General features: G+C 35.4%; 1 protein-coding gene across 1 annotated transcript; it reads left to right on the top strand.

The window, feature by feature from the left end:
• Window positions 1-42,693: 42,693 nt before the first annotated feature.
• On the top strand, window positions 42,694-128,498 carry efnb1 (ephrin-B1). Its single transcript, XM_088596800.1, has 5 exons — window positions 42,694-43,836; window positions 87,128-87,405; window positions 115,408-115,500; window positions 120,014-120,145; window positions 123,573-128,498. Exons 1-5 carry the CDS (start codon window positions 43,718-43,720, stop codon window positions 123,953-123,955), a joined length of 1,005 nt encoding a protein of 334 aa, XP_088452926.1. The 5' UTR covers window positions 42,694-43,717; the 3' UTR covers window positions 123,956-128,498.
• Window positions 128,499-144,179: the final 15,681 nt, after the last annotated feature.

Raw genomic sequence — 144,179 nt, 5'->3', positions numbered from 1 at the left:
AGTTGTTCCCACACGTAACCAAGACATTTTGTTTCAGTCATCTTTTGCAAGAAAATAAATATACTGCTGTGAAGTGGCTTACACTGAAGGATGTGTCTCAGTGATTTAAGAATGTTTATGGAAAGCGCTGGTTTTGTGTAGATAAACTCATCGTGTGTTGGTATTGAAAAGTGTTATGAACCAGATGCATAACACAGTGTAGAACCATGAAGTTATCTACACAATTACTTTGTTGATGTTGTAGCTGAAACTGGTTTGATGCGTTTATAAGCAGAGACTATACCCTATCATCCATGAGTTTTAAGAAACACTTGGAAGTACTGACACATTAATCCACAGGACTTAGATTGGTAACTGAGACTTGACAAGAGTGAGTCAGGCCTGACTCAAATCATTCAGGGCTGCTTGGCTCCCCACTCTAGATTTAATCAACACCACTCTCACTCAGGGCAGATTTGGATTATTGCAGGATCTCTTTTTCTTTAAGTCTCAAGCTAACTTCTATGTAAAAAAAAATGATTTTCCCAGACCATCTTCAAGTAAGATAAATCAATTTTTTTTAAACCAAGCAAACAAAATAAATGGACCGGCTACAAAACAACATTATATTTTTCTAACATTTCAAGTGTAAATATATACTTTAAAAAGCCATTCGAATTAATTGACATATGCTCTTTCACAATTCAATTTTCAGTGTAATTTTCTTTATATTAACTGCTTCTATATTGTTGCCATTTAGAAATGACGACAAAGAAATAAGGATTTAAGCTGGCAAATTTCCTAAAGTCTCCCATCATGCCCAATTAATCTTACAAAGGTTCAATCCTGGGACTTTTCCAGGGATAAGGTTGTATGCCCCAGACAGAACTCTGGCAGACACAAGGATATCGATCTATACAAATTTTGACAGATCATCTAAGTTTAAAGATAAAAAGACCACAGAGGGGAAAAAAGGAGGGAAAATGACAGTCAGGAAGAACATCTCTTTTTATATCTCTGCTGTAAAAAGGGTTACCTTCAGTCTCTAATAATGATGGCAAGATTTCTCTGGCAGAAACCATGTGTGTGGAAGGGGAGGCCAGAGATAAAAGAGTTGGCTTCAGCTTTTAGGGAACATTTCCTTCTAACGTGGTCCCAGCAGGAGATGCTTCCTGATTGATTGTGGTACTGTCACACTCAGTGAAATATGGGTTGGCACCAGGTGGTACCAGACAGAAACTGTCATTAGTACCCATGTACGGCAAGGCACACAGCAGGTGCCGTAATATCTCAGTAAACAAGGTTGGCAGTTGCAGGCGATAATATTTCCTTCACACTGGATGGCTGGAAATTAGACTTCTCACATCGAAATTCGTTTATTATAAACGTCATTCATTAAAACTGTGGAGGAATTTTTTTCAAGCTGTGCTTTCTCTCTGATTTCAGCATGCAAGGAAGTGCCTTGGGGTATAGAGTAGGCAGTCTCTCAATTGAACAGATTGGAAATTAATACAGTGTGGAAGGATGACAAAAAGCTCTACTCTAACTTCTGAAGTCAAGAGCTCTGCCTATTTAAATGTTCTTATCTTCTGTGACCAAGGTTAGATCATTATTTTGCAATGGTTATTTAAATCATTGATGACTGAGCAAAACAGACTTTTATTTTTCTTTTGAAACTGGGTTTGGCCCTGAACATTCATGCAAATACCCGTTGCTCTTGTCTGAAAGAATACTACAGAAGATTACAAATAGACATTTGTTTAGTGTGTTATCCAAGGGACATCAAATTACCTTAGGCCCTTTAACAGCAAGTGGCATAATACTTAGGCTTTGGATCAGGGAGAAGAATGTCTCCAGATTTTGAGTTGATTTGATTTGATCTCACACAAGATAACTAAACATCCATGTGTATAAATTACAAACAGTATTTAGGTTGGCTTGCTGGACTAATTCAGCCAGAAAATGATGCTTTATTCTGGGATGCTCTCCTGCAGTCCAAAAAGAAAAATATTTAAAGGGGCAAGGGTATTATTATCGTCTCAATTTCAGGAAAAAATGTATTATTTATTTTTGTGAAGGCAGGCATATGGTCAGATTAAGGCGAAGGCCTTCAGGGGGAGATATAAACCAGAGACTGCATTCAAGCAAGAAAGGTATGAATGGGGGTAAGAAAATAAGTTCCAGCGACCAACAAGGGAAAGCAGAGGCAAAACATAGTCTGCAGAAAGTATAGCCTAGCTGCACTGCAAGAGGGAAAGCTCTTTTCTTCAAGTGTATTTAGCCTGTCACTTTCAGTCACTTTGGGGATTTCCAGGTAGCGAAGACAGAAGATAGCAGACTTAATGAAGCTTTTGAACTTAAAATGATAACCTAAGTGTTCTGGAACAAGTTCTGAAATTGTAAGTATGTGTTTTGGTGGAAGGATAAGAAACGGAAGTCCATCTTCCAGAAGGGCAAAGTTTAGCTGAGCATGATTCACAGAAATGAGGCACAGGATATTATTTAGATGACATTTAGCCGATTACATTGATGTTTGGAAGATGAGCATCATTAAATTGAAAGTTTTTTTTATTTTTTAACAGTTAAAATGAATAAAGAAAAAGGCCACTGAGAGACTCTTGGGTCTACCTGCATTGCAATGCATTATATACTCAAACTTTACATGTGTTTCTTCCTTTATCTATTTTAATAATAGGTTAAAAACAAACATGGATGTATAGATGACAATGCTCTTCAGTCACATAAGCCATTTAAAGAGATTTAGCAAGTTTACCCTCCTCTTATTTAACACATGTCAAAAAAAGGTCTTACTTTTGAATTATTCTTTTAGTCCTCATTCAACAAAGTACCTTTGGATCTTGTAGTTTAACACCCTACAAACCATATGTGTAAAAAATCCTTTTATGTAGATCCAGAGGTTTGAAGACAGGATTTTACCAATGAATCAAACTGGCTTTCTCTACAGGATTTCAAAAATATGTTCTTCCTGAAGAAGAGACATCAGAGGAGAATGACACCTGACGCTTCAAAAAGATCAAGAAAATAAGTAAATGGAGGCCGGTTGAGTGGGAAAATGAGATACAGACGACTAAACATTGGGGGTAAACTGCAAGCTGGAGTGGTGTGGAAAGGCACTGCCAAAAAAGTTCGAAAGCCAGATGGAGGGAATCGTGGGCAGCAGGAGGGTGATACAATTAGTTTACTTGAGTAATGTGGAGAGGCCCGTGTCAAGTGCCCATTCTTCATAGCTCACATTTGTTATTTGCAAGGAACGTGTACCCCACACCATATGATCATAAATCTATCAGGTCTATCTGGCTGGGTATGTTAAAAGAGAAAGGTTAAGATGACTTTGATAATCTACTAAAACCCAAAACTAAGCTAAAGAAGTGCTCTACTACCTGTGATAAGTACCAGATGTTGACCCAAACTTCAGGAGGCAGCTTGTTTCCAGTCAGTTTTGGCTTAATAATATAGTTTGCCCTAACAAAGGCCATTTCAGAGAGAAAAGGAGGTGAGGATTGTGAACTGGAGCAATGGGTGTGGTTTGAAGAAACGACTTCTGGGGACTGTCAGCTAAAGAGTATGTGGTTTGAATGTGGATCATAGCCAAAGGGTCACAAAATGACCTTCTGTCAAATAATTCAAGCTTTTGCTTTTTTTGTGTTCTTCTGGCAATAAAACTAGCTATAGCCACATAATTGACATTTTTTTAGATGCTTCACTCCCTCTTCTTTTCAAAACATCTCTGTAGCCTTTTCTGAAACTCTGGGACCGCAATGAACAGTCACATATGTATTATATTTGGAATGCACATCTTAAAACACTAATTGCTGGGAAAAGTGTGTTCTTTCTTGCAGACTGGTTGTTTGCGCTTCCATTGTTTCTCACTTACGACTAATTTTTCCTAACCTTTTGAGTACTATTTTTTAACATCTACATTTTGCATCTTTTTTTATTAAAAAATCCTTTCTCTGCTTCTTTTGCTGTTACTTAATCTTCCCCTGGTTTGCTGAGATCCTGCTAGCTGTGGTGACATTCAGGTAGATTAAGTCAGAAGCCTGTGCCAAAAGGTGTTCTGGCATTGGGCCATAGCTCTGGAATGCCCTAAAACCTATCATCACGTTCTTAGATTTATAAAGGTGGTGGCTGAAAAAGATTACAGTAAGGCATTTGTTCTACTGGATAACAAAGATTTTGAGGAGTAACTAGAGTTGTATTTATTGTGAAATGGCTAAGCAAGGAGACATAGGCATAAATATAAATCATTCTTTGGTATTAACATCCTTGGAGTATTATGCAAACATATAATTGAAAAAAATGTTAGCTGTACAGTAGTTAAAGTTACCATTTCATTTATTATTAACCTCCATGACATCATTTTTGATTATAGAAGCAAATGTGTGAGCAACCTCAGAGGAGTTTGTTAATAATTGGTCATTCTTTATTATGTCTTAAAGGAAAGGCCAATGAGACTCAATTTGAAGCATTGAATGGAAGGACTATTTAACTACAGCTGATGACAGTCACTGGCACTCACTACATACGAAAAACATTTTTTAGAACTGCAAGGATTGAATTCCTCATGACATGTAGGAGAGAAATGAAAGGAAGACAAAAACTCATTAATTCTAATAAATAAGAAAAGACAAGGAAGTCCAACATTTCCCTCATGACAGTGATCGATGAGGAGAAGCTGCATGGGACAAGTTCATCCACTATCCTGCACCCCTCCCCTCTGTGGAGATCCGCTATTTTTTGGAAATATGAGCATGTGCAGTAGCAGGTGGTCTGGAACCATGACAGGTCATTGGAGGTCTTAAAACAAAGGCTATAAGGAACCTTTTTCACCAGTGTCAATAAAAGTATGGATGAAAAATGGACAAGCATAGAGAAAACAACCTCTGAGGACTCTGGGAAGAGTCCAGCCCTCAACAAGGGGGCAACAGGAACTGAAAACAGAGGTATTGACCCCTGTGGTAACAGCTGCTTTGTCAATAAAGTGCCAGTCCAGTGAGGGAAGCCTTAATGAGCTCATTTCCCACCAACCTAGTCTAGACGCCTAAAAAGACAACCAAATCTGTGGATGGATGATTTTTTAATCATTCATTCTTCAGCTTCTCTATTTTGCCTCCTGTCTTAAGTCAAAAAGGGCTTGTTTAGAATCAATGTAAGATAATTATGCACTATTTTACAACACCAATATTTATTCTCCTTTTTATGTCCTTTTTTAAATGTCTCAGGGAGATATTAGACGTTTGGAAAGATTGCAAGCAAGTTAAAGAGTTCATTTTTCACATGCCTGGCTACAATTAACCTTCAGATTCTTCATCAGTCTTATTTTAAAACATACTTCAATGACATGACCAGGTTATATTTTTAACAATGTCCTTACTTACCTGTCATATTTGCTGTTTTCGAAATGAACTAGAGGGAATTACCAATTGCTGTGCTTAATTTATGGACACATTTCATGCATATACTGCATAAATGTACTTCAATATCTTGAGGCTGAGTTCTATCAAATATCGAAGATGAAAGTGTGTGGTGGGATGTTCTGTTAGTCAACGTAACATTTTGTTAAAGATTTAATATGGGTTATTTCTACCCTGAAGCCAAAGCAATACGTTACAAAACTACTGTAACATAGAGTATATATGGCCTACCAATGATTGAAATGATCACTATTCCACAATATGTGGAATACTATATTTATTATTTAATAAATGATTTACACATAATATGAATAAGCAAGCTAACAACAATATATTTCAAAATGTTCAGACCTTAAAAAAGCATTATACGCCCTATGTGCTTTTGTGTTCACTGAATATCGAATATTGTTCACAGGAAACAAAATTAAAATCCAGCATTACCAATATGCATCAAAATCAGACAGACAATGAAGACCCACTCTGTCATTTATCAATGTGTTTGACAGAAGTATAGCACTAGTGCAAGGGGTCATTTTTCTGCTCATTTTTTAGGCCCATTAGTGATCATTAATGTGCAGGTTGGCAGCAGAACAGATGAAAATGTAATAATACCCTGTGTTATGTATTCTGTAAAGTAACATTCACTGACTTATTGAATCTCTACCTCTGTCTAAAATCTTTCCTTTTTCAGCTGCACTGAAACAAGCCATCTGCTGCTTTGTGTACAGTGACACTGAAAGCAGTGAAGTAATTCTGAACGTCTCCCAGGCATGGAAACAGCACTTTATTGCTTTAAATCTGGTTGGAGAATTGTGAGAGAAACCCAGTGGCCCTTTCATGTTCCCTCTAACACACTTAAACCTTTATTTAAATCTCCACCTCTGGGACAGTGCAGTCTGCTGCTTTATTTTGCAGCTCTTTCTTAAAGAGAAGCAAATCCAATGGCTGGTTGAGCATATTTTGATACTCTACTAAACATATAAAAAGACAATCGCATGTAGCTTTACCTTAAAATTCAAAGAACAGACATACACTTTCATAAATAAAAGCATGCCCTTACTGCCTTGTTTCATGCGTTGCGATCTCAGCCTTTCAAAACAGCTACTTAATACTACAAATACAAATCTACTGTGTGTTTCCAATTTTTCTGAGGATGCACAAAATTTGCAGCAGCATTACAAACCCCACAACATCATGACAAAGAGTCCTCTCATTTGCTTTTTCTTCATATACTATATACTGTATATATTCAGTTTGTGTTCCTGTTCTGTTGTTATAAAATAGAACGTAACCAGAAACAGCGTCATATTATCTTATATGCCAACCTGCAAGTGGGTTGAAATTGAGTTCTTACATTTGCAAAAGTTAGGAACCTTTACATAAAGTGTTTCATAGTTTGACTCTGAAACTTAAATTTAGTGTAGTGAAATGTATTCAGGGCTTATAGGGCCAGACCAGATCCTACCTTCAATGTAAACACCCTTGTAGTACCAGCTGTTTCTTAAATGGAGTACCAGTCTGGTCATTTAGTAAAGCTAATGTCACAGTAGGAACACACATTCCTACCATACAGTGTGCCTTTCTTATTGTGACAAGACAAGGGCAGGTTGAACTGTCAGACACTTGTCTTGAGAGAACATCAAACAGCAGGTTCTGGGATTACAGTTGAGTTACTGAAAGGGCTGAACAAATAACTAGAATATTTTTCAATTGACTTTATTTAAGCATTATTTATCCTAGAGTATGTAATACTATATATAAAGAAACAATCACCAATGTTAATCTAATAGTTTATAATTATCTTCAGGAAATGACATAAAAACTCAGAATTCTGAATCCTGATGTTAATATTCTTCTTTTCTCAATGACGACCTTTTCTCTTGCATTCAGTCCGATAGCCACAAATGCACAAAGCATAGTTCAAATAACAATTAGGAGGTGTGATTTATGTTATTAAACAGAGCCTGAAAGCACCTTGCGGTGGTGTGTTTGTTATTTCATTTTTAAACCACAGAACTTAATTTAATTTTTTTCAAAAAGTACACTCACTTGTTAAAGATATGGGTGGTAAGAGGAGGAAAAAAAAGAAAAATGCCCTGGAGAGTTTAGATTTCAAAATATTAAGGGCATTTATTTCATTTTTTAAAAGCAGAAGTTGGAAATATTCATAATAAACCCTATAACACAAAGGCAAAATAATGTTATTGTTTTATTTTTTAACTTATAAAATAAACAGATCTAATACAATGCAAACAAGTTAATTAATACACAGTACAAGCTCAGCTTGGCAGTGTGTCTTACTTTAAGCAAATTACTTTGCCTGCATAGCTATCAAGATTCACATTAACTGCCTAATTCATGAGGCAGCAGTATTGCATTAAATGTGACAAAACCAGACCTTGAGTGTGTACAAATTCCAATGTATAATATCTATTTATAATCCATCTCCTTAATTTGAAAGAACAACATAAACCTCATGTAATCATTAGACTGAAGAACTATTGTCTAAGTGTTCAAGTAGAAACAATATTATGAAAAGCAAAGAAAATTCAAATGGGTGTTGGTTTGAAATGCATAACCCATTTTAATTACTACTTAGAAACACCATGATTCAGTAGTATGTAGTCTTGGAAAAAGAAATGACTCTGCATTGTAGCACTCATATATCCCTGACAGAATTTAGAAATATATCTTGAAATATTAAGACTACACCTATGTAATATAAGTAGCTGTTTATCATTAATCATCCATTTCCTTTTGAAGTATGTTTTCCCCCCTAAATTAAACTAAGATTAATTAGAGGGTTATGACACTCTTTTGATGCATCAAAGAGCAGAAAAGCGAAGAAAAGGTAGGGTAAAGACAGTCACACAGTTATGGAAAATGCTTGAGAATTAAGGTAATCATTGGTTTAAACCATGACAGCATGAATAATATAATGGCAAAGTGTTAATGTATTCATAATAACTTCAAAAAGAAAAGACAGGAGTTACGTTTAACTTGATACTTTACTAGGAAAATCTGTGCCACTGCAGACATTAAAAAGCTACACATTTAGAGCTGTTTCACATCTAAGTCCAAAATTAGATTCTTAAAAAAACGTGAATGTGGAAAATTGTTCATATTTACACAAAATGTATATGTCAGGATGTAGTCAAACTGTGCTAAATTTACAGTAAGAGATGATGCCTTCTTTGTGCTCTATAGAAATAGGAGCGTGTACAAGATTATGTTTCATTCATTCTCACTTACACATTCATGTCCGTTGGACTATTTAATAATAATAACAAATTAGCAGTATCACCTTGCCAGGATAAATCTGAAACAAAAGAAATACCCAGAAGAGATATTGGCCAAAAGCTCATAAAGTTTTAATGCCCACAGCTGGTCTGCAGACTTTGCAGTCCTCTAAATCCAATATATTCCCAGTCTGTTCTTGTCCATTAAATACTGTAGCTGAATGTTGGAATTGACATTCTGTGCACATGGAATGCAAGTTCAGACTTTATGGTGAGTCGAGCTAGTTGTTTTCCTTTTGAAAAATGGACAATGGGAATGCACTCTTCACTAAAAATAGAAAAAAGGGAAGAACTGTGGTTTAATGGATTGATTTACTCCAAAAAGGTTACCACAGCTGTCTGAATCTTGGAATGCTTTACTTTACATAGTCGGGATGCTGCTTTGAACTAGTGAGGCTCTTCTGACAAAAGTTCAAAGATGAATACATACAGTTTTTGAAGATGTATTTGAATCAACATTCTTACATTCATTATTCTGTCGCAGATTAGGTGGGAAAAAGTGCCCGATAACACCAAAAGGATTAAATGCTAAATCAAGAATTTTCTTGAGTACTTAAAATACCTGAAGGAATCCAAGCTTTCATAAACTATATGGGGGTATTGTGATGAGGAAACAAAGAGTCTTATACATTTCACCAAATGATAAGACACAGGATGGATCAGTCATGGCTCCAGTGATTCTGTTCTTTAATACCACACAAAAATTCAAGATTAAAATATTCAGAAGCTTAACACTAAGTGCAATAAACATATATATGTATGCCAAATCTGGTCAAAGAAAGATAAGAAAAATGTACGTCTTCAAAAGAGATGCTTTGTCAATGAAACAATGATGTGCAACTTGAAAGAAGCGTACCGTAAAAGCTAAATTAAAAATTAGCTCTTAATTATACATCACTGGGGAATGACTTTAATTACTTTCCCTCAAAATAATGACGCAGACATACCCTGAGCTGCAACCATGAATATAATTACATGTGAAACTTCTATATTTAATTTGCTGTTTTAAAATAGGTTTATTGGAGAGCTGTGGCAGGAGGCTAAATCTTATTAGCTCCTACTTGGTTTTCAGGTGGTGAGGTTGATGAGACACCTACAGCTCCTGCATATGTGAGTTACATGTGTACAGTAGATCCCTATTTTAAAAGCCGGTTTGTTTTTAGTATCTTTTAGTATAGTTTGCTATAATCAATAGCAAACTATTGATTATACTCAACAACCATAATGGATTTTCCTCTCCTTTTAAACCTCTTGATAACATACAAATCTGCTGTGATTCTGAACATTCCTATCTGGAAGTTGATAACCATAAGTCACAGATGTGGGGAACTGCTGCTTGACTTTATTCAAAAGGTTCTATGTCATTACGAGGCCCCAGAGTGAGGAGGTTAAAATCAACGTTTTGTCAAAGATGTTTCTTTTTTATAATTCAGAAGTTAAAATTGGGTTTTGCCGTTCACCCAACACAAATTATTGCTAATTCACTGGAAACTGCCTGAACCTTCACAGCATGCCTGTCTCTTTTTCAAGGATCAGTAAAGGCCAATTCTGCAATGAAAATGAAAAAGAAGAAATACACATTTTTTCATTTTATTTCAGTTGTGGAGCCTTTTTCTAAACATATAAATATGTATAGTAGGTAAATTCTACCAAAACGTGTCATTATAATTGCTATACCAACTACTATAAAATTAATATACACTATGTTTAACACTATGTGCATTTTCAGATTCTGAATGCTTTGCAAATGAAGTGTTTTATTCAAAACAAAAGACATAATATTTAATAGGTATTTACTTTCCATTTTCTTTTGGTGACTTTGCCTATCATATGAACTCAAAAATAAGCAATGAAATATTAAACTTGAGAGGATTATATTGAGAGGATACTCAATGAAAATGCAGTATGTGAAATTATATTTGCCCTCAGTGGCACTGGTTGCCAAGTGGTAATAACCACTTGTTAAAATGAAAATAGGATTCAATTAATATGAATTGTAATATTCCTCTCTAACTAAAATAGGTATTAAATTATTTCTTATGGGAAGGAACGTCAAAACCTCGTGTTGTTTAACAGAATCCAGAATTTAACTTTAACTTTAATTGCAAGAGGTTTCACAGGGTTACTTTATTTGGTTATCAGCTTCCAAAAACAGAAATAAAAAGAGAGATTGGTCACTGCAGATGGTAGACTTGATAACAACTCCAGCTCCTGACAGACAAAACAGAGATCTGGAAAAGTGATTATCATTAACCCAAGAGGCCTTTCTGGATAGACTACTTTTTTCTCAGCTGGAATTGTCAGTGCTTTCCATCTGTTTACAGGATATGCGTGATGGTAAAGGAGCAGTGATCAGTCTTGAATCACAACTTCCACCTTTTGATTAAAGGCATCCTAATTGAAATGTTGCCAGCAAAAAGAGCTAAGAATGAAACAAAATATAAAATGAAGCAATAGGATGACTGTGTTCCTACTAGGCATTCCAGCTATTGAGTTTTCCCATAAAACCCCCATGTTTCCCAAAACAAATCAGATTCTTTACTGCTTTACTAAAAATGGAAAGTTTGTCCAATGTAATTCATTTCTGCATTGTATGAAAAATAAACAGTGGATTTAATTAAGACTAATTGGCTTTCATAGGAAATTCATATGACTCCATGAAAAATAAACACACTACTATGCAATCCCCAGTTGGTTACATTCCTTCCTATTTCGTACAAGGGAATTTTTGCCCTTTCCTGCAGATCTGCCTTCCCTTCCTACACCAAGGTCTTGAGCACCAGGATTCATTGCTACAGGTCAATGGGTCAAGTCATCTTGGGGAACGGTGTCAGAAGACAGCAAACCTTTGCTCTCCATAACAGAGTATTCAGCCTATGCCCAAAATTCATATTTTGAGGAATCCTTTATTCACTATAATATTTATAAAATTAAGGGAGATATTCTTACTTCTTAGTGCAAATGTAACTACAATGCTTAGTACACTGTACAAGTATGCAACTGTGTATATATTCAAAGAAATGGATACTGTTTGTGAAATTGTAACAGAAGTTGTAAGTGGGGTCTCAGTTGTACTTCTGAGACTTAATGTGCTTAGTCCATTATTTACCCTGTAATCCATCGATCCAATAAACGCTATTGGAGAATCAAGTACAGGACTGAGTAGCTGTAAGGAAGCAGTAATGCTACCTATGCTATACTCCTATACACCTATATTCCTGTATGTCCCTATACATCTGTGTTCTGAACCCATTTTAAACATCATCTGACTCCTCTCCCTGATAAAAAAAAACAAAGCTGTGTATTATATTGATGTACTTTTTTATTTTTATATGAGTCATTCTGATTAATGTTAATCTAAAAAAAAAAAAAGATTTAAAATAAAGTTTTCATTTAGGTCCATTGCCCTGAGTGCCATACCGGAGAAATAAAATATCCTGCTGGGAAACTCTTAATTTAAATATGTTTGGTCAGCTGCTCACTGCGTCTTCACTGTTGACGTTACTTCAGATCACATTAAATAAGCAGTGGGACTTACACAACAGGCCCACTTTCTCTGTCCCATTGAACTTATTTCCAAAACTGTTGTTCCTTTGTAAAAGAAAAGGTTAAAAAGCAATGCTTGTCAATTGGAAAGTGGCGATACACTTGTGCTCTCTGACGACAATTCAATAAATAGCATTGGATGGAAAATGGTAAATGAAATAAAAAACCAGCAGCAAGCAATGGCAGTCAATAAACAAGGACACGGAAATCATGTCACAGTTTACTTTTTCCCCCAGAAAGAACACTCTCTGCGACTACTTTGAAGTTGTGATTCATTACCTCGTTCTCCTCTCTGGTCTTGCAGACATCTCCAAAAGTGAAGATGTTCTATTCTTGCTATCTGACTGTCATTATGTTCCCTCGGGGCACCCCTTATCCTTGAGTGTGGGTTTCATTAACATTCACACAGAGAATCACAGACTCAATAAGAAAGGCGATGCTTGAGCAGGGACTGTCAATCAGATGGGAAATGAATGCTGCTTTAATTAAACTGGATTAAGCCCTGCTCTTTTGTTCGGTCCTAATCCCCCTTCTTGGGCATTCTTTTACTCTGGCTGAAGGAGATGGTTACTACATCCTAGACAATTACCCAGGTTTTTTTCCCAATCTGAATGAAATGTTTGACCGAATGTTTGACAGACAAGTTGTGTGGCCTGCAAGAATAGGCTCGGCTAAGAAAAAAGCTTGTAATTCTATTAAAATCTACAGAAATCCCTCTACCCTGCACCCGACAGGCACACACATTCATGCTGTCTTATTGACTGACCAGCTAAATGCTGTATTAGAAACAGCAAAATATGCCTTGTATTTACATGGGACTTGCACTATTACAGGATTTATAACTATTCTTTAAAAACAATCAAAATAAGAATTGGGCATTTGCTATTGGACAAGTTATTAATATGAAAGCCCAACTTAATTTCTGGAGCATTACTTTCTAAATGAGTGCAAAGTGACACCAAATGTAGCATTTGGTTTATCTGGGAGACACGTATTATGACCTACAGTAATCTAGGGTTATATTGTGTGTAGTTTCCAAGAGTAAGTCAGATTCTAAATGAAGGACATTTTTGTCCAAAACTACATCAGATGTTTTTTTTCTTGCTCATTATGAATAAACCGTGAATACTGGAGTTATAGTTAATTTTGGGGTAAGATTAGCTTTTATTTACTAATTATATTTATAATACATTTAGGAAAAGAGTCTGTTTTAAAGACTTATATCTAGAGACTTATACAGTATACACTAAAATCAGTTCAAAATCATGCAGTAGGCTTTCCTACAGAACTCTGTATTGATTTTCTCATCTTTCAATTTAGAGCCAGGCTCTTTTTAGCTCTTTTATTCCAGAGTTAATTACAACTTAATTTCAATTAATTATGATTCTTAAAGCTTCTTTACAACCAAACGCATGTTTAAAGTTCAGCATCATTAACCCTTTCTAAATGTTCATATAGTATGAAGTAAAAATGTACTGTTTGTTTCAAGTATTTTAACCACTTATACAGCCAGACCCAAGCCCTGTAATTAAGAGAACATAAGAACCCACTCAATTATAACACCTACACAATACCATTGTTGGAACATCAATATTGCTTGATATATTATGATTATATTAAAACAATTGTTACAGTTTCAGACATTAATTTTAATTTTTGTTAATAAATCAGAATATTCTTCAACTTAAGTCCTCCAATGTCATTTTTTCTTTGTTTGTTAGGTTTCCCCATAAGTGCTTGTTTTGTTAAATATCACCAGCTTACTTTGGCGACAATGTATTTCTTCTTCTGTAGAACTTACTTGCTACTGTGCTTATATCGGTATATTGTGCTTCCACTGGCACATCTTTGTTTTATAAACAGCTGCATTTTTTCTTTATGGTTCTATAGTTTTTTATCCCGTTGACATTGCAATAAAAACTTCTAAGAAATTTATAATCAATTAATTACTTGTCTGTAATAGCAACTTCGATCACTTTTCGGATGCTATTTCACCAATTGGATATGGGTAGGAAAGTGACATTTTGCATTTGAGTTCATATTCGTCATCCTTACTTCATCAAGACAACAAAACAAAAACTCAAAAAAATGTTTTCTAGGCATGACCTATAGCTCTTATCACATCTTTTTAAATTATTTGCCTGAACATATGCTTGGCTGCATTCAAAACAAGTCAAGATTCATAAAATGAGAGGTGTTGCTTTATCACTACATTCATTGGCTGTCCTTCATGGTTGAGGGTGATTATCTTTCATGAACCCATGAATTCATGAAGGTGACATAAAGCAGGTAAATGATTATTACCCCAATTAGAATGCTCACATACATGTCTTTAAATTTCCGGCCTACTCTCTGAATTTAACACTCTAAACTTGTTTATGTCTACTGCCTGCAAATTGACAAATTTTATTCTAGGAGGTCCTTTATCAAAGGTCTTCTGAAAATCGAAATACACCACGTGATAAACTCTTTTGGAATCCATTACCGTTCCTTTAAGGTACTGTAACAAGTAGGTTAAGAAAGAGCTGCTTCTTCTAAATGCATGCAGACAATCCCCTATAAACCTACTGCTATACAGATTATAAACTAGAATATTTCTAATTATCATTTCTACAACCTTATACTTAATACTAATATAAACTCAGATGGGTGTTAAAGGTACCCATTCTTCTGTGTTCATTTAAATCTCAAAAGTTGTTGACATTCCCTGTGGTCACAATGGTTTGATACAGTGTACAGGAAAAAAATAATTAAGTTTCTATTAAAATAGTGTTTAAAGGTAGGAGGACGGATTATGTAAGAGAAGCTAAACAGAATGTGCTCCAATAAAAGTGAAGTATTTGAAAATTAACTGAGTTATAATCTACACTTATAAAATACATATTAAAGCAAGAGAATGAGCGATACTCTGATATTTAAACTTGTATAACAACAGAAAATTAAGAGGCATCTATTTGTCATCCTGCCAGTTCTCAGTGTTTGTATTCCATGGGATGATTAGTAATAATGAATGCAAACCATTTGGCACTGCCAGTCATTCTGATTGCCTGTTTAATAAAATGAGGTCCACTGCAAAGTGGATGCCAGCTGGAATGATTCCACAAAGATTTGATCATGATGCACTTCAATGCAATGATGAAGAAAATGTGCCAGATTTTCTCAGTGTTCAGGATTTAGAACACAAGAATTTCTAATCAACAGTAGCTAGTTTTTATTTTTTTTTTCGTGACAGTGTTTTTGTTCTGTAACTTATTCATTGCAAGAAAAAAAAATCAATAAATGAAACAAAGGACAGACTGGGTAGACTGTCCGTCTTGCTCTTGCAGTGTCTCATTGTGGTAAAGTACCGTATATGCTGAAATGTACTGTAGGAATATTGTTTTAGTGGTAGCAACACACAAAAACATCCCAGATGAATAAAATAAATCTTTATCTCATGCATCCTGTCCTCATCTTCCCATTCTGTGCTCTCCAAGTTGCCAGTGGAGACCCTGATAGCTGTGAAACTCAGACGGATTGCTGTCTTGGTACCCCAGCTGCCAAGTAAAATGCATACATCCCTTGCACAGAGCACTTTAATTCCAAAGGTTACTTCACTTTAATGCAGCGAGACAATATGGATCTCTACTATGACAGCATTTGATACAGTATAATAATTTAATGGCACATTTTCTTGCCATAGCTTGTTTTCCTAACATAGGATGAAATCATACAGAGCTCCTGAATATAAAGATAAATGCTAGCTGAATGTAAAGATTTACTATACATCTTTTACAAATAAAACACAAGTCCACTAGCAAGATTAGAATTAGAGGTTATTTAACAATATGACAGTTTACTAATTTAGAACATATGAATATTAAAGAGAAACACACTACTGTGCAAAAGTCTTACACATCGTGGACACAATTCGGAGTTATATTATGTTACCAGCAATTTACTCAAAGCTTCTGCTATTGTTTTCTACCATAATAATAACTTTGACTGTTATTAACGCAGCTTAGTTTGAAAGAAAATTAAAATAACTTGACATTTAGGAAAACAATAATGACAATAATTTTCATAAATATGATAATAACTCAATGTAAACTACAAATGAGCAGCCAGTATGATGTGTTGTAGTAGTTAATCCATCAGATTAACCAATAAAATCTAATTGACTCATCATCAGGTGTTCCTTGTAATTAACATCATTTTTTCCTCTACCCCTCCATAAAGCTCAAACGCTACTCTTCTACTACAAAATATAGATGTATCAGGATTAACAATTAGTTTTAAACAGAAACAGATACAGTTTCAGTAGAAAGTGACCAAACAACTGTATTTTTGCATAAATAAAGGCAAAAGCAAAACAATGCATAAAGTCTATGACTTTTGCTCAGGAGTTCATTCAGTGAATTAGTTATTTTTCTAATGATGTGCTTTGGTAACATATCTGTGTTGTGCATTACTAGTATACTGATTCATTCTTTAAACCCTGAACTTTATTACATGATGCACAGTGCTGACAGATTAAATGCACAAAATATCTTTAAGGAATTTAAGTTTTGTAAACCTAAGGTTGCATCATTGTGTTTTTAGTTTGTTTTCTTTGGCTTATCAGCCTCCAAACTCAGAACATTTTTTCATGCCACTATTGTGGAAGCATGGCCATTACAATACATGACAAAAACAATCTTGCTGTTGGAGATTAGTTGCTGGCCTTGTGAATGTACACTTGATCTAGCAATTAGTTCAAGGCCACACTCCTACCTGAATTACACCATCTCTGCCTTATTGTGTGATGCAGATTCTGATACACAACACTTCTGTGAGACGCAGATTACATTTCTGGCTCACTGTCTGTTGTCAATGGTAACTTGCTATTCTATTTACCTGTTCTCTGTAAGAGCTTTTAAAAGGCAACAAAATACATCTCTATACCAGTGTAACACACACCACTGTCCTGAGAGTACAGCATTTTTACCTTCAGAAGACATTTCCGTTCTAAATGTTCAGGATGTTTAATAGGGTCAGCTGATAAGGGATTGAAATGAGATCTAAATTTGAAACAAATCAATGCATCCAATCTAATAAAAGACACTGTCTTGCGAAGGAGGCAAGTATGTTTGGAGAACTTGCACAAAAGTAGCAGAACAATAAAAAATGCTGGTGAACTCAAGTTTATTTATTCAAGCGCTCTGTCCTCCACTAATTCCTTTGTTAATATTTTTCCCATACAGACAAAAGACAGCCAAGTCCTGGGTATAATCTAAGATCTAAGACTACTGTATATCAAGAAAAAAAAGACTCTCAGTTCTTTATGTTTCTACAGTGGATTATTATTGAAAACATATGTAGCATATGTATGTCAACAGAGGTCAGGAACAGAGGGGGAAAATGGCTGGACTCATGAATAATTCTAAGTAAATCTCTTCCTCACATTTTTGTGTGTAGTATTCTTTGTGGGATTTCCTACATATGTTAAGGCCCATTTAGAAGGGAAGCATGAAGAATGGGATCTGAAACATTCTGAAATAGCTTTTTCCCAAAACAGGACAACATATCAATATGTTACAAAGGAGCATTTAGTTAAATGTTAGTTCTTAGATGTCTATGTCTTAGGACACCATGAAATTCTTAAATATTAAGTTCATACAAATTAATATAACCTCTACCAAACTTTGGAAAGGGACTGTTAATTTTACTGAAATTAATAGTAATAATGAGCCAGCAAATAATTAATAAAGATACTCACAAATAAGGAGAAACATGTGCCAGGATTTTTTTAACATTGCAAAAGACACCTAACAATTAAATTTTAATGATGAATTACAATGCACTCATGCTGCCCTTTAAAAGGCTTTTTTCTAGAATGGGCAAGTCATCTGACCTGAATTCCATGTTACTGAATTTAATTAAGATATACTACATTACATGAGTGCATCAGACATCTTGTTATTTTGGCATTGACACATGATAGAATGTATATTTCAAATTCACAAGCACTCAGTCATCAGATTTGTTTTCCAGATGGTGCTGTGTGCCTTACTATATATGTCTCCCAACAGAGTGAATATACAGACAGTGATGTGGGCCAGAATGAGAAAATAGTGTGCTTAACACAGCAACTCAGTCTTAAAACTATTGATTGCTTTGAAAGGCTGAAACTCAGATAAGTTCTAACTTATCAGTACTCTGCATGGTTTCAGTGTATACTGTTTCATCTTTTATATATTACAAGTGAAGCATGCAGGCACTGCTTGATTCCGAGAGCCGAAAATATATGTGCTTCTCTAGGTACGAAGGGGCCTGATAATCACTTAGCTTGGAGACCACTGGGGTTAAGTTTTGATCCTGGAGGGCTGCTGTGTCTGTAGGGTCTCTAGGTCTCTTTAATGCAGCAGCACTTGAAGGAAAAGCTGGAAAATTGGTACAATTACGCCAAGCTGATTTTGGTCATGAAGAACTGGGTAAGAATTTAAAACTGCAAACTGGTGCTTTAGAATGGGAACTGAAGACCAGAATTTAGAGAAACAAAATAGCGGATAAAAAATGTGAAGTCCAAGCCTTTTGTATCTCCAGTTAGGGAAGACAAAACAGAAATTCAACAAATTTCTGAATATAAATACAAACCAGCATTTGCATATGTCTCCCACAGACATCTCTTCTATGTACACAACCAAACAGAGCATTAAAAGAGGTCCCAGCATGTAAGACTGAAAATGGATTGCACTGTCATTACCCATATGTTGCTGTGCTCGAGTGAGCAGGGAGCACCGGAATCTAAAAAAAACAATGGCTGCTGGAATGATAAGTGCCTGGCCAGTACACTGTCACACTAACTAGAATATTTTGCTGATATTCTCTTTCTTGCTTCCCTGCATCAGAGATGGTTTAAGTCATGTCCATTTTCTAAAAGGTGCCACAGCATATCTGTTCAGTTTTACTTCAAAAACTGGTAACACTTTTTTGGGGGGTAAACTGTATTGTTACTTTGTGACTGAAATGTTTGTTGAGCTTGTTGAGTGCTAATGACAAATACATTTGTAATGCATGCCTTGCTACTGAGACATATGGGGTATGACTTATCTTAGTGACAATAGGTAATAAATACCTGCAGTAGCTAGGCTCGTACAAGGATTGTCCAATATTTGTTAAGAGTTAGTAGGTCACTCATAAAGAACTAACTCATAGTTTACAGGTTGCTTCCACAATAAATAAACATTAAACAATATAGGCACTGCACACCTTTTAAATCATTTTTTCTTATTATTCAGTAAATGATACAATCTTAGAAAAGCGGCTTTTAAAAAACCTGCTTAAATTGTTTGGTGTTGTGAATTAAATCAAAGTTTCCACAAATCATTAGTTAAGTCCATCACCTTTTTGACTCACATAGGCTTCTTCATGCAGTCAAAACCTACTATCAGATTTGTTTTGTGCAATTGAGTTGAACTTAGAACTAAATCCAGGTTTAATCAGAAAACAAATGTGATAATGTGAAATTCTGCCATCGTTGAAAGCATTTCAGAAATGGCAGAATTCATTGAGAATTGAGTTGGAAGAGATGAGCAGGATAAAGTTTTCTTCATATGGGATTGGCAGAACAAGATAAAAGCAGACGTCTTTATCAGAGGCATGGGACTGCCATGTTCTGCTAAAGATATAACAGGCAGAGACAACAGCTGGCCCTCCTACTTTTGTCAGTGCATTCCTCTCTGAATGATTGATCATTTCAGTGAAGCCCTGAACCCTTTAGAAAGTGAGGGGAGGGAACAGATAGGGGTGTGGACATTTCAAGGAAAGGCTTAATGACGTCAAGTGTACAAAAGATCTCCAAAAGCATAATGTTGAATTACTGTCCCCCTAGTCTGAGAATTGGTCAAACAACCTATGAATGATTAGCCAACATCAGGCCACCTAGTAAGATCTTACATCTATGGTTTTGCAGACTGCTCTGTCTTCTGTCTACAGTGCATTTCTGGCTAATCTTTATTGTCTAACTCATAAACCTGAGTTCTAGACTATTTTGGCAAGGTATGCTAATTTGTTAGTCTCTTCTAACAAATATCAGTAATATACAGTATCTGAGACATCGAGGAAGAAATTATTTATATATTGCCACATTTTGGAACTTGGAACTTACTGGGCTTATGAGAAATCTAGTTGAATGCAGAAATGTTAACAAATTCCATTTTTTTCTTATGTCTTCATTTGCGGGTTAAAGTTGGTTCAAGGAAAACAAGGCAATCTAAAATTGTCAATGGGCAGAAAATCAAACCACTGAAAAACTGGCACAAGTTTTCTGGACATGTGGTATATACAGTGCCAACTCTGAAAAGAGATGCTAGCATTCATTTAAGCTTTCCAAATCTGCAGTATGAAAATCTATCCCCAACTAATGCCAGCTGATCAACCAAATGATGTCACAGGACAACATGTCCAACACCACTATGTTATTTTCAATGTGGCTACTTGTAACTTCCTCCTTAAAATGTATTATATCTATTTATTCAGAATGTTACTTTTAAAATATAGATTTTTAGCAATTTATGGCAGGGCACTTAACTTAGAGATGGATGACAAGAAGGAATGGTAGAAACATTAAAAATGTAATTGAATTATAGGTGTCCTTTGTTCCATTTATTAGATGTCCACAACAGATGGGGAATATTTAAATGTTTAAGTTGAATATGCAACCTTTTTAAAATAAAATAAAATTCAAAATTGTGTTTTTAGTAGTTTTAGTAAATACTCAGTCATCAATAATTTTAAACATAGCTCAGGATAGGACTGAATAGAACTTAATTCAATGGTTATGCAGATGTCTAAAGTCACAGTTAGAAAATAATAACAAAAGGATCAAAACTGTTGTGCACATAAAATTTTCAGCCAAAAACCAATCTGTTTTATTGATGAATCTCGTTAAAATACCTAATGCATTTCAACAATGAAATGCTTTGTCAAAAGCATTGCTGTTTTTGTCATTTAAATTCACTCAAATGCAACACATTAAGTGATGGAAATAAAACTAATGATGTTCCAGCCTTGTGCCAAACATCTTGGGCAGTATAGACGTACATAACATCATAGCATTTTAAAACTAGTTTTTGTTCCCAAAGAAGCTTTTTGTTCAAACAAAGTTTGTGCTGTAGATACAAATCTGCTTAATTGTGGTTGATAATGTTTATCTGGCTTTCAGTGCTTAGCAACTCATATCAGGATGGTACAGGTAGCGTTATAATCTTTAACCAGAAGGTTGACCGAAGTTTTTTGTGTGTAATTGACGTTAGGGAAGCCAAATAAAGCAAAATATTTATGTTCCACCTTCGACAGGAAGCCATCAAATCTTATCAACCATTAGCCAAGCTGACGATTGTTACATCCTTCCTGTCTATGTCCTCTATTTTTACATATTTGTCCACTGAGTTTGCTGAATTGAATGAGAGTCTTGACCCACAAGCAAACTGACAATACCCTGTCTGCTGAGTCTCTTACTTGGAAACATGGATAAAAGTATGTACAGCTAAAGTTATTGTCTACTAGGTCTGAAAGTGGTTAATAAACATGGCCTCTGTTAAGATTGTTAAAGCCTTTCTTTGGGGGTTTTGTAAATACTTCAGTGGATATACAATAGGCTTAATGTGTAGCCCTCCAGGGTGTGTACAACTAAAGAGTTTCAGGAAATAACATTTTTATTTATTTTTTCTGTATCATATCTCCAATTGCTGAATATTGTAAATGTAGTACAAACATTTCTTTTACAAAGAAATCTCAATTTTACTTTACAATATCTTGTTAAAGCCAAGTGACAAAAGCATTATTGAAAAAAAAGTTGATTAGTGAGATAGAGACTGGTGTCACAGAAGAGCAGGGGCCTGAATTAAAATTGTTTCCTTATACAGATCCTTTGATTAAAACAACAAATACTTGAATAGGTTTAAAAACCGGCAGATAAAATTAAAGAGGAAACTACATTGTTTGTTTGTCATTTAACAGCTATAGAAAACACGGCGTGAAACAAAATTAAAAACTGCACTTTGCATTGATAATGAGACTTCAAAACCATGAACAATAATATCCAATTAGTCCAGAATTATTTTGTATGGTTTAGAATTTTTTCGATGTATTTTATTTCTAGTGCCAAAGATTTTACATTCCTCAATTAGTTTCAGCACATACAGTATGCAGTCCATCTATACAGATGTAAAGTAACTGATATATACAAAATAAAAATGTGATCCAAAGAAAAATACACAAAGGTCTGGAGTAAACACTTCAAAATTGTTATGTTTAGTTGTATGCAAGTATGCTCCCTATGTATTTAACACTTAGTTGTAACCAAAATTAGTATATTTTTGTCCATTAGGCAAATAAAACGCAAATGATGGCACCAAATTAAAAACTGAGAATTTTAAATATTTAGTGGTGTTTAAGATATGTCAGGAGCCTAACAATGTTTTCTGAGTTACTGTGATTTATCTATAAGTATACTTGATTGCAGGATAAATAGTGGAATTATTTGATTTAAGCACCTTTCTACTGGCAAAATATCCAGTCAGGGAACAGGGAATTACAGTGACTTCATGAAGCTCAATACCTGCAGGCTACATCTTCAACAATGGCTCCTGAATTTATACTGCTGGCACACAGTGGGGAATTTCTGAACCAGTTAACTGTAGTCAAATCATACTTTCTACCAAAGTTTTTCTGGGTATTTTGTCACGACATCAGTATAAAATACCCATATTAGGTAAACAGTAGAAACATTGAACAGCTAATTTTAAGCAGGGCTTCAGATTTCTCTCAGCTTATTTTTTCAACCTGCTTTATGTTATTTAGTGTACAACTGACTAAATAGAGCATGTCTGCTCAGTGTTGAGTATAGAAACCTCAAATTGTTCAAAACAGACATTCAAAACTTTCTGTATGCTTACTTCAGCAATGGGTATCTGGAAAGAAAAACTAATCACACATAGTTGTTACGGTAAGATTAAAAAGAAGAGCATCAGGATACAAGTAAAAGTGTCAAACTATTCTAAATCAAAGCATTTTATTCTATAAAAATCAATACTGTTTTTAGTGCTCCTTAGACTGGTATTTGTAGACATTTCTTTAGAAATATTGTTGTACTTGAAAACAACATATTGATTTAGTTTTCTTTCCATCAATAGAGCACTTTGGCTCCTATCCTTTATCTACCAGTGAAGTTGTATTGTTTCATATGTTCTATGGAATATGTCAGACATTACTGACACTAATGAGAATTAGTAGATTTGGGAGTTATACTGCATTGACATGACCAGTTTATGAGATAATATGTAGTTTTTATTGTTCTAATGTTATCATTATCCCATTTTAGGCATGCTGACAAAGGAATAGAACAGCAGACTCAAACTATTACAGAGTCACGGTGTGCTTTGCTCATAATATCATTAATCTTCTGCCCAACAGTCCATGGTGATGCTACAGTCTGCTGGGGGAAAGTATGTTTTTATTAATTTAAGTCTTGTGTGGACCAGGTATGACTTGGATTGCCTACTGTTCATGTTTCACACTAGTTAAAAAACTTTGTAATGCATTCATATCCTCTCTTGAAGCAAAGCATGGTAGAGTGTGCAGTTTATTTAGGTCTGAAACGTTAAAAAAAAGAAAAAAAGCTAAAGAAAATCAAGGAGGAAGATGTAATAAAAAAAAATAATGTATGTTTTTTCAGGGTTGAAGATCCTTGCTGTTAAAGTTTTTGTTACACCTTAAGCTCTAAACTAAGTATTTACTTGACTGGCCACAAAGGCCTTCTTTGTTAGCAGGAAATATATTAAGAAGATATCCAAAACCTGAAGAACCTCCTGGAGATGTGAAAATATGTTGGATCATTCCTTCCAGAAAACAGACTGTCACGTACAAGTTTCATGTTATTCAGATAAAGCTAAAATCTTTCATTTGGGGAAATGAGTTTCTCTTCATGTTGGAGCAAAAATAGTGTAGCGCATGAAAGGAAATACAAAAGTAGCATAAAAGAATGATCAATCGTCACTTTCCCTATTTACAGAAGTTCCTCTTTCAATAGCTTTTTTACATTAAACAACTAAACTGCATTCCAGAAAGATTTGTAATTGGATTAACTTTACACCACACTAACTTCTGACCTTACAACAGGAAAATGTCTGTGTACATTCTTCTGCTTTATTGAATGTTAAATCAATGAGTATTCATCTGTACTTTCAGAATAATTCTGTTCTCATAAACCAAATAAAACACAAAAAAACAGTCATGTGTATAAAGACACTATAAAGCTTACATTTCTAGAACTATGTATTTGATTTAAGATTTAAAATGAGCAGATCTGCCAAAAAATAGAGATTAATGGAGAATTTTATGTAGCTTTCTCCAGGGCCAGAATTCAGCTAGCACACTGCTTTAATGTTTAATTGTAGGTTCAATTTACCATATGAGTGTGTTATATTTGAGAAATATCTCATTCCAACAGTCCCAAAATAATTATAATTCAGTTCATCATTACAATTATTTTTATTACAAGTAAGATCTATTTTGTAAACTAACCCATTAAGTCATTTTATGAAACGTTTTGCTTTACTTTTTTGGAATAACAGTACCAGCTGTGCCTGTAATGGAAAAAGTAGACCCTGTTTGTTGAATCCAGTATAAATTAGGACAAACAAACATGACAGATGGCATTTAAAGGACCTTTATTTGAACATGTTACTCTCTTTTTTATGCTTTAACTAAAATCAAGTTAAATTAATTCCAAAACAATTGTTTAGGTCTCTCTTAATTTCCTTTTAAACTCTATCCAAATAAAATGAGGCACCTGACTGTAACAATATAACTTTGTAACTTCTGCATGTTAAGCTCATACGAATAATAATAATCATTTGGAAGGCTACAGGTTGAGACGGCATCTTCACAATACATCTACTAGCTTACTCATGGTCACAGACTGACCGCCAGGATTGAAAGGTCCAATACATTCATGTAGTTGGAGTACAGCAATAATTCCCTAGATGGTTAAATGTTCACTCTGAAATGCCTAGCCCAAGAGAACAAAAAAGAAAAGCCATATTTTCCTCAAGCCCAATTATCAAGTTTGCACTGCTTTATGAGAGAAAGAAAGCATATTTTAAAAGCATTTCTTAAAAATAAATTTAAAAAAAATATTAAAAACATTTCTTAAAAATACATTATTTTCACATCTTCAAGAGACTTGGGAAAGATCTGTCTGTGCAAGTGTCTTTGTTGGTGGAAACTGAAGATAAAATTTTGCATAGGTCTTGTCATAACTCTTGATCACAATCCTTTTTCTATATAACTGCAGAAGACATATTTCTATATCAACATGACACAGCAGGACATTTTTGGATGATGCAAGTGTATGTTATTAGAGTTCTAGCTAATTATGATTAATCCCAAAGTTAATTCTATAATAGAGTAATCTTTAGTTCATAACCTTATTCTGAGGTCATCTTGTGTTTTGAAACAAAGATGTGACTTATTTAAGTCTATTACAAATTCCAGTGAGAGCTTCCCACAGGGCAAGAACAACTGACTTTGGTTTTTCTCATTGCAATCCCAGGGATTCCAATTATTATTCCCTGTGGAAATGATTGATCTGTCACAGTCCTTCACAGTTGCATGCTTCATTTACAGTTACGCAAAACTCCAAATTCCTTTCATATCCTTAATGGGATGATTTGGTCATTTTGGTTCAGTCATATGCAGTCGGGCTGCATGTTACTATGCAAAATTTTAAAATGGGATAACCACGGCATGGAAATAAATAACAAAAAAAACACAACAAAAAACACATACTGGGCAGCAGTAGTGGGGTACTGTGATTCCTTGCAATATTGATTGACGGTCTTGCAAAGTTCAGTGTGTGTCTTAAGAAGTGAAGTGTTTTTTAGGGAATTGGATCAAAATTTCTGCCTTTAATTTAAGAACTCTACTCTACGAATGCTAGCACAGCTAGTTGGCTGTAAGACTTGCATTCTGGTCAGCCCTTAGGTGCGCCAGCAGAGAAACCACTATTATGCGGAAAGGTGCTCTGTAACCCCTCTCTGAATAGCTAGAACTAAAACAATTGTATAAAGAACTGGTTTCTCCTGTGGAGATGAGCTGTAGGGATGTGTGTGTTGTTTTCAATGTGGTCATTCAGATCTATAGAATGAATGCTTGTGTTTTCTACACTGAGCTATTCACAACATACAGATCTCACCTTCGAGTTCTAAGGGACTTTGGAGGTGAAGGTGTGAAATTGCACCATTACCATGCAAAGAGTCATCGAACTTGCTTTGCAAGCCATCAAGCCTGTTATGCAGGGGAGTTGTCTTATGGAAGGAGGTGACTATGCATCAGGGAAGAACTACTTTGCTTTTATATTGAATTTACAAGTCAGTGCTTTGTCAATGTTTCCTTCTCTTGTTGTGGAGGAAACAACCCCCCCCCCCCTCCCAAAAAAAATGCTGCTCCATCACAGATATGGCCTTATCTTTAAAACCTGCTCTTCAAAAAGATCACATCCAGGGATAAAGTTTATATAGAGAGATTTTACAGCTATGTCGTAACATAAGAATTTTACAGTGATCCATCACAAAAGCACAGTAAAGCTTTAGATTTAATAGGTGGAGTCTAAATATAGAGTTTTTATTATTTTTTCAGTGGATGCACTGGTTTCAAAAACATTTTATCTTAGATGTGTAGCATTTTCAATCTTCCTCTCCGCCAAATAAGGGAGTGAAAAAGGGGTTATATTTTGTGTTTTAACAATTTATGCCTACCAAATTACCTTGAATCTAAAACGATCCCAGAGGATTTGGGAAAAAAGTGATAGGGATGGAATGCAACAGACAAAAAGGAACACCACTAATCAAGCCATGTCTATGAATATAATGAATTAAGGTACAGTATCTTCCAGATTCCCGTTATAGCTTTCCACATGTTGCTATTTCAGACCTGTATTGTTGAACAACATTCCCAACTTGGATTTTTCCCAAGCTCAATATTTTTTATGAGACAACTAAACATAGAAGGGCAGTGCATTGTTAGGGGTATACTTTCAATCTTTGCAATTACAGGAGACAAAGGGTGTGGCAGTAGGGGGATTTGTAAGGCTAAAAAAAAGATTCAAGGACATTATTTTTAATCCTGTGTAAAGTTCTGACTTCATATTCACAAATTCCTTGAATTAGTTCAATTTATTTTGTAGGAATTATAAGATAGCTGAAGTGTTCAGTAATACACTACACTGTTTGTGGACAATTTTCTGTGCCACACATTTAATTTTAATTCAAGTATAAATGAGAAAAAGGAAAGTAAAGAAAATAAAATCGACACTGTTCCCTTGCTAGGAAACTCTCAGAATTTTTTCTTGATTATTTTTTTTAATACATACAATCAAATTGATCTAAAATCCTATTTTTAAAAAATATGTGAGATGTGGCCATAAAGTCTCTATGCAAAATGAAAGATGGACTTTATGGACTTTACCTGGAATATTACATTTTGCTTTTTGAGGCATATTTTTAGACTTCAAATATGAAAACAAAACACATAAAATGAAAAGACAATACCTCTAACATTCAAACATTATACAATCAGCATGAGTTTCACTAGGAAAAGCAGCAACTGGATTTTATAAGCATTTTAAAAGATTAGGGAGTTCCCATAGATATCAAGCATATACATATTTAGTGTTAATCACCCTAGGTGTTTGAATTAATGCAGAGAGATTCCCCTGTAAAATCTGCTACATTAAAAATCAGCAATCTCTTATTCAATTCAACACAGAATGTGGGAGACTACATTATGTTTTCCACATTGTTTAAAGTGAAATAGAGAATAATAAATATCCGAAAACTACTGACTGTAGAACTGAAAAGAACAAAAGGGGTATAAAATAATCATTGATGAATGAAGTATTATTAGACAATGTGTACATTTCTTCTTTCCATTTGGCAAAGGTGTAGGTTTTTACTTTTGGTTTCTAGCTTTTTCATCAACAACACGATTAGAAAATAAATTGACAGGACCTGCCACTAGAGTATTGCCACAAAAGTCATATGGCAATGACTGATCCCTCTCTTGTTCTCAGAAATATATTTTTCCTATTTTGTACTGCTTCTCCGATTACTTTTTATGTGCCTACTTTTTGAAATAACCACCAAATCCTCTTATATCATTTGTGTTGCATCCTCAGGGAGATGAAAGAGACAAAGTACGCACTGAAACCTGTCATACAAATAAGATGCACAAATGTTGATCTACATTTACTCCAAGTTTTTGTGGAGATCACTTAGATTATTGAAATTTTAAAGTCAGTTTTCAGATGGCTCTCACTGACTAACAAATGGAACAATTTGTGTTGTGGAATTTGTCATTGTTTTGTTCTTTTACAGATAAGTATCAACTCCTGAGACTTGAGGTAATGAAAAAAATAAAGCAGAATAAATAATCCCTTATTTCAAAATACTTCTTTTCTGTTTTGGAATTGTAAGTTTAAGTGTTTTTAAGCCTTACTCTATGAACTGTCAAGATCCTTAAGTTCTACTTACTGATTTTAAGGTTCATGTTGTAAACATTTTCCATGTTTTTATTAATTTAATTTGTCTCTTTAGTTTTTTTAATAGAGGAAGCAGGCACAACAGAGGTGTGGGAAAAAAGATCCCAAAACTATAAAAACAAGAAAAGGCCATGTTTGAGAGGCTATAAGTGTAGCTGCAATTGTAGTCTAATGAAATTTAACAGAAAGAGATTACTGCTAGATGTTTCTAAATGAAAAGAATATGTTCCTTTCAGAAAATCACCATGCTGTGTTTTCTACCACGCACTCATCTTATTTCAAACCTTAGTTTTCTTTTTCAGCACATTAATTCTTAACATGACTATTAACTTTTTTTCCACTACATATTGCTTTGGGATACAGGCAGTGCAGATATCAAAGAAGTCAACATTTTGTTTCTAATTGAAATTGAACTGTCACGCATACATTTCACATCAGCATAGTTTCTCCTTCCACTTAACTGAATATAATAAAAGAACCTCTTTCAAATACTGAGTATTCAGCAATAAGCTTCAAAACCCTTCTTCAGGAGAAAAGCACTTGGCTGTAGAGCTATCCTTGATAAACACAACAGCTACTGTAATTGTGCCCCTGGTTCCATAAAATCCCATTAAAATATCCTGTCATTGATTTTATAATACTGTTGTCATGGTGTTGTTTAATCTTTCCTGAAAGCCCAACATTAGAGGCACACAATAGCTCCCTTTGATGATACACTTTAAATATTGGACAACAAGCAAATTGCTCCTTCTTACTGTTTTAAATAATTTATAGTATATTTTCTACCCTTTAATTACACAGGCCTCAGGCTTGAGACACACTGTAATAAACTAGTTCATTTTACTGCCTGTGTCCAAGAACTGGAAAAAAAAGGACCCATGAAAAATTCTGGAAATGTTTATTACAGGACATGTAGGATAAATAGTTTATATTTGAAAGAATGGATAAATAACATTCATACCTTTTGCAGACTAAGGTTTGGAATCCATGATGATTACAAGTCCATAAGCAATGTCTAGATGACAACTTTTTTAAGTTTAGTAATCTTAGAAATACACTCTGATGAAGTAGATACATTTACATATTTTAAGGTGGTATGTGTCAGCTGTACCATGTTATAGTTCCATGCAGATCTTGTAAATTTTTCACCAAGAGAAATTTAAAATATTGATAAAGAATTTCTGGGCAGCACAGTGACACTGTGGCTAGCATTGCTGCCTTGTAGCACTGAGGCTCTGGCTTTAATTCCAGAAGTGTGGTCAATCTGCATGGAGCTTGTATGTTCTCCTGTGTACATGTGGGTTTTTGCCAGGCATTCTGTTGTATTTTTTCCCACAGTCTTAACACATACAGTACTGGTAGGTTAATTGGCTTCCAGGAAAAATGGCATCTGTCTGTGCCCTGAGGTGGACAGGCATCCCATCCAGAGTACTGCCTTGTGCCCGTTGCTTGCTGGGATAGCCTCTGGTTCCCAGCGTCTGCAAGTCTGCGACCCTGAATTGGATGAATCGGCTACCATGGATGAAGTATTTCTGTGAAATTCTGTTTCCAAAAGAATAAATAATGAGAAGCATATATTCCTCTTAAAATGCAACTTTGAACAGCTACACGACAAAGATGAACATGTTGATTCTTAAGACAAATCAATTCTACAATTTAATTATTCAATCTCAATCAAATCCACAGTAGGAATCACATAAAACAATAACCATTTTTGCTATTTTCTCAATGTACCCACTTGCGTGGAACCTATAATGGATTTCAACAAGTTTAAGTAAAATGAAAGAATCTTCAGATTTGTATCTTTTGTCAGTGTATTCTTTAGAAATAAGGTTTTCTGGACTAAGCTGTGTTACCCTAAATTGTGTATTCAGCTAAAATGCTAACAAACTCCCTTTATCACCTGCAATGTGTCTTGAGAAGAATGTTGTATTTCTATCACACATTTTTTCTGGAAGCAAAAAGTTGGGAAACAAGAATTCTGCCTCAAGGCAAGTAAACACAATTTTCAAGGTCAGTTTCTCTCAAGCATATGACAATCAATCATGATCATATTTTATGTGGCTAAATTTATGCTTTATTAGGATAATAATTCTGTCACCAAGTTCCTCCCTAACATGCTTTTCTAAGATATGTGAGATGTGTTTGTCAAATAAAAAGCTTTATTCATGTACACTGCTTTTAAAACTGGAGTTTTGGCTTCACAACATAACCTACATTTCTAAAACTGCAAATGATCTGAATACACTTTGCTATACTCAAAACTGTTTGCAAGTACAGTGGACAGTAAAATATGAATAGCCCAAAATCTATCATCTAGAATAGTATAAAAGAAGAGATGAATAACATAATGTAATAACAATTTTCAAAAAATAAAATAAAATACAATATTCTAAATTACAAACCAAAACAACATTTCAATATTAAAATAAAGTTTTTTCTTCTTCCTTTTTACCTTTCAGGCAGAAACTATAGTTGTTCTGATAGTTTGCCTTTAATAGTTCATTACTATTAGGTGCATATGGTAAGATGCGTCTGCAAGTGATGTTACTCTCATTCATAGTCTGTTTTGACATAAAAATACAAGTGTAAGAACAATCTCACATGAACCATGCCTCCAAGTGGAATCTTATCTGGGTCTGTTGTTAATAATGAATGTGTGATGAGCGCTGTTGATTGAAGTTCTGGTCTGATTGCTTTCCATTAAAAAAGTAATCATGCTGTTTTTATTTCTAGGCAGTAAAATTTTAACAATGCAAGCAGTCATGGTGAAATACTTTTGGAAAACTACCATTTGTATTTCTTTTGTTCTTGGTAATAATAGGGCTTTAAGAAGCTGTAATTGTGAAATGTTCACATATCATCACAACCCTTTATTAAATATTGATTATGAAATCTGTAACGTTAGTGCACTGACCCCAAGATGGCAATCCTGTTGAACAATTACAGACCTTGCATATATGAGCCATTTCAAACATGGCAGGATTTAATTACAAATCAATATTCATGAATGTCCACACACAAAATTACAAAAATAGAATTTGAACACATGTTGCTACACTGCTATATGTTGATTCACACATAAATTCCACTTGCTGTATATTTATGTTTAATCATTTAAAGGACATCTTAGAAGCTCAAATGCATCTGCTTTTAAATCAACACTTCATAATCTGTTACAGGATGTTGGAGGAGGGATGTTTTGGGCTGGGCTGCAGTGGAACTGAAGCCAAGTTCTGAACTATTTTCTTAATTAAATGAGGTATGTGCTCACCACAAGCAATTACCTAAATGATTTTTTTAAATGACCATCAATTCTCTCGTGTCCTGCTGAAATCACTGACCCAGTACTGACACTGCTAGATAGAACTGACCTCTAAGGAGGTTGTGACAGATTGTGCTTTCCAGAAGACTTTCAGCTGCTAGAACCCTCACTTTTCCAGTGGGGGAGTGGTGTAGGATAGACGTGTTGAAGGACACTCCATAGTTAGAACTGGGGATATCAATAGGCTAAAAATACCCATGATTTAAAGTATCTGGATCTAAGGACCCACTTCAGAAGGGTTCTTGCTAATCATGCTGGGTCACAAACATTTTAAGTTGCAGTGGTCTGATGCCCATTAAAAAAGTGATTTGGGGCTTTAGAGTTGTTTTTTCATTTGTTTGGCTTTAATTAACTCATATTAGAGAAACAAACAGGTAACTGCTGTAGAGTGGAGGCCTGCATTTGAAAGTTTAAGGTCACTTCTGTCACTGGGAAAAAAAATTGTGGATGCAGACACTCTGGGGATAAGTCTCTTCTTTCCTTGTGGAGTCTTGGGCTGTCTTTCTTTGACAGCAGAACAAAATCAATCCACTGCAGTTTTGTTGGATTTATTTTTATCATGACTTCACCCTTGTCTCAACAAATAATCAGTTGGTTTGTCCTCCACTCTTGCAAGTTCTTCATAACCCCTAGTCCAGCGATGTGGAGCAGAGAATAAATGGAAATAAAGAAAGAGTTGTGCATAAAACCTCGGAAGACATATGACTTTAATATTATTACTTGCTTTCTCTTTCAATTTGATAACCTGCCAAATGTTGATCAGTTTATTACACTTGCCTCAGTTGTCATTCCAGTCTTAATGTCTTTTAAAGTTTATCCAGCTTTGTTCATGCTGTAGCCAAAGTCTATGAACTTTTACCTCTCCCACGTCTCTGTCACATACTCATTTTGTGTTTCAATGTTGATCCTGTCTCTGCTATTCATTTACATTAATTTAGTTTGGACCTATTAATGTTTAAACTGCATTGTCTTGAATAATATGTTATCTAATGTCTCTTCCTTTTAGCTAGTGGATATAAGAAGGATAAAAAATGGTTGCAAATGCATTCTGTAAATCCTTGTTGATATTTAAAGATAGTGTACTATTCCAAAACATAGGATAGGATAACCATTTACCCCATCATTTTTTCCATGCAAAATGACTTCAGAGAACAATGGTTAAAATGGCTCACAGATGTATCATGCAAGTTGAAAAAGCTTTCACATTGTGAGAAGGTTCTTGTTTACATCCACAAGTATAGTTTGTATGTTGTTCCCTAATGATTTGATTGAATAGGGAGGGTTCTGTGTTTTCAAAATCTTATTGAAATTTTACTTCTTAAGTAGTCTGCTTTATTTGGAAATGGACTAGAAAATGAATAGCTAAGAGCATAATAATAAAGACAGAATATGTGCCTTTTGGTAAAATATGAACGTTATTGTTGTGCTGCTTTTAGTGACAAATTTCAGTATGCCTTTGCAATAACACTAATCATATAAGTGTTTAATATGGTCTGTTAATGTGTATCTGATATTGATTCCACTCAGAATGGGATGATTGCTGTTCTGCATTTTTCTCTTGCATGCTAATCCTTTTCTTCAGATAAAACTGTTTTAATATTGACAGAGAGTATCAGTGTGCTGGTTAGTGGGCAGCTGTATCTGGATATCTATTGACTTACACAAAGTTTGGAATGTGACCGGTTATGGGTAAAGAAATAAGGACAAACTGAAGACTGAGAAAAAGCCAAAAAGCTCTTTGTATAATACTTGTTTGTATATGAAACTATATAATCAAACTATTGTACAGTTTTGCTTACACATACGTAAGAGGTGCATATTTAAATTATTATACAGTTATCTTATCTTTAAGGTATTTTTACAAAAAAAGAAAATAACATTAAAAAACATTCTACTCCTAAAAGGAAAAAAAAAACTAATTCACATCCTACATCGCATAAAGCAAGTGAAGGTTTTTGCCCACAACTGTACATTTACCAACAATATATAAACATTAGCTGGTGCTTTTTCAAACTGAGGAAAAAAATGATAACAAAATAACTTTTTTGCCATTGTTCAGCTCTTCTAAATAACAATGGTTATTTAATCAAATGTATGCTTCTAAAATCCAATTTTATTGTATTTCTCACTTAAACACATTTTCACATTAACTTGATTAATGTAAATTTGAATACTTTACATAGCTGTTTATATTTTGGAGCATGTTAAGTCCAGAAAAGTCTTGTTTTTTAAGTCTTGTCAAACCAATAAACTCTATTTTATGTGAAAGTTAAAAGAGCATATACTGTATATGTGTGTAATGAAAACACACTTATAGAAACAAAAAGTTTGAATATGTAAACACATAAGTACTTTTTCGAAAATCGTGCAACAAAGTTTTCTTATAAGTTTTAGAGACATTTGTTCACATTCTCTATTCTTAATACAACTGTAAAAGGCAGACGTCTTGGTTTGATTACTAATAGCCTGAGATCTTTCCATAGGTAGTTTTTCACTGTCACATAAGAATAATGTATTCCTTACAATTTATGGCTTTGGCTTAATACTGACCCCTTAATTGATTAAATATGAAGACTGTGACAAAAAAAAAAATCCACAGCAGTTATCTTTTAGGTTTGGGATAAAGTATGGTATGAAAGCAGCTTGTTGAGTACTGCTCTGAGCTTTCAATGTCACACCTGAGCTGTTGAAACAAGGGAGTAACACTGTTAATCTCATCCCATGTGTCATGTCTTCACAATGGTATCAAGAGAACCAACATCTTGAACACATCTGAGGGTCATTGTCACAGGGAGAGAGTGAATGAGGACATTTATAGCCACAATATAAAGTATGTAAACAAATCCTGCATATGACCAGACTCCTGGACATCACCAGGAAACCAGCTGCAACACCAAATTGATTCCATCACGTCTTTAAAGACTGAAGATCTTCTGTTTTCAAAAACAACAAGAAAGTTTTGAGTCCATTTCGCAAATGCTGATTTATAATTTTCTTGGAATCTTAGCCCCTGCTCCCTAAACTATGTTTCCCCACAGAGTCTAGCAAGTTAAATATATATATATAAAGTACTTGTGGAACGAAATGTCTTAATTGTTTTAAAGTGTGTTGCATTAACTTTCAAGGAAGATGTTTCTAAAACTAGAGGTTTTGCAGAAACATATATACTAATATTTTAATTTTTGTGGTAGAAAGCATCAAAGATATTATGCTAATGTAAAGCGATGTATAGTGTAATGTAGTATATAGAGTACATTTATATATACAATGTACCATGTATAGTGACAGCCTATGGCTGGGTGGTTTGGAGAAAGGAATGGTTAACAATATGGTAGGGGGAGGCTTTTTTCTAAGAAGTATAGACTACTAGACCCTGTTGGCAGGATCTGACTTGTTGACATCAGAAGTGAGCCCAACATCACTCTTTCACCATCCACTCATGAAGTTATAAATAGGGATGCCTCTGTGGGGGCTTGGGAAGTCAAAGAAAAATGTATTTCTTTTGTCAGTTCTGACTAGTAGTCATGCTTACATGGTTTAGATGTATTGTTACTGTGTAAACATTTGTTGTTAAACACACTTAACGTCCATTCTTTGAACTGAAAACGATACAGTAGTAGGTTTTGTGGTAAGTGAAAAGATACTGTATTTTAGCAGTGATAAGGCAAAGGAATAATTTCCTTGGTATACAATTTTTATGTCTTAATTTATATTTTTAGATTTGCTTTTCCAGCACAGCAAGTGCAGAAAAGGGCAATTAAGTGAATAAATCTACCTAATATCCAGGACTTTCTTGCAGTTCTCACATGATAGATAACATTTTCAGAATGTTGGCTTTAGGGCTCTTTCAGAGTCAATGCACGTCTAGCCAGTCCTGGGTTGTGGGAGTATGGCACAAAATTTCTAGCCACGTTGTTAAAGCTCATACCCTGGCTTCTTTCAAGAAACAGCTGGATGCGATTCTTGGACCAATTAGCTACTAACAAGTGAGCTAGATTTTTTGTTTTAAAATCCATCTTATGTTTGTACAGACGATTGCAATGTGAATCCATATACACAGCATCACTAAAAAATGTTTTTCACATGTAATAATTAAATTGAATTTTTTGAGAGGCCAATACTAATTGAAAGTTTATGTTAAGCATGATTCCTCTCTCTCATGCTAGAAGTCCCTAGCAGACCATATTTTCCCATCATGGAACATTTCATTTGACATGAACACTCACTGCTGCAGACTGCTGACGGGTTCATAAATGCAAATTAGCTAACCTTTTTTTTAGCTTGGTACAGTATAACCTACATAATTTTTACGTCTAAGTAACTGCATCACTTGTCAGAAACCCGATCCCCCCCTGAGATCAGTCAACTTACAGCATGTTTGTCAACAATTTTCACCACAGCTGTGAAACTAATCTAAGAGTGTGAGTTCCTTACTCCCCCACAGCATCAAGTATCCATCTTGCTTGCCTGCTGAGAGCTGACCCCAGTGAAGTCCTACACAGTCCCTACTGGAGCAGGCAGAAGAGTCAACCTCAAACAGAGAAGGACACAAAAGGAAATGTTTTCTGTTTCCCTGGTAACTAAACACACTCCTACTGTGATCAGACAGTCAATGTGGATGCAGGGCCTCAGCAGATTATGGTCATATGCTAGTGTTCCTACAGCAGCCAGTGTGCCTTAGCTTTTGTTTTTAAAACAAAATTCTATCCATGTTCATTGCATCACTTCACTGATCATAAATAACCAGCTAAATAATGTTTATTTGTTGATGTAAATTATTTTATGCGTTAACTATTGCAGCCAGTTTTGAAATACTCAAAATGGAACAGTTTCAGTCAGCTGTGTCACTTGGTGGGTGGGAAGAATGACTTGCAGTTGTGTTTGCAATGGATAAAAAACTTGTATACTTATTAAAATTGACTAAGGACTTCTAACAGTAGTTTCATGGACGCTGATGTGCCCTAATTGTGGACTATCTGAGCTTTAAATTCCCCTTTCTTAAGTGTGAAGCCCCTGAAAGAAAAAGTGGCCTGGTTTGACCTATAATTTGGTTGTACTTTCTTACTTTTGCTTTTCTACCCAAGCAAGGTTCAACAATTGCAGGAGCGTGAATGGGCTTAATGTGAATGGAAACTCACAACCTAGCCTGGGCTGCTTTCTCGTGTCTTGTTACTGCCACTGGCAATATGCAGGTAACAAGTCTCTCCCAAAGGCACCAGTGAGCACTAAGTGAAAAGCCACTGTTGTACTTTTGAAAGACAAATTAGATGTTAAATGAGACATTTAACATCTATTTTTAAATACCGCAATGAAACAGCCATTTGACATGCTCTTCTGTTATTAGCTTTAAAAGATTGCGTATTTTTCATAGATTCGTTTATCGCAGTGACGTAGTCACATAGTTCATAGTGGTAGTTGGAATCTATGAATTACCCACTATGAACTATTTCATATTGTGATGTGTTTCTTGGATATTTTCATGTGAAAATTCTTTAGCTGTATGTTGTTCCACCAACTACACTACACATAGTGGAAACCAAGTTGATCAAAGCCACCACCACAAAAGTCACAAACATTACAGCAAGCAGTCTATCACATTTTAGACCTGCATTTCATTCATGAATGTAATGCATGTTGTAATAACAGGATTCCAAGAAGAATAAAATTTGAGGCAACAGTAGGCCAGCCCAATTAGTAAATTTTCATAATCTAATACTAATTAACGTGAGATCAGGACTAGTCAGGCTTGTGAAAACATTGTTCAGTGATTCTTAAAAAGCTTCTGTGCATTTCTAAATGACAGAAAGATTACAAAGCAGACTCAAATTAATAATTTATAAAAAGCAAAAAAAAATCAATCTGCATAATTTTAAGAATGATTACAAAACATGTATTTTAGATTCACTTCAAAATGCACTTAATTCTAAGAAAAACAAATTCAGTGAAAAAAAGAAAGGCTACATTGCCAACTGTTGGCTCAGTACACTCAAACAAAGATATGCATGTAACAGAAGATGTCCAAAAAAGCTTTAAACAATCTGAATTACATGTAAATGTTTTGCTATGAATTGGAGTGCTAAACATTCACAATTTATAATTATTATTAATTATTTAAACTTGGTGTGTGCAAAAATTAAAATGCATATGTGGCATGAATTAAATAACTGCCAATCATTCCGTTTTAATGAAGTAAATCATGGAAGACTAAGGTTCCATTTAGCTGCACTCAGTAAGATATGATTAATTATGCACAAATAATTAACCAGGCATACAAAATAAAGTAACAAACAGTACAATCTATCCATATTTTGGTCTTGAAATACAAACTAAACTTGTCAGGAAAAATAACAGAGGAGGTAAATTTGTAAGTAAAAAAACTGACATTACTTCTTAATGCACATTAGAAACCATTTCTTGTATTTTCTTTTTTCTTAGCTTGTTAATGATTTTTCTGAAATGTAATGAAACTCTGACTTGTGTTGCCACTAATATAAGCCTTTTTTCAATGCCTACAATTGTTATCATCCATCCATTTTCTGATGGCTTTATCCAATACAGGATTGTGGGGGAGCCAGAGACTATCCCAGCAATCAATGGGCACAAGGAAGGTTACACCCTGGATGGGTTATTAATCTATCGCAAGGCACACACAGACACAGACTAGCAGACACTCACACCAGGGATATTTTTCCCTACTAGTATGTCTTTGGACTATAGGAGCAAACTGGAGCATCCAGCAGAAAACCCATACAAACATGGGGAAAACATTACAAACTCTGCACAGATTCCAGCAATATGAGGCAGCAATGCTAACCACTCCACAACTGTGTCATCCTACAATTGTTACCAGCTAAGCTAATATGTCATTGTATAATCACTTCTTGTATGTTGGATAAGTTCACGCAACACCCTTTACAATGTCACATTATCAATCACTGATTTTGTTAATTGCTAAACACAAAAATCTAAATCCAAGATAGAAATGGGCACTTATCTCCAAAAACAATATCCATTGTGTAAACAATTGCAATACTATGTAATTGTATAATAAACAACTATTTCAGTCATAATCCACGTCATTATTTTCCAGTACTATGGAAATGGGAAAAAAGTTCCCACATCTCATGCATTTAAAGAAAAAGCAAACAGACAGCCATGTTTAGCCTCATTTTACTAAAAGCCCACAGCAATTTGGATATGACAGTTGCATCCTATTTTAATAAATTACTGTACAGTGCTAAGCGGCATTTGCATAGTGGAATACCAGGACAGCCCATTAAACACAGTTTTGTAAGCAGTGAGAAACAAAAATGCAAATTGCAGGGTATCCCTTCTATTGAATGTATTATTCAAGATTTTACACAACTTCCAGTGACCTTTCTTAAGACAACTGATGCTCTACCATAGTACAAGCACATGCAACTGTTCTATATATTTAATCTACAGTGCTTTACAAGCGCATTGAGGCCCTTCCTAGGGTGGGCAATTTCTGTTGAATAAAACACAAAGTAATGCATGCACATTTTTTAAATTAAGATCTTATTCAAACCCTGGCTTCTAACAGTAAGATAAGTGGGACTAACTGTGAGCAAGAACTAAAAAGAAAATACTGAAACATGTTGATTCCATAAGTATTCAGAACCACGAACTCAACATTTTTTGGAAGCACCTTTGGCAGCAATTTCAGTCGCAAGACTTTTTAGGTAAGCCTTTGCAAACTTGCAATTTTGGCCCATGTCTCTTGGCAGATTTCCTCAAGCTTTCTCAGGTTGCTTAGGTATCACTTATGGACTGCAGTTTTCAAGTCTTTTCGCAGATTCTCTATAGGATTCAAGTCAGGACTTTGAGCCAAGGGCATTCACTTTCTTATTCCTAAACCATTCCAATGTAGCTTTGGCCTTGTGCTTCGAATCACTGTGCTGATAGGTGAATTTGTGGCTCAGGTTTAGGTCTGAAGCATTTTTCACTAGGACTTCCCTTGAAACATTCATACTTGACATGTTTCAAAGTCCCTCCTGAAGAAACATAACTGTAAAATGATATTGCCACCACCATGCTTGACTGTAATAACAGTGTTGACCCAGTGATACACTGGTCTGGGGTAAGGCTTTGCATTTATACCCCAAAAATTGCAATTTTGTCTTGTTGAACACAAACCTTTTTGCTACATGTTTCAGTATCACTTGGGTGTTCTGTTGCATACGCCATGATGGATTTGAGATGTATTTCTTCAGTTCTAGACAAACTCTCTTTGTGAATTGACTGAGGTACTGTTGACCCATGGGCATTTTCTCCCACTGAACTCTGTAACTCTTTTAAAATTCCCATTGGCCTCATGGTGCTGTCCCTCTCTAGTTTCCTCCTTGATTATTTGTTCGGTTTGGAGGGGCAGCCTGACTTGGTCTTGGTGCTTTCCATTTTTAATTATTGACTTCTTAATTCTCAAAGTGTTACTGAAGGACTTTTTTATGCCCTGCTTTATCCCTGACTTGTTCTGAAAGTTCCTTCCCCTTCATGGTTGAGCCTGAAATTTACTACCTGTTTAAGGGACCTCATAGACTTGGGTGTATTTATTCTGAAATATGTGAACCACTATTATTGCACACAGAAAGAGCAACTCGACAAATTGTGTTGTTCATTAAAATAATGTTGTGCACCTAAATTAAAGGGTTTAAATACTTATACAACTGTGACTTTTCTATTTTACTTTAATATTAATTATTAATTTACTTATTTTTATTATTATAATTATCCATTGATACTTTAATGTGTCACGATTAAAATCTTTAAAAACAACAAAATATATAAACTATGCATGGGTCTGAATACTTTTGCAAGGCACTGTATTAAAGCTTAAATGCTCCCTAGGTACACATAACAATGAAAAAGCAGAAACAACGTGCTTTGCAGCCTACTCTTTAATTTAAGACTTTGAACATGTACTCTAGAGGGTTAGAAACAACAGGGAAACCTCACGAATGTTTTTGGATGATGCAATTATGAAGCCATATCTCATAATTCATAATGCTGTCACTATACAAAAAACCCTCTTAAATTCTAGGACATTTTTAGAGATATTTGCATCCTGCAATAAAAGCAAGAGATAAACAAATAACGATGTCATTAAATAATGTTACTCATTCTAACAGTACAAACGTCTTTGAGATTCAAACCTCTGCAACTGCCAAAGCTTTCGATTCTCACGAGAATTAAATTAAAACTGTTCTTCTTTATTCAGTTTGATGTCTTTGTACTTGCAGTATCATTCATAGTGACTCGCTGACTTTTAAGACTTCTTACATTATTATATGTTTTGCTTTCGGATGACATAAATATGTAAGAAAACAGAAGCTACTTACACATTATATAACGGTACATCGTAGAGCTGTTTTCCGATTCCAGTGGTGGATCCATGGCAATACAAAGTTCTCTCGAAAATGAAATCGTTGAAAAAGTTCATCATCGATTATCAAAACTTTTTCTTTTTTTAATACAGAACAAACATAACAACTGACAAACTAGTACATTTTTGTTGCGTGTTTCCACAGATTACCGGTAGAGGGCGACATTGGTTCATATAAAACAGGCCGAGGCCTGAAGAAAAGTACTTGAATTTGTTTTTTTCCCTTGTTTTCTTGAGCAAACAACTGGATATTTCTCAGTAAATCCAAAATCTAAATTAACCACATATTGTAAGTTGATAGTAATACAAATCACTATATATATATATGATTTTCTGACCTTAAGCTAAACATATGCAGGTTACTGACATTTAAATAAATTTAGCCATCGTGATCGTAGGTTTTCCTTCAAGGGGACAATTCGTTTGTAGTAATTATCTTACATAAACTTTGTTTTATTTTTTTACAGAATATGGTGGGAGTTTACCATACAAGTGAGCTCAACAAATATCAATACTGTCAGTCTTAAAACGCGAACAAACACTAAAAGAAAGAAATAATGTGAAAGGAAAGGACACCGGAGGACCTAAAGCAAGACTGCAACACCAAACATAATGTTGATCTATGAGTCTTTTTAGAAATATTCCTACCCGTCATAAAATGGCAGATGTACTTAAACTTACTGGTATATGATTTAAGTAGTACCATAAAACTCTGATTAATATTACCTCTAAAGCGATTTCACATGTAACCTAATTCACTAATTATTCAAGCATTCTGCAGAAGTTTTATTTTTCAGTTATCTTGGAAAGGTTTCAGATTAAGAATGTGCTCATAGCACCTGTGGGAAAGTAAAAGAAAAATGCTTGGAGGGAATGCAGACCGATCAAATGTAAGTGCGTGATGCTATAAAATTAATAATACTAGTTAAAAATGATAAGAATTTCGCAACAAATGCTACCGAAGCTACAATGTTTGGCCAAAACAGTTTGAGAATTTAAGGTAGTAGAACTGTCATGCTAGATGAGGACCCTCAAAATTATTCCGTGATTGGTTGGGAAACCGGGGCTGTCCTCTGCTTGCCTGAGCATCAGATTACACTTGCAGTGAGTGCGAGGAGGCGGGGCGCAGTTTGAGGGATGCTGGCAAGAATTCAGTGACTGTAATCATATTCAGAGCAAGGGAGAGCGAGTACTAGCCAAATGAGTGTGTGATCCTCCTTTTTTTTCTTTTTGCACATTATACTGAAAGAGCGGCTCTCACGGACCACCTTAAAGTGAACGAACTGAACTATATAGCTACCTTTCGGAATCAGCAGTTTGGCGTGGACTTCGCACATGAGCTGTAATGCACAAGGCACGATGGAGAACAAGGTATTTTGAGAATAATCAGTCACTGGAATTGTACAGCACGGGAGTCTTGAAGGATAACATTCTGCTCAAGAACAGAGAGTATACGGGATAGCCACCGAGGCAAACGTTTAGGAGCGTAACGTTAATGAAGCACTTTGAACGTTTGTGAAACCCATCCAGTGGAGTTTTCTGGCTGTTCATCCTTGGTATAACGAAAGGATGGATATTTGTTTACCGATTTAAATGGACAGTGACTCTCAGCGCACACACGGAGCGTGTTAACCAAGAAACTAAAATTCCCAATAAAAAGAGGAGTAAAGAATTGCTGTTTTGTGAAACAATAACGTTCTTATAAAAATCAGCGAAATACGTCTGCACGTCTGGAGCGCGCAGGGTACCTGTCTCGCAGTCGCACTATATCCACTTTACAGAACACGTAAAAGAAGGAGAAACTTATGGAACTTTTTGAATTTGCGATAACACACCAATTTGTCTTTCAATGGCAGGCTGAAATGGGAGCAGCGGTGCTTTGAAGAACTGTTTTGCAATTCTGAACAATACATCTGTTTCTCCGTAACCCAACATACATAACCTGTGCTGCAATTTAACCAAGCACGATCACACACGAAAGTGTGCAACAAAGGCGAGACCTCGGATTTGCATTGATTGGTGCTTCATCTATGAGTTCAGCACAAATCCAGGTGGCAAACCGAATAAAGTACATGAGACGTTGTTAATTTGGATCAGAAAATCTAGCGGGATTTACGCCGTATCCATTTCTATCAACTTCGCGAATTCACCATACAAACTAAATTTAGGATGGCTGGCGTGAGGTGCTGTTGGAAGTATTACCTCTGGATTTTGATTGCCATGTGCAGATCTGCGTTGCCTTTAGCAAAAATCTTGGATTCAGTGTTTTGGAGCTCACAAAATCCCAAGTAAGTGTAATCTACTAGCTTTTTACACGATGTGTATCGTACCTTGTTCCCAACTCAAAAGAAATTCCGACTTCGGTACTCTCGGTTATAGTATAGTCAGTCTCGTACTACACTCAGGGAATAATGTACGCGGTTTCATACAACGATTGTTTTTCGAATGAAGCACATACTGCAAAAGTATTCCCTTCATTAAAAAATGGTTATTACACTATGGTCGAAGTAACTGAAAGAGTGTGTGCGTTCCTTACAATAGTTACAGTATAGATTTTAAGCGGATACAATACAGAATAGATGTAGCTCCCAACCAAGATTTGTGAAAACCAGCTACACGCGTAATAATGGAATATATTTAAAGCGTAGGGAAAGGTATGTTCGAAAGACAAATCTAACATTTAGGGTTTTCCTAATCTACACAGCGTTTTCAAGGTTTGGTTGTTAATCGCATATATTTTTGTTTGAATTAAATAGTACGGTAACACCGGGACATTTAGGCACCGTGCTGTTTGATTCCTAGTGTAGCAGGTAAAATAGGCTAGAGGCCCTCTAGTTATCAAGAAAGGAACGAGTTTTACCCCCTTCGTACAGTGCGACAGCCGATCTAGCTTCAAATATCAGTACTTCATCAATACAATTCATAAAGTATTTTAAGCATATTAATAAAATGCATGCGATATCTAATTGGGAGAGGCTAAATACAATTTAATTTTCTGCAGATGGAAAATACACGATCAGAAACACATTTGAGTAATGCATCAGGTTTCGGATCAGCACTACCGACTGCCGACGATTAGTAGTTCTGATTGTTTTTTATTTTGTACAAGACAGAAAGGGGAAAAAACACAGTCCGAGATCTGTTAAGAAAAAAAAAGACGTTGGCAGTTTATCCTTTCCATCACTTTTTTCAAAATAAAATCTCGTTCGTCGCCAGACGAACAGAGCAGACACATTCATTAATGTTCTAAGAGTGGCATCTACATTGAACCTTTTCTTGCTTTAGTATTACTTAAGTAATTAAAGTTTTCTGAAAGGTAACCCCGTGTTAGTATTAGTTTAAAGGTCTCCAGTTATCAGTTCCGAGAGATTGCGATTCAGATCGCTTTGGGAACCTAACAGGTCAGCCTTTTTATGCGCTGCACTGAAATCTGTCTAGGTAGATCTAGGTCTTGGTTCGTTTTTCTTCTAGGGATATTAAGGATGCTGTATTTGGATTCATATTATTCAAGGTCTGCCAGGGGATCTAGTGTTAGCTTTATTGACGGTCTTTTCAGTTTATACTGATTTGAATTTGCCTTGAAATTATTTCTAAACATTCAATCTGTATCGAACAATACCATATTGCTAGTTCACAATGTATCACGAAATCCTAGCACATACGAGCTTTAGGCTTCATTCATACATAATTTCCATATTCGACAAACATAACTAAATGGACCTCTAGGGCAAAAGTTTAAAAAAAAGTTTTGCAAACTAGCACGAAAGTACAGGAGAAAATATGTCATTCTTTAATTTATTATGGATCTTGACAGGTCAATGAAGGTAAACATAATGTTTAAAATTGAACAAGAGGAAGTACTCTTAATTAATGATTAATTTATTATTAATTTCATGTTTTAGATGTGTAGATATTAGGTCCAAATTACACAGTTTTCTTTTTTAGTATGCTCTAGAGAGAAAGGAGACTTGTTAATAGTTACAATTGCATTTATGAAAAAGAATAAGAATTTAATATAGGACCAGATTATGTTGGGGTTTTTTACATCTTGTGGCAAGAAATTCAGAAGCATGATACTTGTCTTATACATGGACATTTAAGTTTTTACATATTTTATGTATTTAATGGTTTAAATATTGTATTATCAACTTTAAATGTACATTGTGTCGTATAATAAAAGTAAAAAAAAGTATAGGATAGTATTTTATAACATTTACAAACATTATTTGATTAGAACATAAAGAGCATACTTGTTTTTAGGTTTTCATGTGGAGAGGGTGCATGACATAGAGCTGTTGAAATGTAGGAGGATCAGTGAGTACTGCTGTCCTTTAGGTTTATGGGGGGTGATTGTAAATTGTGAACTGCCCAGGTGTGAAAATACTGCTGGTGTTGTTTTGCAGCAGTTGGCAGTGGTTGTGTCAAAATAAACTCACATTTGTTTATTTATCTACCCAACTGCTGTTGCTTTTTGCCCCTATTTCTGGCTCCCTAATGATTACCATAGATTCCAGGCCTGAAAAGTGTCCTCAGTCTGCCTGGAAGCAGATTTGAAATTTTGGAGAAAATGACTAGTAGATTGTCCTTTGTAGACAAACAACAAGGAACTCAGGAGAGGGTGCTATAAAATGAACGTGAGATCTTTGATCACCTCTGTGCTTTTTTTCCATATATGTGTTTTGGAAGTAAATAACTATGTAATGTGGGGAGTAAATTTGAGAAAATGTCATCAGAAACATATTGACTCCTAACACCAGTTGATGTTGGGATGTTCCCGCAATCAACATTTTTAAATAAGACACAAAAATATTATCTTTTAAGTTTAAAAGTTCCAGAGAATTAGTTTTGAATCCAGTTTCACCCTGTTTGGAGTTTCATTTGGGTTTGATTTCAAATAGTAAATGAAAACAGAATGGAGGTATTACAGATATAATGTATGAATATTAACAGTAGTATGTGGAGGGTTAAAATATTCTTTAACGAACAGAAAGAAACAGCAGTTGTATTGGTATATACTTTTATTCCACTTAAAAGTTCATGGAAGTTAAATTTTTAAGCCTTTTATGTGCCATATACATATGTAAAACAGATAAAAAAATATATTTTTAAACTGGGAATTTAATTTCATTCAGCTCCAAATAACAGTTACTTATGTGTCCATTTAAGTGCAGCCATGTTTGTGAAGGAACGCAGCAGCCATTTTGTGCCAGCATGTCAAACAAAAGCTTTAACTTCTTATATTATGTTATTTTTTTAACAAGACAAGGGGATGAAGATAAAGTGTCTGATAGATTCAAAATCTATTCTACAAAGCAAAGACTACATTAACTTCTCTGTGAATTTCACCTGGAATCTCAAATGTGGATGTATCAAGACCGTTATTTTTATGTTCATATCTCGTTCTGCACTTTTCCTTAAAAATCAGCTGGCTGCCATAGCATAAAAGATAACATAACAGTTTTGGTTTTCAGATTAGCCTCACAAATTTTATTTTACCTAAATTACTTCTCGGTTGTTTTCATTTTAACGGCAATTTCACTGTTACGTTTTGTAACAGCCAATGAAAATGAAGTCTCGAAAGGAAGGATAAATCAATATCCTTGTTACAGTACACAAAAGTAGTGTTAATGAAGGTACCAGCATTTAAAGATATTGATCCTTGAAGTTACCCTTAGTGTGCAAACTGAATTGTGGAGGGTTGGGGTTTTTTTATGCATCCTAATTGTGGAATAATAGGCCAAAAAAAGGTTTTTCATAATCATGGCCCATATTAACTAAAATGAAAATCAAAAGGCATATATTTTAAAACAGAAGTAAAATACAACTAGGAGAGTTTGTACAGTATTGTACACACAATTTCTTTACAAATAACTGATTTTCTGTAAAATGGATGACTGCACATAACCGTGACATCAAAAGAGAACAGCAGAAACCAGCTTTCAGATGGGTGGTTCGTTTCTCCCCTAGTTGTGGAGCCTATTTGAAGAGCCGTGTATCTTCTCAATGGAGTTTAAGGTGTTCTTAATGAAACTTTAGTAAACATGGAGTTCACTGTCTATAACGGCTTTATGGTTTGATGTTATGGTCCAGGAGGAGACTTGTAGATGTATACTTGAAACAGACTTGGAATAACAGTATCCCACTTCTGTGGCTGGTAAATCACTCTCAAAAGAGGCTTATGTGGCTTTCCAGATTAATACCACGCAGGTCGGCTTTTGACTTTTTTTAAAGTCACATTTTGTCTTTAGGTCTGGTTTGGAAATTTATTGGCTTTTATTTGGCTGCATATGAAAGCACGTTTTCCCAGGTGGCCATAAAATTAACAATTTTTTGTGGCACATTTAGTCTGTAATTTTCTCATTAGACCAATACCCTGCTGTGGGGGTTCAAAGTTTAAAAGCCAAGAGGTTTTCCCTTTAGTCCTGCTCTTCACAGGCGCGGGCTTTTAACTTTTACGTTTGTCAAATGTCAGCAGGCCAGTGCTAAACCTAAATTTGTACTCATCTGAATTATTCAGGCCCTTGCACAGCCACATTGGTAACAGTATTGAGCTGAATGTATAGGTATGTTATTCTGTTCATAATATACTACCTGTGGGATTCTACTCTATTGATCTTTATGTGTTACAGGTTAATGAAGTAAATTTTTATAACAGTTCTGTGCAAATTTACAGCCTTTCTCAGCACACGACTCTCTTTTAATGTCTAACTTGTATATTAATCCTAAAATTAGCCTGTGTTAGAGAAGAAAGTAAGGTCAGTGTCCACAGAGTGAGCCAGAGGCTGCGATATAGCAACTAAAATGGATTTTAATGGAATAAAACGGAGTTGGCAATAACTGGGAATGTTATGTTTGTTCAGACTGAAAAAATACTGTAAGATAAGAAGAAAAGCAAGCTGATTCCACATTTTTAGTTTTTTTAAGGATACAGGCTAAATGCGTTCAGATTTTTAAAATTTTGAATTAAGTGTTCCATCAGGGCTTTGATTGGATGTTTGATTGCAGATTACCTTAAAGAGCAAAGTGCTTTTCTGTTATTTATTTGTTTTGTTTTTTTCTTAGAAACAAACGACCTGTTGCAAAATGACCTGTCTTTTTCAGATAATGGTAACATTTATTTAGTTTTCTGTGGATTTTATACTAAAATTTATTTTAGGCTTTTTTAATAAAATACCCTTTACACAACAAACAGGAGGTTAAACAATTATATTAAAGTCTTAAGTAATTCTGCCACTGTCGTCTAAGAAATTCCCTTTGTTTAAGAAATCCCTCTTAATTTGGATAACCAGTTTAAGCAGAAAAGGAGGAAATTAAATTTGGAATTATAACGGGTAATTCTAGTGTTGATTTTAAAACTTAATAAATATGACCTGCAAGTCCAGAGATGCAAATGCATTATTACTGGGGCAGAACCACCACATAAACCTGATTTTGTTTAGTGTTAGACATGTGAAAAGTTGCTTTTTTGGGGGTGATCTCCAGGTACTTTCTGAGGACCCAAGGAGCCTCTAGACTTGTGGCTGGTTACCCTTGACGCAAGTTACAACATCTAGATCCTGCCCTTTATTTTAGAAGGCTGTAAACTGATTGCCCTTTGTGAAGAAAAACATAGCCAGACGTATAGGCAGGTTGGAAAATGGATAAATGGATTGTAATCTGATTTCAGTGTGATTGATGTTGCCAATTTAGTTCCCATTTCTCAAGAGAAACTAAATGACTAGGGAATAGCTTGTCTGTCTTTAATTAGCAAAGACAGATTTGTGAAGTTCCTAAAAGAACTGATCTGACCAACAGCTAAAAATGGACAGTCATTTACATTTAAAAAAGTGTTTTACGATACATTCTGCCATCTCCTGCATTTCTTACGAATCACTCCATTATTTTATAAGACAATGTTACATTTTCTCACCAATTTAATAACTTGTGCCTTGTGCCACTCATTGATAGCATATTGGGTGATACAGTAGTGTATTTGCATTTGAGAGAATTTATGAGTACAGTCATAAGAATGAAATGTACTGCTGAGATCCATTGTGATGATTCGATTCGTTGACTAGGTTGGTACCACTCCAGAGCACTGAAAAAGCGTCTAGTCTGTCATTGAGATTTACAATGCGTTGGATTCTTTTCCTGCTTGGAGACCAGTGCTACTAAAACCAATAAATTTATTCTGCCATCTTTCTCCCTCCCGGGAACAATAACAATACAATCCTACCAAGCGCTTCCTGATATGGATTGAATTATGTTTTAGAGGATGCTGAGCAGGTGTTGGTGAGTTACATTGTTCTGAGCTTGCAGTTTTCTTTTTCACCATACATTACAGGATATTTCCTGTCTCAACATAAGAACTATATTTTACTTGATTAATTTCATGCCATCACTTTGGAATAACTCTTGATATCACACAGGCTTAATAGCAAATATGGGGCCGGAGGACTCAGAATAATAAGTTTAATGAAAACAAATTAGGTCTAATTTCTGCTATCAAGGAAAACTGTAGTCATTATTTTATCTGGTCAAAGCATTATAAACTGATATGTGGAACAGTTAGTGGGTATTGTGATCGTTCTTTGGATTGTGTGATATAGGTAGTTTAAAGATTTTTCTTTAAAATAGTGTTTTTTTATCTTCTGACAGAAATTTAACCAAACTGACATTTCTAGCAGGTGATTAGTAAGTACTGCAATTATGCTAAATAGGTCATATGAATGGTTCGGGCTGATCACACCAAATTGCTTGGTGGTCTCCAAACTTTATTCTGTAAATGACAGTGCTAATACTGGTACTTCTCAGTTTGGGATAATTGTGCTGGTTGAATCGGCTGCTAAATTGCACAGATTCGACTCCATTAGCTGTCATGGCAACCTTACATGCTGTTTATTTGGTTGCCTAAAAAAAGATGGGGTATCTCTTTCTGTGTTAAAATACATGTAGTGCAATGAGCACCCTTTAGCTTCTGCTACAGTATGAAGACCGTATATAATAATGGTCTGTTTTCAGAGCCTTCCAATCTAAATTGCTTGGCTACATTTGTACCCAAAGCCCTAGTAATAAAGTAAAGCAACAGAGAGTAGTTTCAGGCACTTGCCATTGATTTGTTTTTTAATTTGTCTCTAAAAGTAGTATGGAATACATAGCTCCCAGGTGTTCCCATTAAATGGACTTTCTCTGCCCCAGTTCAGATCCTGCGTCATGTATAATAAATGGCTGGCTATTGAGTTGCCTGTGTTTAATGTATTAAAGTCAGCTGGAGAGAGCGAGAAGCTGGCCAGACTGTGCCTTTGCGATCAATGTTCTTGTGATTAAAACTGACAGTCCTGGGATTAACTTTGTCACAGTTTAAATAGGTAATGCCAACCTTCAGCTCTTTAATAAACCTTCTCAACGCACTGGGTTCAGCCCAGTTAATACAAGAAAGAGACTCCCTCAAGAAATGTCATAAATGTGTTTTTGTCATGTGTTCTCCTCCTGCCTCTTTTCTTTTGTGCGCGTTCTGATCACATTTCACAGGAATTAAAATTTTATCACAAAGAGTGGAGCGTAAAGCCACCTCCCGATGGCTTACCAAGAAATAAAGCGAAAAGTAAAAACGGGCATTGTGGGCTTAAGCACCCCAATATTCCACTTGTGGAAAGCAACTGGTCCATCTGCTTGACTTATTATCTAGTGTAGGGCTGTCTCAGGCAGCCTGGATCAGTTCAGATGATGCAGACAGCTGTCCATTAAAGCTTAATAGTGAATCCTGTATTTTTTCCAGAGTGTTCAATTCTTTTTAGAGTAATGCCAGCTTTTTGTTTTCAATTCATTTATATTATGCTTAAAAGCGGGTACTATTCTGCAATTATGTTTCATGGTAGAAGTAATAATTAGAATGTATTTCTCTTTACATTCTCTTTGATGTGACACCATATAAGTAAGGGGGTATTGTGGCAGAGGAAGCCATACGAACAACAAATTGAAATTATTCATTATTCTAGAGCTGTTTTTTTGTGGAATGTATGTAATGTCATCTATGAACTTAGGAACAAGGCCATAATATAGTATAGCAATTAAAAGTTAAAAGAATGAAGTACTTAAGCCTAAACCATTAACATTCACATGAAAATTTAAAGAACGCATTTAAAGTTGCAATAATAAAAGCAATAGAATTAATCTTAGTAAGTGATTAAAATCTTAGTAAATGATGAAACTGAATTGCTGAAAAGGAAGAGCTCGATTTTGGATACGTGGCATAGCAAAAGCTGGGATAGATTTATTTTTTTTCAGAGGTGGATTTTTAGTCTCTCACAATGAAGCCTACTATTAGCTTTTCTTTCCCAGATGCCGAGCTTGTAACCTATTTTAAGCAAAATCAGGGACTATAAGGCTGCAACTGCAGATTACAAAAACACTGAAAGGTTTTAGTTTAGTTGTACTTAAAAAAAAATGTCTGATGGTGTTTTTTTATTGATTGGAAAAAGGAATTACATTCCAAGAGCAGCAAATATGTCTTAGAGCAATTAAGCAAGGCTACTTGTGGATGTAAAGTCATTACTTGCTTTTATCTCTTCTCTCCTGCTAATAACATTGATTACTTCCTGCAGTTATACAAGGTGTGTATCATTTAACAGATTCCCAATCCTGGTCCTGGATGACTGGTGTGTTTATGGGATTTCAGTCCAGTTTGACTCTTAACAACCCAAGTCACCTCAATACTGGACCAGTTTAACGGTTTCTCCCAGTTCTTCGGGTGTAGATGCTTTAAAGACACCTGGGAAACCTGCAAATACACCGGTCCTCCAGGGTGAGGCCCTGGTGTAGAAGAATGGCAGTCGTATCTTGGTGAACCAAATAACTCTTCTCTGTTCCCCGCACTTGTCATATTGAAACATTTTCTCATCCTCATTCCATGAGTCTTTAAGAAAAAGTAATTTTAATGAAAATTAAAAATTCCTTCGCTGATCTACAGGGTGGTTGTTTTTCTGAGAAAATCTTAAAAACAGTGATTTTAACTAAAATGAACAAAAAGGAAAACTTAAACCACTACCAGAAATGTTTTCACTTTTTCAGTCTGTTGTTTTTTTTCCGCTCCACATTTTTCAGAAAGTTTAATAAAAGTCAACGACTGTAAAGTTCATCAGCTTGGGATCCGGCAAGAGTGCGTACTGTAAATAGAGCATTGTATTTCCTTTAACATCTCAAATGGCAAGCTGACCTTTTCTGCTATTCATTATCAAACAGCTACTTATTTCCCACTCTGACAGTTTTCTTATGTTTTTAAAGCCATTCTGAACCATGTATCTCTTTTAAATCTGGTCACAAACAAGATAGGATTAAGCCCTCTAACTGGACTCTAATTATTTCCCTTTCACTTCAGAGCTGTTGGAGTAATAGTAGTTAAATCCAGGAAATTATTGGAAAGTAGAATCTCTTTAATTGTTATCTAGAGGAATTACCATTTAAGAAGTAGTTTGGTATTTGATGTCACCACATACAAAAAAACTCCAGAGAAAGTCTGTATATACAACCAAAAAATTGTGATTTTTTTTTTAAAGGAAACTATAGCAAACTTTGTATTTTCTTCCATACGAGTGGACTGGGTGTGTTGTAGAAAATCTTTGTTTAGGCGTGCATTGACATTTTTATTATATTATTAGGTAATATAGTTCACAGATTCCTTTGAGCACCCTAGTAGCTTTAGAAAAATCTAAACAAATTTCCTTATTCGCTAACTCTCATGGTAAAGAAAAGACATGCGAGTATTAATCATATACTATGAAAAGGGCGTTTAATAGAACATGTGGATTTAGTTTTTTTTTTCAGAGAGAAAATTTGAAAAAATTATAATAGTCTGGACAAATGCACGTAGATTAGTCTAAGGCTGTAATTAAACTTGGTAGGTTTCCATAAAAAATCTTGACAAGAAAATGGTGATTTTTTTTTCAGTAGTGGAATAAAAAATGAAAGGCTTCAAGAAAATGGAATGGAGCAAAAATAAATTCTCATTTCCTTGCAATGAATCTTGCGTGTTGGCAAAATATCAGTCCTCAAGTAACCTCCCTAAGACTTTGCCGAATCTTCATATTTTTTGTGTGTATCAACAAAACATAATCCTCTCTTTTAAAAACCCATACTGTGGTTCTGCAACACAAACCTTAAACATCTTAAACCTAATCAGGATTAGAAGTAGCATGCCCATTTCCTTTTCTTGCTTGTGATACAATCTTGGTAACATCAGATATTCTGTCTGCTAATTCTCTCAGATACACATTACTGTGTAATGAAAAAAATGCTTTCTTTAATTTAATGCACATGCTGAAGTGCTTGTCTGCAGTATTGTATGTGTATATACATATATAAAGCAAATCTATAATATCTGGTAAAGGCAGAGGTGGCCAACCCTGTTCTTGGAGAGCCAAAATGTATCAGGTTTTATGGGTCACCCTTAAATCATGAATTTCCAAAGAAACAATTTTCTTCTGAGCACTGAAGCAAGTGATTTGTTCAGTTAAGTAGTTTATAGATAATTTGGGAATAAAATAATAATACCCTGTAGCTATCAATGACCACAGTTAGCCATTCTACAGTTAATTAGATTGACAACTTCCTGAATTGCTTAAAACACATGTGTGTTCCAAGCCTTGAATTAAATTGACAATTTAAGGGAGACTTTTAAGACCTACTGGACAGTGACTCTCTGATGTAAAGGTTGACCACCCCTTTTCAAGCTTCTGGATTGCTGTAATTAAAAAAAAAAATAGAATTATCTTCAGTTGTCTGGAAAAAATAAACCTGAAGCTTGATGAATGATTGAAGTTTGCATATTTTAAATGTGAACATTGCCCATAGGCCACAAGCACACTATTGTGGTGTAAAAATGATCCTTACTGATTATTAAGTAAATTACAATATTGATTTGCCCATTCAAAGACATGGAGAACACCAGGGCAACATACCTGCCATACATACTAACATGAACACTTATATTGCACTAATAATACTGAATATTCTAATTGTATAATCCACAACATAAACAGTATATCTGAAACAGAAAATTGAATATTTCAGTTCTTAAATATAACGAACACAGTGGTGTAGGGGTTAGCATTGCTGGCTTGCACAACTGGGGCCCTGGGTTCAATTCCAACAACTGGGGTGCTATCTGTACGGAGTTTGAATGTTCTCTGTGTTTGCGTGGGTCTCCTCCAGGTGCTCGGGTTTGCTGCCAAAGTCCAATTACGTAGTGGTAGACTATTTGGCTTCTTGGGAAAAAACTGGCCCTAGATGTGAGTGTGTGTGTCTGTGTGTCTGCCTTGCGATGGACTGGCATCCTGTACCCTGCCTTGTGTCTCACTTCAAGGGGTCGTCTCTGGCTCCCCAGTGACAATGAATTGGAAGAAGAGGTTAGAAAATGGCTGGATGTCTTAAAAAGTGGAGGTGGAAAATTACTGTAGTTTTTTGAATACCGGTGGAATTCTGAGTCGTGTAATTAGTATAGTTTGAATAGGAGACTAAACCCACAAAACATATGTAAGACATCAATGGTCAGAGACATGAAAACATAAATTATGGCTACTTATGATCTGATGACAAAACAATAGTTTTGTTCAAGATTTTGAAGCAGTTGGAAGCTGTAAATAATCTAGATAGAAAAAACAGAGGTTTACCAAAGTTTTTAACAGTGTAGTGGAAGACATTTGTATAAAGTGGGGTTTGAGAATACGGTAGATCAAATTGGGTGAAGTAAAATGCTTTCAGTTTTAAAATAAAATACAACAAAAACACCAAGTCAACACAACTTTCGGCTGCTCTCTGCAGAAAACAGAGCTGTGTATGCTTAATAGTTAAAAAAGAATATTCCATTTACCATGTAAACATGGAATATGTGAAGTTCCAGTAAATGCAAACAGAGCATTTATTATATATCCCAACCTATAATATTCTGAATGCTTTAAATTCTGTCATTGTGCTATATAAACATAGTAAGTGATAAACAACTGTATGTACTATAAACTGATATAATACACAGTGGATACTTCTCACAAAAACGGTCAGGCAGTGTAGTGTGTGGGTGTGTTACATTGCAAGTGACACATGCAAAAAAAATAACAGATGCAAGATTTTATGAGAAAGGGTCAAACAAATGGCTATTTCCCCAAGATGCATTGCAGTGCGAAAGCACATACATAGTTTTGACCAACTGCAGACTGCCGTCACAACACATGTTTCTTCCAAATGTATTTTGCTTGTAGGACAAGCTTCATTATGTCAAGACTGAGATTTGCTTCAGCATATTTTTTTTATCTTCAAAAACATAAATTGACAGTTATGGGTTGTACAGTGGTTGGATGATAATAATTATCTTTGTTTTGCAGCCTACATGTCATTTTATTTTAAAAAGAAATGTCTTTAGTATTAGATACAGAAGGAAGAAGCAGATTATTGTAATGGGGTCTGACAGTTCTAGGGCTGAATAGCTTGAAATAGAACACACTGTAGTACCATGCACTGACTTTTTTGTGCTGTTTGTAAAATTGTGAATAAAGCTGCTTTAGTCATTGGATCATTTATATTGCAGTATGGCCAATGACTGTGAGTGAATCTAAGATGTAATCTGGTTTGAAAACCTGACAGAAAGCATGGAACAAGGGTGAAACAAGAACAGAATGAAGCCATGCCACTCACTTATTATGTGCAAGCATTTCACCCTAATGGTCTCAGAAGCCATACATTTTTTCCATGTGTTAGAAAAAAGGGAAAAGAAGCAGTTTGATCTTATAAATGAAGGAGACAACAGTTGGGAGATCGCTCTTTTGCAGTCCAGGTCGGTGGAGGGGATGTGGAACGGATGGAGCTGACAGCCATTCCAAAACCCATTAGAACCCACTTTTCAAAACACATTTAATTGAATGGATGATACCCTTTCCTGCTGGGAAGGCTCCACTGTAAGTGTGTCACAGCGCCAGATGGACTCTCACTTACAATTCTTATTATTAATTATAAAACAGTCTAATCCATCCGCAGCATAAATATTGAGGAAATGGAAACCATTGTGGGGGGGGGGGAAATAGCAACACATAGTAATCAAATTTTTATTCCTATTAACAACCCAGCTGCTAGGAAAACCACTCATTTCTCCATTAATCTGTTCACAGTGTTTTGTGAATTTGTCTTCTGTAAAGTATATATCAAGCGGGATTTCTTACTTTGATTTATTATAGATTTTTTTTTGTTCACTGTACCCCTCATAGATTAATCTGGCCCAACATTAATAGCAGCAGATCTTAAATTACAAAATTTGGCTCGTCTCAGTTCTTCGTTGTTTCTTTCTGCCGCCTTAACCAATTCTGATAGGTTTGAGGGCTGCCTTTAGTAGTTGTTGTGCTAATATGTACATGAATTGTCTCCAACCCAACCCATACGTCAGTGCAGAAAAGCCTGGATTAAAAATCACGCTGCTAACTCTCAGACTTGGTCCCATAGGATCTCTAAACTCAAATCGCCACAAGTAGTGGCAGCTGTGAAGGCAAACTCAATAGTTGCACACCAGAATGCCAAAAGTGATCTGCACATTTTCTTTAAGTGAAAAGATTTGTCGTTTTACTTTCCATGCTATTTTTTAAAAGCAAGTTACGCAAGGAAAACTTTTTTCACTGAAATCCTCAAGTCCCTCAAGTAGAAATCTCTCGTGTAAGAGTATTGTTCAGTAAAACATTAAACAAGAACTTGGTGACTTTCTCTGTGGCTTTTCTGTTTTAACTGTTAATGATTTTTTTCTTAGAAATACTAATTTATTTTAAAGTTTAGTAGTCCTTACAAGAGGGCATTATTTTGAGGTTTATTTATTTACTGTGGTAGCCAGGCAAGTATCATAACTATGTGAAAGCGAAGAGGCCAGTATGTATGTGGATTTCTGTGTATTGTATAATGTCAGACGTTACCAAGTGTTTTCTTGTACAGATGAACTTTTTGGTTGATCCAGGATTTCTTTTAAATATAATCTACTTTAATAAATGTATGTTACCTAAAAAAGTCTGTGAAGAAGAGCCAATGTTATTGTTATACTTTAGTTTGTCTTTCAATTGAATTTCTCTTTGGGCACATGTACTTGGGATTTAAGCTAGGGGGATCTAATGTCCCATAATTGAATTATTTTGATTCTCTAGTTGATTGATGGAGTCAGATGTTCACAGATTTCCCTGCTTTTTTGTCTTGATGTTATTCTTTTCCCTGATCTAGACATTTCAGAGACAATTAAAGTCAAAGAGCTTTAGAAATCAGAGATTAGTCCTGGAAACAAAGCGTTTGTTTTGAAAAAGCTGCGAGACACTGGGTTAAAGTTTCAGGAAACAGTTTACAATCAGGCACTGCCAAAACCATCTTGAATTTCCTTTCACTGTATTCTTTTTTAGTTTAAGTGACATACTCTGAAGATGCATTATCCCCATAGGAGGACTCAGGGTTGTCTATACAGACTCTGAACCAGAGAACACAAGTAGACTATGGGGAAATACATTGAAAACTGTGATCAGGAGGAACTTTTATGCACAAAGGGTTGTGGTGGTGTGGAACAACCTAATCAGCCATGTTGTGGAAGATGCCTTTCAAGAAACAACTAGATGACATCCTTGGATTTATTATTAGCACAATATTATTAGCAACCAAATGAACTATATGAGTCAAAAGCTATTGCATTCCTTGCACATTTGGGAATTCGAGAATCTTAAAAACTTAAAAAATATATTGGTCGTGTACCATTTTTGATAAAATACAGTATATTCCAGTTTATAGTGTATTCAGTGTTGTTAGTGATAGGATAGCAGTATTGAAATAGTTGGGTTAAATTGCTTGTCTTTCTGTTCTATAAGAAATATAGAAATGTGTATTTTACAGTGGAATAGTGTATCAGAATTATAAAACCAGTTTTTACTAGTAATTAAGAATAACATTTTTTGAAAATGCAATTGGAGTTAACTGGTGTTTTAGTTCACATTAGAAATTCTGCAACTTGTGGTTTAACTTGGAAGCGTATTTAAGCCATGGAAAGCAAAACAATAAGGTGACATTTTCTAAAAATAGATGTAAGGATGTATAATGTAACCCAAAACATGGAAGTAGAACTCTAATAGTATTGTTAGAAATAACAAAGACTTTCAGTCAGGAAAAGTTGAACTGAGATTCTTAATATGCATTTGCAAAGCAATCTTTTTTTAGGATTCCAGATCTCCTTGGCACATGTTGTGCACCTTTATATTCGAGCCATGTGTATTGATATTGACATTTCTGTGTGATGCAGAACAGCTGCACTGCAAATCCTAGAGAACCATCAGTGATGTGTGAATGTAAACCTGAAACAGGTCGAGCTGAAAATGGAATTTGAGGTGACATGGAAATGACCGGCGTGCTGGAACTTGTGTTACATCTGCCTTTCTCACACTATAAAAGAAGAGGCTGAGGTTCTGTAACATCACAAGATAAAGAAATGCTATTTAGGTAGCAGTGTGGAGTGGTGGGTAGGGCTGTGACCTTTTAACAGGAAGGTTGCTGGTTCAAATCCCAGCTGGCTGACTACTCTTGTACACTTGAGCAAGGTACTTCACTTAGATTGTTCCATTAAAATGCCCAACTATGTAAGTGGATTGATTTGAGTAAATGCGGTAAGACAAATAAATTAGTAATGATGTTATATCAAGTACAGAAGGTAGAAATGGCTAATTTCAGGACAAATGTGATCAAGTTTTCATTAGAGGAAGCAGATTATGTTCCTTTTTTATTAGACGACACTTTGAGAGCAGCCGGTTTTAAATAATTGGAATTCTAGTGCTGAAAGTTCTTAACAGTTGACAAATTCTCCTACTCCAAACTATTTCCCAATTTAATTCCAAGCCTTAATTGGGCCTCAAAAAAGGGTAGACCGGCACCCATTGGGATGCAAGCTTTTCTGCTTATCCTCATTATCCTACAGTTCATCTGTTATATATACATTGCCTGCTATGAAATGTGACCTTCTGTTTGGTTCCTTGGGGAGTACAGTTTTAAACAAGGCCTCAGAAATGGCTTTCTGACCTGGGGCACATATTGGGACTGAAACCATATCTTTGAATATTTCACTGAGCTTTTACAGGTGGTCCCAGACTTAACTATGCTGGATATAACAGAAAACTATTGTAATTCTTTTTAGGTTTTATTTTATTATCAAAGGTTTTCTTTGACATACAGTACAAGAGGCACTTAGATTACAGTATATATGTTTTTTTTCTTTCAGAATTAAGTGAATGGATGACTTTGCACATTTATTAGAAGCCCCCTATTTTAAGGAAGCAAAATCAATGCTTATTAGCATGACATAAGAGTCTTTGGAGAATTTGTTGTCAAATGCATAGGCCCTCTATAAATATAGGTATAAGAAACGTTTCTGAGACTCACATCTTGTTTACAATAAAGCTCACAAATGTTAACCACAGGTTACAAAAATAAGCATTATATTTATTTCAAGGCATTTATAAGAATATATGAAATAACTAATTGTAATATGTTGATAGAAGCTAGTGGAAAACATCATGTGCATTGAACTAAGTAATTGCAGCCCGAAGAAACATGAGAAGTCAAGTGGAAGCAGTGGCCTATATTGTGAATTCCAGCCTGGTTGCTTCTCCTTGTTTTTGGTTTACCTATACAAAATATTCAAATTTCTTATACACTTTGCTAAAACAAATGAGATGAAAATAAAGCAATTGAAGCATTTATACAGCATGTTCTTCTACAGGCAATAATAAATGTGCTCTGAATCCTTCACAATCATTAATAATGCTAAAAATTTTCAATATTTGTCAAGTGCCAATCTGCAACTGAGATATTCTAATCTCATTTGATGATAGAATTGATTCCTATGTGCCTGTAAGGCTCAATCATGCATAGACGATACTCAAACTGCAGATGTGCCGAGATGTGAAAGGGCAGATAAAATTTATAGGATTTTACAGCTGAATATTTTCTCTGCAGACTGTGAAGTTAAATCCCCATTTCTAACTATGCCTGCATTTCAAAATCAAGGGCACATACATTATTGGTTTACAAAGGAGGTAGCTTTGAAAACTGAAATCTTCAGATACAGAGTATTGGCATTGAGGTTGCCAACTGCCTGAAAGTGCTATTGTTGTACGTCAGCATTTTTCCATTACAAAAGTCTGTTTGAAAAATAGTCTGCATACATTTTGTCTGACTTGGAGCTTACTGCACATCGTCTGTTCAGTAATGTGGTTCAAATAATTTTTCTCAGCTTTAAATATTCTAGAAAATGGATCACACACTTGTCACAATCAAAACATTAAAAAGTATAAAGCTCCAAGAGCTTATTTGAAAATATGGTATCATATTTTATTAATGCCTCTCGCTTTGCTGCTTTATTTCAGAAAATCCTCTGACATTACTTAGGAAGTCCTACTTTTCCCTACACATGATCTGCCCTCATTACTTTCATCCTTAGAAAACCTCTTGAAAAAGCACATCTCTTTTAAATATCGTACAGGGGCACTGTATGTTAACAACAAGCACTCCTCTTAAATATTAAAATGTTCTACCATTTCTGCTGATCTTTCATTGGTAATTAATGGTGTAATGATATAATCAGTGATTGGCCTTTTGTGATGCAAAACGAAGTTACCAGACGTAGACATGCATTGAATGTTATGTTGCCGTTGTACTATATGTATGGCAGGCTTGATCTGCTTTATTATGGTGATGCTGTATAGCTCATATTTTTAATGAGCTTTTTAAGACGTAGTTGTGTTCCCAGAAGAAATGCTCACTTTTTTGTCCTTTGGGTGCAATATAATGTTTCTCCACTCAACACATACCTTCATGATAAACTAATTAATGAGGAAGTTAAGGTGAAACATCTTAAGCTTTCACTTAAGGGGAAAAAAAACCAACATGCATACAAATCAAAAACAATAGGGGATTGTTTTAGTTTTGATCTGGGTTCATAGGTGGAAGGAACTTCAATGACGGCTTTGGGATCCTTTGGGAACAAATACTTTACCCCACAGCAGAATACTAGGTCAGGAAAGAAAGCACATTATGTGAGCCGAGTTTCCACCAGAGTATCTCTTGAGTGTTTCCTGGTATCTGTCGAAAGCCTGGCAGAACATTAGCTTCTCTTGTCACTTTGGGAGATGCCATGTGTGTGCACAGGTCTGCTTGAAGACTCTTTGTGTGAGTGCCATGAAACAATTGAAAACTGAAAGTACTTGTGGGCCAGCTTTACAATCCTTACAAAACTAGTTAAATATTAAAATAATTTATAAAAATCAATAATAACAGCCTATGAACACTTGCAAACGTCAAAATTCTTAAATTGTGTTTTCCAAGGTTGTAAGTTTATTATTGATTTATGCTTAGTAGTAGTGTATTGATTGATTATTATCATTATTCATTTATGATTTTCTTTTTGGGGGGAAATGGTACCAAGCATTTTTAATTTGCAATTAGTATTTTTTTACTTTCTCCTAGAATGGTTTTTTTTAGGATTATTGCCTAATGTACTGTGAACCCTTGAGGGTCTTAATACCTACAGTACTGCCTTTATCAAGATTTTTTTCCACAGGATATTTTTGTCTCAAATTTAGGTGTTATTCTGCAAAACAACACAGGATTATGCTGATTTTCTGAATGAGGCTCCTTAATTTTGTAGCTTTATACTTTTTGGCTGAAAACTTGACACATTTGCAGTCACCTTTAGCTCTCAGAAGATTATAGAGTTTATAATCTGTGTCTTGAAGCCAACCCCCCTTGGAAAAATAAAAAAAGATGACCACATTACAAAAGGATTGCAATGTAAATGTGACTTTTTGTTGGGATTTAAAAGGCAAGAGTAAAAGGCAGTGTTCCTCTTAAAATAAGAGAACCCCTGCTGTTCCGGGCTGTGCTCTTCCCTTTTCTTTGATTTTCCTTCAGAAAGAGATTCCTAGTAGTGTGAAATGGCTAATTCTTCATAGTGGGCGCAGGCCATAAGATTATGAACACATAAAAGATTTCTGATACATTCTGAGTTTCAGAAAAAAGAAAGGAATATAATTAGATTAGACTACCTTTTAGGGCCTAATAAAACAGGGCTTTTTCAAATGCAGCGTGCCAACTGTGGTAGAAGCTAAGATGGGTTACACTACATATCCAGTTTCAAGTATTTGCTTTGTTGGCAAAATATTATTGAATTCTCTGTACTTGGCATTAGGGTTCTCAGGCACAGTGACCACTCTGTGTTATGGTCAAGTGATTAGGAATTGTGCGTGTCCATAGTCACATTTCAAGGCAGGAGTGCAGCTGTTTGTGCAAAAGGGAGCTCTGAGGTTATGAAGCGGCTCAGGTGTCAGAGTGGTAAAGTCCTGTAGAGATTAAGGACAAGTTTCTGTTGCAGATGGTGTTAATAGTAATAGCACGGCTTTGCTAGTAGCATGTCTTTTTGGTCTCCAAAGTTTTTCACCAGCTGTTGTAGAAAATAAAAAAGAAAGGCATTTTCTGTAATTAAAGGGGGTGACACCAGCTACCAGTGAAAAGACAAAAACATCCAGGTAGTGGAGGAAACATTATCATTTGTCATTCAGCACAATGTAGGTCAGCTTTCAGATCTGGTCTCCTATCATTTGTAGTAGTCATGTAATTACTTAGGAGTGAATTTAAGAATGTTGAATGTTGCTTACTATTTAGATTTACTCTTAAATCCAGGATTATACAGATGGGATTGATTTTTATGTCACAGTAGCAGAAAAAACAAGTTTCATTGCCCCAGCTAGGTACTGTGTAGAGGATTGCCAATAAACAAAAACAAGCCTTTTTAATGACAGAACACCGAGGAAAGGAAAGCAGATTAAACTAGCAGAAAAATGCCAGACTGGCAGTAAAATATAACAGGTTCTTCAGCAAATAATCTAATCTTTTCCTATAGTAATTGGTAGTTTCTCCACCCTCAAGAAATACAGTATGTTATGAATTTATCTGGCTCTATAAGTCTTTCCTAAGATTGTTGGTGTGTATTAATTTGGAAAAATTACATATGTTAATGCACTTTAAATCTGAAGAAAATTAGATTTTTCAGGATCCGAACAGAGCACGAAAATATTCTTATTATCAACATAAAATATTTTCAGTAGATCAAAAACTGCATCAACGGCATTTCTTCACATTTTCGTGTTGCCCATTTTTTCAGTTATGTTTGTGTTGAAATTTAAGTCATTACCTCTGATAAATATTTAAAATAAGAAGCTTTCTAGCTGTTAAAGTAAAATGTAAATACAGAGACTAAAGAACAAATATTGATATTGCAAGGAACTGTTTGTATACTTTAAAGCTATTTCATTGTAATACTTTCTGGGTTTGGACTTTATTTGGAGAGAGTAACTCACAACGGTATTTTAAGTGTCAGATTTCCTTTTTGATCATACACTATTTATGGACAGTCTAAAGATTGTTATTCATATGTGAACATTAAATTCCTGTTTTATTAACATGTTAACCCTTGTTATGCTATGTTGATTCAAATTTTTCAGGCTACATTAAACTGTATGCTATAGATTAAATGGATGCACATTTACAAATGCCAGCTCCCTTTATTTCCCTCTCTTTTGAAGCTTTAGTTCAACTTTAAGTTCCTTTTCTACAAGTAGAGCTCAAGAAAAGACAAACTGTTAAGAAGGTCAAAGTCTTCTAGTATTTTTTCCCTTGTACTTCCTTCCCAAATGGTCTATTTCTTTGGAGGGTGGAGACAATATTAGCATTTAGATAGCAGGGGCTGGGTCCATCTTTCTTGTTAACGACAAAAAAGGGCTGGTTTAATTTCGGCATAGGAACATAGCAACACAAAACAGGGAAGTTTATTTGGAAAGGCTGTAAATCATTCATTTTCCATCCCCCTTCCTCCACAGAAAGATACTGTTGCCCTTTCCTAACCAAAAAGTGCCCCTAAAATGTAATCTCCAGCTGCACTGCCTTGTCTATGGCATTATCTTGTGAAACCTATTGCAGATAGAGTTGTCTTTCATTGTGACAGGCTGTCATTAAGTACTTATTATTCTATTGCCTTTTTGGCACCTTTTCATGCTTTAGTACATTCTAAATTGGAAATATGTGATGTTTATTAGAAGTGTGTGATCACAGATGTCCTCAGCAGGGCAGAGCTCAACAGCATAATCTCGAAATTTCTGTGATTATTTTTTTTCTTCTCTTTTTATGAAATGAGCTTTAAAGGCCAGATGTTTTTAAATTCATTTGATAATGTCACTTATGTCAAGTTTATGTACTTGTCATGTCAAATCAAATAACTCAGATCATTGGTAGCCTATTGGGTTTTATTGTTTTTGGTTATTATTCTGTAATAATTGGGCACATTTAACAAAATGTTAAATTAATTTTAAAATATAATTAAATGTCATCTTCCAATGACATGCTACATTTTTTGTGGCATGTGAGCACACCTGTAAAAAATAAATGGGCTCAATATACCTATAAAATGTGACATTAGAAGTGAACTTCAGAGTAATGTATCATGTAAACAAAACATATTATTTTCTGGAGAGTAAGTAAAGTTTTAGTAAAGTGAGGCTTTTTTTTCAACTCACATAATTTGTCCCTGGGGTTCTTATTCTCTATATAAAGGATTTTGTTCTTTAGATATGTTTGTCTACATGTGAAAAGCCTTAAGGCCTCAAGGACATTCAGTCTTAAATTTAAAGTGCGAAGATCTATTGAATTCCATGTGCTAAGTGTTTCAGTGATTTTAAGCCAGCAAGATTTGACATTTCTTAGGAAAAGATAAAACATAAAAAATTGACCCAGACAACATGCTGAACTGCAGACAAAAGATCTGATTCAAACTGGTAGAAATATGAGCCTTATCATAATGTCTTGGGGCCAATTAATCCTATTTTTCATGATTATTAAATAATAGCCTCTCAATTCTTCCTTTTGGGGAAATGACGGTATCCATGACAATCCTTTTGAGCTATTCTTATTTGTTCAGTGAAACTACATCCCAGAGGAGAGCACTGTGTCCCAGCGGGGTGCCAGCTTTTCAAACATGTTGGGACAGGTAACAATCTTCTTCAAAGGAAGACTAATGATGCAGAGTCCTTCAAGAATTAGCTGTCTCCAGTCTTCTAGGATTGTTTTTGCCACACTTGTAAAATGTGGTAGACTTAGGGTCAAACCCGTGCAAGACTGTGAGATACCACATCCCCATCAGGATGTTCAAGTTATGCTTGCCACCAGTTAGTCAAGTAAAACCTGTTTATGTGTCCTTTGTTGGGTACAAATAATTCAAATATGCCTTGTAGTGCAAACAAGTGGGTTATATATTTACAAATGTTAAATTTCCATTCAAAAGGAAATTTTAAGTCTTGGGTCTCATTTTTCTTTAAATCACAATCCCACTGCTAAATTCAGGATATTCTTAATCATAATTATCATTGCTGTGGAATGATACTCAAAAATCTTGAATTTTCTTGATCACTGAGAATGGTATATGTACCCCTAAAGCAACTTAATATCCCAGCACTGATCATTCACTTTAATACAGTTCAAGCATAGTGCTCGAATTTCTTTTCAACAGAATGCATCAGTAGTGCAGGAAATGTCTCTTAATACTGAAATGAGCAGCATGTTTCTTTTAATATTTGGAAGTGCCTGTACACCATGGATTTTCAGTTTTCAAAATCTAATAAGTTCTTCTTTGGGCCTTTTAATCAGGTTAGAAAAGCATAAAGATGTGGTCAGGTTGCTTAAATTTAGTAAATTCGGTAGTCAGTAGAGAATTGAACTTCCTCCTAGAGGAGGAAGAATTCAAATCCAGATGTAATCAGATTCTATGAAGATCATTAGCAGAGCCTCTGGCCAGGGAAAGAGGTTATTTCCATCCTTTCAAGTATTCATTGTCTGTAGCTGACCTATGTACTCACAAAGTGAAATAATTAAATCTTTTCCTTTTTCTTCATTTGTGCTTTTGTTTTATCCCTCGCATGACTTACTGAGTTGAATATAAGGAGCAGAACAATGGGACCATGCTCTTCACTCTACATATACTTTCTGCGACCTACATATAAACCACCTGCTTTCTGTTCTGTGTGGAATAGGTACACAGCTTCATGGTAGATGAAGACATTTGTTTGAAATATATATAATTTTAAAATAAAATCCATCAAAGGCCCTGAGAATCAGTTGATTCACTTGGAACGTTCTCCACAAACCCTATATCCACAGAGTCATTTCCTGATGGGTCCCACTGACATCATAGTGTTTTTCATGCACACAAGAAACAGGGCTGTTTTTCACATGATGTGAGGGTTTTCAGATAAGTGTGATTTGGGTGTGGGTCATCTCAACTCTTATCTGCAGTTTTGGGGAAAAATTCCCTTTGTTCTCCATGGTTTATTTTATTTGCTTTAGGTTTGCAGCAGAGATTTGATTAGCTGGCATTATTGCTTCTAAGCGGGTGGTTGCACAGTGCTGGCAGCCTCTCTATGTCACTGTGCCCTTTCCTCTCTCAATGTTGTACATATGGAGCTCTCCAGTCTGGTGGTAAACACAATCAAAGACTTGTTTACCTGCCGCTAAAAATAGTTGGTGGGGATTTTTGGGGACCACTGTGGTTAAAGGAGGAGGTTGCTAACTGAGTGGGGGTGATGAGCTGGGGAAGGAGGGGTTACCATATGGGGAGGGAGGAAGGGAACATTGTCACCCCTAAAAAATAGTCACATCAAATCACATTGATATATAAATATACTGTATAGCTATCTAATCTAATAGTATACTCAGCTGGAAAAGACCTGTCTTCAATTAAAATAAAAATAAGATACAATTTTTTTAATTTTGAACAAAAAAAAACTGTTTTTTTTTCAACCTGATGTTCTTTGTTTGGCATCAATGTAACATCTTCCATCTTCATTGCATATTCATGATGACATTAATGAAGTTTTGAGTAAATGTTGCCAGGCAACCTGGGTAATCCTTGCATGGAAACAAGGCACCATTCCTAATCAATTCTAGTAATCAACAGCAGCAAACTCAATAAACTTTACTTTTTAAAAATTGTTCCATTTAGCCCACTTTGAACCACTGCTCTCTATTTAACAACTCATTAAAGCAATATTTATTTTATTAATGCTGGCTTAGATGTGCTTCTTGGGTTATTCTCTAAAGAGGATTAGTTTTATCCAAGATGCAGTTATAGCAGCTAATTGGAATAACATTTAGTGTTACTGCAATTCATCTAATTTGACTTGAGTCCAAACAGAAAGCACAAATTAACTGGTTGGTTAAAATAACAAGTGCCACTTGGATAAATTACCTGCAATGGTATTTAAATTCCATTCTCTGCAAATGATAAGACTATGTGCCACATTTTAGTGATACTTTTTTAATTTTATTACATTCTGTTTGAATTATTTATGGGTATTCTGTTTTAATTATTTGAATCAATCATTATATTTGTAGTAAAAATATTTGCAGACTTAATTACGTACAGTTGTTGACTTGATGATAGCAGAATCATAGCTGTCTCTCCAGCATTCCTCTGCTTATCAAATACAAATGTTTTACTAAGCTTCTTAAGCCATGCTCAAAAACAATTGAAAATCTAATAGAATGATCTGAGAAGATACTAAAGGTTGATATAAGGTTAAGCTTCAAAATATGTTTAGTATATGGAATTATGCTTTATTTTAAAAAAATGCTTTTTGTTAGCTGGTCACTTTGTGGATGGATTAATAAAGTGTTCTCTATGAATCTTGCAGCCCTGCATGCACAGAGCAGTCTGGCTGTTGCAAGTTTCTATTATGGCTTGACTAGACTTTGGCAAGTCTCTTTGTCTTTCTTTGACTTTTGGCCTTTTCTCCTACACATAGGCAGCGAGGCTGGCGCGTGAACAACTGGGAAGGTGGTGTAACTGGGGAACATGGATAAGGAATGCTAGTCTTGTCTGAAGGAGGATGGAAAAATGTGATCTGTGACAGTTCATCTAATAACAAAGCAAGATAAATATTGAACACCAGCAAAAAATAAACTATACTTGTTATTTTTCTCCCCTATAGTTTGTTCAGCAAGGCTAAAGAAATGGCAAGATTTATGATCTATCCTGTTTCGTCCTTAGCTACCATTGCCTTGTCTTTCCTCATGGGAATTGTCCTAAGGTCATGTGTGTTCTTGAGAGTTATTACTAGCAATGGCTTGCTTGTGGTCTGCCAGGCATGAGAAAGACAAATTGTATTGCCTTTCAGGTTTCGAACCAGCTAATTGCTTTCCCGAACCAGACGGCAAACTTGGAAACAGGAGTTACTGGGTCCTAATGTTGCCATTAAATGCTCTTTTTTTCTATTTTGATGTAGAGGAGAGTAATTCATAATACATTTGTTTATTTCAGCTTCCTTATAACCGATGGGCATCTTATCTTCAGCTCATATTCTTTAGAGCTGTGGTACCTCTCGAAACAAAAGTGACCAATTACTCTCTTAATATAAATAACTGTTTAAAATGCTAGCAAGTGGAAAATCAAACTATTTTTTTTCCCGTATGTACCCATACCATCCTTCCTAGTTAGCAGATATTTTTACCTCAAAAGATAGTCGCAGAGTGAGAGCCGATGAGACCCTAAAACCGGATTATGCTGTCCATGACCTGTTGTATCCTGAGAGGACACCTGCTCAAACTGCCAGAGTATGTGGATGCCATATTGTCTGTCACCTTTGGCCTCATGGATGACAATTATCCTTAACTGTGAGTGACACTTAATCAGTCTTTATGTACTGCGTTTTAATAATAGTAGTAGTAATGATGGTAATCTTTAAATTGAGGGCCTTGTGTGTGCAGCTTCTTGCACATAACAGAAAACAACATGTATGAAAAACAGAAAAAAAATATTTTAATGAAAAGATTATTAAAATAGCCTAGGGGTCAAGACACAGAAGACCATCTCATAAATAGTCCAAAGCAGGACAGACAAGAGACTTGCATTTATAGATTGAAGGTTATGGCTAGGGACATAACTGAACACTGGATCTGCAGTGTAAAATGGGGGCTAGCCATTCAACGCCTTGCAAATCATGAATACGATTTTAAAGTCAATTCTATATTCAGCTGGAGGCTAGTGCTGAAATTCTACAACAGGAGTGATATGACCATTAGATCAGATCTTAGTTAAAATTCTAGCTGTTGGATTTTAAACATGCAGCAATTTGTTCAGTGTATTCTTAAAATACCCCTGCAAGCAGAGATTTATAGTAATCAATTCTGGAGGACACAATGGTCTATGCATCAAGCACTGACAGAGAAGGATACATTCAGGCACTAATCTGGTTGGAAAAAGAACATTCAAGTGAAGCTCCAAACATGAAGGTCAAAAGCGAGACTAGGGTCAAACACACCACATGATAATATTTGCTTGTTCCATGGTACTCCTTTTGTTACAGAAATTGAACAGGACAGTGACACTTTTAAAGTGATCAGATTAAGATCCTTCAGTTGACTGTAGTAAGTAGTATGTTTGTAATTATTTCTCAAAATGTGAATCAAAATGCAACCAGGCATTTTGAGCAAATGTTACATCTTAGTTGCTGATAAAGACAAGACTGTTTTTATAAAGCTACATTTTAATGTGCCATGGTGAGCTCTCCTTTTGTGAGCACTCATTGTTGTTTAAATGACCTTGGAAATATCCCTGAAAAAAGTCATGCAAAAAAACCTTCACAGTGAACTGCTGTAACACCAAGCAAAGATATATTTTTTGTCTTCAGTATGTTTCAGCGTGCAGGGTCTAGGCAGCTTCATTACACTGAATACTCTATGGAAAGGGGTCTGTCCATTTGAATGAATAGGAAATGGAAAATGACAGCCTTAAACAATCCTTGCTTGTCTCATTTAGTCTGGAACCACATGCATGCATCATTTCTGTTTTCAGGACTGAATGCGTACCGTCCAGAAAACATGGGTTCGTTAGCTTTAATTAAAATTCACAATGGCATTGATGTGAACACACAAAAAATGATAAGGAGATGTGTTCCTTGGCAGACAGTTTTAGTTTGAAATCGTTGAAGAGCGATTACAGTTTACATTTAAGCCAAAACCTCATCACACCCATTCACTGAAAATACATTTTTTATTCTAAATGAAATCTAAAGTTTTTAGTTTGAACTTTATTTGAAAGGCACACAATCTGCAAATAAGTAGACATTAGTACAATGGTATTTTTGCGGTGACAGAAAATCAGGCCTGCACAGGTTATTTGCCATTAACGTTTGAAAACTGTGAAACAATAATTACCAAAGCCCTTTTCTCCTATTCACTCTTTTAAGTGATCAGATGTTTAAGTCTCCATACAAGGGAGTCACAAGAAGGTTGTGGTTTGCTGGACAATGACATAAGGAGTTGTGGTTGTTGGTTAACAAACGAAGTGCTACAACTCGCCAGTAGCTGCAGGTTTGGGCTTTTTATTGCTTGTTCCTATCTCTGCACCTTATCCTAAAATTAGGCTATGATAATAATAATAATTCAGTCTTTGTAGACAAATAAATTAGTCTCAAAGAGATCTTTCTGAACCACTTTATCCTGAACTGACTGGCCTAGTTGAATCATAGAAAGGAAAAAGAGAAAATGCTTTAACATGTAAGATAAGATAACTCTTATTTTAACAAGAAACAAAAAGACTCATTAAAAAGTCAGAACTGGAAAATCCTAATATGATTTAAGAGATAAAATGAGAGGATTCAGAGGTGAAGAAGGTGTACCATGTAGTTTAATTTCCTACTTTTTTCTATTTGTGTTCTATCTCTGACTATCAAAAAGGTGACAACAGAGCAGAATGATCAGTTTCAAACCGCTTCTCATTTCTGAAGCAAGCAATTTGCTTGCTACTAGTTCAAATTCACTGTTTGGCAATCGAACCGTATATAGTATGTCTAATATGGATGAGGTAGTCATACCAAGCTATTGCTCCAGAGGCATCACCCCAGTTCCTGGCTATGATATGAAACATGCTATAAGTAATACATTACATTCTGCAGTGAAACAGCACACAGCAGTGTAGAACTGAAGTAGGAAAAGGCTGACAAAAGTAATCTTGCTCCCCCTTGTCTCTACAGAGATAACGTATGGTGACAAAATAGAGCTCCAGACATCTAGTTTTTTTATTTTTAGAAGTGAGAATAACACAGAAAGGAATCTGAGGTAGACTCCCCTACTTTCCTTCAAGGCAGGCAGCCCTGGGCACCTAGCTCCATCAATCACACAGAGCTTTTGACAATGGTAAGAATAAGTGTAGCTGGGAACCAGCATGGCAGCTGGCAGACTGACACAAGATAAATATTGGACTTTTACATTCCTCCCAGGTCTTCCATGCTTTCACTTCTCACTTTGTGACACATTAATAATGGAACTGTTTAAAACTTGGGGGCCCACAATCCTTTGTTTGCCACATAAAAAAGTTACACTTTTCTAGTGTTACGTAATGTTACAAGACTGGCTTCAAGCTACTAACTACCAGACAGGCTAGATGGGCCGAATAGCCTCTTCTCATTTGTAGCCTTCCTTTTGTATAGATCTCTAGCTATTACTTTTCACTCTGTTATCGTTTCAGAAACGTAATAGGAATATAGGGTATCTGTCATACACCTGTGTAACATAACTCTGCTAACAAAGTAAAGGGTTTCACTTTGTTGAAATATTGATACATACTTTTATTCCACTACTGTGGATTTGACTACTGTAATCTCACTGTGGTGTGTTCTAAAGTACTACATCAGGTTCAGTGTTCAGAATTCTACAGTTCTTGTGTACTAAAAGTACATTACATCTGCAATTTACATAACTCAGCACTTACTCCTTACAATTGTAAGTTGCTCAGGCTTTTAGTGAAATTTAAACTAGACTTCAAGGTAACACACCTAAAGGTTTAGCTCTACTATTGGACTGAACATTTTTTAAACCTCCTTACAGACCAATTGTTTCACTTAAGATTTTAATTTACTTGTATAATTTAGTTATACTCTTAGTGTCACAAAATGAAATATATGTGCTTTGACTGTGTGGAGAATTATATTACGGTACATCTCTTTACTTACAGTATGCCATGCAAACTAACATTATTTCAGTATATGTTTTTCAATAAATTAAGTATATTCTGATTTACATTTAATTTGAAATAGTCATATTTAAACTCATGCCATTTCATGATTGAAATAGTTCACTAAATGCTCTGCACAGATTTTTACTTCATGCTTTGCTCAGCCTAAAGGTAACACTCCTGTTTTGCTGTATTGTGCAGGAAACGTAAATACAGTCACAGTCATAACAAAATACCTTTTTTGACCAATAATACAGAATGAATTAATCTGCTCCTTATTCCATCATTACTCCCCACCCATATTGATGAAAATAAATGCTAGCGAGGACTATAAATTGAACTGGGCTTAATACAGAAATATATTTTCCTTATGATTTAATGTTTTTTGTCTGGGTAACAGGAAATTAAAATGCAAGGGTCTTGGTTTTCTGAACAAGTCCACAAGATTAAGTAGTTTTCTTAATGCGTCTACAAAGATAAAACACAACCAGCCATTTCTGAAGAGAAAGCAATCACAGAGCCTGGAAATCCCAGCCCTGTGGGCACACAGGTTGCTGATCAACAACAGAGCACCCGAAACCTTCATGTTTAGTGAAGTCTAGGTCTTCATTTACTGCATCAACACATTTCCTTCATTTCGTGTAATAAGCTCCTTTCCTTCTACAGTTAAAATGCAGCATTTTTCATCACATCATTATTTCTTGGCGGTCTGACTACAATGTCCTCATTAGGAGCATATATTATAGTCAGCAGTGATGGCCGGGAGGAAGCCAAGTCAAGGACGATCATCCCCAGGGCTCGCTGGCATCCTGCAGCTTTTCAACACTGACTGCATGTCTTGGCTACGGTATTTTAGCCCGACCGCCTTCAGGATTTGAATTTGAGTTAGGATTATCAACAGACCAAGAAAATCCCATCTGGATTTCTGTTTTTCCTGAGCATCTGATATGAAACAGGTTGCTTTGCGGTGGTCAGTACTTGAGAGCTAACAAGATAGCTGCTTTGTTAATGAACTCCTCTGTCTTTTTAGTTTAAGGGGCAAGATGGGCAAACGTCTACATTTCAGCTGGCCCAGGTTTGCCTTTCAGCTAAGATTTTTTTTCTCTGTAGATGATCAAATTAAGTAGTATACTCTTGGGCTTCCCATTGCCTTAAAGCTTCAATTCACTGAAACTGTTAATGCTGTTTCTTAATGTGCATTATCATACGCTTTCTGTATTCTTACATATATATTTTTTGTTATTTCTTTGAATCATGCCCAGATTTCTTGGCTGAATATGGGATCTAGCAATGTGGTGTGTCTAGTGAAACTGAATCTGTCATTTGTCTTTTGTGGTGTAAGCAGCTACAAATTTACTCATGTGTTAGAGAAGATGTATTAAGGGCTGTCAGTTAGGGACTGTTTAGATTAGTCATGCAAGATGATGTGTGTCTCTGTGCATTTTTGTGTGCGTGACTGATGTCATATAACCTAGGTTTGAGTATGTGTAGGCCATAAAAACTGTAGACACAGCTTAGCTTAAATTAGTGAACAATTATGGTGAGATACCCTATGAATATAACAAGTTGGAAAATACAGAAATATTGTTCCCACAGACTTATTATTTTTTTTGTATTTCTGATAGTAGATCGTTAATACAAACTCCAAGTTATAGCTGTGCATTTATACTGATGTAATGAGTACTTCAGTCATATCTGAATTCACTACAGTAGTCTGAAACAAGTTAACTGTCATTTGAATTAAAAAAAACAAAATAATCTTTAGATCAAGAAATTTAATTATTGCTAGAGTAAACACCAGTAATTGCTATTATAAATCAGTTCAGTGATGTCTGGCAGCATTTGCTTTCATCATTTTCAAGGATGAGCAAAATGAGGAAATGCTGTCTTGAAATGCATTGAAATTGCCACAAGGACTTTGTGATATCCTTACAGTTGTATTCAAAAATTAATATCAGCTCAGAATGCTTTTAATGTTTTCGTCCACAACACAGATTAACAAGACCTGCTGATCGTTTTGTCGTCGCTGTTATTTCGACAGTCACTAAAAAATGTGCAGATTTGAATAAAAATCTGCTTTAGAGACACTTTCCGTAGCTGGCAAGCCAAGCCGTTGGTCACTGTAACGGTAGCAACCTGCTAGTTCCCCCCACCCCCGCATTTTTCACAATCCTGAGCTTTTTCAAGATTCTTCAGAATTCACACAGATAATTGGGATCATTAGATAATTCACACAGCAAGCCCTTGGCTTCGGTCTAGTCCACTAGAGCTGGTACTTAAAGCAAGGTCCTTGATCTGAAGGAGTCAGAGCCATGTTACAATTACTGTATCCTAATAATCTCTCTGCTTGCACTACCGACAAGAATAGAAGTCAAGAAAGTGCAGATGTAAAGGTTTTTAATCTGTAGATGCCTGGCATCCATACTGATCCAATATGTCTGTTGTTCAATTGATTCATATTTTGCACACATCTACCATGGCATCAGGATAGTTTTCTTAAAGGAAGCATCCCTACGTTTTTCACCTTTCTAAGCACCTATGTGAAGATGCTTTTGGGTTTTTCCCCTTGCAGTATCAAATGCTGAATCTAAACTTTTACATTCAATTATACATAAAACATTAGCAGTGTGCACAAAATGCACAGGCTATTTTATTTTGCAGGATCTGTCCTCTTTGAGACAAAAGCCTTCATTCAATGTCTTTACCCTTCATCCATTACAATGCTTACTGTGTAAACATACACATAAATGAGAGTAACAGAGGGTAATGGGTACCATGCTGTACAAGTTTCTTTTCACAGTTATTTTTGTTCATGACTGAACTTTTAAGTTCCTGCTTTAAGCTTTTTTTAGAAACCGGAAACTATTCAATACATTTTTTTTAACATTCCAAGGTTAAAAATTAGCTGGGACCCAGTGTGCTCAGGAAAAGGATAAGAAACCTCTACATAATTACTGGAAAAAAATACTTAAGCACTTATCATAGTTAAGTGGTCACTCCACATTAATAGCCACTGACATGAGACTTTTGTTACATAGCACGATAATAAGCATTTAGGAAACAACATAGTGAGGTCAACCAATCAGAATTATGCACTTTACAGGAGAGGATTAAATGTTATGACTGTAAAATTGTGTCATGTTAGTTTAAGAGATAAAATACTGGTTTGAAATACATTTGAAGTGTAGTGAAATACATGTAGTCTAATCTTTTTTGTTGGAAACATCTTAGATTGAAATTTCTTTTCCCAATGCCTTTCAGATTGTTTTACGCATTTTCATTTTAAAATCCCTAGATAAATGACCCTTTAAATTCTGGTTAAATATACATATATCCTTAAACCCCACATATTATGCCCGTTACGCTTGAGGTTTTGAGTGCAGTGAAGGTTTGCAGTTAGATAAATTAACTTTTGCATTCTTTGTCTGCCTTCTTTTTTTTTTGTCCTGTCTTGAATAACGTCTCATCAAAGTTCTGGTTCACACAACTTGAACTCCCTCTCTGGGCGACGCAGCATTTTTCAAAGCGAGCTAATTATTGCAGAGAAAGAAAGGAAAATAAAGTACCTATATTCACCATCCTGCCAGTTTCAGTATTAATCCACTGGGGATAAATTAGCTTGTCTGTGGGAAAAACTTTATTAATTTTAATTGAAATACGGTCTGTTCCTGCTGCTTTTCGGTTGCAGAAATCAATTTATTACAATTTGCCCCATATGGACTTTTTTATTCAGCAGTAGCCTTGCACTTGTCAGGGGATGTCCTCAGCTCACAAAACAGGCTTTGAATATTTCCTTACCTCATAGCCAGCATGAGGCCCATTGAGAGAGATATGAATGGTGACAGTTGAAGGGCCCAGGCTAGTTGAGACTGGCACTGCAGACTGCCAGTACACCCTGCAGTTCTATTGTATCATTTTTCTAACATAGTGTATTCTGAGCCAAGGGGGAATGCCAAATCATGTGCTTATATTCTTTCTTGGAATGTGTTAAAGGGGGCGGGGGGGAGGGAACTTGGGTGGGGAGAGTACCCCTCACAAGAATTTTTCTCAAGAGAAATTGCTATTTGAGGGGAAAAAAAAATATGTGAATGAACTTCATTTGCATGGGCTAAATAAATGAATAAATGCACACTTTAATTGGTCGTATTCAAGTTGATCTAAATCCTGTGTTCTGACAGAAAGAAAGGAGTAGGGGAGGTATGGATTTGAACCCCTCCCCCCTCTTTTTTAAGACTTGCCTTCGTGTTGAGTTGAGAAATGCATAAAGCCGTAGTAATGATTTGCTCCAGAGTTCATTAGAACTAGCTCAGAAGGGGGCTGCCATTTAATTGAAATAATGATGGTACAAAAGGAGCTGTTTTTCAGGTCACCTTTGTCATTTAAATAATTATGGTTTAGGTTGGATTTAGTGGAGATTATGTTGTTGAAAGCTGTAGGAACAATTGGTATGTATATAAAATCATATGCAAAATTAACATGTTAAGTTCTGATTGAAAATGCTTGATTACTTAGTCTTCTGAGCACAAAAAGAAGATAGAAAGTGAGTTTTGTATAGTTTAAATCATCAATTGTTTGATGTTTGTGATTTTCAGAAGTTTTGATCACTTTCTATATGAGAATGAAGTGGAAAGACTGAGATTTTTTATGAAAATAGGTAGGCATGAAGGTTACTTAAGATTTAGTATTGTTCTCTAATATACATCAATAAATCTTCCAATTGTGGCCTAAAACACAGGTTTGAGTGCCATACTATTTGATGTGCCTTTTGCCTTTTTTTTGTGATTTCTCCCATTAGTTTTCCCTCAACTAAAACATGTTTCATCGTAATAGCTGTAAGAAGTGTTTACTTGAGTTTTTTGCTCAAGGTATGATTTTTCCAAAGTGTTTTAAATAGTTCAAGTTTAAAGTGTGAGATAAACAGTGGGGTGGCATTGTAAACAATTAAGCCCTGAATCGCTAGCAGTGTGCATATTGCAATATTGTAACTACGAAGGAACTACTGAGGAGGAAAACTGCTTGTAGTACTTTAACATGGGGAACAACCATTATACAATTAACTACAGCTGTTAGCTCTTACAGCATAAGGCACAGAGACAATTGGGAATACAGAGGCATGATCCCAATAGATAAGTTCAACTTGGGTATCTTTGCTTGGAATATATCAGAGATACAGTTGCCTAGTGGAGGTTTTTTAAGAAAAGGGGGTGAACACTAATTGCTTCCCTGTTGCTTTGTGTTGGTAAGCTCACATCTGCGACAGCACTTTGAGCCAAAAACTCATTAACGCATAGCACTTTACAAAGGCCTGGGAAACAGGACCCATAAATTCACTAAGGCAAGATATTTGTGCAGAAAAGAGAAAAAAAGAAGTTCCAAAATGGGGAAAAAGGCCATACATGAATGCAGTTTAATTGGGAACAAAATGGAAATTATAGTCTTTTATTTCCATTTTTCATATTCGTATAGTCACTTACATCCGACATTTGTAATATGAATTCCTACTGGGGTTTCTAGAATGTTGATTTTTTTAAAGAAGCATTCACTTGTTAGGAATAACTATTCATGATTTTAGTTTTGTAACATCTGTCATTTTATTTTGTAATGATTGTATTCAAAATGGCTAAGAGCTGCAACCACTAAATGGCTTTTTACAATGAGTGCTTTTTCACAGATACAGAAAAGAACTTGGTCTACTTTGCAGATATGTTTCCATTGGTCAGTTTAATTGGAAAATACAATTGGTATACAATTGGTTACAAAAAGACAGATGTTCCAGGTGCATGCGCCTAGGGTTAAACTGAGGTAAATTTAAACTCGGTACATTCAAACCTGTTTTGTTGTGTCAGAGGGGAAAAAAAACAGCCAAAAAGCCTGATGTTTCCATGGCAACGTGTTTATGCCTCACTGGTGCATCTTGTAAATCCAATTGGAAGGAGAATAAGGCCTTGTCTTCTCTGAGACCTGAATGGGCCTGCAAGTGAAAAACCAGGCTTAAAGTGTGTTGGAGGCCCAAATAAGTGAAGAGGTGGGAACAAAAGACGCCTAGTTTCTTCTTATCTCTCAGAGTTTATTAATGGGGCCCCTTAACCCCAGACAATTGAGGTGGACTTGCTCCTAAGGGCGAAGAGTTTACCCATATTGCTTTGGTTGGTCCCAGCACCTGGTATGTTTTACATAATTTAATTAAACAGTTTTCTTCACAGTGGGAAAGTTTTTAGGATTTGCATTTTATTTGATTATATCTTCACACTAATGTTCGAACAAAGTTTTGAACCAGCGGGTGTTAACAAAAGTTAAAAACTTCATTGAAGTAAATAAGAAAGAGAAAATAACAGCCCTCATTTTGTAATGCCAGTCAGTACCTAATAGATTTCAAGGTCTTGATCCCATAAAACATAATTTTTATGCAAATCCAGTTGAAATTATAAAAGCTGGTTTACTTTAATTGTAATGCTGTCAAATAAAACATTCATTTTATAAATTTACTGCCTTAAGATGCCAAAATGTGGGGTAAATCTTCTATCTTACTAACACTAATTGCCTCAGTGATGGTGAATGTTGTGTATCGTCTATAAAATTGTAGTAATTAATGTTTTAAAGTTCATGTCATCAGTTTGAAGAATAAGCAGGGTTTATCTAGGGTTGGTATAATATAAAAATCATTAACTCAGAGTGCTGTAATTCTTTGTGCTTGTAATGACTCTAGATTATTGAATTTAAAGAGATGAAGCTGAGATTGAAAGCAGCAATCACCATATGTCTCTAGGATTGAAGTCTCTGCTCAGACCTCAGTGATTATGTAGTTGTATGCTTGGGTAAGATAAGGTGCAGTACTTTATTATGCAAAATACAATCCCATGGGTTGTGATAGCTTCGAGCTAATGCTACAAGCAGCTTGAGATTTTAAAATGACATAAAAAGTTAAATGGAATTATGCAACTAATAAGATGCAATATTACCTTTTTTGTTCATTTAGATGCCACAAATTACACCATACAAGTATAAGTAAAACTGAATTCTCACTGCAACCATATTTTTAGCAAACACTACCAACTTTCTTTTCCTTTTACTCATAGAATCTTAGCAAATACTGATTTATGCAAATAGTTTCTAACCTTTTTTCAGTTATACAACTGACCCCTAACAAAGTAGACTTTGGTGTTTAAATGTAGAGTCCCAAATGACCTTTTTCTGTTGTGAGGGACTGTTTTCCATTCCCCTGACCATAAAGTTTTAAAAATATAGGGCTCTCTGTAGACCCTAGACAGCACTGAGGCCTGTCACCAGCACATCTTGAGTTTGTGTTGGAGGAGAGTTTGCTAACAGTTCAAATCTACCTCCGGTACATGGGGAGCTTGTTTGTTTTCTCAAAGAAAGTATCTTGGAACCTTGTAGGCCTTGCCACTGGAGTTACTGCCCAACCCATACCTTCTCATTGTCTTTAAAAATTAGCAAAAGCCCCCCCCCCCCCCCCCAAAAAAGCCTCAGTCATGTGTTTCCCAGTACTACGTTACTAAATTTAATGCTGGATAAAATGTTTGTGTTTTATATGCAGTGATCACTGCTCTGTGATCTCTTTAAACTCTATGCATTCTCTATACAGATATTTAAATTAAGTCACTCCCTGCCAGACATCCTGAAGGAAACAAGTAACTGAGAGACATGAACAAAACAACTAAACTGAACAATTTATTTGGAACAGGAATACTCAGAAGCGAAGAACCGAAATCCATTTGTTAACATTTCTTCACCCACTTTAGGTGTTCTGTTAAATTGTAATGTGAAATTCTGTGCTCAAATTGGCTTTTATTAAAGTGCTGTAAAATCATCTACCCTTGGTAAACAAGAGATTTATTTGAAAAAAAAATCAAGTACTGGGGTTCAGTGCACTCAGATGAGTATAACACCAATTTAAATCTCCATTGAAATCAGATAAAGCAGTAATAATCACATTCATCCACCGAGCAAAAATTGCCATTGAAAAGACATGAAAGGATGTGCTAGATGGCAGTGTGAATGAGAAGGCTACCATGGAGCACATCCGATGAATATGTTAATTAACCTTATTAATATTCATTACTTTCTAAAACATATAATACCTTACTGTTTCTGATGATTTCTTTCATATAATAAAATCAGCCTGCCATGTCAAAATGTTGCACCTGAAATATTTTTTAATTCTGTTTAGAAAAAAATACCCCAAACCAAACCTTATTTATAAGCCACTGTACTTTGTGTATTTTAAAACAATGAACAGTCATCTCTTTTCAAGAAATCAGCTTAACCATTGGCTGTGCTTTTTATTACATTTAAAATTTAAACATGTTTTTCAAACCACAGGTTTGCCTCCTGTTCTGGGTAAGGATGCAGTAGATTACATTTTGTAAAATAGCTTAGCAGTTGTGACACATACGCCTGGAAAAAAGAGCATAACAAATGTAATTTCTTTTATTTTGTTTTCAGTGATATTTCTAAAAGTTCCTTATTGACTAAAACACATCTAGTATGATTGCAGTAGAGGGAGCTAGTGAGCATAAACATGATTCACTAACTTTACTGTTGTGCGCCGCAAAGAAAGAGAGGTGTGGTCAGTCTTTAGCTGAGACTAGATTTCATATCACTGTTTGTGTTTAAAATCTCAGATAACTCAAACCGGATGTACAGTCTTTGTTGAGAATGTCTTTTTAAAGTCTGTATCAATATATTTTAGATCACTTCAATGCAAGCTAAAATGCCCTTTTTGGGTATTGATTTGAGCAAACTAATTTTAACCTTTGAAGATAACTGCACTTTTTTAAAACATTTTTTGACATTTGAAGATGCATGCACTTTTAAAAAAAAGAGAGTAAAAAAACACCCTTTACATATATTAGACAAACCTGTTGTTTAAGCAAGTTTGACAACAAAGCCACAGTATTTGCCCAACTTTGAAGAATTAGTTTTCAGGGCTAGCTCTGGCCTCCTCACCTTTCCCATCAAAAACACCTAACGAAACAATAAGGAAACTAAATGCTGTCACCTGATAGCATGCTTGAAAAACCTCAAGATCAGGGCTTTGCAAAGAAAACAGGTCTGGGGAGCTAAACAGAGGAGTCTGTGTTATCCAGACAAGCTGAAACCTTGTCGGGCTTGGAGCAGCCAAGAATGAGATTAATCCAGGGCATAGGGTTTCTGTTTCACCGACACTGAGTGTCTTTTAGCCAATTGTCCCAGAGAGAGTATACCTGCATCTCTGAGATGTAGGCTCCTTGGAAGGTCCTTCACGATAACAAGTCAAAGGGAGACACCAAAGCCCCTACTAACCATTGTCTACCACCGTTTACTATTGTTAATGAGGGGGAGTTGTTGTATATTTTAATATTAACATTTATACTTCTTTCTTAAAGAATAGTACACAAATAGAGTTTTAGAGTTGTGGAACAGCTACGTTATTACACTTTTCAAAAGAAAAGGCAGAACCAGCTAAAACAGAGAGTTTGGTAACATTTTTCAGTAGTTTGATCATACAGACTGACAAGTCTAAAAACTGCAGACATAGGTTTCTCTAGGGCTTTTTAGTTTAGAATTTTGTTAGAGGTACTTATAGGTTACCTCTGTTATATAATCATTCTTATGCTTTTATAATTTTCTTATTGTTGGTTATATCCAATTATAATAGAAAACCAAATCTGCTGATGTGTGAAAGCCTGTCACATTGTTATTGAAGAAAATAGATTGATTCCTTACTCTTAATGACAAGAGGTTTATGAAAAATGAAAATTAAAAATGTTACAATTTTACAATTTCTCCTTACAATTAATGTTTTCCAGCAATGTAATTATATTACAAAAAAGGAATAAACTTTTCATTTTGCACAAACCCTTCACCTTTAGCCAGGAATAAGTTCCAAAACGTTAAATAGTATCTCTGTGCACTGATTAGGTGAGGATCCAAAATCTTATTACAGTTATTGTAGGATGAAGAACATATATGTAATTTAATAATTTTACTTAATTAAAATTTCAGAACAATCTGTGCCAGAACAATGTAATAAATGACAATGTTGTTCAGACAGACATACACAAGATAATTATGTTCTCATTGTTTCAGCACATTTTTGCATTGCCCTTTTTGCCGTATGACTTTAAGATGTACTTCCAGTCTGTACTTACCAAAGTTGCAAGTATTCAAAAACCTGAAAACCCCTTCGTTTTTGAGGACTTATTTTTACAAATTGCTGTATCAGAAACCCTCTGCTTATAACTTGCTAGGTGTTTGCAACTTTCATTAAGGACCAATCTGTTTAATGTATGACATATACCTATTTCCAAAGAATGCTTGGTTGTGTTTAGTGCAATTCTTTTTCTGTGTAGATTTTAAAGTATAAATTTGTCCCTTAAACTAGTGCCCCAAAACATGAAGCAATGCCTTATAATTAAAACAAAAAAACTGTCGTGAATCTGTCTAGTCTGCTGAATGGTGATATGAGACATACTAATTGCCAGTTTTCTATTTCATAGTCGAGATACGTCATTGTAATTTGCTCCCTGAGGCATTTGATAGAGCTGAATAAATAAGCATGCAGATAGTTTCTAACGACAAAAAAGCACCAAGGTATACTGTATATTGAAGATTATTTTCAAAATGATCTTTGTTTGGAATTGTCAGTCGTGATATAGCACACATTCCAGAAAAGTGAAATGTGGAAATTTGGTCAACAACATACTGATTTTCATTTTGGTTAATGTCATTGTGAGACGACAGCACATTTGGAACGCGGAATCAGAAAATATGTTGTCTGCACTGAAATGTTTTATATAGATTATAGCCCTTGCTGAGTTAAATACACATCCTTTACTGTAATCCCTTTCCAGTTTTCATTATTTCATGTATTATAATTTTTATTTTCTAAGTAACTAATCAAAACACGGACAGTTGGATTTGTGAACTATGCCAGAGTTCCAGAAAAAAAAAACAGTATTGTTGCTATTACTGAAGAAAGGTTCTGCGATATTGGTAAATATCTTAATTCTAAATTCTTATTGTAAGAGCTTTTTTAAGAGAAGTTATTGCGTCTTTCTAAAATTCTGTACATATACGTAGAGATTACGCAAAAACAGATTGCCTCGGTAATCAACACAAATTTGTGTTTTTACTTGGCAGACAGGACTTGTTTCTTCTGTGTAAGTTTATAATAGCATAGCATTGAAAACAAAAAAAAATCCCTTTTGTATTCTTTTTTACATTTGGAAAATATGTAACAATATCAATAATGTGATGTTGGATAGTCATTAACATAGTGCACTGTATTAGAATTTTAATTGAGATAACATTTAAATTGTATAAAAGATAAACAACGTTATGTATGCTGAAACTTGCTGTGTAATGAGTTGTTTTTTCTTGGCTGTGTACATGTTCTTTTTTGAGGTAGATAACAATACCATCTCAATATTAACTCAGGATTTGATGCACATTTCTACAGTGTCTTCTCCTTTTATTCTCACAGTATTGACTCATTTATTTTAAGCATTTTTATTTATGTACCTTTACAGTCATTGGTCTGCTGGATGAAATATAAAAGGCAGATTAGCAGCAGGATTTCATTATAGACCTTTTAAATCAAAAGATTTTTATTAAACATCAAGGTTTCCAGTGAAGTTTGAGAGCTTAGCAGGAGATAAAATGAAAAACTTTGGTCTTAAGCCCAAAACCTTATAATCATGGATAAGGGCAAATGCTGGATCAATTGGTTTAGCTTGAAGTGTAGTTCCATAGAATCTGGAACCAGACTGCAACACAGGGGGTGTCCGTAGGCTTCACTCATGTGGTTTACTCTGATGCCAATATGCCTCAAACGCCAGTGTGAGCCAGACTGTAAAGAATCAATTTTGCAATACTCGAAACATTAAAATGTATTTATAGACACTCAGCAGCAATCACACATTGCGAAAAATGTGAACGGCTGCTGCTTTAATAGGTGCACAAATAAGGGCTATGGAAAAGGTGGGTGGTAAATTAAATTGTAAACTAAAAGTGCAGACCTGATTACCAACTGCTTGAAAAAAGGCCTCCCTACTCTTCATAATGAAGAAACCAAAGCCTTATTTTTGATTATTGATACATGTGCTAGCGATTGTGACAGAAATGAGGCATGCTATTGACTTTGGTGCTTGTGGCATAACAATATTATTTTTGTTAACGTCTCTTGGAGGGTGGTGGACGAGACTCCATTCCATTCCACTGGAATGTCACTCATTGTGTGAGCTTGTCTCTCTTGGCTTCGCTGTTGTAATTAAACTTAAAGAACACAATCATCAGTTTCCTTGGTACTGTAACAGATACCATCAGCTGGATGGGTATGTGAAAGAAAGAAGACTAGACTTTTAAAAAATACATACAGTTAATTGGTTTTCAGTCCACTCACAGGCAATAAAACACAACAAATGAATATTGGAACCAAAAGCATTTGTTGCATTTCTAATGTTTCTCAGTGTAAAAATGGTTTCTATTGAATTACCTAGATGACATTAATATCAGAAAGCCAAACTATTTTTCAACGTAGACGTTCTGAATAGTTTCTTTAAAAATTAAGTAATTTATCTGAGGCAATACTGAACAAATAATGACTGGGTCATGTACACTATAATTTTTTTTCCCAGTTACAAAAATTATGCATTTATATAATGTTTTGAACCCAGTATTTATTTTTAAATCTGTTCCATATGTACATGCACAGTGCACATGGTAAAAAATGCTCAGAACCCACTACTGCCCGTCTTTTATAGCCAAACATTTTAAACATATACATTTTGTTCCTAGATTCCTATTTATATAGCTAAGGCAGACATTGTTTCACTTGATTTCAAATTCTGAAAAAAACAGGAGACTGAAAAAAGAGTTCACTGTAAACTGCTGTTCCCAAACTAGACAGTTTGTATCAGCACTTTTATTTTGTGCTGAATGTGGATTTGTCAACATTACCGAAGGGTTAAATTAAGAAAAAAACAAGACCTCATGAATTATAAAGCACAAAAGGTAAACAGCTATTTTAAATCCTTAATTAAAATGCACTAGAGCATGTTGCTCTGAATTAGAGAGAGAAACATCAAAATGAATTTTAAAGAAGCAGCGTCGGGGTGCCATCTGCCCATCAGGGCAATCGTTTCATCATCTATTTCTCCTGAACCAGCGAAGATTAAATGCAATCAGGAGCAAAGCGGAGTTTGCATGAAACAGATCTGATTTCCCATTAACATCTGGTTGGGTATTATTTGCCTGATATAATAAAGATGTAGCTGTGCTTTGTGTGTGTGTGCATGTGTGCATATGAGTTGGAACTAAAACGTTGGTACTATTGACAGGCGATGTGTGATTTCTCCTTTAAAAGGGATGACAAAATATTGAGTTCAGCAATTTTTTTTATCACCAGCTACTGTTACAACACTGTTGTACAAAGGTTAATTCATTTTTTGGAACCTGGACATTTATAAAACATTTTTTTCTTATAAAGCAATATACAAAAGTTTACTTTAAGCATGAAATGGGAATATAAAATGGCTTAATGTTTTGTATGAATCTAGCCTAGATTGCCCTGTTTGGTAGCAAGTGGCATAGGAAAGAATTGACTTTCAGGTATCCCAAAAGAGAAAGGTGATACTGAAAGTCATCCGTGTCTAGTACAGTTCAGAAGCAGACTTTAAATAATGAAAAAAATGTGCATGTAGGACAGTCTGATTCACTCTTTGAAAATGCAGCTTGGTTTTAGTGTTAATGTGTAGGTGTGAATAAGTGTGACAGGATTATACTCACTTGTTTCTTTTATGTTCTCAGCTTTGTTGTATACGTTTGCTGGAATAAGTGTTAAACCTGGTCCTGACAGATAATATCGTCTTAGGTTAAGATAGATCAGCAACATAATTTACTAGAAACATGCCAATTTTCCAAAGTTATTAACAGCCTTGTATCTAGAGGGAGGTTTGATTTTTGAAAGGAAAATTGTAAATTGAGGGCCCTCTATTTTAGAAGCCATAAATGTATCCTTGAGTTTAAACGGGGTAAATTGTGTCTCTTAATTTCATTCATCCATCATAACTTGACTACTTAAAAACCAGTATCCTGTAGTGGTTTGCACTGGCAGATTTCTGTAGTGTTGTGTCTTGGAATCGGATACTTAGACGAGAGTAGGACATGCATTTAAGTTAAATTTAAAGCACTTTGGTGTAGCAGTTTTTGCACACTCAACAAATTGTGTGAAGGGAATCATAATAACGCCTGGCTGGTTCTACGAATTTTACCAAAAATATCCACTTTTAAGACATTTTCCTTAAAGTCTAACCAAAATATATAAGAAGAATGTATGTGCTTCAGATAGAATTACATACAAATATGTTGTACTGGTTAAGTATAAATAATTAAAATATATAATGAGAAATACTGGTCTGTTTCACATAATGTTTATGTGTAATATTGTAAAATTTTAATGATTATTTATGTGAACCCTTTCTGTTCTTTCTCTTTTGTAGGTTTTTGCCTGGAAAGGGCTTGGTGATTTACCCTGAGATAGGAGACAAGCTGGACATTATTTGCCCAAAGGCTGAAGTTGGACGACCATATGAGTACTATAAGCTGTACTTGGTGAAGAAGATCCAGGCAGATTCCTGTAGTACAGTTATGGACCCCAATGTGCTGGTTAATTGTAACAAGCCCGAAAAAGACATCAAGTTCACCATCAAGTTCCAGGAGTTCAGTCCAAACTATATGGGCCTGGAGTTCAAACGGAATATAAGCTACTACATCACATGTAAGTAACTATACTATATATATTTTCACTTTGTTGAAAAGTAAAAGAAACCAGTGCTTTGCTTTTATGCCTGAAGTCGCATATACTCAGCAGATGTGCTGTGAAATTTCACTTGAGGCCTTGTTATTTATTCATCTTGGGAATTTACACATTTGGGTTTAGCTGCCATGACTCATTCTGTCGTGGCAGACAAACTGAAATTGCAGTACAGCAGCTTATATATTTAGTTCTGAATTTAGTTGCAAAAACATGGTGTTAATATCTCCCACTACCAACTTAAAAGATTTGTTGTACAAAAGCAAGGTGCTTAATTTATCTTAACACGGTTCATGCTATTTTGAAAAGCGTACACCAACTGTCTGTGTCTGAACTCTTGTTTTACCAAAACACAACCTTCCCAGCTTTGCAGCAGTAATTGCCTTATAAAATCCATTTAATACATTAATTTCTACCATCTCATTACGTTTGGGGTTAAATTTCTAAAAGCTTTGCTTGAACTTGTGGATAAAATCCTATAAACCCTTAGCCAACATCTGAAATTGAAAGTGAAATGATGTGCAAAAATTGCATTGTTTTGCAAGAGAGACAAAGTTTTCTGCAGTCCTGAATATTGCATTCTGACTATCTCTGAACAACCTAAACATTGAGTGCTTTAAACGCTTAGTGTGATTCGTAATATGGCTGCTTCTTTCTAAAGAGAAATAGTTTCTGTCAGGCTCGGTCAGCTGCAATAATACCATAACTTACCAGCAGAGAGGTCAGTGCAAGTCAAGCAGGCCTCATTTGTTATGTTACACATCACTGAGCCCAGCCCATTGGCTTTGACACTGCCACATAGCTGGTTGTTTTCCTAGAGTATACAGTTTGAGGAGAGGACTAATTTTTAACCTTTTAATCCAGTTGGTCAGTTTTCAGATATGACATCTGATGACATCATTTACACAACATTATGGAAATGTCGTTTTTCATAAGGCTCACTTTTATGTGACAGCATTTGACTGCCTCTGATTTCTGGGATGAGCTGTTACAAGACACTAAAATATTTATATGTCTTTGGTGGAGTTTCTCTGCACTGTGCTAAGCATGGATAAGCACACCAACCTCCTCAATATTCACTCCCGCAGATGTGTAAGATGATGCACACTGGGAGAATGATCAATGTGATCGCTGTTGTCTGTATCAAAAACTTACCGTGATTCTTCTTTGTGTGACAGTGTTCCTGTAATGGCAGCTTGGAGAAGTTAGTCCCAGAATGTATGATATGCCTATTGATTTTTTTCCTTTCCAAAAAAAGAACATCTATTGCTGTGCTCATACTTAATGAGAATGTGTCGCCAGTGATCTCTCAAGACTGATTAGTGATGTCCTTAAATTTGAGTTGCAAATTGCTTCGCTGATTCCGGTATTTTAAAAATCAAAGAAGAGCTCTTTCATTTAGAACATTAGGCCTGCCACACATGTTTGCCTTTACAGACCTGAAGACCCATCAGGTTTTTAAAGGGTTTTTCACAGCATTACATTCTATGAGGATTTGAGCAGGAGGGCTTGACTGTATTAGTATAAATTTGAAGAATAGTACAATTAAAAGAAACGGCTTTTGTGTATTTTATTCCTGATCTGATCTTGCTATCAAAAACCTGTGCTGTATTATCTTATACACCCCAGTCTTTATGTAATAAGGCTGTTACAATGTGGATGAAAAATTAGTGACCTGTTGTCACTAATTGTTTTTTGTAACAGGTATTTTCGTGTGTCTGATAAGTTAAAAAGCTCATTTTTGGTCTGCATGTGTGTTGACAGATCAGTTTCATACACAGTACTTAGGACTAATTTACATCAAACAGAAAGCTAGGGATAGAGACATTTAATTTAATTAATTTATTTAAGGGTTGGATAATTATGTTAAACTCACACCAACTGCCCTTTAAAATACATAAACACGCCAAAACAGGTGAAAGATGTGATTTTGACATAATTTTACTTATTTACTTATTTTACTTATGCTTAACATTTCTTTTGTTGTGTGTGAGCTATGATACTTTAAATTTAAATTTACTTAAAATGATAATATTCCTACCTTTATGACAAAGGTCATTCATGTTTCAGAAATTAAGTTTTGATTGCTGTTGCTACACAATGCAACAGTAAATGTATCAAACAGTAAAATGCCCAGAAAATAGATATGTTTAAATGAACATTCCAGGATTGGCCATGTTGTTATGGTCTAAAAGTATACATGCCTAATTATTGTTAGTGTTAGCTAACAATAACTATTTATAAAAAATATATTTTTAGTATAATTTTTTGGTGGCTGTTCAGGTTTTATTTGTTTTGATTTCCCCCCCCCCCAATACTGGGCCCTTCCTGCTACTTTTGACAGGATGGGTTATTCCTAAGGAACAAGTCATTCTATAATATTTGGTACTGCAGTGCAATAAATTTCCTCTTGAGTGTAGATCTGGAAAATCAGGGAGCCAAACATAAGGTGATCCATGCAGATGTTTCACCTAAGTCAAGTAGTTTGAAACAAAAGCAACAGAAATATTATTTCCTAATATGTTAGTTAGTTAGATGTCTGAATAAAAGAAAGATAAGAATTTATTCTTTATAATCCTTTTAAATTTGCTGCAAGAAGTTCTTACTTTAGATGTGATTTTGGATCTATTGTTTTCAGCAAGATCTATGGGTAAGAGTGTCACAGTGCTCTGGATCCCCTCCCTGTATTGTTTTTCCTTCGTATACCTGTTCCTATGAGGTCTTTCAGTGGGATGTTCTTTGTCCACTAAGTCTGAGGGTCAGTGGATCTCAGCTGGGGGCCGAACTGATCACGCTCTGATCTGAATTCCAGCCTCTCTACCATTTGTTGGGGAGAAACCACCAGGTCAACAGCAACAACAAGAAAAAAACTACAAAGGCAGCTGGAGTTAGTATTCCGAAGTGCTTATTTTCTTAAAAAGCGTTTTCTCTCTTTATTCCCCACCTTAATCTGTGTCTGTTTCAACTCCTACCACCTCATTCAGTTTTCAATTGGAATTAAGGGGTTTGTTGTTATTTGTTTATGGTTAAAACAAACTTGCAGACAAGGGCCTTTCTAATCCAGGCGGCCTCAGACAGCTCAGTGAGAATTGTATCCACTTTCGTAGGCTGCACATTGATTTCCTGTAGGGCTGCCAAGGATAATGATGATACACCGTGACAGCTGCCACTCATGCTGCATGTGGATAAAAGAATGCACTTCATTGCTTCAAGAATGAGGCAAAATCTTATTGCACAGGGAGTTTCCAGCTAAAGTTTATGAGAACGATGGAAAGGAGAAGGGGGGTGGTCAGAGGGGAGAAGGGCCCAGCATAAAGGTCAAGTTTAAAACCCCTCAAGAATAAAAAGTCAAAGCTTCTAATTCAACACAATATCAGAGCAGGCAGCTTACAGAATATTGTTATTACAGAAAGCTTTTGTAGGGCTGTGTTTTAGTGTCTTAAAATTGTACGTAATATACATTGATATTCAGTATGGCTGAAGGCATTTATGTCAGTGATAGAATTTTGTAATTAAAATGTATAAGCACCATTTTTTATGTTTCTGAGTATCTGAGAAAAGAACAACATAATTGATGTCTTCCAATATTATAATACATTTAGAAAGTATATACTAAATCTGTCTGTGACACACGATATTTGTATTATGCTCACTGACTTTACTCCTTTGTCTGATGATTTTTCCTAATCAAGGTTTATTTCTTTGTCTCCTCATATGTTTTCATACAAGTCATGTACTGCATAATTGCCCTGAAACACAACTGGTACAGCAAAATGGTGGTTTTTGAAGAAGCTGCAATCTTTTACCGACCAGTACCATTATCCACATTACTAGGGATTGATGTAGTGAAATATTTGGTTTGCCTTGGCTGAAATGCAAATCTTTCAAACACTCGCCTTTGGTAATGAGTGGAAAATATCTTTCACACTTGCAAGCAGACCCCTAACTCTGTACTTTAAAAACAAACTCCCCCATGACATCCAGGCTTTATGTTGCAAATACTATTACAAAAACATATCAAGGAGGAATCTGAATCTGCAGTAGAGTTTAAAGTCTTCCATCTTAAAGTGGCAGAGATGATTATGAGCCCTGGGTCTAGCTGACACAGATGTAGAGCCTAAATTGCACATATGTATCATTTTTTGTCTATTTTGGCCTAATGTTTGTGGACTTCCTGTGTGATTAGTAACTAATGCACAATTAATAATAACATTATCTCATCGATAAATGGGTTAGCCTCTTCTTCTTGCCAAAGAAATATTCCCTGAGCTCTTGCTAAAAAAAGGGAAAAAATCAGAGTAGCCAAGGAACAGTGTAATAGCTCTAAAGGACCACACACAAGATTTTTTTTCCTCCTCTCTGTTTGAATTACAATGGATTCTAATGTTTCAGTGCTTGAGCGCCTGCCATCCAGGATATAACATTGGAAGCTCCACAGTGAACCAGAGAAGACGGCCAAGATCCCTGAACAATATCAGTTAGCCAGATGCTAAAGCTTGGGCCACTAGACCGTGGTGACACCCAGCACTCCTCCTGCTTTTGTTGGCTCTTTGGCCCTTTCCACAACCTTTCAGATATGCCAGGAGACATTTTTAACACCTTTAATCACCGGCCAAACTCATAACATACGGGTCGGATCCCAAAGTCGTTTCTATTTGCTTTTGCAGGGAGGTACATTAGCAAACAGGAGACCCTCTGTCAAAACTGTTTTGCTATTTAAACACTAGAAAATGTCGACGTGTATCAAGAGGCCCTGTCAGAATTGTTAGGTTTGCCATTCTATGTCAGGGGACTTTCCACTTAAAATGAAAAACAAGTGTTTCCTCCCTTAATCCTTTTGAACCTAAAAAAATGTTTTACATCTCTTCGCTTCTTGGATTGCAGTCAACAATTTAACAATTTAATGATTAAAAAATGGTAGCAGACAAAAACATGAAAAATATGTGGGTAGCCCTGAGTTGTAGCATTCTGAATTTACACCACTTAAGTAGCAGGAATAGTTAAATCACCTTCAGAAACCTTTTAATTCTTATTGTTAAGAATTAAAAGCACTTATAATGTATAACATTACGACAATCCTTGCACTTCCTACTGTTGGTCTTGGAAATCGTATTTCATTTCTGCAATTTATGGTGTACAATTTTAAATGTTTCTTTTCTGTAAGCTGTATAAAAAGGTAGATATACTCATCTTCCTTAATTAATAAATGCTTTGAACTTTGTTGGAAGCTGTTCCAAAAGTTAAGAGGGCCCTGTTTCTGTAATAAGGGTATTACAATTAAAAGCCATGAAACATTATCTATTGAAATGATGGTTAATAGATTGTTGTCCCACCATCCACTGTAGGATTTTTTTCCCACTTTCTGTAATCTCTGAAAGTATTTAGCTCATAAAACAGGATTGTCCATTAGATTTTATGCTGCTTTGATGATCTGGAATCCTCTAGGCTTAAGTATTAGTGCAATTAAACTCTTTCTTAACAGTCCATTGACTTTGGTTTTCCTAAGAAATGAAGGGATTTGAGACCCCTGTTTTCTGTTGGCTAACAAAATGTATCACAGATATCACTTCAACATAGTCATCATGAAAAGTTTTTTGCATAACTTAATTTAGAACATTGAAACATTTAAATTTTTTAGTAGTGAGAACTGTGAACAGACACAGTGTGTGAATGGTAACCAGGTGCATGCCGGATGTGTTACATAAACTGATTAAGTGTCTAGTACTTGAACATTTTTGTAACTTAAAATTTAAAAAAGAAAATGTGAGCACAGTTGTGCAGTTGCTGCTTTTGTGTCATGATACGAATCAAGAGGAACATCAATATTTTCACCACGATCTTAACACTTCAACATCTCTGATTTACAGGCCTATATCCTTTCTATAAAGTGTGTACAGTGTTATAGCCCTCTATGAAACTCATGAGGCTGTCACATCTGTTGTTGTGATGCCACTGTAATTGGCCTGAGTAGAACACCTTACCTAGAATGCAAATTGAAACTAGGAAGCACTGTGGGAAACTTCAAATAGCTGACTCTAATCTTCACCACAGTGAAGCGGTAGAATGATGTCATGTGTCACATTCAAATTCATATCAAGCATGCAGAGATGCCTTCACTGTCTCCAAATTTACCAGAGAAACTCCAGTACCAGTTTATACATATATATTGCATTAAAGGGCACATGGATGTCAAATGAGCCAGTGCTTCTTATGTGATTGGCCTGGAGATGTGACAAAAGATTTATTCTTCAAAGCATCCTAGTGTCTGCAGCAATGTTAAATGTTCTCCTTAAAGTCTACCAATTTAGAGTAACAAGCCATTACTAAGCAAAACACATTTAATCATTTTTATCCAAGGATGTGAACAATATTTACAACATCTCAGTTATGCAAAGATATTGTTTTTCTACACTAAATAAGGTTTTGTTTTAACTTTGTTTTTACACTACAGAAACACAACAAAAAATGTATTTGTAAAAAACACAAAAAAAACATATTCCCCTAAATATCACCGACCTATTCTCTAGACGCGAGGGAAGAAAATAAAGCTGAAAAAACCAGAAGAAAAATTGTGTCTTTTGGGAGTAGCTTTTTATGAGAGACCCATATTGACCTTTCATTTTGATATATGGTCTGTTTCATCAGGGATATATCCAAATCTTAATTAAAAATAAAAATGAAATATCTGGTGTCTGATGATGATGTGCTGTGCTGTTTATATCAACGAACAAAGGGCCTAGGATTTCACAGTAATTTATACTAATGCTGACTTGGCAATGAGCACAGTTTAATTTAAGGTAATCAGGTAATCTCTTGTGATAGACTTCTTGGGTGTGTCAAGATGCAGCAAGATAGTTTCACTGTCTAGAGAGAAGGCAGGTTTGCTTTCAGACCCTTCAGCAGCAGCTTAAGATGCGCGTGGGAGTTGAAAAACAGGTCAAATTATAACAAAAACATCTGATTTTAATCTGGAGGATGTAACACTGGCTTTGAAGCACTGCAGCACAAGCCGCAACATTTGGACCTGGTTCTTGTAGAAATTTTTCATACGCCACGGATGAAGAATGAAAATTGCTGGGTTCATTTTTCTTGAGCAGCCCTTCTGTTGGAAGGTTTCGGTTCCTTGAGGGGGGAGCAATGGGCAGCCTTTGAGACCCTTTTTAAAAAGCCGAATGAAAAAAAGCAGCCGTGACATGTTTACTGAAAACCTTTCATGTATTAAGGAAACTTTATGACATTTTTAATAGTGAACCAACTGCTTCCATCTCCTATATGTGTGTAAAATCCCCAGATCTATAATAAAAACTAAATAAATTAATAAAGGAAACATTATGAACCATAAGTCATAGATGAAAATAATTGTGGTTGTCCCACACATACATAAGAGTGCAAATATTCTTCTGTTGGCCAGGGCAGAAAACCTTTCTGTGAGATCAGTTAGAATTCTAAATGGTCCATGTACCATTGCAACCAGACCATAAATAGTCCTTTCCAATTCATAAGAACTTTGCTCTTTTCTTATCTTGTTCCGTAAATTTGAGAGTTTATATACTTTAATGTGCTTTTTCTTAACAAGAAAAAATGGTAGTAAAAGGTTGTTGGAAACCAGAGTTTCCAAGTATTTAAATGCTAAACCTGCAGTTATTTTTACAATCTTTCCATCAAAACTGAGAGCATCGTTAAGTTCTGTTTATATACACATTTCTACATACATTGTCATATAGTATATACTTTTACATATCAAGGAATACATATAAATATAAATGCAGACAAATAATATCAAACACATTTTCTTTCTCTTTTAGATCAGTTTTAAAAATGTTTTGGAGTAGAGGACATATACATTTTAAAATATAAGCAAAATGCAACATTTTGAATTAAATTTAAATTTTTACATTTTAACCATTATATTTTAATTTTAAAACTGTGCAATATTTAGCCACCTGCACATCTTATTATATTATTGAATGTGACCATATTTTATAGTTGGATTTCTATTCCTTCCTACTCCAACCTTCTAAAATGTGCGTCTCCAATCTGTCATGTAATTAAACTAAATATGTCATTAGCTTTAGTAACTATTAATTGGGAATTGTTACTGAAGTGTTTTATTCATATTTCAGTTAACTGGACACTGACCGATTACTTAAAAAAGCAGCCAACTGCCACAAGGTCAAGGAAATCAAGGTCACTTTGTAGTTCTCCAGTATATATGAAAATTGATTCCTAATAAAAAATGAACAGCATTTGATACTTCTGTTTGTAATGAACCGAGTAAACTACAGTGTCTTGTCAAGCGCTTCTTGTCAAATGTAAATGGTAACCTCAGGCTGACAACTGCATGAATGGATTCACTGTTAAAAAGTTTCCTCTTGCCAGATCTTCTCTGAAGAGGATGTTGTGGCTTAAAAATGCTGTGTTGCATTGTTGAGAATGGGCATATTTACAGTAAATGAAAAACAGCAGCACAGTTAAAGAGACAGTGCTGGTTTTATGTCTAAAATTCTGCCTAGAAAGTGGAACAAAAGCATTTTTCTCTTAATTGAGGAATAGATCTCGGTGGGATCATACAATGAGAACATTTTGTAATGCTTTTATCCTTTTTTTCCATTTAATCAATTTATCATACTATTATGAAAATTCTACTGTAACTGCAAGTCTCAAAATGTAGAATACATTAATGAACTTTTTTGTAAATCCCCATGGTCCTCCTTTAACCAGTTTAAAACAGAAAACGTTGTAATATTTATTGATGAGTATTATGGTAATATTTCCGTTATTAGGCAAAAAGAGACTTCTTAGTGTAGCTCTAATAATGAGTAGCAGTTATAAAGTCTTTAGACACAATGTCATAAATTCCTGAATGACAGTGGAATGTATCACTGTTGGCAGAATTAAATATGGTGTTAATTTAGGAGAGCATTGCAGTGGCTAGATACTAGTGAATCTTCTGATTCTGCAAAACAAGTTCATAATGTGTGCAGTCTGAATGCTAAGGCGTCCAGGCTATTCACATCTGTCTTTGTGCATGGATGAGATGCACCGTGTTGCACAGGAAGCAGAGAGAAACAGATCTGTGAATCTAGCTTGAACGTAAAACTAAACCCTTGCAATTCCCTGAACACACTGCTACATGGGTTCTGCGATTTTCTGAATCAGGTGATTAAACACACACACAAGAGTAAATGAATTTAAGATTCCTACAGTGTGCACTTACAAAGATTTATCAGGTGGATATAAAAGAATTGCCTAATTGTGGAAATGTAGAAGAAATGTATTCAATTGTAAAACACTATTTTATTCTGTAAAATCCTGCAAGATCTGATGAGCACGTGCTCAGAAGCAATATATGAAACTGTAAAGTTAACAAATTGTGGTGCATTTCTCAGCCTTTTAAGTATTGTTAATTAAGTATTGTTTATTTTGAAAGGTGCTACATGGTGGCACAGAGACTATGGGCCAAGACTGTTTTTTCTGTTATACGTTCTTTACTTGATACTGGTGCCAGACATCAATTTCATTACATCTCACACACATCTTGGTGCTTTCCCTCATCAATTTTATTAGTTTTCAAACCAGACAGCAGACTGTGATCTAACCATATGTTGCAGATTCAATTGTGCAATTGTAGCCTCGATGATCACGATGATTACATTTTAGTTGATGTAACTGGTGTACAAGTGGAATACTGAGCAACTAGTATGTGCTCCGTGCTGCCTGCAGAGATATAGTTGGAACTATTTCCAGCTTGATATAAATGCCAACAGGACTGCTTTCAATTCAGTATTCTCAACCACCACCAGTGTTGCACAATGCAGTGTGAGAGTAGTAAGCATTTAAGAGGAAAAGTGACACAATTGGGAAATCTATGTGCTTAAACCTGCAAGAATACGTGTTGCCACAAGTTTGAAGAATGCTGAAAGCATTTCCTATGTCATTCTTATGATCTTATTGAGAAGTTGTTGGTTTCCCAGACATTCCCATAATGAGTGTTTTGGTTAGAAGAAGCATACTTATTGTACATTTTCCAGAAAAATATTTTTTTTCTTTGGGTTTTATTTGTGCTGACAATAAGGATATAGCATATGCTTTTGATTTTTAATCTAATTGCAAACATGAATGCATTTACGGGTTTATGCCAGAAGATTTTTTTTTTTGTCAAAGAAAAAAACCCTCTAAGGGACTCACTCTTTCATTGTCCACTCAGTCTCCAGATCCTTTTATCTGCATCTAACTGACCTCTTTGAAAGCTCAGGGGTCTTAGCAAGGGTCCAGTCAGCGAAAATCATTTAGCAGCATTTCACGCTTGTAATGGAACTCTTAGGGAGATAAAAGACAGGATAAGGAAAAGTTCAGACATCGCCTCCCTCTTCTGTTCCCTTATATCCAGAAGAGAGGAAAAAACCCTAAAATTTTAACCATTCAAGCTTAGGAAAGCTCAGCAGGAGAGTAGTGAAATTGAATAGAGCACCATAATACAGCAAAACCTGCTGTCGCCGTCTATTAAAGCATAGAAATTTTCCCTAAGAAAAGATAAGATCATCTTATGAAGCATACAAGCATTGTGTATATGCTGTATAGAATGAATAGACACCAGTTGAGAAGCCAGAACTGTTGATCCAAAAAATCATCCACGCAAAGGTTTTTCTGTCTGTCTCTGTTTCATTTGAATGATTTTTAGAGATAAAAGAATTTTATGATGTTTTTAGGCTTGTCACACTTTTTCTTAGCAATGATAAAGGAAGAAAGGCATTTCGTGTTTATATTCATGGTTTATCTTTTAAAACTGTCTGATTTTGAGTGCTGTTTGTCATCCATTCATTAGCCTGTAAATTTCATTGCATTGCAGTGATCTTTGCAGTTGTGTTTATTGGTTATGCTTTCTCACAGCAGAGATCCCCAAACAGCAATAGTTAACTACTTCAGTAAAAAAGAGGTTAAAGGTGTATCTCAAAGGAAGCTTATCATGTTATTATCTGCTAGCTAGACATGCACTGAGCAGAGAGCAGTTTAATACACTGTGGCATTATATCTTGATCTGCCAATCTTCTCACTCTAACCACTGAGGAGGTGGGGGGAGCATTGAGGTCTGGAAAGTGGTGTTCAATTCTAATAATCAATATTAGTCATTTCTTGCATTTCATTCACCTCTGAAATGCAGTACCCACCTGGGTGATGTTTGGCAGGCATTATGTGGCATTAACCCCACTACTCAGCAGATGAGGTGGAGAAGTGAGACAGTGCTTCACCTATTAAATGAAAGGACTTGACTTGAAAACAATGATGTTCTTTTCTATGGTGGTTTACAAACCACATTTATTGATATGCTGGGCTGAATAAAAGCTGCGTGTATGTGCTTTTAACATCGTGCTGTTCGGAGGAGGCCTGTTTTAGCACAGATTTTTTAGAATATGCTTTCAATGTTGACCAGAGTGTGGGATGCATCTATGTATTCACAGACATTACTGTGTTAATGTTATTTGGCAGCACAAGTCTGAGTGGGCAGCAGCAGTTAGTTGGCTCTTGCTCCTTTTTAACTTGCATTAGTTATAGCAGACAGTCACAATTAAGCTCTCCAAAAGGACAGTCAGTGCCTCTGAAATCCACAGAGGATGTCCCTCTTCTCCGGGGGAATAAATGTGGCATGCCCTGCAAAGTACGGTTGGATCGAGTGATAATTTTTTTGATTCAGCGTAATGAGCATGGTCTTTGATCCTGTCTTCTTCATGCTGATACAAATGCATCTTATTGAGCACCAATTATAGCAGGCTGCCTCCAGTCCTTTAAGCCCTCCCTATCCCCAATAGACCTTCTGTACCAAAAAGCAATTCAGCTTGATTTTGTACTAACTAACAAGCAAGGGTAATGTGCAGTGACTGCCAAGTTCAAGAGTGCCAGGAAGCTTTCCTATTAACGTGAATCAGTATAAAATCACTTATGTCTCTAAATACTTATAAATAAAAGATATAGGGTGTTATTCATTAAACCCTTCATCTCTTTTACGATGGTGGTAATGGTTATTACCATCTCATTGTGCTTTTCTATGATTGATAAAAAAGGGTTTCAAAGGAATCATCCTATAGGAAAGGAGCCATTGAATCCAGGACTGAAGTGCAGCACCCCCTTTGGTAACACGCAGCAGACATTATGTGCCAATAGCTCTACTACATTATAAGATCACCATTTGAATTAAGGGACATCTTTCAGGGGTTACATTGTGCAATCCCAGAATGGAATTTCGCTAAGAAACTAGTCTTAAAACCCCCATATTGCATAGAGATTTATGGGATCTATAATGACAATGTAGTCAGGATCTCAGTTTCACTTCCCACTGAAGCATGTTAACTCCTACAGGACAGTGTTCCCAATCGCTATACTGGAGCATTGGTTTAAACAGTCTGGTCCTAAGGAAATAGTGCCACTTACTTGTTCAAAAGTATCACATACAGCAGCAACATGATTTTCCTTATAAGTTTCCCATGCCAGTACTAACCAGGCCCAATTGTGCTTAGCTTCTGAGATCTAACAAGGCAAGACTACATCATTGAAAATCTGCTGTGAGTGCTGCTATACAAAGAAGCATTGTTTTTTAAAATCCTTAAGCTTTTCATAACTGTTATTGTTATCAATGTTGTGGAAGCCAGGAGGTTACTATGAAAAGGTAATTGCAGTTATAGATTTGCAATGTTAGGTGATGTGCATGAGGAAACCATTATGTGATTCATTTTTTCTTTTCAAATTCCATCATCCATTATTCATTTCCCAAACAATTGTGGTCCATGTGGGGAGCAAGAAGAATATTTTGAACAGACTCCACATATAATGTTGCTACTGCCAGTAAAGCAGAAAGAAGTTCACACATGGAGCATGAGTAGCACTTTAGGACTTGGTTGTTGGCTTCTTTCTTACTAGCCCACTGTTTGGCTGTACCTTGTTTTTATGGCTTCAAGCTATCAAGCAATGAGGTGGTAATGGAAAAAAAAATCAATGGTTTTGTAACACAGATGGGCTAGTGGTGGCCTGCAGTAAGCCATAAAAAGAGCTGTGATCTTGATTTCAGTATCGAGAGTGATACTCAGCCTAGTGACAGGATAATCTAGTTTCAAGGAGCAACTAGTGTTGGGCTTTGAACATTGGAAGACGTAATTGGTCCATCTGCTTTGATGATCACCATTGACATAAGGACTTCCTGTTTGGTAGCCCCAACCATGATGTCATTTCCCTACAGAGCTCACCATATTTGTGGAGAAAGACAGCTGAATATGTTTATTCAAACAACTTTGAATCGCTACGATGGGAATAAAAGTGAGATAATTATTTGAGTAGGCTTCATTATGCAATTTCTTCTGCTGTGCGTTCATGACAAAGCCTATCTCTTATGCTGAGCACTAGGGACTTGTTTAAATGACTACTGAGCTGTTATGCACTATATGTGGAGTGGCACTTCATGAGCCTTTGGAGGCCAAGCAGGGTGTGTTATGGGGGATCACATTCACTTTTTCAGCTTCTGAATAGCAGTATGCAGTATGTGCTGTTAATTCTCTCACACATGAAAGGCATCTTTGTTAAGTTTTGTAGTAGATTAAAGAATACATGTCGCAAAAGATGGAGTTTTTCTTAAACATCACGTATGAAGAAACATGTTTTTGCATTCAAATCTATCAACAAGCCAATTGGGTCTTACATGTAACAGCAAAAAATAAATATTAGTAATGTACACTAAACACACATTCACTGCAGTAAAAAGAAGAATGTGTATAAATCATTGAGTCTCAAGAATCAAGAAAGTATTATAGTACAACCACTAAGGTCAGATCAACTAATCTTTACACAAAGACCAAGGTATATGTACTTATAAAATCACATAGACTAAATTTAAAGAGGTAAACTGTTTTTTCCTTGGTAGTACTGTGATTATACCCCTTTTGTATTTACATGTTTTAAGCTGTGTCAACCTTGGAATGTTTTATAGAAGTAGTTCATTTTTTGCCAATAAAATAGAACTTGCCTTGAGGTACCATCTACTTGTGCTGCTCATCTAAAATCTCATTGTGCTGCTCGAGCCCATCCATAAATTTCCTGGCATTTATTGTGTTTTTTCCTATTTTTGTTTACTTCCATTGCTGTCAGTCTCACATTACCATAGGGAAGTTAAAAATACATTTTAACATTTAAACATCAATCACTTTTAAATATATAAAATAAGGTGGTATATTTATTATTTGAGGGCTGATCAATTCTGCCTGTGATTTGCCTTTAGAAATTAGTGAAATCCATTAGTTCAGTAGGATTCCTGCGAGGATCAAGCCTTGATGTGACATTTCCCTCCATTCATCATAAAAGTCACTTTATCCCCAATTTAAATGTCATACTCCAAATCATAGGTACAGTATGTGAAATCTCATATTTTTACCATTCATAAGTAACAATTAAAATGTTTACATCATTCAAGTATTTTTAGAACAAAAAAAGCTCAAAGTATTCTGTGGACTTTTGGAAAAAGGCTGCTTTCAAATCAATGAAGTTTAAGTATTGTGACAAACATCCAACATGTGCCATTCTTTCAGTGTGTTTACATTTTGTATTAAATGCAGTTGACAATACACATTTGCCCTTTTGTATTTGAAACTTGATGGCATACACAAGAATGTATACATTAAATATCAGGTGGGTAGCTGTGTCAGCACTTTTACTTGTTCCATTAAATATTATATTATATTAATGATGATGTTGGTTATAATAATAGTTCCTTGCATTTACATAGTACATTTTGATCCCAAAGGATGCCGAGGTGCTTTACATATAGGAAGTTGGCCACTTCATCCACCACTGAAGTGCAGTTCTTAGTTTCATGTTATCTTTCATGACCATGTGTGGTCGGACCTTGGTTTTACATCTCACCTGAAACATGGCATCTCCTCCAGCACAGTGTCCCCTGACACCACACTGGGGCATTGGTATAGAAGTTCTGTTCCAGATTGAAGAGTGTCACATACTGGTCCACAAACCTCATGCACAGCAGCAACCTAGTTTCCCTTAATGATCTTCCATTCCTCTACTGACCAGATACAACCTCACTTAGTTTATGAGATTGCAACATGGTAATGCTGCTGTCAGATGTAACAAAATGCCTTTTGCCTAGTAGTTCAAGTAGGGAGCTGCGTCAGCAGGCGTAGGCTGCAAAGGAACAAGTAAAGGTTTATTCCATGCTGAAAAGAGAAGAAAAGAAACACAACGTTATGGCTGTGGAGCCCTGGGATGACGCCAGAAGAAGGCTCCACAGCCAAAACGTTGTGTTTCTTTTCTCTTTTCAGCATGGAATAAACCTTTAGTTGGTCTTTTGCTTAGTCCTGGTTTATAATCTTTTGTCTGCTAGCTTTCTAGTTGCAGTAATTTTCTTTTAAGAAATCACGTCATGTGTTCAGTTTATTCCTAGATGGGATTTGATCTGCCATCTTTCAGGAATCTCCCCTTCCCCCCAAAGCTGCAAAGCATATAGACAGATGAACAAATCTGGTAATCCAAAAGACACCACCTTTGTGACCCAGAGGGTTTGAAATGCCTTTCAATTCTAGAGGGTTGTGTCACCTTAAGAAACTACCAAATGTGCCCTGTTACACTGAATGCACTCATGTTCTATAGCAACATTGTGCTGCTGCTCTGTCAACATTTCACACATTGCACTGATGGAAGGCAAGAACACATTTTTATGTTTTTTTCCCCAAAATACTATTGTTACGCACCACTAGAAGCAAAACGCAGACACATTTTTCCCGTGGAAAAACAAATCTGAAATGAAAGGTTGTAGTAGTCTCCTTCTACTGCAGAACATGTTCTCAAGATCCAATTGATGCATTTATACTGAATTTAGGAAAGTCTCTTGTGTATGTCTCTTAGTAATCTCTTAGAATTGTTCTGTTTTTAGGATTATTTAGAATTAACTGAATTAATATTTCCACAGAAAACACTCAAAATACTTCAAAGTCAATCTTAATATGTCTGTTTTATACAGGATATACCACTTTAGATTTTTCAACATTTATTGATGAGATTAACCTGCTATGAAATAAATTTTCAGTAGTTCTTTTAAGTTTTCTTATTGACAGAATGTATTTAACGGAGAAAGGAATCTGCAAATGTCAAACTAAACAGGAATTCAAACCAAATCAGTAAAGCAACACATTAATATTGTTAAATTGCTGATCCTCCTGAAAGAGAGAAATGTTGTGCAGTCAAGTCCAGTTGCAAATTTTTAATTATGTTCATTGGGTCCTCGAGACCATTCATAAAATGTTTCACTTAAAGCATAAGAAAAAATTCAGTCCATACAACTTATATATATATGTATATACATGAATATAAGTATGTATATTTCTATGTTCTAAGTACCAAAACATCCACAAACTAAATATAAACTGATCACCTCAAAATTATAACAAATGTTTTACAGTTGCTGCTTATATTTTAATTGCAGTTAGTCCTTAGAAGCAGGACTCAAAAACAGCATAAAGGTAATCTACAAGGAGGTATGAACACCTTTAATTAAAGGTTTTATTTTCTGTATGTGCAACTATGCGAAAGATTGGCCTAATGCTACAGGCTGTTTTGTAAAACAGCACTTACCATGGTAGCAATTACATTTTCAAGTTAAGGTTATAGTCTCTCTCAAATACTTTTTCAACCTCTGTGGAGGGAGACAGAAAAACATTAATTTAACAATTATTTAAAGGCTTCATGTGTGAAGGCATATCTAAATAGCCTGAGGAATGGAAAAAAAAATCTAAGATTCATATTTTGACTAACAGTGATGCCACACACAGGCTCCTGAGGAAAAATTACTTTAATTTCTTAAATGCTTTACATTCTTTTACACAAAAAGTTAATAAACAAAAGCTAGAAAAGGCACTTTAATGTAGACTTAATCACAATGTCTAAACTGCAAGATAGAAACAGCAGTTTCTACGGTCATTATGGCTGTGGTATTTTTTAAAAAACAGTCATGGTATTTCTCAAAGTAATCAAATTAAAATGAATTGCTTGAAAAATATAAATTATATACAGGGTGGCTGTTAAGTCTTCCGATTACATACAAGTAGAATATCTCTGTAATTGCTCATCTAGTTTACTTGAAATTACAAAGTACACAACTAGGATCATGGGCTCGTGAACATCAGTGGAAAAATATGCCACTTACAGAGATATAGAGAACACTTACTAAGATACTCTTTTTAAAGCTGATTGAATCACTTTACAATCACACTGTATAAGAAAGCCAAACACCAAGGATAAAAGTATTTGGTCACTTGGTTTTTTATATGCCGCAGGGGGGTCATGCAGATTATTTTTCTTCTAAATGAACCCATATGTACTGCGGCAAAATAAGACAACTACCAGCAATTTTGGTCTTACTCTCTTAACACTGTAAGGTTTGAAAACTCACTGGCAGTTCCATTATGTCTGAGTACCACAGGGCGTTTATTTATTACTGTTTTTGCTTAGCTTGTAATCAAAGATGGAACTTATTTAAAAGACTTAAATCAAAACATGAAACATTTAAGGAATGTGGGTCACCTTTGCTAATTTATGTCAAAATTAAGTGAATTACAAAATGTTCAATAAAGAGAATGAAATAGTCCGTTAGATTTGCAGTTTCCAAAATCATGAATAATGTATGATGAAAAAATATATCTTAATGCCAGATTGTTATTTTATCTGTCGCTCTTTCTGTCTGTTAACCTTGAGGATGTTTCAGGTGCATTTCTCTTTATCTTTGATGCCACTCCCTTGGAAACATTATATTATAACAACAGAATAGGGCAATTGCCTATCTAACAAATTAGACTTGTTTGTGTGGGAGGAGCTGTTAAAAATAATACTTAATATATTATTAATATATATTGTTTTTTTTTTAGTTTTTGGAACTCCCTATGTGCTTCTGACTGTTCACCTATGAGCTACAACTAGTGCCCTTCAAGAACTAGTGCCCTTCAGGAGGAGCTTGTAACAAATATTTGTTCCCAGAATTTAGCTTGCCAATAAATTCCCTGCAGTCCCTGTTGCTTTGCTTATGTATTCTCCACAGTGTTTCCTCAGGAAGAAATAAAATACTCCCAGTCTGTTGGAAAATCCCAAAGGAGGATCATTTGGAAAGGGCAGTCAGTGTCTCTTCTGTCATTCCAGAGTATAATGCCTTTAGTTTCAGTTTAACAATAGTCAAGAGTGAGCCAATCAGGTTCAAGCCTTCTTTTACTGTATTGACTAAAGTTGTACAATAGAAAAGCCACAGGGTCTCAGTTTGATGCCTCACCTCACATACCAAACAAAAAGAAAAAGTTCATACACTTTTGCATTGTGGTTACATTAATTTGATTTGTCACTAAGTATACTGGATGTCAGATTTTGCTATACTTTTTCAATGGTTTGGCTCTGGAGATCAGCAGGCTTTGTGTTAAAAAATTCAAAATGTAAAGGTGACAGGGGGAAAAATGATCCATATTTTCCTATTTTTTACTCATAACTTATTTATGAAACTTGTCTTCCAGCATTCAGAATGATGAAATAGGGGTGGACAGGAATGAAGGCCAGACAATCTACAAAATATATATCTTTCATTGCATGTCAGAAACACTTAGGGCTTCTGTTTAATTCTGAGACAGATAAATAACTATCCCAAACTCCCCGGACATTCTTCATCATTCATTCTTAGGGAATGGTAGAGGATTCAGTGGTGCTTATTTACCTTATCTGAGTCTCTGGAGTAGGTTAAAAAGCGGATTTCTGACTCATGGTGACTAAAATCATATAGAATGCTTTCATTTTTGATCAGAGTAAAATCAACAGAAAAAAATAGAAATATCTGTGACAAAAATAAGAGGTATGCTTCGTAGGGCATACTTATAACCAGCTAACAACCTTCCTTGAAAAAGCAAGCCTCTCATAAGATATATCTATAAGAACTGAGGTAAACTCCCTTCAGTCAGAGGTTTCACACACTTTCCTGTTTCTGGGCTCTCAAATGTATTCTTCATCACTTGGGACAGAATTGGGCCTTAACGTGCCCTCCCACAGTTTTGCGGCTCCTAGCTCCCATGGTGCAGCTGGCTCTCAGGATTTAAAGGTCGCCCTTAATATCATTGCTGGAGCTGAAGTCAGCTTTAATCTCCCGGCAGCAATGAAATCCCAGCACCAACCCTTCAGCTTAATTTGGCAGCAGGCTGGACAACTGTTTCTGATCTGATGGGGCAGTCATGGAGTGGAAAATCCTTCCCTCTCTACTAAAGCCAGGAGCCTTCCCCTAAAACACATACACACACAAGGCTTATGCCTACTAACCAACATCAAACAACAGGTGACTTGTTTTCACCTTTGAATGTATTTTAAATATTTGTGAAACATATTTGCATGTATACTCCCCTTAACACATCTTTAATTCATGTAATCTATATGAGTTCCAATTCTAACAGTTAAGGTTAGGCAGATTTTGTATTTCTTAATAGGTCACAGAATCTCTTGACTTAAGCTTCTTTGGATGAATATAGCATTCTGTATTTCATCCCAAGTATTCGCCCTTTTATATTAATATTATATTATTATTCACCTTAGGGTAAATCCAGTCCAGTTTTCTTGCATACCTGATAAAGGCATATGGCCATGTGGTGTAGTATAACTTGGGTGGGAAAGAATGTTCTAGGAAAACATTTCTTTATTGTTTTATTTTTATTTTTTGAAAATGTTTTTTTTGCCTGCCTTAAAATAAAGATTTTCTCTAATTTTTGGCTTAACACTCTAAAATGTGAAGGGACACAAGCTGGAATGAGTTCTGTCTAGACAAATGTCTTAAAACAATGGAATTTAATGACTTGCTTTTTTGTCTAACTTTCACAGGGCTTTAAAATACTTGAATACCCAGGGCGCCATTCTGTGGGTACAGCAGAATCCACCATGCACTGAAAGTCTTAGATGCTTTGTATTCTGCTATGTTTTGTCTTTTGTTTATTATAGGTTGTAAAGAAATGACCAAAAGTACAAAAGGAGAATTGAGAGACAAAAAAATCGCCGGAAGCTAACAGATATAAAATTTACTTTTTTGAATGGACTAAGAAGACTGCCTTTTTATTTTCATTAGCAATTAAAATTTGTACACCAGTAAAAGCCAGGTTCCAGGTGGAAAACTAGTAATTGGCATTCTTCTGTGTGGTGAGAGGGGACATGTATAAGTGACTTACAAGTCAGTCATCTGAAGAACACTTGTGTTCTTCAGATGAGATGTTAAACTGAGGTCCTGACTGCTTAGTCACTAGAGATCCCATGGCACTGTTTGTAAAACCAAGGTGTTAACCCTGGTATCTTGGCTAAATTCTAGTCTGGGCCTACACTTCATTCAATTAGTGAATGGGTTTCAGAATATTCAGTTAATTTTCTTGACTAGTAAGTAAATATTAAAACCAGAATTGAAGGGCCCCAGTGGTTTCTGGTAGCAGCTGCTTTTGTCTCAGTTTATTTGCATGTTCGTCTAGGTGTTGAGAAACACTATCGAGATGGTACAAAATTGTTGTTCGGGCATGTCCGAGGTTTAGCATAGAGATGAAAACCTGTCTGCTTAAGCTTTGTCTCTTATCAGGATTTTTTTCTCAAGTCCTTTGCTCATAGCTTGTTTTTTAGGTTTTTTTTTGCATTATAGCAGGCCTTACTGTTTTGTCTGAAGGTTAAGGTGAACAGGTCACTGTAGGTCACTGAAATAGAATGCAAATGCCTATGTAGGCACTCCGACAACAAATTTACTCTAATTGAAATGCGTAAGATGTTGTGTAGCTGCAAGGATTTCATACTTTTCCAAATGTATCTAAGTACTTAAGAAAATGAATTCATTTGAATTATATTTTTGATATAATTGACACCAGTGGTTGCTAGTACCAATGGTTATGACAAGAATCGCAGCGCTACATAACCAACACTTGCAACATAAGTTTTAAAATTGTGTATTTAAATTCAGAATATGATTGGACGTCTTTGTGCTGCATGACGTTTTTGCGTAAAACATGCTTAAACTTCATTGCTAATTTGCATTTTATATTACTGAGTCCCAAGGTGCTTTAAAATAACTCATTTACTCATTTAAATTTTTGTTGGTTTTTAAAAGTAACACAGTGCTTTTAAATCAAAGTTTGGCAGCTGTTCCTTGATAGCCCTTTCCCAATATTAAACATTTTAAAACTGAGAAATTACATTACTGTTACTTTGCAGTCTTTACCCTTACCTAGAGGTTGCTTTCAGTTTCTGCCCAATAACTCACATTTGTTTTATTGGGTTGTTAGGAAGATAATAAACTTTAAAACTGTGCTATTGACTTTTTCAGGACAGATCAATGGAAAAGGGACTTGCACTGAGAGAAAGAGAAAAAAATAAACATAATCAGCAAAGCTGTGAAAACCAATATGATCTTGTCTGTTGATTCCTGTTGTAAGAGTGGATTTTTTTGGCTATTAATATAGAATGTCTACAGAGTTCAATGCGGAGTATATTTATTCAACAGCTCACCAGAGTATAAGATACAGGGGCTGCATGTTTTCTTTTTGATTTTTCAACTGATTATTCTTCTGCTTCTCACATTCTATACTAAAGAAAATTAAAATATAGAATAAAATACTACAGATTAGTTCAAGTGTAAGTGCTATTTAGGGAGCGGAGCATAAATAATTAATCTGTTTTTTTTTTCTCATTTTAAGCTAGGTCCTTAAATATACTTTTGAATGTGGGCACATGAGTTTGCTAATGTAAAATTTTTTGCTGTGAAATAGTATGCACAAAGATGTGTATTTTTCTTTCTGTACTCACAGTAAACAGATTCTGAGATCTATAATTCATAACATATTCAAGGAAGATTCCTTTCAGAATGCATTATCAGAACTGACAGAAAAGAAAGACAACTGGAGCGTCATCAATAAATGGAGCTGGATACAGGAGAGATTTCAGTTTCCATTTAGGAGTTTAAATTAGGAGAAACCACAGGAAATTATGTCAGCAGAGAGCATTAAATTTTTGTTTCAGAAGCCCAAAATAAATTATCCCAGCTTCAGACTTATATTCTGTCTCTGAAACTTAATGAGTATTTTGATTTTATGTTTCCCAGATTTTGGAATACTTTTGCCTAAAGAACCCACATATTTTTACTGAAGCATAGAGGTTCTTGGTTGCAAGAAGATGTTTCTCTGTTTGGGCATGTCTGCTTGGAACACAGACCCTGATCAGGAGAGAACATGTTTGACTTAATTAAAGGTGCTAAGATGTAAGTGGAAAACTGCTGTTTTTTTATTTTTAAATCATCACACAAAAATCCCTCAGAGCCTCACAATTAAGTCTGCTGTGCTTTTATTCAGGGGCAATTAATTACTTGCAGAGACCTTGTACTTTTTCCAGTGCAAGCTTCATTTGTGCACATTATTAATGAAACAGAGATACTTCTTTTCCTTTTCTTTTTTCTTCCCTGTTACGGCCACTCTTTTCCTGACACGGTAGTCGCTTGCCACATATCATAGTACTCTTCATGAGAATGTCTGAAAAGAAAATCAAGATCCAGCTGGCATTGGTTGGACTGCTACTTTCCTATTGAGCTTGGCAAAGGTATTTGCTGCCTAGTTTTCAGTAGTGTGAGGCTTAACAAGCTGTTAAGTGAGTGCCTGAACTTTAACAAGTGCAGCAAGCTTCCTTATTGAAACTTAGTAGTGCACGGGGGAAAAACACAGAAGTATTTGAAGTTCCTTTGGCTCTGGAGGCCCATATTCAGTCCATACCAGTCGATTGTTTATGTTTGTGTTGTACTGGAGTAAAGTGCTAATAAGCCTTCATCCTTCATCATAAATAATGCCCAATGAATTGTATCTTTGTAAACCAACTGTAACAGTTTTAAAGGACTAGTTTTACAAATGAGTTAAAACTAGACATTAAAATGCTGACAGCCAAAATGAACAACACATAGATAACCTGGTTGTTTTTTATGCTTGACACCTAATAACACTGCCTGAGTCTTAGAAACACACTTCCCTCAACATGTTGCACCCTGGGGCCACATTGCATTGGACTGGGTTAAAGGGGAGAATTAAAATTCCAACCCAAAGCAGATGGTGAAGAAATTTTAAACCTTAAAACAATCTTCGTGGAAGGATGTATTTTTATACCAAAGCAACAATGAAAACAAAAGACAGTTTGCCTTTCCCCCAAGGTACTGTATCTGCATTAACATACGAGAGGAAAATAACACATCAGTCAAAATGTAGATTCCGTATTAAAATGTCATTCATTTTGTAATAATTAGGATAATTGGTGTATAAAAAAGCCTTAAAAATATTTTTGAACGTAATTTTGAATATGATTATCCTAATCCTAAACTTTGTTTTTGTCTCCCATAAAAACTTAGTAAAGCGCATATAGGATTAGAATTGCTTTTTGCAACATTAATACACTATAAAGTGTACTGCAGCCTTACTGGATTATCCATAAATTGCATGGTTTAACTCAATCCTTGTAAAGGATACTACACACTACATTAACCTGTAATACTCTTCTCTTTCTATTACACAAATACAGTACACAGATCTCCCCAAAAATCAACTTGAAAAGAAGTATTCAGACATCTGTCTATCTGTTAAAGCCCTGTTTATAGCATCTGCTGCTTCTCACAAGAACTGCATTTGAGTCTGAGTTTTCTTTTGAAACAATAGCTAATGGGAAGTTGAGGCCCTGGACTTCAGCTGTGCATGTGGTTGTTAGGTATGTCAAAGTTGCTGTTTATCTAGGTGAACAAAAGAGCTCAGTGTTACCCAGGCAGAGGCTAGCAGCAAGCGCCTATCTTAGAGCCTCGGCCCTTGTTGTTTTTGAAACGGGATCCTCTTTATATTTGCTGCACAGCCAGTTACGGCAGGCGTGGAGAGATGGGACACTACTGAATTTCTCCTTAGACTTGTTTCATATCCTGTGTCAAAGATGGTTGCTGGTTCAAAGCTGCCCTTTGTGGTGGTAGGGAGGAATGTCTGAGCTTAGCGAAGACTGGTATGCTTCCTTTCCTCTATTACTGTATCATTAGGTTGACAGAATACACATTTTACAAGAGTTTTTAAATTCAAAATTAAAGATTTAGTATTTCCTTTTAGCATTGTTTTTTAAATTGAAGAACAGTCTCTGGGATACAAGTTGGTTCTAGACTTGTGCTAAAACACAAGTGCATACACAAAAGACATGATAAAGTAAAGCAGAATGCGAATTGAGAAATGAGATTAAATTGTTGATTAGTAACATAGGCTTGTTCGCCCTTGCTTGTCTTCTTTTAAAATAGACAGGAAATTCCTTTTATGTCTTTGGATTGAAGATGTCTAATTAATGAGAGCAGAAAAAAACCACGAGGCTTCTAGGTCCCTGTGTATACAGAGGCCTGATTGAATAGAGTCATCTTGAATTGTCCTGCTGCTTTCTAGTACCGTGCCGCTCTCACTTTGTGCATGGCAGCTCGGCCAGAGCCTGGCACTTTTCCCAGAACGATGCATCTTAATAGTGGTGACATCATTCAGGCAGCAGACCCACTCCCACTCAACACCCGCCTGTCTGCTAATAGACCGTTAAGGATCCATTGGGCAAACTGAAACATGATTTGTTCTGTGGGTAATTGCTCTCAGCTATTGATTTTTGTTTTTTGGTGGATGCCATAAAATAATAAAAGATCTCATTCTATTCATCACTTTCTGCACGTGTGTTCCCCGTTTAACAATGATGAAATGGAAAACAATCGCACAAAGAGAGAGTGAATTATGCCTTATTATTTTATATCCATTTACAGAGGGGAAATAGCAGAGATTATTTCAATGGATCCATCATAAAGTATGCAAGAGTTTGATGGCGAATAGAATATGCTAATGAATTTAGTCTTTAATTTTGCTTTTACGGCTTCATCAGACAAGTGAAGGTCACTTTTACTTTAATCTAACATTGATTTAGTCCTCCCTTTTTGACTTGTCTTTTGCACTGCGAATTGCAGTCACATTGCAATCCACAAGAGTGAAGAACTTGCTGGAGACATACAGCTGTCTGAGTCCTGTTCTATATTTACTTTTCTGTCTTTGAAAACTAGGTCATTCAGGTGATCCTGACTGAAGTGAGCTCATTGCTTCAACGTGGATCATTTGACATTTTATCTGCCTTTCCAGTTAGTCAGGATGTTTGCATCTATAAACCTTGAAACAAAATGAGAACGGTCAAAATACGTCTTTTCCAAGGCTCCAGGTATCCAGAGATATATGGTTAAGACTCATTCAGCCGGCTGAGGTTCTTCTGGGTTCTGCATTTGATAGCTTTTCACAGACTCACAGGACCAGATATTCATGTTTTGAGAAACTTCCATAAAAGGTACTGAATATAGACTAGGTGAGGTATCTTGTGACATCCTTGGAGGCTACCAACATTGGCGAAGTTTGGTCTTTTGTTTATTACCCCCCATTGTGAAGTGAGGAAGTGCCTGTTCCAGGAGCTTCCTGTTTCCAAAACATTACAGACACCTCCCACAATAAATAGTTAGCTACTATTCACACTTTGATCACCATCCAAAATAACACGTTTGAATTAAAACCACACCAGAAGAATATTTATGTTCACAGTTCAAGCAGCAGACAGGGAGTCTGCTTTCTGGCAATTTTCAATCCTGGAACAAATTCACTTTTTTAACCGATTTGGGGACAAGTAGGGGCAAACAAGCCTTATGTTCATTATGATTAGGTTGTGGATAAGGTCCTCAAAGTAAAAATCTATTTGGGTTGGAGATTTACGTAAACCAGACTGCAATGTAGATTCTCAAATCAGATACTTCTAGTGTTTTTAAACAGGATGAAAAGTGTTGCTGGCAGATAGAAAAAGTCCTCTTTATATAATCATAATTTGTTAGGGTCATCCGAGAAAATTTGTGATTTAGAACATACACACACGAATTAATTGACTATGTACAAAATTAAAAGTCGTTGTAGATGGCGATGTTTCTAACATTATACAAAGTCACAACATAGCAACATAATATGTATATTTCAGATAATGTATTTGGATTTTTGTTTATATACTGAATACTATTGGTTCCAATAATGATTTGTTACATTTAATGCCTGTTTGTAGACATACAAAATCCAGTGAGAGATAGCAGAAAACAACAACAGACTTTTCTGAAGTTTTTACATTTCACAGCAGTACAATCCTGTCAGCCACAAATCCCCATATGTGCTGTTATTTAATCACAGTATTTTTATTCTTGAATTGCATTTGTGTTTTAAATTTCAAAGTAATAAATTGTGTATTTTTCATGAAAACAAAATATAATAGAATTAAAGTTGTCTAGAAAAAATATATAGAATAAGAATATTAGATGAACTATATTTAAAAGCCTAAACAGCAGCACATTCATGGTGTTCTTCTTCAGAATGCACAGTCTTCAGAGATGCAAAATCTATCTTTTAATATCTTTATTTTCAGTGGTATAAAAGCAGGCGTAAAATGCACTTGTTCTTCAAAGGCATTGTTTTGTAATATATGTTTCTGAAAGCTTCATTAAATAAGAGCCCAGAATGAGGAATTCTGGGAGTTGGGGGTGCATAGAGGGAAAAATAAATAAAAAGAAACACAAGGTTAACAAGTGGTCTATTCTGCTAGCCTCAGAAGTGGAGATTCCAGCCACTTATCTTCTCTGATACCTCTCCCTCTGCACAGAGTTTTGTTCTCATAGTTCCCTGCCATTGTGCTACAGCTGCAAAGAGAGAGCTTTGATTCTCATGGAGTAGGATCTAATTAGTTGACCACTTTCCTAAATGAGTACTCAGTCACGACATCTTAATGGGGGTGGAATCTGGACAAGTTAATAAGGCACACGGTCTTCGAGTGCAGGAAGAAAAAAAAAGGATGGGAAAACGAAGGGGTTGGAGGTGAAAATACCCATGGAGCTTGCCTGAAAAGAAGAGAGCGAATGAGCTGCAGCTCTTGCTGGCGTGGAGACGCCCCTCATGTCTGGAGTTGAGCGTATTATTTAAACCCCAATACTTATTCAATCTAGGTCATTTTTTTGCAGCTCAGAATAGCCTGCTGGTTGTGCCACATTGTCTGTGACTTGAGCTTTCATGAGGCAGAGCTGACAGGAGAGTAGCAGGCCCTTCTCCCTCTTCAATAGAGCCTGATTTGAAGACAAGCCCCCCAAGATAAGGGTTTTAGCCTACTGTGCCACCCAGTCGCTAATTACAGGGCATTCAGAAAGAGAAAGTTAAGCTCCAGGCATTTGCAGCTCGCTATAATTGTTGCTGGCATAATTTGCCTTGCCAAATGCTTTGTAAATTCCTTGAGCAAAGGAGAAGAACAAAACCCCAGTTTAAGCTTTGAGTGGAGAAAAAAGTGATTACCAAACAGAAAATGAGGAGCTGCGCCACATATACACCTCATTCCCCAAAAGCCTAATTTCAACAACAGTTCTAAAGTTGCCACATTCCCATGGGATGAGATTACAATCAGAAGCAATTTCTTTGTAAGCTGAGAGGCCTTTGTATACTTTTTATCGTTCATGTTTGCTATTTCTCTGCCTTTAAACGTGTATAAAAACTTGTCTTTTATTCCAGTTTCACTCTAAAATTCTTGACAGTGAAACCTCAGTGCCAGCGTGGGTTGATGAAAGCCACCTGCAGAAAAAGCAGGCAGATTTAACTTATTAAATAAATGTTTCCTGAGAGGCTTTAGCAGAGAGTTGGTTAAATTGTGTTTAGTGAAAAATGGATTCAAAGCGACTTCTATAAATGTTGGTTTACAAGAACTGCTGTTATAGCCTTTTATAACAATCAATCTAATGTTTCTCTTTTCCTTCTTCATTGGTAATGTATTCTATAACTCACAGTATTGATCTATGGTTGTAATAACTTCTATAAGCAGTCACTGATATGAGGATAATATATTTCGTTACAGCCACATCCAATGGAACCCTTGAAGGGCTTGAAAACAGGGAAGGTGGCGTCTGTAACACTCGTTCAATGAAGATTATCATGAAAGTTGGACAGGGTAAGTCAATTTCATTGTACACTTATCATGTACTTATTATTCTTGTTAATATCAAAATAGTTGTCTGGGTTGATAGAAGTGGTGTAATGAATGAGAAAGTCACAGGACCCTGTAATTTTCAACAATAAGAGACCTTTCATAGCCACTACGTAAATCAATACAGCTATAAACTGTAGACTACAACATGATTTACTTTTTTGAGTAGACACATTAACATTTGTACAATCTAAGACAGAAAGTTCCTTTTTAATAACTATGTAAGTTATAGGTAGTAAGTTATTGTACATCTTAAGCTGTCTGAAAGAGGTATTGATGAACTAATGTCATCAGTATTGAATGTAGTTCAAATTAAAATCTTGATCACAAATTAAGAGGGTACGTCTTTTCAGATAAACTTGATCATTTTTAACAAATAAGACAGAATTATTGCTTTTAAGGTCATGCTTTCCTGACCTTAAGAGAGATTTTTTTTTACTGAAATTAAAAAAGTGAAATATCCTAGAACTATAAGTGATATATTAGATCCAGGCAGAATAAAAATGGTGAAAGATAATGAAAGCTTTGTGGAGTGACAGTCATGAGTCAAGTGTAAGCAGAGCATTTCATAAGCTATTGTTCATACACTGAAATGCCCCTGGCCATGGAATTTATGGAACAAACTCAGAGCAGCCACTCTTAGCATATGGAAACTAGCCCAGTGACTGACATCATATCTCATAAACTGTGGGCTTCAGACATTACCTTTTACTCTATTTTTAACCTAGAAGGGAGAAAATACTTATTTATCTTCCAGTAATTTATTATATGGATATTTGTTTCAAGAAAACATGGACCTCTGGGGATAAACATCTTCATAAAGGTCATTCTTCCAACAAACCTTTAAGGTGAAAGTTATTTAGTGTTAAAAAAAAAGATCCACAGTGCTATATACAGTATTTCACTTCCTGTGCTCTTGTTCCTTGGTGCCTTCATGATTTATAAGGTACTAAAGGGTATGTTTTAATTGTTCTGAATGTTAAAGTATTAAAACACAGCTAAGAGGATAGGGTCACTGAAACACCACTCTGCTATGTAGAAAGTGTTGCTCTTCCCACAGAAATGTGAAAACCATTATTCATTTTGGTGTTTGAGCATCAGCATCGTACTTTTCAGCAGCAGAAGATGATGGTGAAAAGTGTGTGGATCAGGAGATGTTACACGGAGTGGCTTAGCCTGAACCAGTTTTTGTGATCTAATTCCTCTCTGTTATGTCATTTCTGGGCAGATGATACTGTCAGTAACACTACATGTCCAACACAGATTAATAAATATTTGCTTTTAATCTTATTATTCCATCTCCTGAAAGCAAACAGTATTTACCAGATTAGGTTATAAAATATGTGACAACAGTTTGTGAGCAAAAATAAAAGAAAAAAACAGCCTAGGATTTCTCCTTTAGTTCTTCACCAGATGTCATATATATAAACACCTCCCAGAAGATGTCTTCACTCAGCAAGTCTTTGCCCTGTCCTTAATCCCTGCCAGCATCTCAGGTTGACCTTCGGTTTCAAGAGATTGAGCCTGGCCAAATGCTGTGAGAGGAATTGGAATCTCAGGGCTATTCTGACATTCCACTGACTTGAGTCAGACCCATTTTCATTTAAGGGGCGACCCGAACAAACAAACAAGAAAGAGTGACTAAAACGACCCACACATCTTACCTGACCTTAGAAAAGAATAGCAGATAACATTCTGAGTTTTTAGATGAGGACTGATAACCTGGGCACTTTAGATTTACTTTTATATCAGAGCAAGGTAATTATTATCTCAGTGTGTCTGCCCATTTCACACATTGGATAAATACTAATGCATGGCAAGTGCTTGTTTCCAAACTTTTTTAGCACATTTTATGCATTACCTTATGCTGGGAATAAAAGGGAATTAATAAACTGGTGAAGATCAGCTGTGCTTCATTTTTAGTTTGATAGGAAGAAGATATCCTTTTAGTTTAAATTATGTAGTTTTATAAAAATAAAGTGTTAGAAATTTGAAGCTTTAAATGGCTCTCTCAATAGAATAATCCATAATTAATTCTGTTAGAATTGTCAAAATTAATCTATTTGTAAACATTCATCATAGTAAGTTTTCGTTATCACACCCACAGAGATATGAGAGCAAAACAAAAAAAAATGAAAAATTTGTATTGGTTTCATAATTCAATAATAGTAACTGTTCCTCTTCAAAAAAGAAACTGTAAAGAAAGTGTTTAAATAACACCTATTGAAAGCCACTGTGAACTCAACATAGTATTAGTTTAAAACTATCTGAAGAAGACTTAAAAAGTGTACTTTTACACTAACGTTAATAACTCTGAAGTGGACCATTACCTGGCTAATAAGGTTCAAGAAATAAACAATCTGCCTAGTTTGATAGCACAGATAACAATCACAGGGATAATGTAGTGAGATCTCAAACCAGTAAAAAATGACATAATAGGAAAATACTGTTGGAATTAAACATTAATGTGGATATCTAAAAAAAAAACCTCCTAAATTTGGAGAGTAAAATATGTTTAATAAAATAGATGTATAAAGAACAAGAAATAGGTTTATTTCATGCTGAAAAGAAAACACAACGTTTCGGCTGTGGAGTATACTAGCAAGGACCTTTGAGTTCTCTGCAGGATTTTTTCATATACTTTGGAAACGTATCTGAGCTTGTTTTTTGCCAGATTACAGAGGTCTGGGTTAATATTCTTTTAGGTGCATGGATTTGTCTATACATTCTAATATACTGTATAATATTAGAATCTTTAATTTCCCGCTAACACTCAGGGCCATGTCAAACAGCCCCACTATAAGTAAAATTCACCCTTAAACAAGCAGTATGTCTTTAACAATTACACAAAATGTGGCTGAAACAAGACATCGTCACATAGTTCCTGTGAGAAATAATTTTATATTACATTGGAATGCTCTCCAATAATAGAGTTATAAATTATATTCTTTGTAATTACACATAATCATCACAACATACCTTAGATTTATCTTTAATCATGAAATAAGAAAGAGAAAGCATTAACAGTTTGTATATTTTTACATTCCAAAACCTGGATTCTTTTAGTTGATTTCTGTTTAAGTAATGGCCTTTCTTGCCGTTCTGCACAGTACACTCTGTACCTTCACAAAATAAAAGCTTTGCTCTGTGGATGTGCACTAATTGACACATTGGAACAGAAAAGTCTTTGCGGGTTCTCTCAGTCTTCTAAATGGAATCCGGAATGCTTCAAAACTTAATTTATAAAATTACAGCTCATAAGATGTGTACTGGTTCTTTATTATTTTGGTTGATTATGTGCTATTAGTGGCCACCGATTCTCTTTCATTATCAGAGAACAACAGTTAAAAAATCAAAACATATTTGTCATTTTTTTGGTTTGAGAACGACGGCATTTGAACTTTCCACAAACAAACATGTTGTTTCCACATGAATTGCTTCTGGACCCAGGATTTAAAAGAAATATAACAGAATATAGACAAACAAAAAAGAAAACATATAAATGGGAGCACATGGGCTCAATATTGTGTATTGCCCCTAGCAGACAGTCCTTTATGTGTTTGGAAAAATTGCTACTGTGGTTTCTTGAATTGAAAATCCCAAGGTACAACTAAATTCTTCATCGAATTGACATTACATTGGCAACAAGAGCTTCAATTAAAGAGCATTTTGTGTGATCTTAAATGTCATGCCTGGAATTAAGTGGATGGGGAAGTACATACTCAGCACATTATTTAATATATCCTTCTATTTTTATGGCAAAAATTAAATAAAACCATTTTCTCTGGGTTTCAATGTTCTCCTGAGGTACAAATTATAAAAAACATAATTTAATGATCAGTATGCATGATATGATTACATTATTTTGCTAATGTCTTTAATCGTTTTTATCAAAATGGCATACTACATCCCAAAGGTTTCTTGATACCTAGTAACATTGATAAGCAAATATGATGATGATATTGTATGCACAGGTTGCTAAAGAACACATCTAGGAGAATCCCATTCAATCTTGATCACCACTTTATTCATCATAATCTAGTGTTTGATTGCGTTTGATGACTATTGCCAATATAAAAAAGGCATCCAGTACCAACTGTATACTTAAAATGAGGATAAAAGTCAATGTAATGGATTAGTAGAGAAGGCATACAAGAGTCCAAACAGTAAAGTAAAAGCTATCATGCCGGTCAACTAAAACAAGAAGGATTTAACTCATGAAGTAAAAAATATGCTATAATCAAAGCACTGTCAAAGTTGTATTACTACTATTCGAAAAGCAAAGCTACAGATACATTGGTTCACAATGAAGATGTGTTCTACCACAAATTTGTTACAGCTGTGCTTTCGGACAGCTGTAATGTGTTTGATATGTTACCATATCTTAGTATTTTTTTACGTTTTTTCATTGAGAAAGTATAAATATATAAACAAAGTAACGTATAGTGATGTTTTGTTGGTTAACTTTTTGTTTCAGATCCAAACATGGTCATACCAGATGTAGGGCCTATAGATAAACCAGGCAAGAAGGAGGAGACCATAGGAAAAGACTCAACAACCAGTCCCACAAGAATGAAAGATAAGGTACCCGGGGAACAAGGCAATAAGGGTAAGTGTTTTGGGAGACTGCTAATGCTTCTATTCTTTTAACTAGTATTTTAGTTTTTTTAGCAATCTTTTTTTTTTTGCAGCCCATATTAAGGCAATCTACATTTGGGACTCTGATGGCACATAATAGTAACGAGTGTGTCCTGGAATTGCTGAGCTCAGAGTTTACACAAAAGTGTGAAACTTGATACTCAGTCATTCTTGCTTTCAGCTTTTATCGTTTCGGCATGGATATGAGTTTAAGTAGACTTCCAGGATGTGTTCACAGTAGGTTCTCAGATGAGACAAAGAAACCTAAAATGGCTAAAAAAATCTTAAAAAACAGTTGTCCCTCTTAAAAATCAGTGCATTATTAAAATAGTGCATTATCGTTATTGATTTTTTCTGTGGACATTTACTGATTTGTTTCTTAAATGTTTTAAGTCAAATGTATTTATTCATCCTTAAAACCTTTTAGCAAGGTTTACCAACAAGTTGTTCATTTTTTGGTTTCTTTGTGATGCAATTAATAATGGCCTGTGCTAAAAGAAGGAAACAGACATGTTAAGACTTTGACAAGTTAAGATAAAAGGTGTTTTTTCAGAGAACCTGGGCAATGTTTTATGCACTTATTTGAGCGTGCTCTTTTGAATTTAAAATAGATAAGATCGGGTTTGCCTGTGAACATTTATGAGCACGTAAAGACAGAAACTGTTGGCGTTTTTTTCAGTAATAGAACTTCGCTAATAGAACATTTTATCTGAATAAGAGAGAATGATTTTTTTATTATCTGATTTTGATACCTCTTTTGAAGAGTTATTCAGTGCTTAAAGTTTAACCTTTCATCTTCATACTGCAGGCTTTTTCTTTAGACAGCTGAGTTCATCTGTTACAGCAAGGCAATTTAAAAAAAGCCTTGATTTGATTGTAATATACACTTGAAGCACATCAGATGATTTTTTTCGTCTTTCTTCAGCATTTAACCAAGTAACCAAGCTTCCTTTTATGACACATTTGTATTGAGTTTTTAATTATGCCAAATGGTAATGCAGATAGACGTGCTATTCAAGTGTGGTAATGAAAAATTAAAACCATAACTGTGATACTGTGATAATGCCCTGGATAACATTATCAAACTGTTAACATCAGTCAAGTCAAGGACTGACAAGTAAAGGGGAATTTCAGTCATCTCCATGTTGGACATATTAATTTGTATTTATTTTGCTAGAGTTTTAGTCACTAGAGGACTACTTTTTGTCAGGCTAAGCAGAAAACTGTCAGTGTTTATAAAGGTTTGGAAAGTCAGTTTTTCTTCAGAACTCGATGCCTGCTGAGGAACAAAATAAAATCAGATGTGCAAAATGCACATTCCCTTCCCAGTTGAGATGGTGCCAAGGCTCCCACGGTGTATTTTCCTTTCAACAGTAATTCTTTGACAGTTATTTTACTTGTGTGTGTTTTATGCTTTGTTCTGTCTTTTAAGTTCTCTTGCTTTAGTTAAAAAATAGCACCATGCCATAACCACCTGTAAAGTACGAACTGGCTAAGCTCCTCACACTTCTCTAGCCTGTGGAATGTAATAAAAGTGGACAGTTTATCATGCCTGTCTGCCCAGTGCAGAACTGAATTGCAGCCAAATGTGCACAACACTTTCACATTCAGCTAGGATATCAAGCCCAAATTTGTGAGCAATACTGTTCATTACTGCAAGAATTCACAGAATGGTAAATATTTATTAAAAATGTCAGTGCCAGAGTAATGAAAAGGCACTGAATACAGGATTGATAACATAGGCTCATCAAAACCAAGGCTATGGAAAGTTAGCCATTTGAAGGGGAGATACAGGTGCTTACCCCTACCAGAAAGACAAAACAGGCTGCCTCAGACAGTGCAATCAAAACCAGATTGAAATATAATAAATAAGAATTAGGTATAGTGCAATAAAGCAGTCTGATTCCTCTATATATCGTCTATGTACAATATGTAATAGTACTACGGTTGGATCATATGGAATAAAATAGGTATATTCCTTATATAACCAGTCAAACACTGTTTATAACATCATTGTGTTTAAGATTTTTCTGTCTTGAATGAGGTTTACCAATCTCATTTGAAAAGGTTTATTTGAAGCATGTATTGAGCTGCAAAGCCTGCCGCAATGCATTTAAAGTTCAACTTATCTTGATTTCAATTTTAACTCATTAAAAACATGCTGTTCAAGCTGCTTCTGCAGTATGATAGCAGTGCTGGTCTAGCAAAAGTTAAATTCTGGATCAACAACTAAATGCAGCAGTTCCTAAACCATACTTTAATTTGGCTCACTTGTTTTGACAAGTTAAAAATAAAGGCTGGAACAGCAAGCTGATAAGCTTCATTGCCTTCAACAAGAATTCCAATTTATAGTTTCATATACCGGCAAGATCAATAGTGTGTTGCTTTCCATCTGTCTACTGCAAGAAAGTTTGTATTGTTTTTTTTTCTGCAATAGAGCACACTGTTTAATTCTAGATTTGATTTACTTTCTTCAGAGATAGCTTTGTAGTCCATCCTTCTGTCATTTATGTGGGAATGTATCCCTAAATGTGATAGGATTGCACCGGGCTGGACATAGTGTCATTACATTCACAGTGCAAGGACTCATTGAAGTATAAATGGTGGAGAAAGCGGGGATGTAAAGAAGACTACCAAGGAAATGGTCCTGTTAGTTTAATTAGAATCAGTCTTCAGTCTCTGCATCTAATGAAAGCTATTTTGTCTACCTTCAATAGCCTGCAGTATGCATTAAAGATGTTCCTTACCCCATATGTACCTTTTTGTGTCTTAACATACTCAGTGCAAACCCTCTATAATGTTTATTTATTAGAATTCACAGAAATATGTAGGAAATATGTAAAAACACATCTCCCCCTAACCACCTACACACTAGCACCGCGCATGGTCTTGCCTAGGGCTTCCCAGTCCCTATCCTGGGAACCCACACCTGCTGGTTTTTGTTCCAGCTGGGCTCTTTAGTGAACTGAAGTAACAAGTTTCTTGACTAAAACTTTTACAGTGGTTGTCCAAAGGTTCCAATGTTTACTGACTGAAAACTAAGATTTTAAATGAATCCTATTATTAGATCGATTATGTAGCTGTTTGCTTAGCTGGAATGTAAACCTGCAGGTATATAGGCCCTTGGGAACGGGATTGGGAACTCCAGCTTTAGTCAGATTAAGGAAGACTCTCTAATGACTGTAAACTGAATTCAAGAAAAATGATAAGGTGCTCTTAACAACAGCTGTGAGTGTAAATAAAATACTTTTCTGATTATTATTTGGAATACATTATAGCTGTCTTTTACTTTTCTGGAACAACATACAAGTACAGATCCATTTGAAGGTAATTTCTTAATTCACAAAACAGTTCTAACCTCATTTGTATGGTACTAATTGCTTCTCTTTTCCATGCAGACACTATTAACCAAGAAAACAACTCAAAGAAAGATGAAGGAATCTTCGGCTCAAAGCCAGCACTCTTTGCAGCTATTGGGGCAGGCTGTGTCATTTTCCTCCTGATCATCATCTTTCTCATCATCCTCCTGATAAAGATTAGAAAGCGGCACAGGAAGCACACTCAGCAGAGAACGGCGGCCCTGTCTCTCAGCACACTTGCCAGCCCCAAATGCTCTGGGAATGCTGGTTCAGAGCCCAGTGACATTATCATCCCTTTACGGACTACAGAAAATAACTACTGCCCTCACTATGAGAAGGTCAGCGGAGATTACGGACATCCGGTCTACATTGTGCAGGAAATGCCACCACAGAGCCCAGCAAACATCTATTACAAAGTGTGAAGAACGTGAGGGAAATATTAAAGAAAATTTAGGATGTTTGTTTTTAGAGAATCCTGGCCTACTTTTTACTACCTAGACCTTCTGATGTTGATAGACACCTTTTGATATTTCAACAGTGACACAAGGAAGAGAAGGAAAAGGAATGAGTGAGTGATAACAGGGAAGGTCTACATGGATACAGTAGTCAAGACTTTTTGATTTTCTTAGTAGGCCAAAGGCAGGTTATGTGGGTCTGTCTCATCTTCTCTTCCTCCTGTTTCTTGGTAATCATTTGGATGTACAGTACTGTTCAGAATCACATATCCTCAATATTTTGCTGTTTGAGTCCTTGGAAGAAGAAGGGTGGGCTCTTAAGATGATTAGGCCTTTGAAACAAAGTAGCCTTTGTTCTTGCTCTTAAGGAGTCAAGAAGGAACAGGGTATGTTAAAAATAAATAAACCCTGAAATAATGGGCTATCTGTCATGCAAGGACTTCATAGCTGACGAAGCCTTCACAGATTGCTCAGGTAACAGGGCACAGTGCGGTGACAAATAATACAAATGCATTCACTTTCTCTTCAGAACACATTGTTTACCTTACTTTTAGTGCAGTTATCTCTCCCTTTCACAATTTTTTGTTTGTAAGACTTTTTCTTGTAGTTTATAAACTATATAATGTAAAATTGTTAATTTTACAATGTCACACAGAATGCCCATCCACATAGAGGAGCATCCAGAAACAATGTTTTGAACATTGAACATTGAGAGGGCTTTGTCTAAATACATTGACAAGTGTTAGTTAAAACTGTGGCAGTAAGCAAAGTTTGCGTGGTTTGGGCAGTTCCTGATCCTGCTAAACGTACCAGCTACTACTTTTTGATGTTTCAAAGTGTTTGTCCTGCTCACACAGGAAAGCAAGCAGAGTACAGTTTAAAAAGTCAAGAATGTGCTTACCTTTTCTTTTTTGCAATTAATGAAAGATAAACAAAACCAGCAGTCTATGCTGAAAAGTCACTAGGTGCTATTAATTAAGGCATGTCAAGAAAAAGAGGTTATGGTTAAATTGTGAAGTGACTTGAAAATAAAAAGGTTATGTTGCTAAGTCCACAAGTCATTCTTTATCTGAAAGCTATCTGAAATCTGAGGCAACCCTGTTGAACTCTCTGATCCAAAGTTAGCCTCCAGTATTCCTCTTGGTGAGAAAGAACAACAAGATCAAATTTGTTTGACAGCAAACAGTGTGGAAGCAATTAAGATGCTATCAGACAGAAGACCGATTCGGAGACCAGGTTTCATTCATGACTTCGTTTTGTTCAGTGTTAGTTTCTAGCCTTAGTTTAGATATTCATGTGACAAGGAGTGTATGAACTTCACATTGCACAATTCTCCTCTTTTGTAACTCTGTGGTAGTCTGCACTTCATACTCTGTAATAGCTGATAAGGGTGTGTATCTGTAGTCAGATATCCTCACATCCCACACCAAGTCAGCTAACGCAGCCAACTTCAATACAGAACACTTTGACTGGGGAATTGGCCTTCTTTGCAAAGACCTGGCTCAATCAAGTATGTGTACAGCTGTGAGACATACAGCTGCAAAATGCAGAACATGTGTGAGGTGCATCTCAGAAAATAAAAGTGTTTTCAAGTTCAATGATGATAATAAAAATAGTTTGGCAGATACACCCCAGCTGAAATTTTCCCTAGCTCTTTAGTTGATGGGGAAACAAAGACATACCTTAAGCAGTGGCTTTTTAGAATAAACACTCATGTTAACAAGGATATGAATATAGTATGAGATGTGAATTACAGAAACTATAATTCAATTCCCAAAGTGATGTTTTTCCCTGATCAGTTTTGTATATACAAAGCCCGTTTCTTGATATTGTCTTTTTTAAGTTTGTCTTTTACCTTTTTAAGTCAGCAGTTGAAGCTGAAAGCTCATACTGTATGTACACAAAATGGTGGATTTCCTGACCATAAAGAAAATATTAAAAACAAGAAAGAACATACAGAACTGGAGTTTAAAGTGTAAGTTTAAGTTGGGTTTTTTTCACTGAAGGCATCTTCATAATCAGATTATTTCAAATTCCCTCCAATACAACGTTATTTAACTTCATCAGTAATCATGCATACTTTACACTGTTGTAAAGCTTCATCTGTTAAAATCTTTTTTTTTATTCTTTCTGTGACCATCTGCTTACTTCCAAAAGAAATGGCCTCTGTTTTGTTACTATCTAATCACCATATAGTATCCAAGAAACCTCAAGATGATGCTGTACCACGTGTTTGTTCAGCAATTCCTTAAAATGCCTTTTTAGTTGTCTGGGTTCCTCTTCTTGACTGAAAATTGTTTTATAAGTCACAGTGAAATATATTAATTTTATCACCTTTATGTTTTTGGTTAAAAGGCAAAACAATCAAACATTGTAATATAATCAGTTTTTAGGGAAAAAATAGAAGGGTGTTTTTTAAATGTTCAGCATAAAGTAATCAAGCAGTCAGGTGGAAACACATTTGCTTGGGAGAAAAACAAAGAAAACCTCTATGGAAGTATCACTTGTTCAAGCTGTTTGACTTGACTAGCTCAGAGTGGTACTGCGAGTGAGAGCTTGGGGTGTGAAATAACTGTCTTAAAAATATACAAGAACTGACGTCTTTTATACTGGTAGAAATCACAAAAAATGTATAGGATAAGTAGTCCAGCCACGCCCTGTGCTTGTTCTGTGAAACTTGGAGTACACATTAAATGTTTTTGACAAAAATGCCTTTCATTAATACAGTGTATTCAGGGAGTGCCATAGAACTAAAGTGAGGCTTTACATCTGGGAAACAGCACTCAAATTATTGAGGCCTAAAACATGTAAACTCCAAATGTTTCAGATATTAAATGACAAAAAAACACCACTCACTTGTGCTGTTATTGTGACAAACAGATTTTGTCTTCTGAAAACAAAATCTTTTAACGATAATTTAAAAATACCCTATGAGATTTAATAGTTACCTTTGTGGTTTTATTTTTTTCCATTATTATTTTTGTTTTTTTATTTTCTTTAATTGGCTTGCATTGCAAATGGCTCAGTTTGCAATCTGGCAGAAACAGTAAAATTAAAACAATGTACATATGTGAAAAAAAAGTTAAATTTATTAGAACCCCGTTTATGAAAATATCAAATTAGATTTTTTTTAATGCAGAATTTTTGTAAATAGTTTTTTGTATAAACTTTTGAATTATTTTCTTGTTCGCTTTTTGTTAGTAAAAGGAAAGATAATACAAAAAAATAAAATCTCTTAGAACGGGTGTAAAACATCAACTGTACACATCTAAAGTGCCAGGTATAGTAATTTAAAACAATGTGTTTTGCAAGGTTCACTACAACAAAGAGAAGGTTCCCTTTTTATTTCAATGACATGTTCAGCTTTTAATAATTTTATTTGGGACAAGTGGGAAGCAAAGTTAAGAAACATTTAGTACATTTTTACAAGCATTTTATGAAACTGAAATGCTCTCACACAATTTTACCCTCTTTTATAACACCTGAAAATGTAGTGAACCTTTCTAGGGTAAGTGAACAACCAGTGGAGAATAACTGCTGCCTTGGGCCATAGGAAAAGTCTAATTATTAGCAAGTAACCTTACCACTTAAAAATTTAGCTTCAGCAAATGTATGACCTGTTGCACATCTTTAACATCTGTACATCGCCATAAAACAGGTCCTTCGTTTCCTTAATGCATTTTAGATAAAATGGTTCTTATTCAGAATCTCACACCATCTTATTAATATTCTTTGGTTAAAATTTCAGGTCTGAACACCTTTGAGACTCTTGAGAGCTTTATTACAGTTTTCATTTTCAAATGGAACCGGGATGATTTAGTTAGGCAAGGGTTAATTCAGGCTGAAGATAAAAGCTTTGCAAAGCCTAGGGCTTTATTAATAAAATAACGGAGTTGTACACAGGTCTGCAGTCTTACTCCCCCACACCAGCAACAGGGTGATCTTGTTGACCCTCTGGATTACCACAATATTATTACAAGCTCTTTCCAATGAACGGCCCTGACCTCGGAGAGATTCCTTTGCTGTCATCTGGAACATTTAGCTCTGCTCAACTTGTGTGACCCATGGTGGTCCATTTAATTGAAAAGATGTTGCAAAATGTTTTTGGGAATCAGAAGTGTAGGGCCTTGTGTTTATTACTTTATAACTATTCAGAATGTCTTTTTTGTGCTGGAAAAGTGTTATTCATTGATAAAACCACACCCAGTAGAATAAACGTTGCTTGTAATGTACTGGTTGATCACTTCCCCTAATCTCAGAAACACTCCATATGTTATTTGATTTCTATTCATGTTAAATACACAGTATTATGTTCAATGTACATGTATGCAAGCCCAGTGAATTTGTGTTTCTTTGTATTTGCTCCATAAATGTCTGTTCATTATTTTTGCCTTTCACAATACAGCTTTTACCCAATTCAACATAACCAGTTATAATGGAATCTAAATTCCATGAGCCAAGTTTGAAAACCTGATATTGCATATTGATAAATAAATTTTTCCTATGGAAATTTGTGATGTGTTTTATTTCCATTTTTCTATTTATTCCCTTTTTTTTACAACTTAGATTAAAACATAGTTGTGCTTTCTGGTATAAAAGAATGTAGGCAAAAGGATGTGAATGTAAGAAAAAAAAACCTTTGCTTTCATCAGTTTCGAGGTTTTTAAAACAGAGGTCTTCATTAAACAAATATTTTAGTTATACAAAGTTTAGTTTAATCATTTAAGGCAAATCCCCAAAAAACAACAGGAATTATAAATTAAGCATTGTACTATTGCATGTTCTTTAGACTCTATAAAGTATTGGATTTCTACTTAGGAATTAATTGCCTTTTAAATTTGTTATTTATAGAATAATTCAGACTTAAGAAAAGAAAACAATTCAATGTGTTGTGATAGCAAGCAGGTCAATAAACAGATATGTCAGACGCAAATGAATGTGCTAGGATTTATAGAGGTAAATTCCTAATTCATAAGACTTGCATATTTTGAAGGAAACCACTGCTAACAAACTCCATGCAAGTTAAACATTTAACATACTTTGTGACTTACATTAAGGATCTGTATTTATTGTGTTTAGAATGTTGAAGGTATAGCTTCCAAAAGCTCCTCTTTTCTTTTAGGTTACTAGTATGAAATGAACAATGCTGCTGTATCAATCATTTTTCTGGATAAGCAAGAGTCTAGTTTGAATGTACTAATCTGAAGCACATTTTTAAGTAGAAACGGCAAAAAATGATAGCATTAAAGCTCTTTGCAACAAAGCCCATTACAACATTTTGGCGTTCTCTTGCCAAAACGTACCGTGCTGTCTTGATGCTGAGAACCTTTGTTCATCATAGGCTGCATTATTTAAAACACACCCATATATTTGTGTGTAGAATCAAGCAGTTGTTTTGATTGAGCCAGTCACCATCATTTCTGAATATACAGTATGTCATAAATAAGACAAGAGGTGTATTTCAGTCATTTAAAGTGTGATTGAAAAAGCTATTAAATCCAGAAGAAAACCACACAATATTACAAGTTTTCTAAGGTTACATAACTACGTAAATTAGAAATGGTTTAATATACTGAGGGTCAAAAGAAACATTGCTCTATCCATGACTTTAGAAAAATAAAGCTCTGGATTCTGGATATTAAGTGTTTTTGGTTAATTAATCATTCATTAATGACCATTATACTATTGAATGTGTTGCATAAACACTGAATCAACTTAGTAAGACACAGGTGAAGAGGTTATTTAACTTGGTGAAAATCAATAAGGAAAATTATAGAAATTACCCAATATGCTGCACTTATTAAGAGAAAAGCAACTTCAGGTCATTAGTGTTTTGGAGCAACACCTCATGTAACCAAAGAGCCAGATCCTCTTTAGAGATAAATGAAAGTTTTGAGTGGACCACCTTGATAGATGTTAGCAAATGGTGGTGAAGATGTGCAGAAAACGTGCTAACAGTTATGACAATGGACCAAGTATGACAATAGACCTTGATGGGTTCAATTATGATGATCTAGGAATGACTGTCTAGTCAGCAGCTTTTTGTGTTTGATGGCAATCTAACTTCACAGTGCCACATCAATGAAGTCCTGGGACCTAACTTCCTGCCTTTCCTTGGGGATCATCCTGCTGTGACAACACATTCCAGCAGGATAATACACATCCTCGTGCAGCTAGTATAACATCTGTTTTCTTGAGAGATGAGACTGTAACACTTATGTCATGGATCCCTAGTCACCACACTTAAGCCCCATTGAACCTTTATGGGATAAGCTCAGATGTCTCATGTCATCTAGGGCTCAGAGACCAGTGAACAGGCACATACCTGTATAGGCAGTAAAAGAAGAATGCAACAGAATTCCACAACACAGCAAAGGGGGTGTGTTGCAGATGTAAAGCTTGTATTGCTTCCAACATTGGCGACATGCTGCATGGTTTAATTGCAGACCCTTTTGTTGATCAGTCCAGTTGATGAAAAATGTTTATCATCAAATGTACTTTTATCATGTTTGTGCAATGAATTGTCAGTAAACCAGCTACCAAAAAATCTTTTTCCCAGTAAGAACTTTGTGAAGTTGCAATTATAGGTCATAAGCTTCTTATGAAGCTTAGTAAACAGTACGTTCTGATTCTGGTCTTCCCTTTTATACATGCCACTTTTATATTACTAATTTACGTAAATCTTCTTTCGTAAAACGTCAGACCCACACACTCCTAAACCAAATTTGTTGTTTCCTGTCACGTGTCCCTGCTACCTCCATTACCTCCTCTACATATATATAGTCCAGTTAATATAGCATTAAAAACCAAACAGAAAGGAAGACACAACTCCTGATAATATACTCTGACCAGAATACATCTGACAAATCTCAGGAAACTAAAAATTATTTGGCCTTGCCCTACTCAATCTATGAAGCTGACAGACTATTGTTTTCCTTCCTCTTGGTGATGCCAGTCAAACTTGGCAAATGGCATATTTTGAGTTTCTTATCCTACATCTCCTAAGGCCTCAGACATTTAACACATAGTCACATGGGAACATCCACTGTTTAGAATCCCAGATGTAATCTAATATATTTAATAGACATAGTCCTGTGACAAAGTTTTGAGTGAGGAGTGCATGCTGACAAAAAATGTTCTAAATGAAGAAAATCAGAAAAAAAACCTATGTTTATTAGCAAAACATATTTCAGTTGCTAAATGTTCTTGGGAGTATACTGGTTTAAAATAAATAAATGAATTTAAATCAATTCAGTGATTAAATGTGGCCTCTTATATTTATTTAATTTTCTTTGTTCATACCCCATTCCTCTGAAAACCCACAGGAAAAAGATGTACATTATGTTTCAGAGAAGAAAGTAAACAAAGTGCAGGAAAGTGATATACTGTATGAAACATCTGAAGTCCATTTCCTAATTCATTATAAAGAGAACTTTAGGCCCAATGAATTGAAAGGGATAAAAAAGCAATCTGCATGCCAACCCAAATAATACAGAGTTTAGTGAACGCCCCTTCTAGTGGACACATAATTTCTTAGGTAAACTTATACAGACTCTTGTGTGCCTCACCCTCTCCAATGGACTTAAAACTGGTTGGATTGATACATGAATTAACACGACTATTTGGCAGTACTTTATCTGTGCCTACTTCATTAAGTCTGCATCTGTATCATCCCAGCTTGTTCGATTACCTGAAGGGCAAATTCCTTGTATCCTCTTTGAAATTCAACAGGGTGGCTAATTTGAAATGAAATTAACTTGATTGAACACCAGGGTCTGATGAGCAGGCTAGAATATAGATGTCATCAGCAATTGCTGAAATTCAATCTAATTGATAAAGCAGTCCACAAATAATCGAGGACACCCAAAGACTGTCTTAGTTCAGGTAAGAATAATTTTTAGAATTTGATTGCTCACTGATATCTGAAAACAATGAAATAGGAGTAAGAGCTGCAGTGTCAATAAATGTCTCTAACTCTCATAGTAATTCAACCTCAAATCTGGCTACAGTAGGCTTCACTGCAATCTAATTTCACCAATAACACAATGATTCATTTATTATAAAAATGAGAAAATGTCTTCTTTGCAAACACCAATGATACACCAAATAGAGATCTCTGGATATCTGTACTAAACATCTTCATATGCATTCAATAACATATCTTACATATCTTTGCAAAACAGTCCCACAATTGTTGTATGGATCTTGGTATTATTCCAGATTTTCTACAAATGAATAGACTGGAAACAGAGAAATCATTGTGCAATTTGTTCCCTCTGGCCATTGGAATGACCTCCTCAAAAATGGTGCAAACGTGTTGGTTATGAGAAAAGCTTCTTGTTATAAATGTGCAGGATGTCTTCAATTTTCTGTCTTTTGATACCATGTACACTGGCTGGTAGGATATTATTGCTCATAGAAAATGTTCTCAGCATGTAGAAATGTAGAAACTACTCTACACACAAGCTGATTGTTCTTTTGAACAAGACCTTCTCCAAGGTTTGTTTCTTGTTGCTGTATATCTGTTGAAAGATAATGTTTTATCAAACAGATAAGAAGCCCTGATAATACTGCCTGAAGCAAATACTACTATATTTGGAATCCAGAAATGAGATAATGTCAATGAAAGCTTAGAACAATGTAATTGACCCTAGTTGTAATATAAATTAACCTTTATCTCTGCCTGTCCATCTTCCAGACCACAGATGACATAAATAATTAAAGTCAGTGTTTGGAAGGGTATATATGTACAGTGTCAGAAGTGTGATGGTACAGTGTGTGACAGGCCATGAAAGCTTTTTTGTAAATGCTTAATTGTACTAATTTGATCACCTGAGACTAAATTATATTCCAGTAATTCCATCAATTTAGTTATCAGTTTCTCTTCAAGCAGTGATTGAGGACACAATCCTTTTTGGGTATGCTTGTCTTGTCTGAGTCTTTTCTCAACTGTACTTAATACAGTTAGAATGCAGCCACAGGTTTGCTGAAGAACTTTTGACAATCCCTCTCTTCAGTAAATGATGTCTTTGTCTAAGCATTCCTACTTATGACCCCCAGGTTATAGGAAACGCATGGAAATTATGTGCTTATTTGACTCACACTTTCTGGAATAGCAGTTGGCGCCTGTAAACCTACCATTCAACAGGTTCTTACAGCCCAGGAAACCACAACAATGTTTTCATGTACTGAATCTATAGATAGGACTTATGGGAAAAAGGTTTGTAATACATATTCCTTTCATGATTTCAAGAAGAACAAAGCATATTTTTAAAATGAGCAAAGAATGCATTAGTGTTTCATATTTATTTAATTCTCAGCACTTCATACACAGAATATGTACGCAGTATATTATCTATAAATGTTCTTGGGTAAATTAGCATTATTTTGTCTATAGTAATGGCTATAATTCCAGTGATGTATTGGTCGTATCAGTGGAGGTCTAGAGTGAATATTATATAAGAATAAACACCTATGAAAAAATATATTTTTCTGTACGTATTAATATTGTAATTCATAACATACTCATCACTGTTTGAAGTACATGCACAATAATTATCATAAAAAGTCTACTTCAATAAGTATCTTGTGCAATTTTGACAATGTGTACGCTATGTAAGATACTCTACAAGTATAGCCTTTGAATACATTTTATTTAAGGGGATTCTATTTAAACCTTTATGGAAAAGTGTATTCCTAGCAAAGTCAAATACAAATTGTAATTAGATCAATACAATAGTGTTGATATAAAAATCAATCAATACATTAATACTGATGCTTGTGTATTAATTTTTTTTTTTTTTACTGTTGAAGAGGTGGTGCCATCTGGAGTGCTGGTCTGATTAAGAGCACTAGATTTTATGTTTTAGATATTTATATAGGTTCCGTTTTCTAAACTTGTAAGAATTTTGAAATAACACTATCTAGTGTTAAAATGACCCAAAATAAGCCTCCTTGTTTAATAGGAAAATATAAAATCTTCTGCTTTACATTGCTTGATCTTTTTAGCTTTGAATGCAAACATTGAAAGTGACAAAGTTAATAGAGGGGAGAACAGCAGAACAGCACATCCCACATTCTCTCATCTTTTGACATTTTGCAGGTTTCTGAATAAATCAGCACCACGTCCCTGAATTTAGAATCACTTTTTTCTAGAAAAGAAAAGGTCCGATTCCATTACCCAGCTCTAAAAGAGGTCTTAAAAGGACACCACCTGTGAATAGCTGGATATAAATATTAAAATGGAAACCTTTCATAGTGTGCTATGTGGCAGACTTCCACTTGTTCTAACAAGGCTCTTTGGAAAACACAAGGAGAAGTACTTTTCATGTACTCCCAAGGAAACAGTTGAATGGCATTATAGCTAACTTAGTTAACTTTCGGTTCAGTACCTTAACTTTAATTTGCTCCACAAGGAAAATCTTGGCGTAGTTTGGTCATCTCAGAATTCATGTGGGACAGAGGAGTTCCATTAGTTTAGTTTTTTTTTCTTTTAAACTCGAACAATACTTTCAAACACACATAATACAGACTTTAACAAGAAAATAAATTCTCAAGAGGACCTGCTGCTTCCTTGTGTTAGTGAATCTACTTGTCTGCAGTGACAGAGAATGTTAAATGACTTATGGAAAGGGATTTTTCACTTTCAAGGAGGTCCCATGCCCTACATAAAGACACTGAATATTAATATCGCTGCAATTATTTCAGATGTGTTTGTTTCTGGTCTTGCATAAAAGATGTGAATTCCTACAGACACATCTGTGTGGCAACAATAAACTTTTTCTTACTAGAGATCTAAGGAGCCAGTAATTAGACATGATTCTGAGGTGATGAGAGCACAGGAATTTGTATAACCCCATCAAAACAGATTAAAAAAATTAGTCACAAAGATGGCACACTTGTCATGAAGTAACTCATGAAGCTTTCATTAAGTATCTTTCATACCAGCAGTAACAGTAAGATATACTTGAATAAAGACCCATGCTGGTTCTATATAGTACCTACTACTATAAAATCAAAAGCATTATATTTGTCTACGATGGTTATACTAATCATTAATGGGTAACTTAGTCATGGTGAACCAATGATAGTTCAGTGTGACCTACAGTACCTACAGTACCAGAATTCTACTCTTTAAATTTATTTAAACATTGAACACACTGGAGTGGCAAATAACAATAAGAATTGTTTAATGTTAATTGAATCACTTTTGAATTAAGTTTCCAAGTACCTTTCTTCTCTGAGCTATTAGATTGGAACTGAATCATGTCCTGTGTTTTGATTTTGCAGGCCTGATGCACAATTTTTTGATTCATTGATTCATTTGAGTTATTGTTACTGTTACTTCCTAAATTCTTGCACTTGTTTTGTGAACCGGACCTTCAAATTTGCTGCATGGCTTAGAGGCAACACTGGCAACCATCTTTTAAAACAACATGCATACTTCTAGGACAAAAAAGTGAGGCCACTTTGTCCTATTTTTCCAGCTATCAAGCTGCACTAGAGAGCAACTATATTAATAACTACTGCCACCAAAGCAAAACCGGACCAACACTGCTATTACTCTCAGCAACACTGGCCTAAAGTGCCTTCAATGAGCAAATGATTCCTCAATTCACTGAACGGACTGAAAGTAAACTCACAGATAAGATTTTTTAGCGATTAAACTCATTTAAACTATATCATACCATAATTATTTTCCACTTTGTGCCAAGTTTCTGAAAAGAAAGTGACAAAATCTGTCATCCATGTGTATAAGAGCTTACAATAAATGTTTAGTGATTAGCAATTCTGCCTCACAGCACTGGGGCCCTGGGTTTCAGACCTGAGGTACTATCTGCGTGGAGTTTGTATGTTCTCTTTGTGTTTGTGTGGGGTTTTTCCCCACACTCCAAAGACATACTGGCAGATTAATTTGACTGTGTGTGAGTTGGACCGGCATCCCATCCAGAGTGTATCCCTACTTGCGCCTGGGATAAGTTCCAGCTCCCCCCATGATCCTGTACTGGATAAAGAAGTTAGAAAATGGATGGATATACAGAAACCGAGGTCTTGCTGATCTTTCACATTCCAATGTCATTCCTATGCATATCACAAATATTTGTGTTGTACTTTGAATTAAAAATAAGCCAGAACACGTATTGCACAAAAGATGAAAAGGACCAATACATGACCTGCACACCCAGAAGACATTCTGAATTCTGAGGCTTGCTATTTTTTGCTACTCCTTCTGTAGATGGACAGGTAAAATTTCCAAACTATATTGCCAAACTATACATAATTTAGATCAAGAAACAATAAGATAACCTAGTTTTGTTGAAGTTTCATATTTTTTTACTACTATTGCTGGTTTAATAAAGGTTTAATTAACATTCTACCATGTCACCCTGCAACTCACAACAGGCAACCCACTGAAGCTAAGCAGGTGTGAGCCTGGTAAGTACCTGGATGGGAGACCTCCTTGGAAAAACTAAGGTTGCTGCTGGAAGAGGTGTTAGTGGGGCCAGCAGGGAGCACTTACCCTGCGGTCCATGTGGGTCCTAATGCCCCAGTATAGAGATGGGGACACTATAGTGTAAAACAGGCGCCGTCCTTCGGATGAGACGTAAAACCGAGGTCCTGACTCTCTGTGGTCATTAAAAATCCCAGGGCGTTTCTCGAAAAGAGTAGGGGTGTAACCCCGGCGTCCTGGACAAATTTCCCATTGGCCCTTACCAATCATGGCCTCCTAATAATCCCCCTCTATGAACTGGCTACATTACTTTGCTCTCCTACCCACTGATAGCTGATGTGTGATGAGCGTTCTGGCGGACTATGGCTGCCATCGCATCATCCAGGTGGATGCTGCACATTGGTGGTGGTGGAGGGGAGTCCCCATTACCTGTAAAGTGCTTTGAGTGGAGTTTCCAGAAAAGCGCTATATAAGTGTAAGCAATTATTATTATTATTAATTTATTATCATATAAGATTCTACAGCTGATAAAGCATCAGTAAATACAAACTAGTGGGATAGTAATTGTAACATTTACCATAACCCATTACTAATGAATAGCTTCTATTTATTTTATTAACATCTTATAGACCTCAAGTGGTAGTAAATTTATAAACAATAAAACGTCAACTAAACATCCGTTTATACAACAACCTAAATTACAATGTTTATCATAGTTTTGTGATTGAGTGATGTTCAATAATAAAAATAAATCAACAATTTTATAAATAGGACTGTGGGGTCATCAGTCTGTAAATGTATTACTTCATTGTATACAAAAAAATGCAAAAAATATTATATAAGGTTTCTACAAATGCCTTATAAAACTATTATTATAACAAAGGCTTACTGTTTTAAAGACATAATGGAGCACAGATATTTTAATGTATTTCATGTTTACTATTTGTCTCTAGACTAAGCCTTTGTTTCAAATGTTTCTAAACCTGGAGAGAAAGTCAATAAAAATACAGCTAAAACAAATAGTATTAGAAGTCCTCTGTAAAGTTCAACATGATTCTAATACTCCCTTAGCATTAATGCTTAATTAAATTAATTGGTTACCTGGGAAAATCAATTTCATTTGAACTCTTTCAGGGAGCTATACAAATCTATTGTTTTGTGTTGGTTAGTAGTGATGCCTGGTGAATTTTATATCAGGACAAAAGAGATGTTGTAAGAAAAAGGCAGTTGATTCACTGTCTAAAGTGTTTTAATAATATAAACAGACCTCTGCCTCCTTCAGAGCCTTACCTAAGGCAATAAGTATGGGTCATTTCAGATTTTAAAGCAGGCTAAAAAACACAATTCCAGGAAATAATAACAGTTATTTTTTTCCCTTAGACCAGTTCTTCCTTGCTTAAAAATTCTACGAAAGATTTTCTCCACAGCTTCCAGCAAAAGACCTGCACAGAGACGGAATTACTATTTAACCTTGTTGCTGCAATACTGTTAACTTCCCTTAGCGACTCTGCTCACTGTCTCCCTAGCAACAACATCTGTAAATGACAAAGGTGAAAGGGGATGCACAGAAGCCAAGCTGCTACAACCTTGAAGACTATCTCCCCTGTTCTAATCCAGTGGCAACGATACCCAAAATACTTCATAGCATTAACTTCAGAGCAGTCAACATTGACTATTAAACTATACTTATTTGGTAATGTATGTCTTTTTTAAGATTTGATGATATGAATATGATTTTAAATCCATTAATCCTAGCTTGTTCCAGGTCTGATTTCTAGAGAATTAATTAATTTCAGAAAGAATGAGGATAGTTATTTTTATAAACCTGCAGATGTCCAGGGGTTGTGAAGAAAATTAATGTTGAACATCGACTCTCCTGCTGTGAGCAAATACTGTTTATCTCATCACACCAAGAAAGGGTTACAACATTTTCATCCATGGGCAGGAAGGGCTAAGGACTTTATCATCTTATTACACACCGGATAGGAGTTACATACTCTCACTTTCACAGATATACTAGGCCTGGGGCAAACACACTTCCAGACTCAAACGGTGATATTTCACTAGGTTGCAAGCTAGTCAATTTGTGCATTTTGTAGTATCAGTAACAGCATTTACCACCTGAGACCAAAGCAGTGTATTGGCATTATGCTCTCTAACTATTCCCACAACAAATAACTTCAATGATGCCAGGGAATAATTAGCAGCAATAAGGAGAATCATGTCCAAAATGTTTTTCCCATAGCATTCCCAGCTGTAAAAGTTAAATATCTGAAAAACTGAACAAACATTAGAAGCCAACAATTAAGTAGCTTGTGAGTCAACAAATTAAAATAGTCATGATACTTTGCAGGAGTCTAGTAGTATTAACTCATAGCTTAAATAATAATGAAAGTTTGTTCATTTGTAGTTTTTAATAATAGTAGATAATAGTGTTTTTAATTTTGTATAGGTTTTGCAATTATAAAGAGTAAAAGAACAAATAAAAACATATTTATGCTTAATTTGTAACCAAATTTGATCTTTATGGTGTTTTTGTAAGATGTCTTAACTCACTGTCTGGATTATAATTATTCTCAATATGTGCACTAATGTTTTAGAATGCAGATGAAGTTCTGCAACTCGGTAGTAGTGCCACATTACAAGGCAGAGATTTGTCTCAGGAATCCATTTAGTTGTGATCTCAGTGAGAGGAATCACACATTTCTTGCTAAAAGTTTTAGAAATATTGCTACAATGCCCTGCAAATGTATTCATCCATCTGCAAAGTTTCCATATATTTTACTATCCGGGCAAGTCATGACACTTTTAAATTTATATTTAGAATCTTTACAATCACAATTGCACAGATATTCAACCTCTTTGCTATGGCAACAATAAATCAAATAAATTTGAATTGGTCATGACATTAGGGTAATTGTCTCCATCTTAGTGAAATTGGTTTAGATTGAGCTCAGCGTAAAAGCATCTACCTAAGATAGATATCCAAACGAGGCATCCATGGACGCTATTGTATGCCGACGATGTTATGATAGCAAGTGAAACGTGACACTGGCACGAACAGCAAGTACAGGAGTGGAAGATGCGCCTTAAATGATTCAGGATGAAATTGAACATCAAGAAGACGGAGTACCTGGAATGCGGTGATCAAACTGATGGCACAATCGCAGCTGGTGGGGTCCAACTGAACAAAGTGACTTGAACACAGTTCAAGTACCTAGGCTCATGTGTCAACTCCGACTGCACTACCCTCCAAGGCGCCAAGACGCGTGTCAGTGCCACTTGGATGAAATGGCGGCAGGTCACTGGAGTACTGTGCGACAAGAAGATCCCTTTGCGCCTAAAATCCAAAGTCTACCGCTCAGTGGTCAGACCAGTGGCCCTATACGGAACTGAATGCTGGCCAACGACAAAGAAACATGAACAGGCACTCCATACGATGGAAATGAAGATGCTGCAATGGACCCTCGACTTGACAAGACTAGACCATGTCATGAATGAAGAGGTGCGAAAAACACTCAAAGTCGCCCCAATCACTGAGAAAATGAGGGAATCGCGCCTGCGATGGTACTGTATGGACACGTGCTCCGCAGAAATGACACATCAATGGCAAAGACCTCCCTCGAATTGAATGTGGACAACCATTTACGTGCTGGCTGGATCGGCTGAAAGACGACATGCACCTCGCAAAAGTCACCTGCCAGGACACCGCAGACCCTACGAAGTGGAAAAATCGGTGCAAACAAGCAGACCCCACATAAGTGGGAAAATGCAAAAAAGAAGAAGAAGAAGAAGAGATACTGAATTTCAAGCAACTACCCAAATAGCATCATAAACAATTAAACTTGAAGACCAAGGAGATTTTGGAAGAAGTCACTGATGAAGTTGTAGAGACACACAGTGAAGTGAGCCATTATGAAGTGGAATGGGCCTCATACTGTACCACTATGACACTACCTAAATCAAGTCACACTTCCAAACACAGCAGCTGAGCAAGCAGATAATTGTTCAGGGATGCTATTGTGAAGCCAGCTGTGATTGAAAGATTTGCGGAGTTCATTATTTGAAATCAGAGTTGCTGTTCAAACATTGACAATATCCTGGTTCCTATGCACACCTGGATTCTATGGGGTAGAGCAAGAAAGAAACCTTTGGTGAAAAAGAATATTTAAAATTTTTTGTACATGATACACTGTACTGCAGACATAGCAGAAGGTTTTATGGTCAGACAAGACAAAAAACTGAACGTATTCATGTAAATGCAAAGCATCTGTACTAGTCTAACATAATTCAAGCAGCACCATCCCAGCTGTCAAGCATGATGGTGGCAAAATCATGTTTTAGGAGTGCCTCTCTACAGGACGGACTTAGCGATGAGAAGCATTTAGGACTAAGTGATGATTGAGCAAAATATAGGCAAATCCTACAGGAAAAGATGTCACTCAAGAGTCTAAAACTGAGTCAGAAATTTATAGCAAGGCAATAATCCAAAGCATAAGGGCAAAACCATACTGGACTGGTTTGACAATAAGAGAATTAATGTGCTTGATTGGCCCAGTAAAAATGCTGACTTAAATTATATAGAAAATTGATGGTGCGAAGATTGCAGTCCATCAATGATCTTCAGCTTACTCATAAAAACATAAAACTCAAAACATTTTTCCAGGAAGAATGAGCAACACTTATACACTATCATCCCACTGCCCAAGTTGGTAAAGACCAATACGAAAACACAAAGAGCAATATTAAGGGATCAAAAAATTTACTCAATTAATACGTTGCATTTTATACAGTATATTTTTGTAGGTTTGTTAACATTCAGTATTCTTGACATCTAATAATGTTTAATCTGATCATAAAATGTAATGTTCGTGTTAGAGGACAAATACTTTTGTAAGGCACTTTATTTGTGTATTTTAAAAATGTCAGAAGATGTTGATCACTCTGTATGTTAACAGAAATTGTGTAGGTGCACATTTTTATAAATGGAAGACTCATATACTGTACAACACAGGATTTAAGATTGTGGGACTCTAGAACACTATTATATTTGGATATTATTTTCAGGATTCTGGATGGTTACACAAAATAGTGTGTAAAGGCATGGCTAGGGCCACTGGTATTGTTCCTTTCAGCAAGACATGCCGCATCTGCATATCTGATCAAATCTGACAAAGCAGTAGCCAAATAAATTAACAACAATTAAAAATAAAGATATTACTAAATACATGAAATAATAAAATTAATTAAAATACAATAATAAAGCAAGTTGAGATACTATTAACTGATGCAATTTTCTGTTTAAAGAAAATTTCCATAGAAATCTGTTTTTTATCGTAAACTAAAAGGATTTGAAATAAAACAGGAGCCTAATTGAGTTTCAATGCTTCTCCTTAAATACCTCTTACATTTTTTATATTGAGAAAGAAATTGTTCAATCATTCATATACATGCAGATGTGAGCAGTGGGATTTTTTGTTTTTTGTATACACTATAAGTATCCGATGAATACAAGTGATACAAGGATAAAAGAAAAATATAGAGCTGTCAGAATTATGAAGTGATATTTTATAATTCAACATTATCTTTGATATGATTACATTTTAATTCACCACCATGTCAGAAATTGTGTTTTAAACATGGTGATATGTCCATTTTTTAATTATTCAAATTGAAATATTCCTGTTCTTATACTTTCTCCTATGGGCACACATAATGGTTTCAAAGTTGCCTTTATAAATTACACTAAGTGGCCAAAGAGACACCATCAGTGCACTTAGCTATTAGTTAAATATGGATCTATGCAATTTTTATGTTCTGTAATTAAAAGCCAAACTCTTCAATTTTAATAAAAAATGTAATTACAATATTATTTAGTATGGTGATAATCAAAGATTAAAAGTTGCATAACACTCTGTAATTTCCAAATGATGTTCTTTTAAAAAAAAGAAATGTATTTGTTTTTAAAAAAATACATTTTCTTAAAAATGTTCAAATTAATTTGACAATCCTGGATTTTGGGGGTAAACAAAGCCCACGGAGTAACCATTTTCATGTAATATAAAACTTTGCCGCTAATTCAAATCAGACTGGCCAAGCAACAGGGCAGTTAATTTTCCTTTGTTTTTAAAACTGCCCTGTAGTTGACTCTTTTGGTGGTTTCCCATAGACTGTTATCCTGAGGGAAATGTCTGATGTGCACTCATTCCCTATACCCAAAACGAACAAGGTCATTTATCCACATGTTTTTAACTACAAGTAAAACACCAACAGCAACTAACTAAACACATCTGAAGTAGGGGAAGGATGGGATGTGAATCATGTGGTTGCAAATATGATGAGGATGGGTGTTTTACAAAACATCTCCAGCAAGAAGATGTTAATAGGTTGACAAAAATGCCCCAGGGCACACTGGCAAAAGCAAGATAAAGCGGTTTTCAGTCACTGTCTGGAGGGTTTGTCCTTGGAGGCCTGTCTCTTCAAGCAGACAGCCCCACTCAGAGAGGTGAGACACTGCAGAGCCTACAAGACAGGGTGACAAAGGAATACGAGTAGAGGAGCTGATGAAAAGCTGGTAAAAGAAACCAAAAGAATGCAGAATAGTAGAGTGTATGTTTAGACTACACTGAATTTATTCAATCAATAATGACAAGAAGGAACCGTTGATTCTCTTCCAAAATTACCCCATGGCAAGAATAAATGTTGGAGATTCTGAACAGCCATATTATCTTTGGTTTGGTTACTGTGGTCAGCATGCTGTCCATTTCCACATAAACACATACAGATGAATGAAGAATAGTTCAGTTTGCCCATTGCATATCAAATAGATATAACAATACGACAGGAAAACAGGACTTTGCTAAGAGTGAGAGACAAAACATTTTAATTAAGTTTAACGTTAAAATAAGGGAGAACCTGCTCATCAGAATGTAGTTTATTAATTTGTAGGCTTAAACCAGGGACTATGTGGAAAAGTAGGAAACAATATGAAAGATTTTTCTTTAAAAAATACAAAAAACACCATGATCATTAGATCATATCAATAAAGCAGATTCACACAAATAGATTAGATGAGTATGTACAGTATAGCCTGGCATCTTCCATGATATTAGTATAAAACAGATTATTTTTAAGACAGCTACTTTTAGCCTCTTAAACTGATTCAACAAGAAGCAGAACTACAGTTAAAAGACTTAGAGCATTCCTATCTCAGGCTTTTTGCAGTTCTCCTGGACATGCACACATAGACATACATGTATGGGTCCATACACTGCCCCATGGTCCTATCATACAGCACTACCTGTCCTTAATGCAATGCTGTTGCTCATCACAGCACCTATTTTACACAGATTTCTGCTTGGTGTATTTACTGAAGCACTCAAATTAAGGAAACCAGTACAGATAAACTATTTTTATTAAATTACAGCTCCACATCAAATTACCTTGTTCTCTTATAAACAAGGCACAATACTTACACCTGAAAAAGCAAAACAAGTGTGCAATGAGTATTACTATTATTTCTGTAATAAAATCCTTATATAAGGCACTGAATAAGGAAAATTGCATTGGCCAATTTACATCTAAATCATTTGTATCATTTCAGAATCTTGACTACAATGAAATGTAATCTTAAAGGAGATGAATGTATGGTGATTTTGTTTCCAAAACTACTAGTTTTTTAATCAGATATTCATTTTTTAGTTAATTAAATAAAAAAGGATTTATGACATGAAAAAGGAG

This window comes from Lepisosteus platostomus, chromosome 10 (assembly GCF_059453375.1).
Source record: "Lepisosteus platostomus isolate fLepPlt1 chromosome 10, fLepPlt1.hap1, whole genome shotgun sequence".
NCBI classification, from domain to species: Eukaryota; Metazoa; Chordata; class Actinopteri; order Semionotiformes; family Lepisosteidae; genus Lepisosteus; species Lepisosteus platostomus.
Note: the sequence above shows the minus strand (reverse complement) of the source record. Positions and strands in the feature narration are given on the sequence as shown.

What these genes read in the sequence shown, in the direction of transcription:
- efnb1 (XM_088596800.1), top strand. Translation starts at nt 43,718, where the DNA reads ATGGCTGGCGTGAGGTGCTGTTGGAAGTATTACCTCTGGATTTTGATT. An exon ending in TGGAGCTCACAAAATCCCAA is followed by an intron (nt 43,837 to 87,127) that starts GTAAGTGTAATC and finishes TCTCTTTTGTAG; the next exon opens with GTTTTTGCCTGGAAAGGGCT. An exon ending in TATAAGCTACTACATCACAT is followed by an intron (nt 87,406 to 115,407) that starts GTAAGTAACTAT and finishes ATTTCGTTACAG; the next exon opens with CCACATCCAATGGAACCCTT.